This window comes from Lathyrus oleraceus, chromosome 5 (genome assembly GCF_024323335.1).
Source record: "Lathyrus oleraceus cultivar Zhongwan6 chromosome 5, CAAS_Psat_ZW6_1.0, whole genome shotgun sequence".
In the NCBI taxonomy this organism is placed as follows: Eukaryota; Viridiplantae; Streptophyta; class Magnoliopsida; order Fabales; family Fabaceae; genus Lathyrus; species Lathyrus oleraceus.
Genome location: NC_066583.1, coordinates 381,785,947 through 381,930,125, shown reverse-complemented (window position 1 = coordinate 381,930,125; position 144,179 = coordinate 381,785,947). Strand labels below are relative to the sequence as shown.

The following is a 144,179-nucleotide window of genomic DNA, read 5'->3' as shown; positions in this document are numbered from 1 at the left end:
CATTGTCTTTGCACCCCTACACGGTCAGGGAACGCTCTTTCTATGTTAGGTATTCCCCCATAAGCCTTGACAGGATTTAATCCACAATGAAACTCAAGAGGATTCATGTGAAAGAAACACCAGAAATCACCACCCGCAACTTCTTGTTGAGTCACTTGAGGTTGTTGACCACCATACAACTGTTGCATCCTCTGCTGCATGAATTAATTTTGTGATTGCTGCATCGGTTGCACAAACTGAGACCATGGAAAACTCTTACTACCACTCGGCAGTTCCGAATCTGAATTCTGGGTTCTGGGTCTACCACGACCTCTGCGTCTGTCAGCCATGATCCTGAATGTCATACAAATAGGATTAAGTTGATCAGGCTCAATACTATGAATATAACACCAAGGACAATGATGACAACCCACATATGAGGCAGAAATAAATACTTATAATATTTCATGGCTAGGTCGAGGATATGACCTGCTCTAATACCAACTGTAACACCCACATATAATATATGTCTAGAATACATATTATACATAGTGTAAAACTGGTACTGAAATACATAAGCGCCTAGCAACACAATGTACATATACAAATACATGCCCAAAATAAATACAACATGGCACAAAATATACACAAAAGTTCCCAAAATAAAACTACTGATCTAGATCATTAGACAATGATCTCAAAAGTATCTACACAATAGAAAGAAAAACCATCCAGTCATCAGGTAAGCAAGACATCACTCTATCTTGTCCTTACCATTCACCTGCTCAGAACCACCTGAAAAAAATAATCAACAACCTGGGGTGAGATAATAATCTCAGTGGGTTCCCTATCTTATGGGTCCACTCGGCTCTACATGGTTTTCTAATCAATACTCAACTCATATCTAACCCAAGTCAACAAGGGAACGAAGACTTGAGCGATGGGGAAACTACCTCGCAATGTATGGAAACATGCACCTGAGTTCTCACAACTCAACCACAATCATTATTCAGATCACGAAACATCAATTCCCGAATGGACTTACGTCTAAGCCATGCCTGGTTCATGCATGCTCGTATGATTTAACTTTCGCGGTGGATATCGGGTCCTCTATGAGGCTTAATCCCCAGTTCAAGTGACCGTCACCCGTATGAGAATCTAACCCACTTAAGGTCTCTTTCACCGTATGGGAATCCAACCCATTTAGGTGTCCACCTTTCCCCCATGTCCACCGTGGTTGGGGCTCAAACCCAATTGAGGCTCGAATCATCGGTCTCACGTCCCAATGCTTACTCATCAAAGCATACCAAAAAGAGATGTGCACCATCACAGAAAATACACATTCTGAATACATGATCGATTCCACAAAACATTGGTTCCACGAACCATAACAAAATCAGTCAATCACAAGTGACTTCATTCACCACAATACACAAATATTAACATGGCATGTTCCATACAATGCGTCTCATTCTCAATCATGGCAACAATTCGTCCACGACCTCCACATAAGCGTCGTACGAATGAATACCATATTCTCATATTACCTAGGTTGTAAACCTAACTCATGACCTAATTTCAATCCTAGGTTAACTCACTAGATTCATCATTTAATTTTCACCATTAGCATGTATTCAACATAAGCATATCATCACAATTGATTAATGGTTGGAAGAATGCATTTAGAAACACTTAAGAAATGGATTTTGAATTTTTTAACTTAAGTCAATCGATTGGTTGGGGAAGCCCAATCGATTGGTTCCTCTCACATTTCTGTTTTTCAAAATTTGCTGAGGATCAATCGATTGATCCTGAGTGTCAATCGATTGGCTCACTGAAATTTTTTCACTGTTCATATGCAACAAGTTTGTGCAATCGATTGTAATGCAGTGTCAATCGATTGGTCCTGCTAAAATTACATTTTTTTCTGCAAAACAAAGGGCTGTCAATCGATTGATGACAGAGACCAATTGATTGGTCCACTCATATTTTCACATTTTCCACTTCACAGACACCTTTTCCTCTATTATTTCATTTCTAACACACCATCCATTTCTTCTTCCAACAAAACTCATCATATTACATGCTCATATACACATGTATAACAAGGATTCTAAGTTCATAACTATAAGTATTTCAACATCATAAACATAACCAATCATTTAACCACAACCACAACAAATCATGTTATCACAACAATCATAAAGAACCTATCAAGCACATGTTCATAAAAACAACAACATCAAGAGAAATATTCATCACATAGCATGGATTGTTTATGATTTATCTATGATTCCATAACCCTAATCTTCTAGAAACCTAGAGTTTCTAACTAGAACCCGCCTCAAGAAATTGAAGAGGAGAAGTTGTTGAAGATGAGATGAGGATGAAGATGATGGTGTTGGTTCCAAACACTTCTTGATCTTCCCAAGCTTTCCTTCTTCTTCTTCACTAGCTTGTTTCTTTTCTTCTATCTTTCCCTTTATCTCTACTTATCTGTTCTGATACATTGAGAAATGAAGTGGCTTATGGTAGGTAGTATATCATACAAACATAGGGTGGTGAGTGAGTCAAAGATCATAAGCAAGTGGCCATGATTATTTGTGTGGTTAGTAAGTGGTTTCTAGTAGCAACAAATATCTCAAGTGGCGCCAAACTTGTAATATTTGTTCTACCAGAGCTATTGACCCATTATTAGTGTTACCAAAATGTCCAAATTAATAAAAGGTCAGTCCCAATTAATATTAATTAAGTCAACCTAAACTCACTATTTACTCTATTTATCCCAATCGTCAACTTTTAGAGCACATAGGAACTCAATTGGCCTCAATTAATAGAAATTTAGGCATTTAAGGAAATACGGGGTATTGCAAATAGTCAAGAGTACTTAATTTCATTTGTGTTTTTGAAAGACATCATTATCATTATGTCAAGAGTACTACATATAAATGGTGCAAGAGTTGACTTTTTACCGCTAGTTCTCCATTCATGAATCCTTCTGCATCATTATCTTTCAACGATAATTGTTAAGCATTCATTTTGGAAAAAAAGAAATAAGAGGAAACGATTAAAAGTCAAGAGTTGACCTTTTTGGATCTTGTTGCATTTTCATTTATTATTATTATTATTATTATTATTATTATTATTATTATTAAAGCTAAATTCACCTTCAAGTTACTTTTGTTCATTTTTGTTTCACTTTGTTTTTAATTTAATTTTTAATCTTTATTCCATTTTTATTCTAATAATACATCTAAAAGTTTGTATTTTGCTTTATCTATACATAAGGCAAAATATATTTTGGGATTAATGAAACAAAGTTACATTTTATTCAAATAAAAATAAAGGCTTTTACATACACCAAAACTACATTGCATTTGCTTCACAAAATTGAATTTCATATCCAATTACATATTATAACTAAATTAGCATTTTGCATCTGCATTTGTATTTCAATTTGAATTTGCTACACATTTGCATTTGTATTTCAATTTGAATTTGCTACACATTTGCATTTACATGATATTTGAATTTTCATTTACATTTCATAACCACTTATAACTATCATAACTACCTCTAATAACCTCAATCACTCAAACTAACACAATCTCCAAGTAACTTGAAGATTCAATCTCATCCTCTCTTAAACCTATCACATGGATCACAATCTAAAGGCCATGAATCATTGAACCCTAACCACCCTTCCCTACATTTTACTCTTATTTAAACTTCACTCATCATCACCATGAAAGACTAATCATAATTCACATAATGATTCTCACCACAAAAAATCAGAGTTCACATAATCATTCTCACCACAAAAAAAATCACAATTCGCAAACTCATTCGCAAACATATTCATCTTTAATATCCATTCTTCAATCACATCCAACCTTCATCAATCTCCATTCTTAAATCATCTTTAACCTTGAACAAACCTCCATAATCATAATTCACATCTTTACTCTCTAAAGCTTAATCTGCCATAATCACCATCAACCTCCATCATCGCCTCTTGTTCTCCATTATCATCACCACCTTCAAGAATTCAAAACAAAATAGAAACAACATTCAATTCATCACCTTCGACAACAACCTACCACAACCATAATCCAACAACAATCAACCACATAAAAACTCATAATCCAAGTAGCAATAAACCAAAAGCAAAATAGAAGTGAAAAGAATAAAGGATATGGTTAAGGCATTTCATCGAATACCTTGCGAGCAAGGACGAAATCCATATTTTTCTTCATTTTAACCCGGTAATCGTTCATCCAATTTATCTTTTTGATGTTGTATGCTTTCTTTAACTTTAATTCAAACCAAAATATTACCAAAATCGAATCACAATCAAATTGTAGCAGAACCGGTAATTGAGTCAAAACTGAAAAAATGCAAAAGCCGTAAAAACTGAGTCGCAATTAGAACTGAGTATGAACCGTAAAAATCTAAGAACTGAGTTTAATGCACAACCAAAATGAATTCTGAGTCGATAACAAACTTGAACTGAGCAGAATCACAATACGGCTCTGAACTGAAACGAATGTTGAGCCGAAACATGAGAATACCGAACCGTAAGCTTGTATCTTAAGCGGTAATTATTGTTGTTGCGTGAGAAATCAAAGGGAGTAGTCGCGGAACCATGAGTTTTCGGGAGAATCTCTTTGAAAAACCGTGAGTTTTCGTGATGAAAAACCGCTTATGTGAAATGGGGTTATGGGCCCTTGTGTTTTCATGTTGTTGCACATTCATTTTCTCTCTTGTTTTCTATTATTTTTGTTTTTATTTTTATTTTTTAAATATAATTTAACCACATGTCAATTTTTGATTGGTGCTGAATTTTTAAATTATATAATCATGTGTACACTCTCATAAACCTTACCATGGTCATGCACAATCAAATGAACACCCATGCATTTTTGCTCTTTGGGCTTAAGCAACATTTTTTTCTATCACACCTCATTCTTATTTCTTACACCCACTATACTCATTTGTTTTCGATTGATTTTATCTTGTTAATGCATTCATTTTGATTAGTAAAATTATGTGATTAATTTTTATTTTTGGTCAATTAATTTTGCTAATCGAATTTAATTAATTTGATTAGCCTATTGAATTAATTTTCAATTGAATAATCTTAATAATTAATTTTTTAGTGAAAATTAATTGATTTGATCGATTTTAATTAATTAAATTGTGACAATTCACTTGATTATTTGGTTAATGATCCTCAAATCTTGATTATTTGCAAATCTTTTTTATTTTATTTTACCATACTCCTCATTTGGCAAAATATGTCCCCCATCCTCAGGTTGTATTATTTGCTTAGTTTTATCACTTTTCATTTGGTTATTTGGTTATCTTAGTTAATTCCTAACATAGGATTAAAATCAACCATTCTTCGAAAAGACAAAACGATTTCTCCAACGTCATGTTGATATTTAAAAAAAAAATATTTCACAATAAAAAATGGGAAGAAAATGATTGATTGGGTGTAAACCTTCTCTCTCCCTGAGTGTTTGAACACTATTGTAGAGCTCCATGTTCAAACCCTCGTCTTCTGTATTTAAATACGACCATTTGAATTAAGTTGGTTTTTCTATAGAACAAAAATGATTGATTGGGTGTAGACTTTCTATCTCTCCGATTATTTGGGCAGTACTATAGAGCTTTCTGCGTGAATAAACGTCTTCCGTTAACAAACCTTGACTTAATTACCCATACATTTTTCACAATAATCTATAAATAAAGTGTTCTGGAAAAGCTATATTTGCCCCTCTTTGTTATTCTGCCACCACACCAAATTAAGAATAATTTATGTCTAAAATTTATTTTTTCCAACCAAAACCTACAACATGTTTGATTCTAACGACTAATTATATATTTTGCACTCTCAATCACTAATTTATTCCACCACAATAACTATTCACATTTTCAATTGAACCATTATCTTTCAAATCATTTCTATTATAGAGTTTGTATTAAAATAATACTAATAAAAATACTTCTTTTTTCACTTTTCTTGACATTGTCACCATCTCTCTCTCATGTCACTTCAATATTTGCAAATTTCTCTCGATTTTCTCTCTATACACTTATTTTAAATTTTGAATTCTGATTTTCCCCTTTATCCACTTACTACAAAAATAAGAATTTCTTCCGAAGAACACATAATACTAACAAGTTTATTTCTGTTTTATTTTCTGATTTATTCATATTTCAGACTTCTATTTTTAAAAGAGTATAAGATTTTTTTTCACACTTTTACATTCTTCAAAAATGTATTCATTTGTATTCTAAAAAAAAAGTAAATCTATATTTTATTTGCTTATTTATTACAATAAGTTTTATTTTGTTTTTTCAAAGCTTCATTCCTATGACAAATTCTATAAGGTATGAACATTCATAATTTTTTTCTTCTGAAACTTTTGTAAAATCTTAAATATTTTGTTTTAAAATTATGTGGTATAGAAAAAAAAAAGAGCAATATTTTTTATGAAAAAATAAGGATGCACCAAACTCACTTGAGGTGATGCACTTTTTTTTTATATTTAAAATAAAATATGAAACTATTGGAAAAATAAAAAATTATACAAAAATCTATGAGTTATTTATTCAATTTTTTTATCAAAAGAATATTTTGAGAAAAAATTAATTTATTAAAATTATAACAAAAAAACTAACATGAAAAAATACAAAATTAATTCTTGAAATAAAATTTAAATATATAGATTTAAAAAAATATATTAAATAAAGTTATATCTGATTTTTATAAAAAAAATAAAAATATATATAAATTAGATATAAATAACCGATAAATGAAAGAAAAACTAAACAATTTTTAATGAAGAAAATATATTTTTTTATTTAGCAAAAAAATAATTCATTAATTGTTACGTAGAAAAAGATCTCATTCTTTTTAACTACGCCATAAATTATTATCATAAATTTTTTTGTTCTTTCTTAATAACAAACCAAAACACACCCGATCTATAATAAAAATGGATAAGATGAAAAATTGATTGCTTTATCTACCATAAAAAGAAATCAATAAATAAAATTTGAAAATCCAAACTCTATGTCTTTAAAAAAAGAATATACTTTGTCAACAAAATAAATACTACAAATGAAACATATTCACTTCAACTTATCTTCTCATATCTCAAGTTGTTTTGCATGTGAAAGACTCATATTCAAGGTAGCTTATTTCAAAGTTTCTGCTTGTGAAAGACTCATATTCAAGGTAGCTTATTTCAAAGTTTCTGCTTATCGAAAAAAGGTTGAGGAGATTGAGACAAAGAATAATATATAATTTAAAATATATGAATATGGAAGAAGATTGATGAAAATTATGGAATGAAGGTTCAGGTTTTTGACAAGTTAAGATTCAATGAAGATGATGAATATGGATGAAGGTCGTTGAATGTGTTTGAAAATTTTCTTGGATTTTCTGAATATGAGTTGAGAATTAGATGAAGAATGTTGAAGGCTGTTGAAGGTTGCTCTGGTGTTTTCTGGAGATTTGTTGAGTATGTGATGAATGTTGAATATTCATGATGATTTTATAATGTTTTTCTGAAGATTTGATAAAGAATGTTGAAAATATGAAAATTTTCTAAGTTTTTCTGAAATAAAGAGAGAGAAGTCATGGAGAAGAGAGAGAAAAAAATAAGAAAAATGAATTGTTTTACTGAATTGAAAGGAGAAGAAGGGTGGAGGGATAAGGGAAATTCAGGGGTCTAATAAGGTGGTGACATGTGGATATAAAGAAAAAGAAACATTACCTTGAAATAGAGATAAAATCTTAGAGATTTGAAAGCTATATGGGAGATTTGAAAGTCACAAAACCCGTGGAAGGAGAGAGAGAAGACACACAAATGATAAAATTAATATAATTTACTAAAATACTCTTATTTATTATAGTTAGTAGAGTAGTTGAAAAGAGTGAAAGTTAATAAATAGGGGTATAGTAATGAAAAATAATAATATTATATTGGTATTCTAAGAAGACATTTATTTTGGAACATGAAAAAAAGTGCAAATGAGACACTTTTTATGTGACAAATGGAGTATATAAATTAATGGTGTGTTATGGCTAATAAATTAGGCTTATTATTTTTCATTAATGTATTGGCCAAATAAGACATTCTTACTCAGAGAGAGAGAGAGAGAGAGAGAGAGAGAGAGAGAGAGAGAGAGAGAGAGAGAGAGAGAGAGAGAGAGAGAGAGAGAGAGAGAGAGAGGAGAGAGAGAGAGAGAGAGAGAGAGGAGAAGAGAGAGAGAGAGAGAGAGAAGAGAGAGAGGAGAGAGAGAGAAGAGAGAGAGAGAGAGAGAGAGAGAGGAGAAGAGAGAGAGAGAGAGAGAGAGAGAGAGAGAGAGAGAGAGAGAGAGAGAGAGAGAGAGAGAGAGAGAGAGATTCTTACTCCAAGAGTAAGTGATTGATTGTTACTTGACATCTTGACCATTAATTCATTTTAATTTGATGGCTATGGCTATGGATAATTATTAATTAATGGTCATGTTATCCATATGTTTTTCTCTTTCTGTATTTAATTATTAACTAGTAACATACCCGTGTGTACGCACGAGCGAGAATGTTAGAGAGATATAATTTATTGAAGGTTAATTGTTATTCATATTGAATAAAAAGAGATTTTATAGTTGAATACATAAGTGACTAAATGAAACTTGATTAAAAGAAATTTTGAAAATTGAAAATTAGTAATAGAAAAAATCAAAATAGAAGTATAAAATAGTTTTTTGTTGAGAAAATGTAAAAAAGGCATTGAGTTAAGAAAATGTGTTGATTTTAAAAAATAGATTGAGTTATTAAAAATATAAACTCTTGAAAATGTAGTAAATTATGTAACTTTTGATAAAATTAAATTAAAAATTAAATTATGAAATATAAATAAAAGGAAAGGAAAATTGATGTAAAAACTCAAAATGTACATAATTGTAATATGGGTATTAAAATATAAAGAAACTGAATGTACATAAAATGTTAATAAAAAATGTGAAAAACTCAGAATGGAATGAGTATTGAAACCAAGGTTAGCCCAAATCATTTAGTATAAAAGGAAAATATGGTTTTCTTGTGGAAAGACAACCAATGTGTTAAGCCATAAAGTTAAAGGAATACAGAGAGGTCCAAGTGCTGTAATAATGAATCAAGAGCAACCGTGTGGTTTCTCAAACCGATATGGTTGCATGTTCACGTATTATAAGTTGGTGCAATGGATTCAAGATCTGTATTGTTAACAATTTTTTTGCAGGTTACTGTTAGATTCGGAGAAGAAGAATGATTGGATTCAAGAACGACTTGACAACCTTTATGGTGAAGCTTTAGGTGTGAATGACGAAGCAATTGCGGATGCAAGTTTAAGAAAGAAACGAAAAGGAAAATAACATGAAGTTGCAAGAATTGGAGTGGGTGAAGTAAGAAAGGTTGTGAAGGAACCATTTGCTGGGCCAAAGAAAGCCATCGGTGAAACTTCAAAGTGCTGAGATATTCGGGAAAAAAACGAAGGTAATATGTTTAGTGTTTGAATGTCATGTTAGTTGATTTGCAAGTGATTTTTTTTTTAAACTTTGTCATTGATGATGTTGCATGTATGGTTGTTATGTTGTAGTTATTTAAAAATGTTATATATGATTATAATTACAATTATGTATGTGTATGTAATGTGTAAAACACTATATTGAGTATTTTTAAGTGTTGTCAATGAATTTATAAATGTTAATATTATGAAGGGATGACAAGCTATCTGAAACATATGAGGAGGAAGTGAAGAATGTACAAAAGAGGTTATGAGAGGCTTTCCTAGATCCTAAATTGGACCATCACAGTAGCAGTTCTGATTCAGATGCTGAAGACTCTGATGATGAAGAGGAAGATGATAGAGAGGAAACACATTACTGGGAAAAAGAGATCATTATGGTTATAAGGCACGAAAAAATATTCTGGTAAGACAATGTAACTCATGTTATAAACTTTCTGAGTATATTGATACACATGTATATTGATATTAATTGGTAGTAATGTTTACGTGCACATCATTTCCCTAGAGAGGTCACTAAGAAAAGTCTATTTTGGTACCAAAAAGCAATAGAGATTATTGATGAAGAATCTGGAATGAGCTATTACGGAAAGGTGAATTGTGAAAAGTGTAACGACAAGGTAGTGAAAAAGGAGAAATTTATAGGAAGTGACTGGTACGAGTTTGCTTAACCCAAGAAACTTAGAAGAGGTGATAAGCTTGGATTCTTCGTAGATACTTTTTATCCCGAAATAATGTATCTTTCTTTGTTGAACCGCTGATGTTCTTTACAGGAGACCACTTCAGTTATAGATAAATGGAAGGTGGTTGGTTATATTTTGTTGGTGGTGTTGTAATGAATGAAGCTAGCGGAAATATACCCGAACGTATCGCATGCTCGAACATACAACAGAGTCGCCATCGAACTTTATTTATCTCCAAAGGGAAGGGAAAACATCGATAAAACCCCGGGGAAAGAGATATACTGGGTAAGGAAGTCAGTTATGCAAGGGGAAGGTATTAGCACCCCAAACATCCAAGGTATTCCATGGGAACCGGTTTGATTGTTCTCGCTCGAATAGGTGTTATCTAAAGATTACTCGCAAAAGAATGGGGAAAAAGAAAAGGAATAGATAAAGTGCTCGATGAGGATTGGGGCCCTCATGCCTATGTATCCTCATAGTGCAATGAGGAATTTAGAGCTCCGTAGTTCGAAGAACTAGAGGCGGGAGATGAAAAGAATTCTGATCTCAGGTATGGTATGAACCAAAAGATTGTATGATTGAACTCCAACAAGGGTGAAAAGATGAACCCAAGAGTAAACAGGTATGAACCAACAAGTGATGGCCTACATCGTTGTATCACTGTATTCGAACAATTGAAAAAGGAGGGGAATTATGTGTTTGGGTTAAGGGCCAAACAACTCTTGGTTCACAAGGAGGTACAAGATGGAGCGCAAAGGTATACTGTATTTGGCTCAAAGAATAGGTATATCACATGAAGTGAAGGTAGATAGAATATGAGTGCATCATGGGATGAACGGAGTGAAGTGACAGAAGTCACAGAATAAGGGAACTTAGTAACAAGTGACTGAATAAGTATTGTTTGAAATCGAAAGGTGAAAGTGTATTGGAATCCATAAGAGAAATGAGATTTCTACCATAGAGGGAAACATCGTTAACCGATATGTGGACTAGCAGGCCTCCACTATAGGGTGTTTAGCTAAAAAGAAGTAATTAAGTGTTTGGGTTAAGGGCCAAACAACTCTAGGTAACAATACGGACTATTCGTTAGGCGTCCTAAAAGGGTGTACATGGAACTCCAAAGAAAGTGTATTTCGGTTTCAAAGAAACGATGTGTCACTAGGTGAAGGATTTATGATCGAAGGTAGATAATGAATAGTGAAAGATATGGACGGTGCCCTAAGGCGAAGGAGGAATAATTAGAAGTATGCTCGCCAAGGATTCGCATCCTCGTGCCTACGTATTCTCATTGTGCAATGAGAAAATCAGAGCAATCGTAGTTCGGAACTAAGAGAATAAAAAGAGAGAGATATTTGTCTAAGAAACGGGGACTCACAAGACAAACACCTCTTCAAGGAAGGATTGTAGTATTGGATAGTACAAGGAATAGCGTATCACTTGCTAGGGAATCAACAATTTGAGATCAAATGAGGATAGTATCTTGGATCCAAGAGAAGGATAGACTCTTAATCGAATAGCAAATTGGCGTCTTAGCCGAAAAAAATGAATTAAATGTTTGGGTTACGGGCCAAATAACTCTCGATTGAGGAGGTGGACTATCGTTAAATCATCCTAAAAGGATAGACAAGGAGTCCAAGGATAAGTATGATTGATCTCAAAAGGATGTTATGATTGAATGAATGGAGAATTATTGATTGATAAATAGGGAAAATTGATAAAAAGGGTAGCTCGCGAAGAAACTGGGTTCTCCTACCTACGTATCCTTATAGTGCAATACGGAAATCATAACTTTCGTAGTTCAGCCCACTAGGGCTGAAAGCAAGAATGATTGGAGGCAAAAGAAATGAATGATTGAATGAAAATGATTGAGAGAGTTGAATATAATGGAGAGACTTGATAGCTACGGGATGAGAATCATACTAAAGTCTATGGGTAAAGGTGGATACAATCAACAACGAGCCAAACGTCTTGCACCCAAAGATATCCAGAATGAGTGTAGGAAAGCTCCAGTCTCATTCCTTCTTTACCACTTAAGGCTCGTGGCATTTAATTCTCGTCTTAACTTTCAAGTGGAAAGAGAAGAATCTTTGTAGTTGTTTCTTGTGTCGATGATGAAGACCTTATCAATCGTTTGATTCGAATTTCACTAAAATCTATGAGTAAAGGTGAATACGATGAGTGCTGGGTCATACATCCCATACCCAAAGATACTCAGAATGGGGGTAGGAATACTCTAGTCCAACTCTTTCTCCATTGCTTAAGGCTCGTATCGTACGACTTGGTTCATGATTGATAAGTTGTTGACGTAATCCTTACTTTGTTGTTTTTGCTTTGTGAAGGGAGAGACTTGTAAATTGTATGATTAGAATTGTGCTAAAGTCTATGAATAGAGGTGAATACGATGAGCGTTGAGTCATACGTCCCATACCCAAAGATATCCAGAATGGGGGTATGAATACTCCAGCCCCACTCCTTCTCCATTACTTAAGGCTCGTGCCACACTCTTCTAACTTTGATTTAACAAGTTCTTGAAGATGCCACATTTGATGTGCTTGAATAATCCGCGGCTTGGTATGGCTGAGGATGCATTGATTGAAGATCTTGACTTGAGGCCTTGAGCTCCACAACTTGGAATAAAATTCTATTTAAGTGACCAAGGGCCTTTTGGTCACTCAATTTAGACTCTGGGATTATACAAGTTCGAAGGATTTAATTAATCAAAATTTCTTTTGATCAATTTAATCATGGGTTTTATTCTGGTTTTAGGGAATCGGGTTAATCCTATTCTATAAGTTAGTAATTGTTAGAAGCTATCATAAGGGATCATGTATTGATTGAAAATTCTAAGTTGGAAGTCCTAAGGGAGCATGTACATATTGGTCAAAATCTTGATTAAAAACCCCATGTATAAGTACTACAATTGTTAGCAAATTATTCAATCCTAATGTCAACTTCTAGTTCTAAAGGGATCATGTCATTCTATCCCTAAAATAGCAAAATAAGCCCATAAGGGCAAATTCGTTATTTACAAAATATGTCAAAATATCACAAATCAAATTTTAACCTAAAGTTGAGATTGATCTTAACCTAATGTTGAAAATGACTAATTATCCCTAATTAGAATCTAATCAAAAGTCCTAATTAAAATTCTAATTAAATCTCAGGGAAAGCCCTAATTAGAATCCCAATGTCCTAATATCCTAAATATCAAGATTTAATTCCTAATTGTCAATTATCAATCTAATTAATCTAACATTATCCTAGTTAATCTAATTACAAATTGTAAAAAACAATTAAGAAAAAGCAATTAAAGGGGAGGTTTGAATTAGGAAATGGGTGTAAACAGCATTTGCCTAATGGGCTGCAAGTGAGCCCAAACCAAGTTTTTGGTACAGGAAGCATATTCAAAATGAATGTGGGGTGTGAAACAGAAAAAACACATGGGTTGCGTCTGAGCCCATCATCATTTCAATAGTTTCCTAGGGGTATACGCTCAAAACGTAGGGTGAATCAGAAGAAAGGCCAATGGGCTTGGCTAAGCCCAAATCTCATTTCTTTCAATAGCCACTGGGGGGTGTATCGGTAATGGTGGTGTGTGAAACGTAATCCAATGGGCTTGAACAAGCTAAGCCTAATCCCTCACCTCTGTTGACTTGTCCAAGTCAACAGATTCAAATTAGCTTTCAATACGCGCTCATTCTCTCCCTCAGCCTCACCGTCCATCCGCCGTGGACCACCGCGTCGGCACCTGTCGCCGGTGACGGTGGTGACCTAAACCTAATTCGCCACCACCATTGGACGCACAACTGTATGCTAAGCACGAATATACGAATTTTGGAAACAGTCATTGGATCGGTTGAATCAGACAGAACTGTGGAAGAACCCTAGCCTTCTAAACTCAAATTAAATGACGCTTGGCACCAATTGATCCCTACCACTATGGGGATTTCATTCCCTACCCTAGATACTACATTTTGGTGAGCTCAAAGTAAGAAAACATCACGGAGGAGAAAATGACTTACCAGAGAAGACGATGGGAAAATTCCACCGGTGAGTTCTTGAACTTGATTCGCCCTCTTCTTCTTCTTCCTCTTTCTTCTTCTTCTTCTGAGCTAGAAAATGGTGAGATGAGAATGCAGTGGCTTATCTCAAAAAGATTGAAGCTTCAATGGCTTCTAGGAAAGAGAGCTTTGAGTAAGGTGAGGGAAGAGAGATTGCAATAGAGAGAGTGCAGATTCGAGCAAATGCCAAGGGTAGTAAAATGTGAGTGGTAAATTCCTTAAATAGAAGTGAGGTTTAGAAACTTTGGTAGGTTTTGATTTAGGTTTGGAGTTAGTTGGATATGGCTTGGAATCAGTTGGACTTAACTCACTGAGTTAACTGAAAAACTCAGTCAGTTCCTCTTGACTCAGTTAGTTATGTTTGTTTATGTTGGTTAGTGAATGAGTGAATCTGAAATTTGACTGGCTATTGCAGGTTATGGTTAGATTGAAGTTATGTGGGATTGGTTTAGTGACCTTTTGAACTTATTTCAGGTTGCTTTTAAGTGGCTTTGGCTTTTCCCTTTGGATTGACGATTGGCTTGTTGTTCAGCTGGCTTATAGCAAGGTAACAAGTGAACTCATACATAACCTGTCATAGATCAAAGTTTATTGAACTCCCTATGCATAGTTGCTTGTGATGTCAATTGTTGTTAACAGTTAGGTAGAAAATGGTCAAGGCTTTGTGTATTGCTTCACACTGCAAATGATTGCCCATAATCCTGCTTCCAATTGCCCCAATGGTTCTTGCCAGGCTAGGTTATTCATCCATTGGAAAATCATGTTCAAATTTAGTTTGTCTATAACTGACATTGTGAGAACCTTGATGCAGGCTTGGAACAAGTTTTGCTTTGAGGTATGTATTTCACTGTGATAATGCACTACTGTTTCCACAACTGGTTTTGCAATGCACATGGGTGAATCATGTTGAGTCCCCCTTCCAATTCAACATGTGGTAGGTTGTTAAGTTTGATTTGTTGTGTAAGGCTCATGTTGGTTGGTGATTGGTAATATTGCAACCTTGCCTATTACAGGATGCATGACCAATGCACCTCACTTCCAAATTCATGCACCATGGACTTGACTTGGCACAACTGGCCTGTGACGCTGAACCCTGGTTGTGTACAGCAGGTGACCTTGTCATTTCCTTATGTGGTGTCTAGCTGCAAGAGGTTTTGGGGACTTAGGTTCATGGTAACACACTTCATGGCCTGGAATTGGATTAATGGTGTGTGCAACTGGTGTTTTCAACTCAGGATCCAGGTTTGTCCTGCAGCCAGTGGTTTCAAGTTTGTATGGTATGGCTTCAAAACTTCACACCATGTACTATTTGGTGTTAGTTACCTTGATGAATTTTCCTGCTGTGTCTTTCCATGATTTTGCATTTATGATGCAGTTGTATGCTACTGTTACAGGTGTATGCTATGTAAATGTTAGGTTGATAGTATTGTGTGATGACTCATTGCCTTCATGACTGAGTTTCTTGAATGCATTGGTTCTGCAGGATCATGTTGTGTCTTTGCATTTGGTTAATTTCACAACCTGGTATTCTATTTTGGTGTTGTGTGGCATGAACTGTTTTGTCATGGCTTTTGGACTTGCAGTAGGTATGGTGTTGTGGATTGTTTTAAGGCATTACAGCAAGTGTGTTGCACGTATGTTATAGCAGGCCTTGCAAAGTGCATGTTATAGAAGATGGATGCACACACCATGGTAATTTTTTTGAATGCCAGTACCATGCTTTGTTTGTCATTTATGTGTTGCATGGTGTTGGATTTGTGGACCAGTTAATGGTATGCTGCTAAAAGTTCCAACTTGGCCAATGTTCCTGCACTAGTTTCTGCAGCAGGTGTGATATTTGTGAGTTGTTAGCTTCAATTCTGGACTTATGTTGTTCTTACCTTGGTTTTGCTCCAGGTTATGTGTAGCTGAGTTTGTCATCCGTGCTGCATGACAGGAGTTTGTGTTCAGTGGCTCGCATCAATGTTTTTTTGTAGTTGGTAGGTGGGCTTCATGTTGTAGCACATGGCTGTTATAGCAGTAGGCACTTGTGGACTTGCAGTAGGTATTGAGGACCATGGTTGTTATGTCTTTTAGAAGGTTTTGGCTGGTTGCAAGACTTTGACCCAATTGATGAACTTTCTTCCTCCAATAATAAGATAAATGCATTTCCTGTATGCCTAACACAATGAATGGATTTCCTGCAATTCTGCAGCAGGTTAGCTCCATTTGGTTCAACACTTCATGGCTTGATTTGTGCCTTATATTATTATGTGATCAAGCTTTGTTTTGTTGATTGCAACTTCTGATTTGTACGTAGGACTGGCTTAGGTGCACTGCAGCCAAGGGTTCATGTAGGCCATGGTTGGTTGGTTGGACAAACAAAATGGCATCAAAAACATCCTCATGAAGCAACAAGCAAATGGGACACCAAATGATCAATATGGGATATAGGATATAATAATTAGGGTTAGGCCTGAGAGGTTTAGAATTTTAGGATGAAAAAAGGTTGAGTTGACTTTTGTCAAAGTTGACCAAAAAGTCAATTGTTGACCAAAGTCAACAATTGGTCAAACTTCAATTATCTTTGTATTTCTCTTGTAAATGGACATTGAATTGGTGGTTATGGGTAACTTTTAGGGTTTAGGAATTTTGGGTTGACTTTGGTCAAAGTTGACCAAAAATTCAAATGTTGACCAAAGTCAATAATTGGTCAAAATTGTCAAGACTTGTACTTTTTTTTATGTAAAATCAAATGTGATGGTTTAGAATGATGTGAAATGGATTTAAATGGATTGACAAATGGTTTGAAATTGGTTTATTTTATGACTTGAATGCTTGACTTTGAAAAGAAAATGAATTGACTGGTAATATATATATATATATATATATATATATATATATATATATATATATATATATATATATATATATTAACAAGGCCATGAACTGATGGCATAAGATTAAGGTTTGAATGAAGCATCCATGAATCAATGGGCATGACTTGCAATGGGCTTGTGACACAAGAAGCTTGGTTGTTTGGATGACCAAGACCATAAATACATCCACAATTAGCTGGGCAACAATAGAGCCTTGAGACCAAGATGGATTAGACCAAGTACCTTAATGATAGGTGAAGATTGGGTGTCATGGATGCAAAGCCAAACCACCAAGTTCATTTGTTTCACCATCTCCTTGATTAGGGTTTCTCTGAGGCTTACCCCTCAAGCAAGTCTCTTGAATCAAGCCATATGCTTCAACCACCAGTCTTCTAGTGTGTGAGCTTGAATTAGGGTTTTGATGACCAAGATAAGGCCTAGGGAAGCTCCATGAGATCATACCTTGAGGAATTAGGTTTTTGAAGACCCTAGAAGGTTGCCTGGATAATCCCTTGTTGAATCTAAACCTCTACAACGAACAACTAGGGTTTCACATCCTCTAATGCTTGATGATATAGTCAGACCATGCTCTTGAGACTTGATATCCACATAAACCCTAGCTCCACAAGCCCCAGGTTTGTGAATCCATGATGATCCAACAGTGAAGGAATGATGCATGTGGATGAATTATGAACGTATGCAAGTGATCCCCAAACCAAGTAGTTGGGTGAATAATTAGGAAAAAGGGAGGGAAAATTTTGGGGTACAACAGTTGCCCCTATTTATCTTCTTGAACCTGAATACATGAATTGCGGAAGCTTTTCAGGTATCCAAGGTAGAAGAAGATTAAATACTAACGTATCCAAAATTTGCTAGAACAGGTGGTTGAGGTCATCCTAGACTTTTGAGGTTTACATAAGACATCATGGCGGGGAATATGATATATGTAGTGCATGTTATATGCTTATCTTTTATGATGCATGATGTATGTTTGTTTGTCATTGCGGTATTCCAGCTGACTGGATGTCACAGGTGTTCAAGTAAAACCATTTTTGAGTCACCAGTCATCTTTCAAGTTTATCGGGTCTTTACAATAATGCAAAATGTTTCTCTTTAGTGTAGCTTTTATTATTCCTCAAAATTTTAAAGCATTATGTGAGTAAGATAAATCAACTATTTTGCATACAAAACACAGAAGAACAATATTTGATGGAATGAACTGAATTTTATTGATATGAAATTGTACATAATGATGTATACAAAGATGCAGACACCCTTGATGAGGGCGTTGCAAAAATTGAAAAATAAATGAAATGGCAATGGGAAATATTTTGTATATATTTTCTTCCATTGATTATAACATTGGCCTTAGTCTACTTGTAGAATCTGAATTCCGAGACCTTGCTTCTGCTGAAGGTGATTAGATCGATCCTCGACCATCTGATATCTAGCTTGTAGCGTAATGGGCTCAAAGATCATAGTCAATGCCTCTATCCCTAACTTTTGCTTGGACATTTCGTTTTTTTTTCTTCCACCGGGATGCTCCTTTTTTCCTAAGCCATCCTTTCAGGTTTTCGACCTAGCGAGCCTTGTCTTTTGTTCCCTAACTTTTGCATGGACAATTCATTTTTTGGTCCATCGGTATAGCCGTTTTTGCCTAGATCAATCTTGCTGAGGTTAATCTAGCGGGCTTTCATCATTTATTTTTAGGCATAATATTTTTTGACTATGTCTACATTCACCGGCGAGGGAAAGTCTTCCCCATCCATTGTTGTGAGGATTAGAGACCCACATGAGAAGGCCTTCTTAATGACGAAAGGTCCCTCATAGTTGGGAGTCCATTTTCCTCGCGGGTCTGAATGAATAGCAGAATACCTTTTGAGCACGAGTTCTCCTGCGCGGTACTCACGAGGAAGAACCTTCTTGTCAAAAGCTCGTTTGAGACGTCTTTGGTATAGCTTCCTATGACAGATGGCCGTCAAACGCTTTTCTTCGATCAGATTCAGCTGGTCATATCGTGATTGAACCCATTTAACTTCATCAAGGCCATCTTCCATGATGACTCTGAGTGAAGGGATCTCGACTTAAATCTAGGACAACTTCCATCCCATACACCAAGGAGTATGGAGTTGCCCCAATGGATGTGTGGACCGAGGTTCTGTAACCATGCAGAGCGAAGGGTAACATTCATGCCAGTCCTTGTATGTCTTGACCATCTTCTGGACGATTCTCTTGATATTCTTATTAGCTGCTTCTATAGCGCCGTTCATCTTGGGCCGATATGGTGAAGAGTTATGGTGCTCGATATTAAACTCTTCACACAACTCCTTTATCATATTGTTATTGAGATTACTGGCGTTGTCAGTGATGATCTTACTAGGTATCCCATAGCGGCAGATTATTTCTTTCTTGATAAACCGGGTAACCACTTGTCGAGTGACATTAGCATATTGTCATACCCCAATTTTGACCCTGAATCGCTGACTCAATACATTCGTCATAGCTATTGCATGTCTACATAGCATTCCATGCATCCCATACCGCATAGTGCCTAAAATATCAGTCGAAATAATTTTTCGGATCTACAGACAAAGCGGTTGAATTAATCAACGGATGTGCGTCAAATCAGTGGATGAAAAATTTTAAAATCAAGCTTGCAAACACCATTTTTATTAATCTACATTTCGCGTAGTTTAATCTGGTATGCTCCAATTATTTTTCGGCTAAATTTTCGGCCACCTTTCGACCCGCCTGAGCCTTTTAACCGGTCAAAATTTATTTCAAAATTAAAAGAAACGCTGTATTTTTCCAATAAGTTTATTTCGCACTGATCATTTTGGTGCATTCAATTCAATTTTTCGAGCGATTTCGCACCTGATTTTTATTCATTTTAAATCCGTTTATTTTCATTATTGTGTCAGAAAAACCAAAAAAATTAAATAGGTATAATCATGCTCTCATTTTAATTTTATCATGTGAAGCTTATTTAATTTAATTGATTTAAATTGATTAAAACTTCCATAAAGGGTAAGCTAGGCAATTTAAATTAGTTAGCAAATTGTGTTTCTTTAGTTTGATCTTAACCGTCGGTCTCAGTTAATCAAAGGCCTAGAATTTCTATCCATGTTTTACTCTCTTAGCCAATAGAAGTTAAGGAAATAAAATAAAAAATAAAAAAGAATTAAATAGAATGGGTGGGAAAACTCCCCCCATTTTTTTTCTTTGGCCGACAGCCCACGTGAGTTGTTGACAATAAATTTCACTAAGGTCACTCTCTCTCACACACTCACCTACCACCTAATCCTCACTCTCTCTTCACTCATTAACATCTCTCTCTTTTTCCTGATACTCAACGTCTTCCACATAAACCTTAATCTCTTCATGAATCATGCCGTGGACGAGGGTTACCATGACGCGCTGATATCTTGCCCTTGCTTTCTTCAAATCAAATGACATGGCTTTGTAGCAGTAAGTTCCCCAAGGCATGATGAAAGTTGTCTTCTCCATATCTTATGGTGACATCTTTATCTGATTGTACCCGAAGAACCCATCCATGAAAGAAAAGACGAAAAACTGAGTTGTATTATCAACCAAGACATCAATATGAGGCAAAGGGAAGTCATCCTTTGGACTCGCTCTATTGAGGTCTCGATAGTATACACATATTCTGACTTTACCATCTTTCTTCAGAACTGGAATGATATTAGCAACCCACTGCGGATATTCAGAAATGGCTAAGAAGCCAACATCTAGCTGCTTCTTAACCTCTTCCTTGATCTTGAGTGCCATGTTGGGTATGGTCCTTCTGAGCTTCTGCTTGACTGGAGGACATTCAGGCTTGAGTGGCAAGTGATGTTCGACAATGTTGATGTCTAATCCTAGCATATCTTGATACGACCAAGCAAAGACGTCAACATATTCATGTAATAACTCTACCAACTTAGAGTGTACATGCTTGGCCAGAGATGCCCCGACTTTTACTTCTCTTTTGTCAGTTTCAGAACCTAAGTTAATGACATCCACTAGTTCTTTGTACGGCTGAATTTATTTTTATTCGTGCTCAAGGAGTCGTGCTAGTTCAGCTGGTAATTTACAATCTTCCTCACTGTCGTCTTCAGCTTGGTTGATCGGAAGTCCAGATTTACAATTGATTTTAGCCATGTTGTAATCAATAGTTTTGTTTGCTCTGCATATGATGAGCTTATTTTAGTATGCTTTTTTGAGAAAAGTGGGAAAAAAGAATAAGAAATCTTTTGCCATTTCGTTGCTTTTAGTAAAAAAGGAAAATAACTGAGAGAAAAGGGAACACAAGTTTTGCATGCAAAAAGTACTTTTTATTTATTCACATAATACTTTTAAACATGGAGTCCCTTCCAAGCTATCCTCTCGTCTCAGGCGAGGACGAGGAATCGTGAAAACAAAATGCATTACGTTTTTTCCGAGTACACAATGGGAATCATGGTGGACGTCCAATTGGGAAGCTTGAACCCTGGAGGACATTTGCGAATGAGGTTGGGTGCCCCTGGTTTGCTACCGCTGGACTCTCCAATAACTGCTACAGTATGCTCATTTTGACCGGGTTGAATTTCTTTTTCTTCAGGCTTACCTTGCGCGCTGCTGGGTGATAACCGATACCAAACTTGTCAGGCTTCTCTGCCACATTGACGACCTTACCCCAATTGGGAAGCGGGCCTTTCTCCAATGTATGCTTGGCACTTTTCGCTGTGGATAGGATGGTAGCAGAAGATTGGTTGTGATTGGCAGTAGCAGAACTAACTTCTTTAAACTCTAAACAGTGAAGCGGAACCTCAACGATCCCCTCATCTGTTTTAACATATCTGAAAGAGGAGAGTTCATTGGCCAACAGATCTTCTTCACCACACACAATTACCAGTTTGTCATCAATAAAGTACTTCAGCCTCTGGTGCAACATAGAAGTGACTTCCCCAATGGCATGAATCCATGGTTTATTGAACAAACAACTATAAGCTGGGTTGATATCCATGACTTGGAAGGTGATGCTGAACTGGTGGGGTCCAACGCAAATAGGCAAATCGACTTCTCCAATAACCTGCCTTCGGGAACCATCGAAAGCTCGGACGATCAGTGCGCTGGTCCTCATCTCGGGCCCCTTAAACTGAAATTGGTTTAATGATATTTTTGCAATACATTAAGCGAAGAACCAGTGTCAACAAGGACTCGAGATATTTGTAGTGCTTTGTTGTGGGCATTTCCCTCGGTAGGTAGCTCTGCTTTATTAAATCCCAGATACCTACTGGTAGTGATATTAGCGACCACTTCATCAAATTGATCAACCGTGATATCTTGCATCACATGAGCGACATTTAGAACTTTCAGCAATGCCATGCGATGAGCCTCAAAACTCAATAGCAAGGACAAAATTGATATTTTGAATGGAGTCTGATTCAACTGGTCAACAATTTTGAAATCACTTTTCTTGATCAATTTGAGGAATTCTTGGATTTCCTCAAAAGTGATGCTCTTCTTGTGATCTTCAACTTGTTCTTTCTCAACTATCGGCCCTTTACCCTTAAACGTTTCAGATTCTGCAGCTTTATTATCAATAACCTTAGTCGACACTGGAGCAGTCGTCACGCTCGGAGTGACAGGTACAATTGCCCCTGCCTGTGGAGTCGGAGTAGGAATGACCTTCTCCTTAGGCGGGATAACTGTGGGTGTTAGAGACACCCTAGGAGTGTATTTTGGAGCGAAATCACGGCCACTCCGAGTCATGCCTCCCGTTCCAGTAATGTTGACGATTTCTATATCAGGAATGCGGATTTCTTTTCCTCCCAAATACGTTGTAGTCTCACAATTCCAAGGCACTGCCTTGGTATTCTGATACGGGAACGAAGTGGTAACACTAAAATGAATCGGTTGAATCCTCTTGGGAGGAGCTTCAACCTTCTTCTTTCTATACACAATCATTATTGGTTCAATTACAACCACCTCTTCTGCTGCTTTAGACTTGGAGAACTGTATTAAACCTTGATCCATCAGTTCTTGCACACAACCCCTCAGCTTGTCGCAATTGTCCAGATCAAACTCGCATACTGCGCAATCATCATGTACACCTTCTAAAAACCCAAACTGTTCAAGCCTCTGTAACACAACGGACATCATAGTTTTCACCTCTTCAGCCCTTAGTATAGATTCATCATTTTCTTCTTCAATCACAGCATTGACTGCTGCGCCACCGTGGTTTGGAAAGGGATTAGTCTTCACGTTGGGATTTTCCTCAGAGAAAGAAAGGATCTCTTGATCAATTAACTCTTGGATCCTCTTTTTGAGAGCCCAACAATCCTCGATGGAGTGTCCTATATACCCTGCGTGGAAAGCGCATGTGGCATTAGGATTGTGACTGCGATTAAAGGGATGGGAGGTTGTTGGGAGTTCTCTTGGTACGATAGCCCCTACGTGGATCAGATACAACACCAATTTTGCATACGATACCAGAATCTTATCAAATTGGGGACGATTACCAAATTGCTTCTATTGTTCTGACCTCAATTTTGTCCTTTGTTGTCACGGTTATATTGTTGGTTCGGATTTTTCTAAGCGGGTGTTGATTGTTGATTCCCTTTCTGCGTTTGGTACTGGAATGGCGATTGCTGATATTGTGTTGCGACGATGTATGGATATGGGTAATACGACATAGGGGCCATCAGAAATTGATATATAGGGTGAGCACTCTCCATCACATCGTTTTCTTCCCCCTCCTTCTTCTTTACGAAGCCCCCATATGGCATCTTGTTTGTCGTCTGCGGTGTGGTCGTGTATGTGATTTTCCCCGATTTCAACCCATTCTCTACAGGCTCCCCAATGGTTACCGTATCAGCAAAATTTGTTGATGAACTGCCGATCATCTTCTTAAAATACAGCCCTTGCAGTGTACCCATGAAGATATCTACCAATTCGTTGTCAGATAATGCTGGTCGTACCCTAGACTCCATTTCACGCCAACGTTGAGCATACTCTTTGAAGGTTTCATTAGATCTATGTGACTGATTCTGTAATTGAAGTCTTGTCTAAGCCATGTCAAGGTTGTACTTATATTGTTTCAAGAACGCCTCAGATGGATCTCTCCATGACCGGATCTTTGTACGTTCCAAACCCATGTACCAATCCAGGGAAGCCCTAGACAGGCTATCCTAGAAGCAATGGATCAGGAGGTTGTCATTATCGATGTATGAGGACATTTTTCAGCAGTACATGGTGATGTGACTGCGAGGACAATTGAGGCCTTTGTACTTCGGAAGGTCAAGCTCCTTGAATTTCTGCGAGAGTACCATGTTCAGAACCAAGCAGAGGTCTCGAGCGTCTATGCCGAAGGCAGAGGAACCCTCAGTGGCCCTTATTCTGTCGTCCAAGAGCTGATAATTCGCCGGTTTAGCCGGATCAGCAATGAGAGGAGCGACTTGACTGGCCGATCGGGAAGTTTCTTGAGCAATCTATGCGGGCATGTTTGGGGTAAACCATATTTGAGGTGGGTAAGAGAAACTCGGTGGCACGGTTTGGGTAGCATGAACCGTTTGAGGATATTGTCCTCCAGCCTGAGCATTGGGAGCCTGGGGTGCCCCTGTCTGCACATGCTGGAGTGCAGGATTGGTAGGTGCGTAGGTCAGCATGGGCATGGAGGTTGCCCCAGGATAGCCAACTGGAATGGTCGGGAACTGACTTGCGCTCGCTGCTTGAGCAGTCCGAGCGGGGATCTGAAAATGGAGGCGCAGGCCTCGATAGTCATCCTCAACGTCAGGGGTGCCGTCAGGGACCTGACCTTGGTTGGTCTTCGGATTGGCAGCATCGACCGGAGGAGTTTGGACAGTGGGGACACCCCACGGGAAACCAGTGTTTCCAGCAGCAACAGAAGCAGAGAGAGTCGGGTGAGGGAAGAACCCCCCCCCCCCATTGGCGAGATGAGCAACAAAATATGGGGGCATTCCCCACGGGTAGGCAGCAAAAAGCCTAGTGGAGTCAGCAGGGACCATCTGACGGTTCCTAGTGGTTGGCACCACAGTCTCTGCCGAAGTTTCGAAGGTAGTGCCAGCAGCAGTAGTAGGATTGGTCACCCCAGCAACATGGGTGACATTGGCAGCAGTAGAGGCAGGGGCCCTCTGAGTTTGGAGAATTTCCAGGATGGTCTCTATGTTTCCCCTGAAGAGGTTCATTTCGCCTTGAACCTAGGTGAGGGACTCGCGGACAGCATCATTGTCAGCTCCGTATTCGGCCATTATCTTTGATTTGTTGGAGCGCATGTAGTATTGATGACAAGTCATCGTTGTTGCTGTGGAAAAATGGCAAGAGTAAGCATTTTTTTCTGGCGCTTATGACAAATAAATGCATGGATGCATGTATGTATGCGAAAAGATTGTTGTGTACATTTATTTTTTACATTATATTCATTTTTGTTAAAGGAAAAACAATTCCAAGGAATCTATGAGTTTGTTTATCTAACACAAGAAAATACAAAGCATAAAGAGAGATAGTTTATGAAGCGAAAAGCCGATAAACTCTTTTATTCAATATCGAGAAGACGGAATACAAGTACATGTCAAGGAACTGCCCACTGGGCTATAGGAGTATCAACATCGACTCTATCAGACATCAACCTAGTGAACTACAAATCAAAATTAAAGAGAAGTAATTAGAAACATCTCGATAACAACTCTTCGTAGTAAGTCTGAGACTTCGGGGACAAGCATGCGCCCCATTTTCCTAATATCGCACTCCCTTCAGGTGGTAAGTCATGATCTAGTTTGCTTGGAACGCTTCTCACAACTATTTTCTCCCGGTTGGGGAGATCTTCAGGATGCCCATTCACTTGTGGCAGTAGGTTGGTGTCTTTCAGGTTCTTATGTGACCGCTCCTTTAGCTTGCAAATCTCTTCCAGTCTCTGGTTTAGCTCGTACTGATTCTGGTGGAGAGTGACTTCTAGCTGCTTGTTGCGGCTTTCCTCATCCTTCAGCTCTTTCTTGCAAGCTTCTAGCAGACTTTGGAGTTTCTTGGTTTGTTCCATCTGTTCGAGCTCCGCTTTGCTGGCCCGGTATTGAGTTTCGTCTAATTGCTTCTTCTTGGTTGTCAAACTGGCATAAGTCCCTTTGATTGTGTCACCCACTTTGAGTCTTTTGAACACCTCTGTTTGCACCTCATCATTTGATTGACGAACCCTATCTCTTTTCTGATTCAGATTGAACTTCAAAGTTTCTTTCTCCAAAAAGATCTTACCAAGTCTATATTTGAGATCAACATTCTCTTTCTCTAGGGTCTTGATAACCTTTTTCAATTCATCGACTTCAGAATTTTGATGGTTCACTGGTTCAAGAGGCTTGACGTTCATGGACGGTTCAGGCGGAAATAGCAACAAAATCTCACTAACAATGTCTTTGACCCATCTAGTGTAAGATTCCTTGGCAATGCAATCCTTCTTACCCATCTCTGCTCTTCCTTGAGGATAAATCGCTCCTAAACCTTGACAATCTTCTTGATTAGTTATGGCTCTTCGTCCCCTTCATATAAGACGAAACCTTCTACACTCTTGAGATCAGGCTTGTCAACCATAAGGTATCCCATTTGTCGTAGTGCTAACCTCAGATTGTAATTGATTCCCCCTTTTGTACCAAGAAGAGGTACATTAGGAAAATCCCCACAGTTGAGGATGAGCTTGACACCTTCGTAGATTCGAGAATACCAAGAAATGTCTTCGGCGTTCAAGGACATGATCCGCTGGGACCACTTCAAGTTGTCTTTGTTCTCAATGAATGGGCCTTTTCATGGTAGATGTGAAATAAACCATCTATACAACAAAGGGGAACAGCAGATGATAGTCCCTTTCTTCTTTTGAGTCCTTACATGGATGGAGTAGTAAGTATCAGCAAGAAGAGTAGGAATATGATTATGAGTTAGGAAGATATGAATGGTATCCAGATCTACGAAATCCTCCATATTCAGAAACAATACGATTCCATAGATAAGTAGAGCTAGATTGGCGTTGAAGGCCATCCAACTCCTAGCTCCGGTGAAGGAAATAACTTTGCCCACTAGAAACTTGGAGGTGAAGCCATGAATTCCACCCTTAGGTTTCAAGTTTAATTCCACTTCCTTCTTTCCTATATGTAGAGTTTCAGCAAGGTCTTGATATTTGGGAAGTTCCTTAGTGCGAACATAAGACACTTGGTTCTTGATCCTAATACCTAGAATGTGTGAATACTCTTCCAAAGTAGGTGCCAATTGGTAATCTTTGAATGTAAAGAATCTTAGTGGAGGATCGTAGAATTGCACCAGAGTCTGCACAACAGTGAGGTTGACTTTGGTGTTCAGGATACCCAAAAGGTTACCATAAGACTCCTTGAAGTCATCTTTGTGCCCCAGATCTAAACGTGCCCCAAGTCCTCTCAAGACGGACAACTGAGGTTCTACGAACTTGTAATTGTGAATGTTCTTTCTTTCGGGATTCATGCTTCGCTTTGAATGCTTGGTAAACAAACTGGACTCTTGGATTCCTGGAAAAGAAATGCATATGCAATTTTTTTTGTCATGATGAATGATAATGTAATGATGGGATGATATAAGTCACATGGATTCAAAACTCTGGTATGTTCTGAACAATCTGTATATGCCGCTTGTTGTAAGTTCAAAGGTTCGACGTAATATGAGTATCAAGGTAGGTAGAGTTTATGATTTCCTGCAATAAAAACCCATATCCCCCTCACAGGTGTGGACTATGCTCCAAGGTGGTCCCTAAAAGGTCTCCCAGAGTCATCGACTCGAAATGGAAATACCCCGCCGTAGTGAATACTCACAGGACAAAAGTACTTCCAAGTGAATCTAGTCTGGGTGTGGTTCTCGTGACAACTCAACGCGCGAAACGCCGGTGTACACGACTATCCACGAGTCTATCCTATGTGTATACTAAGCTCGGTTATAGAGCTTTCTTCTCATGTAGTCTATCCCAACCCAACATGGAGTATAACATATAATATCCATAATATAAAGCGAGTAAGTAACGCGATAAATAAAATCGAGTAAATCTAAAAAGGTAAGCACCTATAACTAGCGAGGGAATAACCTAAACTAGGCTCGACTCCTTTTAGAGACTAGGAAGCACTCAAAGTAGCAAAGTGTCCCCAGCAGAGCCGCCAGCTAAAGCTAGCGGAAATATACCCGAACGTATCGCACGCTCGAACATACAACAGAGTCGCCATCGAACTTTATTTATCTCCAAAGGGAATGGAAAACATCGATAAAACCCCGGGGAAAGAGATATATTGGGTAAGGAAATCGGTTATGCAAGGGGAAGGTATTAGCACCCCAAACATCCATGGTACTCCATGGGAACCGGTTTGATTGTTCTCGCTCGAATAGGTGTTATCTAAAGATTACTTGCAAAAGAATGGGGAAAAAGAAAAGGAATAGATAAAGTGCTTGATGAGGATTGGGGCCCTCATGCCTATGTATCCTCATAGTGCAATGAGGAATTTAGAGCTCCGTAGTTCGAAGAACTAGAGATGGGAGATGAAAAGAATTGTGATCTCATGTATGGTCTGAACCAAAGGATTGTATGATTGAACTCCAACAAGGGTGAAAAGATGAACCCAAGACTAAATAGGTATGAACCAACAAGTGAGGGCCTACATCGTTGTATCACTGTATTCGAAAAATTGAAAAAGGTGGGGAATTATGTGTTTGGGTTAAGGGCCAAACAACTCTTGGTTCACAAGGAGGTACAAGATGGAGCGCAAAGGTATAATGTATTTGGCTCAAAGAATAGGTATATCACATGGAGTGAAGGAAGATAGAATATGAGTGCATCATGCGATGAACGGAGTGAAGTGACCGATGTCACAGAATAGGGGAACTTGGTAACAAGTGACTGAATAAGTATTGTTTGAAATTGAAAGGTGAAAGTGTATTGGAATCCATAAGAGAAATGAGATTTCTACCATAGAGGGAAACAACATTAACCGATATGTGTACTAGCAGGCCGCCACTATAGGGTGTTTATCTAAAAAGAAGGAATGAAGTGTTTGGGTTAAGGGCCAAACAACTCTAGGTAGCAATGCGGACTATTCGTTAGGAGTCCTAAAAGGGTGTACATGGAATTCCAAAGAAAGTGTATTTCGGTTTCAAAGAAACAATGTGTCACTAGGTGAACGATTTATGATCGAAGGTAGATAATAAATAGTGAAAGATATGAGTGGTGCCCTAAGGCGAAGGAGGAATAATTAAAAGTATGCTCGCCAAGGATTCACATCCTCGTGCCTACGTATTGTTATTGTGCAATGAGAAAATCAGAGCAATCGTAGTTCGGAACTACGAGAATAGAAAGAGAGAGATATTTGTCTAAGCAATGGGGACTCACAAGACAAACACCTCTTCAAGGAAGGATTGTAGTACTGGATAGTACAAGGAATAATGTATCACTTGTTGGGGAATCAATAATTCGAGATCAAATGAGGATAGTATCTTGGATCCAAGAGAAGGATAGACTCTTAATCGAAGAGCAAAGTAGCGTCTTAGCCAAAAAATAATGAATTAAATGTTTGGGTTACAGGCCAAACAACTCTCGATTGAGGAGGTCGACTGTCATTAAATCGTCCTAAAAGGATAGACAAGGAGTCCAAGCATAAGTATGCTTGATCTCAAAAAGATGGTATGATTGAATGAATGGAAAATGATTGATTGATAAATAGGGCAGATTGATAAATAGGGTAACTCACAAAGAAACTGAGGTTTCCTGCCTACGTATCCATATAGTGCAATAAGGAAATCAGAGCTTTCGTAGTTCAGCCCACTAGGGTTGAAAGCAAGAATGGTTGGAGGCAAAAGAAATGAAAGATTGAATTAAAATGATTGAGAGAGTTGAATAGAATGGAGAGACTTGATAGCTATTGGATGAGAATCACACTAAAGTCTATGGGTAAAGGTGGATACGATCAGCAGCGAGCCAAACGTCTCGCAACCAAAGATATCCAGAATGAGTGTAGGAAAGCTCCAATCTCATTCCTTCTTTACCACTTAAGGCTCGTGGCATGTAATTCTCGTCTTAACTTTCAAGTGGAAAGAGAAGAATTATTGTAGTTGTCTCTTGTGTCAATAATGAAGACCGTATCAATCGTTTGATTTGAATTGCACTAAAGTCTATGAATAGAGGTGAATAGGATGAGCGTTGGGTCATTCGTCCCATACCCAAAGATACTCAAAATGTGGGTAGGAATACTCCAGTCCCACTCTTTCTCCTTTGCTTAAGGCTCGTATCGTACAACTTTATTCATGATTGATAAGTTATTGACGTAGTCCTTGCTTTGTTGTTTTTTATTTGTGAAGAGAGAGACTTGTCAATTGTATGATTAGAATTGTGCTAAAGTCTATGAATAGAGGTAAATATGATGAGCGATGGGTCATACGTCCCATACCCAAAGATATTCAGAATGGGGGTAGGAATACTCCAGTCCCACTCCTTCTCCATTACTTAAGGCTCGTGCCACACTCTTCTAACTTTGATTTAACAAGTTCTTGAAGATGCCACCTTTGATGTGCTTGAATAATCCGCTGCTTGGTATGGCTGAGGATACCTTGATTGAAGATCTTTACTTGAGGCCTTAAGCTCCACAGTTTGGAAGAAAAGTCTATTTAAGTGACCAAGGGTCTTTTGGTTACTCAATTTAGATTGTGAGATTATACAAGTTAGAAGGATTTAATTAATCAAAATTTCTTTTGATCAATTTAATCGTGGGTTTTATTCTGGTTTTAGGGAATTAGGTTAATCCTATTCTAGAAGTTAGTAATTGTTAGAAGCTATCCTAAGGGATCATGCATTGATTGAAAATTTTAAGTTAGAAGTCATAAGGGAGCATGTACATATTGGTCAAAATCTTGATTAAAAACCCCATGTATAAGTCCTACAATTGTTAGGATATGATTCAATCCTAATGTCAACTTCTAGTTCTAAAGGGATCATGTCATTCTATCCCTAAAATAGCAAAATAAGCCCATAAGGGCAAATTGGTCATTTACAAAATATGTCCAAATATCACAAATCAAATTTTAACCTAAAGTTGAGATTGATCTTAACCTAATGTTGAAAATGGCTAATTATCCCTAATTAAAATCTAATCAAAAGTCCTAATTAAAATTCTAATTAAATCTCAAGGAAAGCCCTAATTAAAATCCCAATGTCCTAATATCCTAAAAATCAAGATTTAATTCCTAATTGTCAATTATCAATCTAGTTAATCTAACAGTGTCCTAGTTAATCTAATTACAAATTGTAAAAAACAATCAAGAAAAATAAAAGAAAAAGAAATTAAAGGGGAGGTTTGAATTTGGAAATTGGTGTAAACGGCATTTGTCTAATGGGCTGCAAGTGAGCCCAAACCAAGTTTTTTGTACAGGAAGCATATTCAAAATGAATCTGGGGTGTGAAACAGAAAAAACACATGGGCTGCGTCTGAGCCCATCATCATTTCAATCGTTTCCTGGGGGTGTACGCTGAAAACGTAGGGTGAATCAGAAGAAAGGGCAATGGGCTTGGCTAAGCCCAAATATCATTTCTTTCAATAGCCACTAGGGGGTGTATTAGTAATGGTGGTGTGTGAAACGTAATTCAATGGGCTTTAACATGCTAAGCCCAATCCCTCACCTTTGTTGACTTGTCCAAGTCAACAGATTCAAATTGGCTTTCATTACGAGCTCATTCTCTCCCTCAGCCTCACCGTCCATCCGTCGTGGACCACCGTGTTGGCGCCTGTCAGCGGCGACGGTGGTGACCTAAACCTAATTCGCCACCACCATTGGATTCACAACTGTATGCTAAGCATGAATATGGGAACAAAATTGGGAAACAGTCACTGGATCGGTTGAATCAGATAGAACTGTGGAAGAACTCTAGCCTTCTAAACTCAAATTAAATGGCGCTTGGCACCAATTTATCCCTACCACTATGGGGCTTTCATTCCATACCCTAGATACTACATTTTGGTGACCTCAAAGTAAGAAAACATCACGGAGGAGAAAATGAATTACCGAAGAAAACGATCGGAAAATTCCACCGGTGAGTTCTTGAACTTGATTCGCCCTCTTCTTCTTCCTCTTTCTTCTTCTTCTTCTTCTTCTTCTGAACTAGGAAATGGTGAGATGAGAATGCATTGGCTTAGCTCAAGCAGATTGAAGCTTCAATGGGAAGCTTCAATGGCTTCAAGGAAAGAGAGCTTTGAGTAAGGTGAGGGAATAGAGATTGCAATAGAGAGAGTGCAAATTCGAGCAAATGCCAAGGGTAGTAAAATGTGAGTGGTGAATTCCTTAAATAGAAGTGAGATTTGGAAACTTTGGTAGGTTTGGATTTAGGTCTGGTGTTAGTTAGATATGGCTTGGAATCAGTTGGACTTAACTCACTGAGTTAACTGAAAAACTCAGTTAGTTCCTCTTGACTCAATTAGTTATGTTAGTTTATGTTGGTTAGTGAATGAGTGAATCTGAAATTTGACTGGCTATTGCAGGTTGTGGTTAGATTGAAGTTATGTGGGATTGATTTAGTGTCCTGTTGAACTTGTTGCAGGTTTCTTTTAAGTTGCTTTGGCTTTGCCCTTTAGATTGATGATTGGCTTGTTGTTCAGCTGGCTTATAACAAGGTAACAAGTGAACTCATACATAATCTGTCACAGATCAAAGTTTATTGAACTCCCTATGCATAGTTGCTTGTGATGTCAATTGTTGTTAACACTTAGGTAGCAAATGGTCAAGGCTTTGTATATTGCTTCACACTGCAAATGATTGGCCACAGTCCTGCTTCCAATTGCCCCAATGGTTCTTGCCATGCTAGGTTATTCATCCATTGGCAAATCATGTTCAAATTTAGTTGGGCTATAACTGACACTGCGAGCACCTTGATGCAGGCTTGGAACAGGTTTTGCTTTGAGGTATGTATTTCACTGTGATAATGCACTACTATTTCCACAACTAGTTTTGCAATGCACATGGGTGAATCATGTTGAGTCCCCCTTCCAATTCAACATGTGGTAGGTTGTTAAGTTTGATTTGTTGTGTAAGGCTCATGTTGGTTGGTGATTGGTGATATTGCTACCTTGCCTATTACATGATGCATGACCAATGCACCTCACTTCCAAATTCATGCACCATTGACTTGACTTGGCACAATTGGCCTGTGACGCTGGACCCTGGTTGTGTACAGCAGGTGACCTTGTCATTGCCTTATGTGGTGTCTGGCTGCAACAGGTTTTGGGGACTTAGGTTCATGGTAACACACTTCATGCCCCGACATTGGATTAATGGTGTGTGCAAATGGTGTTTTCAACTCAGGATCCAGGTTTGTCCTGCAGCAAGTGGTTTCAAGTGCGTATGGTATGGCTTCAAAACTTCACACCCTTACTGTTTGGTGTAAGTTACCTTGATGAATTGTCCTGTTGTGTCTTTCCATGATTTTTCTTTTATGATGCAGTTGTATGCTACTTTATAGGTGTATGCTGTGTAGATGTTAGGTTGATAGTATTGTGTGATGACTCATTGCCTTCATGACTGAGTTTCTTGAATGCATTGGTTCTGCAGGATCATGTTGCGCCTTTGCATTTGGTTAATTTCAGCACACGCTACCTGAACACAGCAACCTCCATTTCCATTCAACTTCTTAGAGAAGCTCAGCTAGGGCAAAGAAACTTTTCTCAAAAGTCCTACAACATGTCTCAACATCCATCATCATCTGGTTCAAAATCCTCTCACCATGCAAAGACTCCCTCCATGGAGTTTGTAGATGAAGACGTAATGGACGTTACTCCACTTTGCATGATACCAGGCGACACCCCAGGTCCCTCCTCCAAGGCTGAAGATAAGCAAGGTAATACCTCTGGTAACTCCTCTCTTCCAAAAGACATGTATTATACTGATTGTGCCATAAAGTCGAAGGGGTTTCTACCCCTCTGTCCAGAAGGGACCCCTCTCCTGAGGAAGAACCTCATGCTGATAAAGATGATGATTCATCTAGATCAGAAAAGGAAGTTGCTGCTGAAGGGCTATGCTCTCTAGGTAAAACCCTACCTAGCAAGAAACCAAATGTGTCTCAAGAAAAGGTTATTGACCTAGAGGAAGAAGAGGATGATCCTTTTGTTCATCTGGTAAAACCTAGTGTAGCTGAGAAACTGAGAACTAGGAAAGGGAAAAGCGTGGCTAAAATGAGAACAACAAGAGTGAAAAAGGCTGCTGGTGTAGGACCCTCAAAATCCTGGAGCAAGGTTGAGGTTAAGAAAAGGAAAGAAAGAGACAGTTCTGATACTGAGGAGGATGTCGAAGACGATGTCCCAGACATCTCCCTTGCAAAAAGGCAGGCTGTTCAGAAGTCTCCTGGCAAAGCTGCTTTTGTGCACCTAGACAATATCTCCTTCCATTTAGAAGATGGTGCAGCAAAATGGAAATTTGTCATTCAGAGGAGAGTAGCTATTGAAAGAGAGCTTGGAAAAGAGGCTGTAGAGGTAAAAGAAGTAATTGATTTGATCAAAAATGCTGGACTAATGAAGACTTTGGCAGCTCTACCCCAATGTTATGAGGGGTTGGTAAAAGAGTTTATTGTTAATATCCCTGAGGATATTTATGAAAAAAAGCAGCAGGGAGTTCTGCAAGGTATTTGTAAGGGGAAAATGTGTGAAATTCTCACCAAGTATTATCAACAAGTTCCTAGGAAGAGGAACTGATGGAGGATTGGACCTAGAGACTACAGACAATAAGGTCTGTAGGGTTATCACAGCTGGCCAAGTTAAGGAATGGCCTAGTAGGAATCACTTATCAGCTGGGAAGCTCACTGTTAAATATGCCATCTTACACAAGATTGGTTCAGCTAATTGGGTGCCTACTAATCATGTCTCTACCATCTCCATTAGTCTTGGAAGAATCATTCATGCAATTGGAACAAGGGTTAACTATGATTTTGGCAAGTTCATATTTGATCAAACCATCAGACATGCTTCTACAAATGCTGTGAAGTTACCCATTGCCTTCCCCTCCCTTATTGGTGGCATTATCCTGAGCAACCAACCAGGCATCCTGAGTACAAGTGACATTCCAAGCAGGAGAAAGTCCCCTCTATCCATTCATTATAAGCTGTTTGAGGGAAGTCATGTCAATGATGTCATGACATCTTCCAGAAGGGAGTCTGCATCTCAAGGAAGCTTAATTGATCAACTGAAAGATACCTGTAAGGAACTGGAAAATGGAATAAGAGTAGCCAAGGCAAGAAAAGAAGCTTTGGAAGTTCTTATCTGTAGCCTGGAAAATGAAGAAATAAAGAAGGCTGGTAAGGACTCAAATGCAAGATCAAAATCCCAAACCAGTGGCAGCTCTGGAAGCTCTGAAGACTCTGAAGGTGAAGGTGAAGGTGAAGGTGAAGGTGATACTTCTTCTTCTGATTAATGGTTCCTGCTTGTGTTGAAGACTGGTAAGGTGAAGTCTGTGAGGTGTGCTGGAAAGATTGTTGTGAAGCTGGTTTGCTCTTGCTGTATGGATGCTGAAGTTTTTCTGTTGTTTTGGCAATTGTGTAATGTGTGGCAGACCTCATTGATGCCTGTTTTGTAATATTTAGGGCTCTTAAAGAGTTCCTTGGATTTGTTCATTATCTTAGCTATCACATTGTGTATAATTATGGTTTGTACTTCCTGAATACTATGTTTTAACATGCTTAATGTTATAACATCTGATCTAACTTTCTTTGCTAGGCTAATGGACATTTATTTTGTCTGATTGGTCACCTTTGGTCAATTTTGACTAAAAAGGGGGAGAAGTGTTGATATGGAAGTTGTTGTGGAAGTTGTGAGGACATGTATGTGGCTGGACAGAAGGACAACTATTATTAGTGCACATGTGTTAAAACAGAATGCTATTCTGTTTACAGAAGAGGATGTCTGATATGGTGCACAGGTGTTGATGTTGAAGCAGATGTCAGAATGACATTCTGGCTGGTACAGGTGCTGGAGTTACAGTAGCTGTTATGTTCATGGAGACTGTTTGTTGTGTGCACAGATTTAGGGGGAGAAGGAGTACCCTTGTGCATCTGTGTGTCTTACTAGTTGCATCCATAACTAGTAATTCTGTTTAGGTAAAACAAAGAGTGTTCACAAGATGTTATGTGTGATGTCTTAACATGAGATATCCTATGTATCTGCTGGAGTTCAAGAACATGTTCATGCAGGATTGTTTCAGAATGCCACATACAATGCCATGGCTTCTGATATTGGATGTACCTGCTGGAGCTTAAATGAAAGACATGTTCATGCAGGATTGTTTCAGATGACATACACAAGGTCATGGCATCTGATATGGTTGTACCTGCTGGAAGTTATAAAAGGAATTTTTGGACTATGCAGGATTTTTCCAGGATGTCAGACCCGATGTCATGACATCCTGTACACAGAACATTCAGTATGAATGTCTGGTGTTTTGTGATTGCACAATTAAAGGAAATCTTTGTATGATTGAAGATATGATTAGCTGGCACATTCAATCATGGATTACAACCAGGTTTACTTATTTTCCAAGGGGATCTAAACAGCTGTGATAAAAAGATTTGATTGGAAAATAGATATAGGGTTTTCAAGATGTCCAAGCCCAGCTGGATGTTTCTATAAAAAGGGACTTAGAAAACCTATTTGAATACACAACCAATACTGAGCGAAATATAGAGAGAGAGCTAGGGTTTGTGTCTGTTTAGTCGTGAGACTTGTAAACCATTCAAGTCATCCATTGATGATTGAATTGGACTGATTTGTGGTTGTAATTTGTCACTCTAAAGCTGTTAAGCAAGAGTGTGTGTCTTCTTGATCAAAGTTGTTAAGCAAGATCAAGAGTGTGTCTTCTTGATTGAAACTGTGAAGTAAAATCAAGAGTGTGTAATTGAAAAGTATTTTCTTTTCACAAGGGATTGTTGTTTAAAATCACTGGTGTGTGATTGTAGGGAAGTGAGTGGGTTCTCATATCTAAGAGTGCTTAGGTAGAAATTGCACGGGTAGAGATTAGGTGAGAAAGACTGTAACTTGTTGAAGTGTACGGAGAGTCTTTGAACTAATTCTATTTTAGTGAATTTCCTTCCTGGCTTGGTAGCCCCCAGACATAGGTGAGTTGCACCGAACTGGGTTAACAATTGCTTGTGTTATTTGCTTTACCATTCTGTATATTTATCCATTGTGTGTGAATAGATATTAGTGTCGTGACATTACCTTCGACATCTTATATCTGATACCAGAATTTCAATTGGTATCAGAGCAGGCATCCTGCTCTGGTTCTGGGTGAGATCTAGGGACAATACTTTCTGGTACAATGGAGAGAGATGGAGGATATGTTCATAGGCCACCAATTTTGGATGGTTCTAACTATGACTATTGGAAACCTCGAATGGTAGCTTTTCTGAAATCCCTTGATAACAAGGCTTGGAAAGCTGTGTTAACAGGTTGGGTGCATCCTGTCATTACTAAAGAAGGAGAAGCCACCACTGAGAAGAAGCCTGAAGAACAATGGTACAAGGAGGAGGATGATCTTGCTCTTGGAAACTCTAAAGAATTGAATGCAATATTCAATGGGGTAGACAAGAATATTTTTAGGCTGGTAAACAATTGTGAAGTGGCCAAAGATGCTCGAGACATTCTCAAGACCACTCATGAAGGCACCTCTAGGTTAAAGATGTCTAGACTTCAGCTGCTCACCTCCAAGTTTGAAAACTTAAGGATGAAAGAAGACGAAAACATTCATGAATTTCACATGAGTATCCTTGAAATTGCTAATGCTTCAGAAGCTCTGGGAGAGAAGATGACAGATGAAAAACTGGTAAGGAAGATACTCAGGTCACTCCCTAAGAGATTTGCGAATGAAGGTGACTGCCATAGAAGAGTCTCAAGACATTTCCAACATAAGGGTAGATGAGCTAATTGGTTCCCTCCATACCTTTGAGATGGGATTGAATGATGGAACTGAAAAGAAAACCAAAAGCATTGCCTTCATATCAAACACATAAAAGGAAAACAGTCAAGATGTGGATAAAGAGTGGGCCAATGAAGTTGCAATGTTCGGGAGACAGTTCAACAGATTGTTAAAGAAAATGGATGTAGGATCCAAGGCAAATGTCAAGAACATCTCACCTGACATCAGCAATGGAAGAAGAGTAAGGTCAGAGGAGAAGCCCAAAGAAGGAAAAGAAGTAAAGTGCTATGAATGTGATGGGTATGGACACATTAGAACTGAATGTGGAACCTACCTCAAGAAGCAGAAGATTAGTCTTGCTGCCACCTGGTCAGATGAGAATGATACAGAGGAGGCTGCAAATCTTGTGACTGCTTTGACAGGAAGATGGGGATCTGATGAAGACTCAAGTGATGGTGAAGTAAACTTTGAAGAATTGGCCTCTACCTACAGAGAGCTATGTCATAAAAGTGTAGAGCTGAGCAAGCAGGTTTTAAACCAGAAGAAAGAAATAACTCAACTTGAGAATGAGAAGGTAGAATACTTGGAAACCATCTCCAAGTTACAAACAGAAGCAATGGTTCTGAATGCCAAGCTAGTTGAAAATCCACAAGCTGAAAGTCAGAAGATAGCACAGCTGGAAAGAGAGAAGCCAGACCATGTGAAAACCATCTATAAGTTTAAAACTGAAGTCATGTTTCTAAATTCTAAACTAGAAGAGATGACTAAGTATGTAAGGATGTTAAGCAATGGATCTGACTCCTTAGACAAGATTCTCCAAACTGGACAAGTAATAGGAGACAAATCTGGCATTGGGTATAATGACTCAAAGCTTGAGAGCAGTCACATTGGAGCCAAACCTAAGTGCATCCATAATAAAAGTAAACCTGTGATGTCACATCAAATGTTCCAACATCAGAGGAGAAAACAGCAGAAAGGGAAACACTAAAGATGGAGATGCCATCACTATGGGAAGTTTGGTCATCTGAAGCCCTTCTGCTACAAACTGTATGGTTATCCTAGGCATACTCATCATCAGAATCACTATCAATCCAGACCCAAATGACACAGGCCTATAATTAAGAAACAATGGATTCCTAAGACTACTGTTACTAGTCTGATAGCTCACATTCCCCTCAGAATCTCAGCCAAAGAAGAATGGTACCACTACGCCAAATAAGGGAAAAGAGGGCGCTTATTTTGGCCTATAACTGCGCTTTTAAGCGCCCTCTAAAGTGGCGCTGGCATAGGTAAAGACAGCGCTTTGTTTTCCTGGAGAAAGCGCTCTCTAAAGTGGCCCTTTAAGGGCCACATTATAGTGCGCTTTCAGAAAAAAGCGCCCTCTGGAGTGGTCCATAAAGGGCCACCTTAGAGGGCGCTTTCTGGACAAAGCGCCCTCTAAAGTTGTCAATGTAAAGTGTTTAGAGGGCGCTTCCTACAGAAAGCGCCCTCTAAAGTGTTAGTTATTTTAAAAAAAATTGTTCGAAAAACAGTGGGTATTTAATTGGGAACCTGTTCGCATGCTGCAAAAGTGTAAAATTCATATTGATTTCATCCTTTAATCCAATGTTATACACCATTAATCCATTGATATATACAACATGAATCCATTTATATACAACATTAATCCTCCATATATACAACATTAATATATTGATATTCATGCATGTACAACAACATTCCATACATATATGTACAACAACTACAACCTATATGATTCTATGATCAATAATGAATTGACACAATTCATCCTTCATTTCATCCAAATGAGCTCTTGAGTAAGATTTGTATTCGTCAAAGTACTACAATTAAGAGAATAAAACATATTCATGATTTAGTAACAAATTAGATGAAATATCCGATAATATTAAAATAAACCCTAAGTTATTATTCCATACCATTTTTGGGATGTCTATACGATTCAACGCAATGATATCTCTCATAAATCTCAATACAAAAAATCCGCAATCGATCGAATTGTTTTGCTGAGGACACTACACAGAAAAACAAACAATATATATATATATATATATATATATATATATATATATATATATATATATATATATATATATATATATATATATATATATATATATATATATATATATATATATATATATATATATATATATATATATATATATATAGTTAATTTCTTACAAACACTATTATAAGCAAAAAACAAACACTATTATAAGCAAAAATAAGAAACTTAATATATACCTGAACTCTGACCCAGGTAATGTCCTTCCTATTACGATAATTCTTTTTCGATCTAAATTTTAGTATTGCCCTAACAAAATAAAAACATATATTGAGATCAATCTGACAGACATAATTAAATATACAAATACACACGAATATTTAGGGGAATTTCACTTACGCGTCAACCGTCTTCTTCATACTCGGATATTTACTCCAATTACCCGGTAACGAATCGAGATAATACACCATTAGTCTCGAAAGATCCATAGCAACCAACACCCAGTGACCACTGTAAAATAAAACAAAAATTTAGATGCATGAAAATTTTCTACGTAAAAGATATACATAGATTAGAATGAAATTATTAGAAAGAAAATCTAACCCGTTGCCAGAATTAAACGGTAAAAAATACAAACTGGGTGTAGTATTATCGTCGGCCACCATGAATCTATCGACTAGTTCATTCATTACGGATGTTGGATTTTTCGTTATAAACGTTGTGTTGATACGGGAAGCAGCAATAAAATTGAATCGGTTACACAATTCAGTTCCCCGCATCAATGTGTCATACATATACCTTAAATAGAAACATAATAAACATTAGACTACTCATTGAAATGTGTAAATAAATTTTTCAACTAAGTAAATAATAGATTGATCGGAGTACCATATGTATGTATGAATGACAGCGATGCCCAATTCTTCGTGTTCAAAAAGTTGTTGCATGTCCTCCTTTCCCATTAATTCGGAATGAGCAATTCCGAAAACACCTTCATCCATATCTACACTACGGATGGCGCCGTGCATAATATCTGACTCTTCCACCATTTTCTCAAGACGCATCATAATTTGAGATTTTGTCCCGGACGTCGTTGGAATTTCCTTACTAGCTTTGTCCAACATTTGACCGGGAACCTAAAAATATAAATTAAATCATGACTTTTTGTGATGCAACAGAATCGTTGTGTATATAATTCAATGGGTATATATATTTGTACCTCTTTTTGAGATTTAGGATTTGTTTTTGTCCCGGACTTCGTTGGAATATCCTTACCAGCTTTTTTCAACATTCGACCGGGAACCTAAAAATTCATATAAATTAAATCACGACTTTTTGTGATGCAACAGAATCGTTGTGTATATAATTCAATGGGTATATATATTTGTACCTCTTTTTGAGATTTAGGATTTGTTTTTGTCCCGGACATCGTTGGAATATCCTTACCAGCTTTTTTCAACATTCGACCGGGAACCTAAAAATTCATATAAATTAAATCATGACTTTTTGTGATGCAACATAATCGTTGTGTATATAATTCAATGGGTATATATATTTGTACCTCTTTTTGAGATTTAGGATTTGTTTTTGTCCCGGACTTCGTTGGAATATCCTTACCAGCTTTTTTCAACATTCGACCGGGAACCTAAAAATTCATATAAATTAAATCATGACTTTTTGTGATTCAACATAATCGTTGTGTATATAATTCAATGGGTATATATATTTGTACCTCTTTTTGAGATTTAGGATTTGTTTTTGTCCCGGACTTCGTTGGAATATCCTTACCAGCTTTTTTCAACATTCGACCGGGAACCTAAAAATTCATATAAATTAAATCATGACTTTTTATGATGCAATAGAATCGTTGCGTATATAATTCAATGGGTATATATATTTGTACCTCTTTTTGAGATGCAACCGACTCGATGCGTCTTGAAATCCCTTTACCAGCTTTATGTGTGGGTCTTGTAGGAGTCTAACATTACCATGTAATAAGGATTGATTAAATATCATAATTGTAGCTGAATTGAAATGTGAATACTAAATATTCATAATCATTTAGAACATATATACCTCGGCATCTGGGAAAATTAGATCTGACGGCCATCCAACAAAGGATCCGACTGCATCTCGCATCAACGTTGTCTCTGAAACAACGTCAGGTAATGGTAGAAGCGCGTCCGTATCTAATACAAGGTCAACCGAAACTTTCATATATCCCACCGGGAGGGGATTATGGTGAAGTAATTCACCCGAAGTGTTGTGCACTTTTCCCTTGCCAACTATGCGATAAGTTGGTGACGATAGATACAGTTGACAAGGTGTAATGCCCTAAACCAATAATAAATATGTTATTGTTAACGTGTATATGTGTCAAGTAAAAAAGTGCTATTTTAATTTCATAATAACATATATAATTACCTCGGGAAATTTCGGTTGACAATTGATACTAGCTCGGTCACTAGTATCTTTTGCCTCGGAACCGCGCCTTTCCTCTCTATACCTTGCATTCTCCTTTTGCAGTTCGAGTACTTGTTCCCTTAACTCCGCCAAGGTCTCCATCACCTCTTTGTTGGTAGGATTTTTTGTTTTTGGTTTTTTATAAAATGACGACGGAGTCACACCAAAACCCTTACCCCTCACACGACCGGAATACTCAGGAACATTTAGTACTTGACTAAGTAGGCTCCTGCAATCCTGGACCTCGGTTGAAGGTAAGGTTTGGGATAAAGTCTCCTGAAATATTATTAGAGGAGATTAAAAATGAATTATATGTCTAACAAAATTTTCGATATAATTAAAAAAATAATGTTATATATACTTACACATTCGTCATAAACATTTTGAACCGCTTCAACGACAGCCCCATCCTTCCCAACCCGAGCAGCCTTCCACAATGCGTGCTCCGGAAGAGATGTTGCGTCACTTTTCTCCTCGGCTAGCTACACATTGAATCAGATTATAAGATCATCAATTATAACATATTGTGACAATGTATAAGCTCATAGCATTTGAATATACTCACAATTCTTTGTTGTAACCGTGCATATCCCGTACGCCCTTTTTTGTACGGATATGCGGGTTTTGATGCCCTTTTCCGATTTTTGTCGCTTACTTCCTGGATAAAAAAGTTTAAGGCATATCAGAACCAAGTAACTTAACAATTGTATAATACCATAATTAATAGACATTACATGGAATTTTTTGTTTCTTCGTTTGGCGACAAAGTTATCCAATTCTTCGGCTGAAATAATCTCCGCATACTTCATTGGCCGTTCTGCTTCAACAAATTTTCCTTCCTCGTCCTTGAGAAATTTGTTGGACAAAAAGGATCGAAATCCTCAGAGTCTTTTTCCGGCCAATTGAATACAATATTTTTGCCGGCTTTCATCGATGTGAAAGGATCTCTAAAAAACATACACATGGAGTGTGTTATTATAAGTAATATTATAACAATATATGGTCAATAAATAGTCAACAAAAAAAACATATAACAATATATGGTAAGTACCTGTATCTCGGACCATATTTTTTCTTTGCCAACCTTCAATTCCGAACTTCTCCAATTATCACATGTAATCGGAATATGTTGTCGAACAAGGAAACCAATGTAACTTGCCAACATTGAACCGTTAGGCTCAATTAGTTGGTCTTTAGCACTCCAATGTACTTCGAATTTTTCACCCTTGTCTCTTGCACGAATGATTGACTTCATAACAGTCAATCCTCGTTTAATTTCATTTTCAACATTGTTACGTGATCCACTCGCGTCATGGGTATCGTCTTGGTTACTAGCCATTTAATCTGTAATATAGAAATGATTCAATAAGACCCAAGTAAGACAATGACCATATTCGTGAAGCTACACAAAAAACACATTCATATACCTTCCATTTCTCTCATGTTACAACAATCTAAACTCTCTCTTTTTTTCATCATTATTGAATACAAACTCACACACACCTACTGCATACAAAAGACCAATGCAAACTTATGGTGTTTGGAACATGAACAAACTTGCATCCATAATCATCAAACTTCCAAGCGCAAGCTCAAACACACTCCAAATGACATCAGTTTTCCATCAGAAATAACAAAACCTTACATAACCATACAACATACAACATTCAGTGATCAAAACCATACACAAAAAAATAACAAAAAATGATTTTCAACAAGATGCTCATGAACACCATATAGTGCTCGTTTGCCCTAAACAACATTAATCAACATAATGCACAAAATGTAAAAATCAGTTTAGAAAATGCCCTAATCAAACACCTGAAAATACAAACTATTGAGAGAAATACCTTCAAGGTGACGGTAACGATGGAGAAGAAAGTGAACAGCGACGGTGGACGCAGATAACTCAGTGAACGTGAACGCAGCAGCAGAAAAAGGCGACGGCGACGACGACGGTGAGAGAGGGAGAACGAACGGAGGACGAGAGTAATCGCAGTAGAGAGAAAACCCAGTTACGTAAACGAAATAGCATATAGCGAGGGAAAATAAAGAGACATGCAGTATATGTTATAATTTTAATGTTTACTAAAGGGGACCTTAGAGGGCGCTTGTGTAAAAAAAGCGCCCTCTAAAGGGGGCCTAAGAGGGCGCTTCTAAAAGCGCTCTCTAAGGCTTTCCAAAAGCGCCTTATAAACTGGAAATGTACATGGACTTAGAGAGCGTTTTTTAAAAGCGCCCTCTAAGGGTACCCTTAGAGGGCGCTTTCATAAACACGCCCTCTATTGGTGTCCCTCCATTTCCTCATTATTTTTTCGCTTCACTTTAGAGGGCGCTTTGTTACAAAAGCGCCCTCTAAAGTGCGCTGTCTATTCCAGTTGTTCGCTCCTTATTTTTTCTCTTCACTTTATAGTGCACTTTTGTAATAAAGCGCCCTCTAAGGTGCGCTGTCTATTCCAGTTTTTGGCGTAGTGTACTTTGATAATGGAGGTTCCAGACACATGACTGGAAACCAAGACCTGCTAACTGATCTGCATCATCATACCATAAGCCATGTAACCTTTGGAGATGGAGCAAAAGGTGAAATCAAGGGAACAGGTAAGCTTGGTTGTCTTAGAGTTCCTAAACTTGACAAGGTTCTACTAGTTAAGGGCTTGACTGCAAATCTAATAAGCATTAGTCAACTATGTGATCAAGGTCTGAATGTTACCTTCACCAAAAATGAATGTCTAATCTTTGACAAAAATAGTGAAGTGATTATGAAAGGAATCAGGACCAAAGACAACTGCTACATGTGGAGCTCTCAAATGGATTATCCTTTAAAGTATTGGATGAGTATAGATGCTATCAAGAGTGATGAAAAACAAGTCTGTGGGAAATGTCAGACAAAGATGTCACACCAGAAGCTCAGAGGAGAAAAGGTTTTGATGGCTCAAACAATTGAGAGGTTAGATCAAATAGGTGGACAGATGACCAGTCATAGGCAGAATGGAACTGTTAGGACTAGGCCATATGGGACTTTATGTTCATCTCAAAGCAAAAAGGCCAAGAACAATATGGAGAAGATTAGAGTGACACCTGCTTCTACACATGTGAAAGGTATAGAAGATGGAAGCAGTTGGGCTCAACTGAGTTGGATGAAACTATTGATTACATACAATATCACACACGATGTCATGACATTGTATTATGACAACCTGAATGCTGAAACTAGGTCCAAAAATCAGACTCATCACAGATGGACAAAGTACTATTTTTGCTATTATTACTTCATTAGAAAATTCGTGAAAGACAAATTCAAAGGTCTAAAGCATGGACTGGAACTAGCAGACAGGGTTGCAAGGAATTTGGGTGAAATTCAAATTGAATATGAGGGAGGAAAATTAGGGATTTGGACTTATGTGAAATTATGGCAATTAAAGAGGGAAAATAAAAGAAATAAAAATAGTGTCTGCCCTTTTAAAAGAAAGAGCCACATTAAAGATAAATCATTCCCTAGCATTGAAAAAAGTATCTATTCCTTTAGCACACGCTACCTGAACACAACAACCTCCATTTCCATTCAACTTCTCAGAGAAGCTCAGCTAGGGCAAAGAAACTTTTCTCAAAAGTCCTACAACATGTCTCGACATCCATCATCATCTGGTTCAAAATCCTCTCACCATGCAAAGACTCCCTCCATGGAGTTTGTAGATGAAGACGTAATGGACGTTACTCCATTTTGCATGATACCAGGCGACACCCTAGGTCCCTCCTCCAAGGCTGAAGATAAGCAAGGTAATACCTCTGGTAACTCCTCTCTTCCAAAAGACATGTATTATGTTGATCGTGCCATAAGGAACCTAGTCACTAGGATTCTAAGTGAAGGGAATAAAGTCGAATGGGTTTCTACCCCTCTGTCCAGAAGGGACCCCTCTCCTGAGGAAGAACCTCATGCTGATAAAGATGATGATTCATCTAGATCAGAAAAGGAAGTTGCTGCTGAAGGGCTATGCTCTCTAGGTAAAACCCTACCTAGCAAGAAACCAAATGTGTCTCAAGAAAAGGTTATTGACCTAGAGGAAGAAGAGGATGATCCTTTGGTTCATCTGGTAAAACCTAGTGTAGCTGAGAAACTGAGAACTAGGAAAGGGAAAAGCGTGGCTAAAATGAGAACAACAAGAGTGAAAAAGGCTGTTGGTGTAGGACCCTCAAAATCCTGGAGCAAGGTTGAGGTTAAGAAAAGGAAAGAAAGAGACAATTCTGATTCTGAGGAGGATGTCGAAGACGATGTCCCAGACATCTCCCCTGCAAAAAGGCAGGTTGTTCAGAAGTCTCCTGGCAAAGCTGTTGTTGTGCACCTAGACAATATCTCCTTCCATTTAGAAGATGGTGCAGCAAAATGGAAATTTGTCATTCAGAGGAGAGTAGCTATTGAAAGAGAGCTTGGAAAAGAGGTTGTAGAGGTAAAAGAAGTAATTGATTTGATCAAAAATGCTGGACTAATGAAGACTTTGGCAGCTCTACCCCAATGTTATGAGGGGTTGGTAAAAGAGTTTATTGTTAATATCCCTGAGGATATTTATGAAAAAAGCAGCAGGGAGTTCTGCAAGGTATTTGTAAGGGGAAAATGTGTGAAATTCTCACTAAGTATTATCAACAAGTTCCTAGGAAGAGGAACTGATGGAGGATTGGACCTAGAGACTACAGACAATGAGGTCTGTAGGGTTATCACAGCTGACCAAGTTAAGGAATGGCCTAGTAGGAATCACTTATCAGCTAGGAAGCTCACTGTTAAATATGCCACCTTACACAAGATTGGTTCAGCTAATTGGGTGCCTACTAATCATGTCTCTACCATCTCCATTAGTCTTGGAAGAATCATTCATGCAATTGGAACAAGGGTTAACTATGATTTTGGCAAGTTCATATTTGATCAAACCATCAGACATGCTTCTACAAATGCTGTGAAGTTACCCATTGCCTTCCCCTCCCTTATTGGTGGCATTATCCTGAGCCAACAACCAGGCATCCTGAGTACAAGTGACATTCCAAGCAGGAGAAAGTCCCCTCTATCCATTCATTATAAGCTGTTTGAGGGAAGTCATGTCAATAATGTCATGACATCTTCCAGAAGGGAGTCTGCATCTCAAGGAAGCTTAATTGATCAACAGAAAGATACCTGCAAGGAACTGGAAAATGGAATAAGAGTAGCCAAGGCAAGAAAAGAAGCTTTGGAAGTTCTTATCTGTAGCCTGGAAAAGGAAGAAATAGAGAAGGCTGGTAAGGACTCAAATGCAAGATCAAAATCCCAAACCAGTGGCAGCTCTGGAAGCTCTGAAGACTCTGAAGGTGAAGGTGATACTTCTTCTTCTGATTAATGGTTCCTGCCTGTGTTGAAGACTGGTAAGGTGAAGTCTGTGAGGTGTGCTGGAAAGATTGTTGTGAAGTTGGTCTGCTGTTGCTGTATGGGTGCTGAAGTTTTTCTGTTGTTTTGGCAATTCTGTAATGTGTGGCAGTCCTCATTGATGCCTGTTTTGTAATATTTAGGGCTCTTAAAGAGTTCCTTGGATTTGTTCATTATCTCAGCTATCACAGCTGTGTATAATGATGGTTTGTACTTCCTGAATACTATGTTTCAACATGCTTAATGTTATAACATCTGATCTAACTTTCTCTGCTAGGCTAATGGACATTTATTTTGTCTAATTGGTCACCTTTGGTCAATTTTGACTAAAAAGGGGGAGAAGTGCTGATATGGAAGTTGTTGTGGAAGTTGTGAGGACATGTATGTGGTTGGACAGAAGGACAACTATTATTAGTGCACATGTGTTAAAACAGAATGTTATTCTGTTTACAGAAGAGGATGTCTGATATGGTGCACAGGTGTTGATGTTGAAGCAGATGTCAGAATGACATTCTGGCTGGTACAGGTGCTGGAGTTACAGTAGCTGTTATGTTCATGGAGACTGTTTGTTGTGTGCACAGGTTTAGGGTGAGAAGGAGTACCCTTGTGCATTTGCGTGTCTTACTAGTTGCATCCATAACTAGTAATTCTGTTTATGTTGCACAGATTTAGGGGGGGGGGGGGGGAGAAGTACCTTTGTGCATGTGTGTATTACTAGTAGCCTTAACTAGTAATTGTTTTGCTTCTGCTGCTGTTTAAACTATTGTTAAGTTGTTTAACTGCTGATAATTTACCTTGTGAACAAAAAGGACAGATATATGTTTTAGCCAAAATTTGCCAAAGGGGGAGTTTGTTGATTCTAAGTGTTGGCAGCAATTTTGGTAAAACAAAGAGTGTTCACAAGATGTTATGTGTGATGTCTTAACATGAGATATCCTATGTACCTGCTGGAGTTCAAGAACATGTTCATGCAGGATTGTTTCAGAATGCCACATACAATGCCATGGCTTTTGATATTGGATGTACCTGCTGGAGCTTAAATGAAAGACATGTTCATGCAGGATTGTTTCAGATGACATACACAAGGTCATGGCATCTGATATGGTTGTACCTGCTAGAAGTTATAAAAGGAATTTTTGGACTATGCAGGATTTTTCCAGGATGTCAGACCCGATGTCATGACATCCTGTACACAGAACATTCAGTATGAATGTCTGGTGTTTTGTGATTGCATAATTAAAGGCAATCTTTGTATGATTGAAGATATGATTAGCTGGCGCATTCAATCATGGATTACAACCAGGTTTACTTATTTTCCAAGGAGATCTAAACAGCTGTGACAAAAAGATTTGATTGGAAAATAGATTTAGGGTTTTCAAGATGTCCAAGCCCAGCTGGATGCTTCTATAAAAAGGGACTTAGAAAACCTGTTTGAATACACAACCAATACTGAGCGAAATATAGAGAGAGAGCTAGGGTTTGTGTCTGTTTAGTCGTGAGACTTGTAAGCCATTCAAGTCATCCATTGATGATTGAATTGGACTGATTTGTGGTTGTAATTTGTCACTCTAAAGCTGTTAAGCAAGAGTGTGTGTCTTCTTGATCAAAGCTGTTAAGCAAGATCAAGAGTGTGTCTTCTTGATTGAAACTGTGAAGTAAAATCAAGAGTGTGTAATTGAAAAGTATTTTCTTTTCACAAGGGATTGTTGTTTAAAATCACTGGTGTGTGATTGTAGGGAAGTGAGTGGGTTCTCATATCTAAGAGTGCTTAGGTAGAAATTTCACGGGTAGAGATTAGGTGAGAAAGACTATAACTTGTTGAAGTGTACGGAGAGTCTTTGAACTAATTCTATTTTAGTGAATTTCCTTCCTGGCTTGGTAGCCCCCAGACGTAGGTGAGTTGCACCGAATTGGGTTAACAATTTCTTGTGTTATTTGCTTTACCATTCTGTATATTTATCCATTGTGTGTGAACAGATATTAGTGTCGTGACATTACCTTCGACATCTTATATCTGATACCAGAATTTCAGATTGAAAAATGGTTTGAAATTGGTTTTACAATTGGTTTATTTTATGACTTGAATGCTTGACTTTGAAAAGAAAATGAATTGACTGGTAATATATATATTAACAAGGCCATGAACTGAGGGCATAAGATTAGGGTTTGAATGAAACATCCATGAATAAATGGGCATGACTTGCAATTGGCTTGTGACACAAGAAGCTTGGTTGTTTGGATGACCAAGACCATAGATACATCCACAATCAACTAGGCAACAATAGGGCCTTGAGACCAAGATGGATTAGACCAAGTACCTTTATGATAGCTAAAGATTGGGTGTCATGGATGCAAAGCCAAACCACCAAGTTCATCTGTTTCACCATCTCATTGATTAGGGTTTCACTGAGGCTTACCCCTTAAGCAAGTCTCTTGAATCAAGCCATATGCTCACACCACCAGTCTTCCAGTGTGTGAGCTTGCATTAGGGTTTTGAGGGCCAAGACAAGGCCTAGGGAAGCTCCACGAGATCACACCTTGAGGAATTAGGGTTTTAAAGACCCTAGAAGATTTCCTGGACAATCCCTTGTTGAATCCATACCTCTACCACCAACAACTAGGGTTTCACATCCTCTAATGCTCGATGATATAATCAGACCATGCTCTTGAGACTTGATATCCACACAAACCCTAGCTCCACAAGCCCCAGGTTGGTGAATCCATGATGATCTAACAGTGAAGGAATTATGCATGTGGATGAATTATGAATGTATGCAAGTGATCCCCAGACCAAGTGGTGGGTGAATAATTAGGAAAAAGGGAGGGCAAAATTTGGGGTACAACAATGAAGCCATATTAATGTTGTAGTAGTATGTTGTGATGAAGGTTGTGTGTTACAGTAGTGTTTTATTAGTATGGAAGTAATGTATTATTAAATTCTGGTCAGTTAAAAAGTCTGGGATGTTTGTAATGTTTTGGCTATTGTAGGGATAATATAATATTTGTGATATAATGGTATGAATGCTTGTGGTATGTTTGTCCATAGAAAACAAAGTTAAGAATAATTGGAATGAGAGTTTACAAATTAAGACATATAACGTATAATATGATAATGGTAGTTGAGTACATATAATATTATGTTTAAAATTCACAAAATGTTTGTTGAAATCAATTGTTTTATTAAATTGGGAGATATGTCCATTGCAATCCATATAAGAAAACCTGGAAAGGTTCCTTGTTTAAATGTGGTTGATAACAATACTGGTTTGAGTAAAGAAACAAATTGTTGTAGTGATTTTTTGGTGAATAAAATAAAAAGTAGAAAAAGTTTGCATAAGTGGTTGTAATGTTTAACTGATTCGACAAGTCTGACAGAGTTAAAGAATAATTGTTGATGTTATAAGCATGTGAATGTGGTGTATAGTCAATCTGATGTGAAAAATTAAAATATTGGAATAGTGTATATTCAAAGGTATAATGATGACATAGAATGCATTCTACAAACAAATAGGTATTAATATATTCTCATAGATAGGAAAGTAGGAGTAGGGTAATAAATGATTTGTTCTATAGTAGATAAGAGCATAATTGCTTTAACTAGTTTATCATTAACAATATGTGTTTTTATGTGTAAGGAAAGTATCATTTGAGTTGTTGGTAAATTGATGAAATTGGAGACAGCGACACCAACCAATAATGCAATACTATTTCATCAACTTATGAGGCAAAACTAAATGTAGCAATGAAACTATAACATATTTGTGGAAAGAAGGAAAACCATATAATGTAACAAAATTAGAGATAACGACACCAACCAACTAATAATGTAACAAAATTCATAGCATTACAAAAATAAAATAAGGAAAATCATATAACTAATATTAACCATGGAAAGAAAGAAGTAGCAGCTAGGTAAAAATGTTCACAGTTAAAATTCTGCAATGGCCACATGTAGAACTGTGTGGTGAATGTGGCATCTGTAAGAAGGAGCAATATGCAAGTTATAATTAGTTCAAAAGGCCTATATGACAATTTATGAATAAAATTAATTAAAAATTAAACGGTAGAGTTAAATAAATGTTGTGATGTACCTGTTAAAGATTGTGGAAGACTTCTTTATAAAAAACATTTGTTGTTGCATCTTTTACTTGAATGTGTTCGTTGTGTATCAAAATCTTGATTCATTTTTTTTGAAGTCACTCTTGAAATTGCAACATAAATTTGACCATGACTAAAAACATCTCGTGGCAAATATAATCCAACCCAATCAAGAGATTGACCTTGAGATTTGTTGATTGTTATTGCATATAACACAATAATTGGGAATTGTCTTCGATTTAATTTAAAGGGTCGTGGAAATTGTGAAGGAGACACATCCATACGTGGTATATAAATGAGGTTTCCATGACCTTTACCACCCATTATCCTTGCTTCAAGTACATGGTTAGCCGTATTAGTAAGAATTAAACGTGTACCGCTAAACGAACCCTTTGATTGATCAAGGTTCCTCATTATCATTATAGGTGCCCAATCTTCAATTTAATGTGATGTCCTAGTAATCTTGAAGTTCTTAGAGAGCTGAGAAATTCTGGACTAAGCAATTCAATGATGTCCATGTCATGTATTTTGGATCTATCAATTGAGTTGGAACTATAGTAGTCTCTTGAATCACCTTAAAGAAAAAAACTATCAATGCGATATGAAATGAGATAATTGTCATGAACTTATAATAGTAACATGATACATATGAATAATTACATGGAATTCTTTCAAGAACATGTTCATCGATCTTATCAACAGTTTCAATGGTTGCAGCCAAAATAGCTCGACTTTTGAGGTAGTCGTATGATTGATAATTATCCAAAAAACTCGGATAGGTACTGTCAATAATAACCTCGATTGGGTCATCAAAGCTTGATATTAAAATTTCAGAAGGAATATCAATTTATGCATATCCATCATTTGGTTCAAATATTTTTCCTATCTCAATTTTGAGTATCCATTTTGAAAATTGTTCTATTTCAAGACATTCAATTGGGTCTTAACCACTTCGTAGTCGCATGCTTTTTGTCAATGTAAGTACTTCACAATCATTCCAAATGTATGAAGCATTTAATGAACTGTGTATAATATTAGAACGAGTTCCTCTAGGTACAACATGACGAATTTACCTAAAATCGCCACCCAAAACAATAACCTTACCACCGAAAATGGAATCGAATTTTAGATGGTTACTCATAATATGTCTAAGAGATCTATCAACAGCCTCATAACAATGTTTGTGAGCCATGGATGCTTCATCCCAAATTATCAATTGTCTTTGTCTTAATATTTATGCAAGGTCATCCTTAGGTTCAATGTTGCAAAGAGAGTTGTCTAAAGTAGGAACTGGTATTTTCAACTTTGAATGTGCAGTTCTCCCACCCGGGAGCAAAAGTGCAGCAATTCCACTTGATGCAACGGTCATGCAAATTTGATTCTTTGATCTCAAATAACTTGCAAGAGTTCACCACATAAAAGTTTTTTCGGTTCTGCCATGGCCATGCAGGAAAAAAATGCCCCCTTTTGATTGGTGACAGTAGTGATGACTTTACCAAAGATGATGTTTTGTTCATCTACAATGACATCATTACGAAATGTTAGCAACATCATAAAAAAAAGTACAACTAAATTCACGTACACTTTTGTAAGTATAATATCAAATGACGAAATGTGTATGAAGTCAAACAACATGGCCAGTTAACAAAATTGAGTTAAGAAACAATTATGTAGTTATAATTTAATGTTATCAAGCAGTGCAAATAAAGCAATACCAATGTAAAACTATTCAGACGTTGTAGTTATCTGTAATATAAAGTAACAACCTATGAGTGATGCATACAATGTAGCAAATTCTGATTTAAGTGCAGGAACATCATAATTTTGTTCTTCGTAAATCAAGCAATTACCAAGTTGTTCCAAAACATAACCATTTTGATATGGAATAGGACGAAAATCCTTCAAAGTACGCCGATTAACTTGCAAAATCTTTTCAATTTCAACTAAAGTCAAATTTTGTAGTTCTTCATCATTCAAACTAAGTTCTACGCCAAGAGAACATAATGTTATGCTTGACCATAAATACATCTAATATGATACATAAAAGTAAGACAATAATCAATACTAAAGAGTTATTTGAATATGTACCTGGATTGCAAGACAAATCCATTGTTCATGCAATATACCATCCGACAACCATGTCCATATATTATTCGATACATTACTTGGTCTATTTATTGTACCGAACAATAACATAATGACAAATAGCTTCCTCAAAAATTATCCTGAACCCCATGCACTTGCTTCCTTTATGGCCAAAATAAATTATTTGTCATTCTCAAGAAACCTTATTGCAAAACATGCATCTCTAAAGCTAAAGTATCGTGTTCCTCCAACCTTACGTATGTCCTCGTAAGTTGTTGGGCCTTTAACTACAGTGAGCATCATTCTCAAATAGAATAATTCACTGGTTGTTGGTGGAACCCATATTAACCGTCTGATGGTATAACCTTTCTTCCTTGGTTTCCAACATCTACTTTTCTTGTCATGAACAAAATCTGAAACAAATTGACCATATGTAAGGGTTCTTGCCTCTTCATACTTTTCATTGGCAATCAACCACACCATAAACATGGATTCAGTTACACTTACTTTTTTCAAGTACATTTTCCATTATGGCATGCTCTGTAAAAAATAAAGGCTTATCTCCAATCAAATGGTAAAATATACGTTCGACTGCAGGTTTTCTAGCATGAATCTTGAAAGATAAGATTCTCGAACATGCCTCACTTATTTAAACATAACGGTAATCAAGATATTGTTGAATTTCATCACATGCGGCACCCGAAGTTCAACTTCCTCCTTTGGCTTGGACAATGGAAGCAGTTATTCTATCATAACCCTTATGAATATATTTGAACAAGTACTTTATGGATGAACATTGGTTGCACCATTCCATGTTTATATGAACCTGAAACTTTAACAACAACCTTATGTTGTATGGCACAACATGTATGTTGTCAAGAGAAACTCCATTTTTGACAATTTTGTGGGTGTTTGCCCTTCTTCTATATTGAGGGAAACCGTCTTGGTCAACAATGGTTGTTTCATTGAATTTTTTGGGGAAGAATTTTGAACATTTTCTATTTTTCATGCATGGTGACAGCCCACATGGGCCATGCATCATATGTTTCTTCACCAAATTATAAAGTCTTGGATGTAAGTCGGTGTTAGAAATTTCACAGGGGATAATTTTGTCGATATCAGAAGGATTGGCATACTTACTTTAAGGGTGCATGAAAATGAGAATATGTGCATGTGGAAAACCTCTCTTTTGAAACTCAATTGTGTATATAACTGTCATGAAATATAACAAAACATTAGTGAAGCTGTAGAAGTGAAACATTCTACAAAACGATTTTAGTTATAATATGAATAGAAAATAGGTGAAATTTATGCAACATGTTCAGCACAAGTATTAGTGATAACATGCATAATCTATTCATATTAAAAAGAAAATAAATGAGGCTCGAAAATTGAATATGACCAACAAAAAACTCACATTCTAACATATTTCCAAGTATATGCCTGCGGGTGATATCAACCATCAATTCATCAAATTTAATTTTGAACACCCTTGAGATGATATTCGGACGATCAAATGTTGACGGCATATAGCTTATCCATATATCTTTTTCTCCTAACAAATGTTGACGGCATAACAACTCTTTTTCCATTCTTTGCAGTTGTATGTTGTGTTGTATTGTTCTCATTTTATTTTAATTTCTGATGTTTATCAACCCTCAATTTTGATTGCTTTTTTCGTAGCCAATTAAGCCTATCTGTTTCCATCATTGTGTAACCATCAACCAAAAATTGATGAAATAGTCTTCGTGAAGAAATAATAGTTTTTGCCTCACGTTTTATTTTTTTGAAATCTATATGAAAGCCACTCCATTATTGTTTGATAGTTTCTTTTAGTTACCACAACCTCACCTTTGTATGCATGGAGAATATTTGCTCTATATTCATCCTAACCATATGGGAATAGTAATGGATATTGAAAAGCAAGGTAGCTTGGATGAAACTTATCAGTTCTTTGCAAATTTACACCACGTTCTTGAATGATGATATCTCTTTTTGTATCTGTATCAATGTCACCAACAATAAGGGCAACAACTTCATAAATTATTGGCTTGTTGTAAACCCTACCGTCTGTTGATGATCAGATACTAGTCTCAGTTTTAAGTCCTTCACATTATGATTTTTAAGCATATCACGTGTCATCCTAAAAGCTTTTGCATGAACATTATCTTGATCCAACATTAACCTCAGGTTAGTTACAATTGTTTTGTTAATATGTTTGTTGACCCTATATATTAACCAAAAAGAATAAAATGTCAACTACATAGTAATAATATAATTCATGTTGCATAATGTTAGTATTAATAGTAAATACCTGAAACATTCCATCTGGTTTTCAATTTCATTGTCTGTGTCGAATATATAGAACTGGGCATACTTAGGTGGTTGACTAATCTCTGGCAGCATTGTCCCTATTCTATGGCAGGTCTGTCCTTGAATTCTTAGAGTTAGGGGACCACCTCCCTTTGTAAACTCGGTGTCAAATTTCATACCAGGAGAAGTTAAAGAGAACATTGCATTATAAGTCCTCGTGTTTGCTTGGTAATTCTTTCCATCAACTGTTTTAGGGTCGAAAAAGAGTTTTTGAAGTATGAGGGGATTGGGTTTATTCCTTGATTTTTCCTTTCTTTCACCACACCACATGCAAGCAAGACAATGTTGGCATTCCCAAACGGGTTACCAACGTCAAAGAATTATGTTGGCACATTAAATGTTAAAGATGCTAATGCAAGATATAACAGACCAATGTGTAAGATATGATGGGAACAACAACTAATTAAATGTTAATATCTCATATAAAGAATTAAATGGCTACCTTGAAGGTGGTGCTCGACCATATAATCGTCTACATTATCTATGTCACTGTCTAAATTTCCATCTAAAGCATTATCTGAGCCGAAATCCAAGTCATGTTCCTGATTTGTGAAAAACATGGAATGGTTAGTAGTTTGTTGTAGAATGATATTATTGATTAAGTTAGTAGTAGCATCACTTTGTTCATCAGAATTTGTTGGAGGTGGTATATTATGGTCATTAGGTAACTCAGAAGTTGTTGGTTGGAACTGCATTAATAGATTAACTCCAATAGGTCTAACAAAGGATGTGGTATTAGACCTATAATGACGTTTTGAATGTTGAGTATGAATAAAATGATTAGTTGACTCTTGAAGTGGTGTTTCATATGATCTTTTCCCTGATTGAGTTGTAGTTAGGTTTGATTGTTCAGTAGGAGGAATATTTTCTTTAAGAGAAGAACTTGAAATATGTCTCCTATTCATTAAGGTTAATTTTCTTCTTTTTTTTCCTTGCAGCAGCAGCAAGAGTGTGGTTGGTATCCATGGGTGTGTTCTAGAAATAAATCAAAATAAAATAGAGAAAGTAACCAATATGAGGATTTTGTAAAAATAAGTTGTACATGTAGTGTAAAACATCATTAAATTTGTAATTAAAGACAGGGAAAACGTAAATCAATAATAAATGTTCAAAAAGTTAATTAAAATGTTGAACGCTCAATCCCAAAGGTTATTGTTGGAAAAGGAATTGTTTACCTTGTAGATTTTAAAAGTCTTGAACAATTGTTGTGTTGCTTGAAATAATTAAAATGTACACATTAAGGAGAAATATGCTAACATTTCTGAAAAAGAAATTTTTTGTTTGTATCTGAATAAGTTTAACTTTACACATTAGATAAGTCAATCATTGGATAAATGATAATATTATAAAATGTATAATGTAATGTTAGGGACAGAAAAACGTGGGAACTGTAATTGGTTGGGATAATGTATTTGATTTAGTTGAGGTGACAACACTTATATAGAAAAACATTTTAAAACACATTCATCATTGAGCCGTATAAATGCCAACATAGTTGACTTTATGAGTGAGTTATATGATGATTTAGTAGGTTTTCGTAACATGCTGGGAAAAGTAGACGGTAGGTGTCGAACACGGTTCCATATGAAGGATGGTTCGGCTGACTAAGTATGAAAGTAGTTTTTGAAAAAGTTATCCGCATTTTGACACGTGGGTAATAAAATTGGGATGGGTTTGTTTGCAAAAGTTTCCAATGTATGCACGTGTACGTTTGCAAACCCATTCACATCAATGCTGCATTAAAATATGGTTGGAGTAATAACTGATACAATAATGACATGAAGAGGTGAATTACAAAAATACCACAAGTTAACGTTGGAGTATTTTGGTGGATTATAAAAGGCACAAGACAATGGGTATATGATATATCGATGAAGTTTCAAGGTTATAACATGGAGTCTAAGAGATTTGAGGTGCTCTCCCAATGCAGGTAATAACCATCATTTTCATTGTATTTTGTTGTTATGATATGTTAGTACAATGTGTGTTGAGAAACTTGAGTAACACAAAATATATGATGTAGTCCTTATGATGATCAGGATTCTCATATTGAGGATATAAAGATTAGCATGGCTGTAATGAGGCCTGCAAATGATCTTGACAACATGCATAACGACATTACTGATTCAGAGATGCATGTTGCTGTAGAAGAATTTGAGGCGCAGAGTGTTGATGTTGATTGTGGGAATGATGACATTGAGTATGTTTGGGAAAGAGAAATAACTTCACCAGTTAAGGACACACGTAACGTGCTTGTAAGCAAAAATATATAACATTGTCAAGTTAATGTTGTTGTTGTTTAACTATCATAAGTTTAACTGTAACATGAAATTTTATTTGCAGAATATTCCAAGAAAGGATGCCGAGGGGTGTGTTGCAAGGTCTACAGGTATGGAAGCGAATATCATTGATATTGATACTGGAAATTGGTATGGAAATGAAGTACACATTGCAAAATGAAACAAAGATGAAAAGCTTGTAGGAAAAGGGTGGTATGAATTTGAGAAAGAAAAACAAATCAAGAAAGATGATGTGTTGGGCTTTAGGTTTGATCCATCAGAAGGTTTCTTGTACGTGGAGAAGAAAAACAACTGATGGTTTTCAAGGAATTCACATTACTGTCCAATGTTATTATTAAAGTATTAATGATGTACTTAGGGTTTAGAACCAGGTGTGATGTTGTAATTTTGGAATGACTAATGTTATATGGTTCACAAAAGAAATGAAAAAGTTGCTTTGAAAATGTTGAAATATGTTTATATTAATACTTTTAAGGTGGTATTTTAAAGTGATAAGAAAGTGGTAGGGAATTGGTGCACTTGAATGCAAAGATATGCGTAGAACCACAACTCAAGTTGGGGAATACATATAACTATTGGTATAATAAATGTCACCAAACCAAACTATTATATTATATGTCATTTAAAAATTCTCTTATTTCATGTGCATATTTGAGAAGACAGTATTATATTATATAGAATGTCTTAATATTTCATGTGCATAGGGGAGTAAAACTTGTGTTCAAATGAAGGTATCAACAGATAGGAACATAAACATTTGGTAATACTACTATAATCAATTATAAGTCGGTGATAGTAATAGTAAAACTGAACCTGCTCATTTGTCCAAAATGTTATAACATAGTGCAACCATGATAGTTAAAACAAAACACATAGTTCATACGAAATGGGTAGTGGGGTAAGTAGTTCTTAGGAATACTGATACATGAAGTTATACCTTATTTCTTCTCCAACTTGACATGTTTTCTACATATCCTTGTTGAAGATTGTTCTCCTTCAACAATTTCTTTCAAAGTCAATGACTCGCTTGAACCATGATGTGCACCCCTTTTCCCAGAATTTAATGGAGTGATAGGCGGTGCTTTGTGTTTTTCAGTAGTTAAAAAAACCTGAATAAAAAATGACATAAAATCAAATGAGTCACATAACACAGGTTTTAAGAGACAAGAAATAGTATCCATCTCATAACATGAAATAAGTTATAATCAACCATTTTTGGAGATGGAACTGGAGGAAAGGCTTTAGGATTCAATGTTGACGTGATTTCCAATTCATGCACCATAAAGTAGAAAATTATAAAACCATGATGATTTCAAACACATAAATATGAATCCGAAATGCCAAAAGTAATATTATCCTCACATTTATGACATTCCATTCTTCAGCTAATGCAACCTCAAATACACCCTCATTTATCTAAATAAATCAAATGACAATAATTTAGTGATTATGTGCTAACACGGGATGAAGCAAACAAAACCAAAATTGCATGACATTCTTATAATACATGTAGTATTTGTTCACCATTAACATCAGATAAATTTGGTTGCTGTTAATTACAAATGTATTTATGTTATGTCTGGAATCATACATACATGTACACAATACAAAATCCATACGCAAGTGTTTGCAAAATATGTTACAAACCTCTCTACAGAAAGTAATTTATTAATTATTTCTTTTTCCTTTTTAAGAGACATGACATTACCATTTTTCCACTTTGGTTGCGATTTTACTTTAAATGCAAATTCATGTCCAAGCAACTGATCAAGTACAAATGGAAACTCTAGTGGATCATGAATATCATCCTAAAAGAAATGAAAAAGTGTGGCATTCAAAGACATTTGTATTAACATGATATTTCAAATGAGTTTAAAAATATGATCACACCTCAACCATGGTTTGACGAAGTTGAGCAACTGAAATTTCCAACAGTTCAGTACATTCACGGTCCCAAAACACGAAAATCACATTACTACTATTATCAACTACTTCAATCTCGATTTTGCACCTATAAGGTTTTAATCATAATGGTTAGAAATGTATCACACTACTTTTTTATTTATTTCGTATTGATTAAAGAATACCTCAATATTTCAGTTTCTGTTGAATGATTATCAACACATATATAAGGTGGAGAACTGCCTTTAGCTACTTTTGGACACTTGTGGCATGCTTGGTAATACCAGACGTTTCCAGATGCTTTCGGTTTATAAGTAGTGGCTACCGTGACACACCAAATCAACTGGTTCATGTGATTTAAATATTGTAATGGCGTATGAATATACATAATAGTATAAAGTAAAACACAGACAAAATATACTAACATAACGACACCATAAATATACTTACATCATGAAGTTTTACAATATCCCCCAGACTAAGATTCGTAGCTTGTGACATGAACTTATCATAAGATGTGAGTTGAGAACCAAAAGAGTTTTGTGACCACATATTAGATTGTGTACTAATAAGTTGACTTGAACTACCAACATGGTAGTCCTTAGGTATCCTGTATAACAAAAAAATACTACCTTCATATTTTCATTACTTTATAAATTTAATCAATCACTCTAAGTAAGTATACAATGGTTAGTTTCATTAAACAATACGTTCTTCAAAAATTAACAAGTTTGGGAACCTCCTCTTAATGACCAGATTTGTGATGTTGTAGGTATTCGACCTCGAAAGTGGATATTTCCATAAGTGAATAAAAAATTAGATCAGTAAATTACTTACACCCAATATGACATAAAAACAACACATATAACTCAACATATGCATACTTATATGACGCAAAAATATGACTTAAACACAACACATATAACGCAACATATGCATACTTATATGACGTAAAAATTCTATGACTAATTGAAGTAAACATTTATAAATGAACACTAAAAGACAGACATACATTCCTCTTTCACTTTAGCATACTGTAATAACATTATAGTTGGACCACCATCTTTTTTAGTTTGAATGTAGTTCATGAATTTCACAACATAGGACTCCCATAGGGTACAATTCAAGGTGTTGTTCCTAAATTTGGAAAATCATATTCAATAAGGTTAGTATGGGAGCAAAATGCAACATATTAGATTATTTGCATATCACAATAATCTTTACCCAAGATCTTTCAAAATAATGTTGACTTGTTGTTTCTTGCTTCCTGAAGTCAGTTGGGTATACCCTATCTCTTCAACTAGTCCAATAACATCTAACAATTCAATTATGATTAGTCCGCAACACATAAGGTAGAGCCAGACAAATAATAACAGCGATATGTATAAGTATATCATAATAGTGAATTCATGAAAATGTATAACCTATTAACAAATCCTTCTTCCATTTTCCAGTAATAATATCAACAAATGGTTTGATGTTGAGCTTTTTTCTAGCAATTTTATATTTGCTTACATCCGACACAGAAGTTCCAGTTGTAAATCTAATGATAAACTGATGTTCTGAAGTTTTGAACATTAAATCATTGGGTAATGACAGAAAGTTAGTCACAATGTAAGTATTGCTTATATGTAACATTGAATCAAATGTTGCTTTTAGTGCGGATGGCACAGTGACATGAATATCAGAGCCTTACATTAAACATTATACACACAAACTAATGGAACTATAATACTGCTGGAAAGTCAATACTGCATGTTAATAATGTTTGAGACGCATTACACACCATATTACAAAAGACTTACATCTGCATCCATAAAAATGAGTTCGACATGCTCTTTGTTGTTAGAAACCACACTCCATTTGTGATGCACCTTGACAACAATTTTTCATAACTCTTTCTTGTCAATAATATCACAAATCTTTTCAAAAGGCCTTGCCAATCCCGTAAATCCTGCAACACATTTACGAACATCAAAACATGAGATTTTTTACGGTTTCAAATTTAACAGACATAAAAAACATATTATTCGAACATTAAAATCAAAGTCTTTTCATCGTCACAACAACATACAACAACAATGATTCCAAAAAAAAACAACATAAACACAACTAATTACAAAGAATCGTCATAAGATAAATAAATAAGCCTCACAAGTTTGGATTACAATATATATTATCTTAACTTGTGAGAAAAAGTTGATTAAATTCAATACATAACATGAAAAATAAAACATTTTTGATTAAAATATGGGAAAACATTTTGAAATTGATACATAAAATTATGATTTCAATGTTTATCATATATTGTTGAAAAATAGTTTAACTTATTTCTTCATAAAATTTTATAAAAAATAGTTTAACTTATATCTTGATAATATTTTAACAAAATTTTTTTTTTTTAATTCACAAGTAAATTAGTTTGAAAAAAAAATGTAAATAGTCTAATTATGTGTCAAATGTTTATCATATGTCAAGTCAGATTTGTAATTATGAGACAATTACATTTTTCTATTTTCCTCTTGCATTTAAATAAAATCTAATAATTATGTGTGTATTGATAAATAAATAAAAAACCTAAATAACTTTGTATATAATGAGATTGAGTTTCATATGTTACAAATTTGATGTATCTGAAATAATCAATCCTAATTTTATTCCATAAAGATTGGCGGTAATGAAATGAGTTGTATAATATATGTGAAATTATATTTATAAATATCAATTATTGATTTGATTGTATAAATTATAATAACATTACAATCACATTTTATGTACAAACTATTTTATCAATACTTTCTCAAAACAAGTCATATCACACGTTTATAGCAGACCATTGTCTTTTACTATTGATTCAAATATTATTCTGTGTTTGCATTAATAAGAGATTTTGCATTGATTCATATTATTCTGTGTTTTATTATTGATTCAAATATTTTTATAAATATTGTCAAAACTAAAATAATATTTATATATGAGAAAAAACACATTATTGATTCAAATATTTTTATATACGAGTACAAATTTATTATTGATCCAAATATATTTATAGATAATATCAACACAAAAATAATATTTATATGCGAAAAAATATATTGTTGATTAAAATATTTTTATATACGGGAAAAAATACTTTTGTTAGAAACGGGAACAACTTTACCCCTTATCAGCGAATATAATTTGTCGATATTATTCTGAATTGAATTCTCCATTATAAACTCAAGCTCCGACCAATCCTAAACAACTTACCACACCCTAACAACGATCGGACAAGCAAATAGAATATGGAATAAATCTTCCTCCAACTTAAAACAAGCAGCACACATAAGTCCAGCTACTGAGAATAAAATCGTCTCTTAGCTAACGGAACTTTGGTCCTCCACAATCTTTTAAACTGCAGTAAAATCTCATAACAGTACCTAGTCTCTAATTGCTCCTTCAACAGTCCCTTATAACAAGAATTCATTGAAAAACTTACCTGAACCAACACTAATCCAACTGAAAGTATCCTCCATGTCCTTAAGAATACCATGATGCAATACTTCTTGCTGTATACATTGGATATGCGACGCCAACGGCTAAACTGAATCATCTCGAGTGCCAAATAACACACGCATATGAATCATCCACCGATTCCAATTCTTTCCATCAAAGACTGGAAGCTTTATATTCAAGCTACCGTTTCCACCATTCATCTTCGTTCTTGTGCAAAATCACTCAAATCTCACTAAGCCTCGTGTTTCCTAATCCCTCATAATAAAGAAATATTATTCTGTTTCAATTTCGAACTTTAACTCACTGTGAATTTCAGAGACACGAAATCAATCACACGCGCCTCATGTACAACAATAAGGCTAGTTATTGGTATTGCAAATAACAACAATTGGTCCATCCATCAAATGGACGTCAAATCTGCGTTTTTGAACGAACCCTTGAAGAAAAGGTGTATGTAGAACAACCCTCTGGTTTTGTTGTGAGAAACCATGAGTTAAAGTTCTACAAGTTAAAGAAAGCTTTTTAGAGTTTGAAGAAAGCTCTAAGAGCTTGGAACAAGTAACTAGATGGTTTCCTAAAGGAGGTTGGCTTCAAGAAAAGTGTATCTGAGCATGGCGTGCATGTGAAGATAAATATAAGTGAAAGAGTGATTATCCTTTGTCTATATGTAGACGACTTGTTGATAACATGCATCAATGAAAAGTGCATTTCAAAGTTCAAGAGTGAACTTATGAAATAATTTGAGATGACTGACCTTAGCCTCATGACCCTTAGCCCATAATGGACTACTCACTCATGGTGAGGGAAAATACAATCAAAATAGTGTTCGTAATCGAATTCATGAAAAATAATTGAAAATAGATAAACAATTTAATTGAAAACAATAAAGAAAACCTGATTGAATAAACCTTGATCCAGTGATCCAATGGAGACTTGAGTACAGAGAGAATACAAAATACGTAGAAATTGAGAAAATAAAACTTGGATCCCTAAACTTAAGACTAACTGTGAGTTTTATAGACAAATCTAAACTTGGACCAATATCTCAGTGATCAATTGTCATTACATCAGAAAATATCATATCTAAACATTCAAAATTTCAAAAACACATGAAATTGATCCAAAAAAGGAAACAAATCAAGAGACAACACACCACCCTACCATGACCCGTAGCAACTTCTATGGGTGGCTGTAGCAGGCATCTGATCTTTGTATTTGCACATCAAAATGAAAGGATCTCTAGGGCATGACTGGTACGACCCGTAGTAGCCCTCTGGTTCTTGTACTAGGATTTTCCGACTTTTGACTCTTTCTCACGCTTTGCTCATTTTTGTTCCTTTTTCGCTTCAGATACTTATTAAAACCTGAAAAGAACAAAAACATACTACCAAAGCATAAAATACGATAAAAGAAAGCAAATCAGACAGAAAACAATAAAATGATAAAGAAAAACAACGGGTAAAAACGGTGTGAAAATCACTTATCATTGACCTAAAAAGGAAATATAAATACTAGACTTCCATAGGAAGAGCCTTGCCTCCAAAAAAGGCAATATAAATGTTGTAATTCTACACGAAGATTGTTGTTGCTCTAAAAGGGAACGTTAAAAGTGCTCAATCCATAACAATGTGAATAAGGAGCCAGGAGGAAATCAATCACATACTCTTGAATAATATGGGATTAATTGTCCCCTTTCCGCGCTCTTAGAAGTGGTTTTTACTTCCTGGGATCCTGAGGTCAAGGCCAAGGATTTGTATAAATACCTCAAATATGATTACGCAGATACCACATACAGAGCTTCTCACCTCGCTGCGTGATTTAGCTCTACACCTCACAACAAAACTTAAAAGTCTCTGGCAGACTTAATCATCAAAGGTTGTCACGTATTATACATTTAGCAAGTACAAATAATAATAATAATTTTAGTTTTCACAAAATAATATTTAAGTAATTTTAATACTTATTAATGAATATGAATACCCACGGACAAATGTACCATCCAATGTGTATTTGTAGCCGTGAACCGATGGATAGTTAAATATTCATTAATTTTATCTGTAGATACCCAATAAGAAGATTAAAGAATTGAAACGATCATACCAATTAAGATGATCTAGAACATGATTTATTGTACAAATAAAGTTAGTAAACAACAAAACTTATATAACAAAAGAACAACACGATCAAATATGATTTACATCTTCGTTCACTTATCTTGAGGATCCACTAATAAGAAACACTTGTCCTGTTTAAGATTCTCAAACATTCCTACATTATAATATAAATAAGATTTAAAGATTTTAATACATGAAAAAAAAAAGACAATTGTTGAATGGTGCTACAAATATTATTTTTTTAAAAGGTTTTTTATAACATCAATTAGGTAAAGAATATGGAATAAATCTTCCTCCAACTTAAAACAAGCAGCACACATAAGTTTAGATACTGAGAACGAAACCGCCCCTTAGCTAACTCCTTTTTAGAGGGAAGCTGATTAATCAACATACGCCAACTAAAGATTTGAATCTTAGACAGAACTTTGGTGCTCCACAATCTTTTAAACTACAGTAAAATCTCATAACAGTACCTAGTCTCTAATTGCTCCTTCAATAGTCCCTTATAACAAGAATTCACTGAAAACTTACCTGAACCATCACCAATCCAACCGAAACTATCCTTCATGTCCTTAAGAATACCCTGATGCAATACTTCTTGCTGTATACATTGGATATGCGACGCCAACTGCTGAACTGAATCATCTTGAGCGTCAAACAACACACGTATATGAATCATCCACCAATTCTAATTCTTTCCATCAAAGACTGGAAGCTTTGTGTTCAAGCTTCCGTTTCCTCAGTTCATCTTCGTTCTTATGCAAAATCACTCAAATTTCACTAACCCTCGTGTTTCCTAATAAATATGATTCTGTTTCAATTTCGAACTTCAATTCACTGTGAATTTCAAAGACGAAATCAATCACACACTTCTCACTTATAATTCAATGTGAATTTCACTAACTTTTAAAACATAATTGATTACAAAATTCTATATCAAACTGAACTAAACTTTAGCTTATATACAAAAGCCCAAGCCAAATGTAATATAAATGCAAAACCAAATTAACTCTAAATGAAAGAGAATATGAATTTGAATTACATTCTAACAAAAACAAGGCACCGCCGATCAATTAGATAAAGAATTTCTTAACTTTTATGTTAATCTGAAAATATATTCTATATTATCATTTGTTTGATATATATTAAAATTATTTACAATGTTGAAATTTGTCGAACATGTCATGCACACTAAATGCTAAAGAAAATAATATATCAGATAGATATATTTTCTGATTACCTCCTTATTTTTTTCATCTATTTTTTCTTATCCAAGATTGTTTTTAAGGTGTGAGAAGCATATTGAAACCTAATAAATGATAAATTAAGTTGTAAACATTTTAGAGTTATGAAACTCATATAGTAGAAATTTAGTTGAATTTTGTATTATCATGTTTACAAATTTGACTATACACTCTTTTTTATGAGAATTTATGTGGTGAAAATTATAAAAAATTTAGAATAAATTTATTTAAGTTGAGAAATTATAGAACATTGATTTTTAATTAGTATTCTTACAAAACTCGTTCTTTAAACTTATAGTTTTAAGATTCTGAATGATATTGATGTATAAAAAAGTTCAAATTTCTGATCCATCCACCTAGAGGTGTTTAGATACAAAATATAAAGCACAAGACAGCTGAACCAAAAGAAACATTCATTTGCCAGCATATGAAAACCAATTATTCCAATCCCTTAAAACTAGAAGAATATATAGTTGAAAATCAAAAGTAAAAAGAAATGAGTATCATTCCATAAATAAATAAATAAAGAGAGAAAAAAAAACCATAACCATAATCCGATGTTGTTGTGTGTCTAGTGCAAATGTAAAACTATAATTTGAGAAGGTGTTTGAATAGAACAAGTCTGCAGCAACAGCAGCAGCGATCATTAATTCATCCAAGTAGTAAGTAGCATTGTTTGGTTTGTGTCCAACAGAAATGTAGTTTCTGGATCGGTGGTAATTAATGATAAAAACAACGGGTAAAAACGGTGTGAAAATCAGACAGAAAACAATAAAATGATAAAGAAAAACAACGGGTAAAAACGGTGTGAAAATCACTTATCATTGACCTAAAAAGGAAATATAAATACTAGACTTCCATAGGAAGAGCCTTGCCTCCAAAAAAAGGCAATATAAATGTTGTAATTCTACACGAAGATTGTTGTTGCTCTAAAAGGGAACGTTAAAAGTGCTCAATCCATAACAATGTGAATAAGGAGCCAGGAGGAAATCAATCACATACTCTTGAATAATATGGGATTAATTGTCCCCTTTCCGTGCTCTTAGAAGTGGTTTTTACTTCCTGGGATCCTGAGGTCAAGGCCAAGGATTTGTATAAATACCTCAAATATGATTACGCAGATACCACATACAGAGCTTCTCACCTCGCTGCGTGATTTAGCTCTACACCTCACAACAAAACTTAAAAGTCTCTGGCAGACTTAATCATCAAAGGTTGTCACGTATTATACATTTAGCAAGTACAAATAATAATAATAATTTTAGTTTTCACAAAATAATATTTAAGTAATTTTAATACTTATTAATGAATATGAATACCCACGGACAAATGTACCATCCAATGTGTATTTGTAGCCGTGAACCGATGGATAGTTAAATATTCATTAATTTTATCTGTAGATACCCAATAAGAAGATTAAAGAATTGAAACGATCATACCAATTAAGATGATCTAGAACATGATTTATTGTACAAATAAAGTTAGTAAACAACAAAACTTATATAACAAAAGAACAACACGATCAAATATGATTTACATCTTCGTTCGCTTATCTTGAGGATCCACTAATAAGAAACACTTGTCCTGTTTAAGATTCTCAAACATTCCTACATTATAATATAAATAAGATTTAAAGATTTTAATACATGAAAAAAAAAGACAATTGTTGAATGGTGCTACAAATATTATTTTTTTAAAAGGTTTTTTATAACATCAATTAGGTAAAGAATATGGAATAAATCTTCCTCCAACTTAAAACAAGCAGCACACATAAGTTTAGATACTGAGAACGAAACCGCCCCTTAGCTAACTCCTTTTTAGAGGGAAGCTGATTAATCAACATACGCCAACTAAAGATTTGAATCTTAGACAGAACTTTGGTGCTCCACAATCTTTTAAACTACAGTAAAATCTCATAACAGTACCTAGTCTCTAATTGCTCCTTCAATAGTCCCTTATAACAAGAATTCACTGAAAACTTACCTGAACCATCACCAATCCAACCGAAACTATCCTTCATGTCCTTAAGAATACCCTGATGCAATACTTCTTGCTGTATACATTGGATATGCGACGCCAACTGCTGAACTGAATCATCTTGAGCGTCAAACAACACACGTATATGAATCATCCACCAATTCTAATTCTTTCCATCAAAGACTGGAAGCTTTGTGTTCAAGCTTCCGTTTCCTCAGTTCATCTTCGTTCTTATGCAAAATCACTCAAATTTCACTAACCCTCGTGTTTCCTAATAAATATGATTCTGTTTCAATTTCGAACTTCAATTCACTGTGAATTTCAAAGACGAAATCAATCACACACTTCTCACTTATAATTCAATGTGAATTTCACTAACTTTTAAAACATAATTGATTACAAAATTCTATATCAAACTGAACTAAACTTTAGCTTATATACAAAAGCCCAAGCCAAATGTAATATAAATGCAAAACCAAATTAACTCTAAATGAAAGAGAATATGAATTTGAATTACATTCTAACAAAAACAAGGCACCGCCGATCAATTAGATAAAGAATTTCTTAACTTTTATGTTAATCTGAAAATATATTCTATATTATCATTTGTTTGATATATATTAAAATTATTTACAATGTTGAAATTTGTCGAACATGTCATGCACACTAAATGCTAAAGAAAATAATATATCAGATAGATATATTTTCTGATTACCTCCTTATTTTTTTCATCTATTTTTTCTTATCCAAGATTGTTTTTAAGGTGTGAGAAGCATATTGAAACCTAATAAATGATAAATTAAGTTGTAAACATTTTAGAGTTATGAAACTCATATAGTAGAAATTTAGTTGAATTTTGTATTATCATGTTTACAAATTTGACTATACACTCTTTTTTATGAGAATTTATGTGGTGAAAATTATAAAAAATTTAGAATAAATTTATTTAAGTTGAGAAATTATAGAACATTGATTTTTAATTAGTATTCTTACAAAACTCGTTCTTTAAACTTATAGTTTTAAGATTCTGAATGATATTGATGTATAAAAAAGTTCAAATTTCTGATCCATCCACCTAGAGGTGTTTAGATACAAAATATAAAGCACAAGACAGCTGAACCAAAAGAAACATTCATTTGCCAGCATATGAAAACCAATTATTCCAATCCCTTAAAACTAGAAGAATATATAGTTGAAAATCAAAAGTAAAAAGAAATGAGTATCATTCCATAAATAAATAAATAAAGAGAGAAAAAAAAACCATAACCATAATCCGATGTTGTTGTGTGTCTAGTGCAAATGTAAAACTATAATTTGAGAAGGTGTTTGAATAGAACAAGTCTGCAGCAACAGCAGCAGCGATCATTAATTCATCCAAGTAGTAAGTAGCATTGTTTGGTTTGTGTCCAACAGAAATGTAGTTTCTGGATCGGTGGTAATTAATGATAAAAACAACGGGTAAAAACGGTGTGAAAATCAGACAGAAAACAATAAAATGATAAAGAAAAACAACGGGTAAAAACGGTGTGAAAATCACTTATCATTGACCTAAAAAGGAAATATAAATACTAGACTTCCATAGGAAGAGCCTTGCCTCCAAAAAAGGCAATATAAATGTTGTAATTCTACACGAAGATTGTTGTTGCTCTAAAAGGGAACGTTAAAAGTGCTCAATCCATAACAATGTGAATAAGGAGCCAGGAGGAAATCAATCACATACTCTTGAATAATATGGGATTAATTGTCCCCTTTCCGTGCTCTTAGAAGTGGTTTTTACTTCCTGGGATCCTGAGGTCAAGGCCAAGGATTTGTATAAATACCTCAAATATGATTACGCAGATACCACATACAGAGCTTCTCACCTCGCTGCGTGATTTAGCTCTACACCTCACAACAAAACTTAAAAGTCTCTGGCAGACTTAATCATCAAAGGTTGTCACGTATTATACATTTAGCAAGTACAAATAATAATAATAATTTTAGTTTTCACAAAATAATATTTAAGTAATTTTAATACTTATTAATGAATATGAATACCCACGGACAAATGTACCATCCAATGTGTATTTGTAGCCGTGAACCGATGGATAGTTAAATATTCATTAATTTTATCTGTAGATACCCAATAAGAAGATTAAAGAATTGAAACGATCATACCAATTAAGATGATCTAGAACATGATTTATTGTACAAATAAAGTTAGTAAACAACAAAACTTATATAACAAAAGAACAACACGATCAAATATGATTTACATCTTCGTTCGCTTATCTTGAGGATCCACTAATAAGAAACACTTGTCCTGTTTAAGATTCTCAAACATTCCTACATTATAATATAAATAAGATTTAAAGATTTTAATACATGAAAAAAAAAAAGACAATTGTTGAATGGTGCTACAAATATTATTTTTTTAAAAGGTTTTTTATAACATCAATTAGGTAAAGAATATGGAATAAATCTTCCTCCAACTTAAAACAAGCAGCACACATAAGTTTAGATACTGAGAACGAAACCGCCCCTTAGCTAACTCCTTTTTAGAGGGAAGCTGATTAATCAACATACGCCAACTAAAGATTTGAATCTTAGACAGAACTTTGGTGCTCCACAATCTTTTAAACTACAGTAAAATCTCATAACAGTACCTAGTCTCTAATTGCTCCTTCAATAGTCCCTTATAACAAGAATTCACTGAAAACTTACCCGAACCATCACCAATCCAACCGAAACTATCCTTCATGTCCTTAAGAATACCCTGATGCAATACTTCTTGCTGTATACATTGGATATGCGACGCCAACTGCTGAACTGAATCATCTTGAGCGTCAAACAACACACGTATATGAATCATCCACCAATTCTAATTCTTTCCATCAAAGACTGGAAGCTTTGTGTTCAAGCTTCCGTTTCCTCAGTTCATCTTCGTTCTTATGCAAAATCACTCAAATTTCACTAACCCTCGTGTTTCCTAATAAATATGATTCTGTTTCAATTTCGAACTTCAATTCACTGTGAATTTCAAAGACGAAATCAATCACACACTTCTCACTTATAATTCAATGTGAATTTCACTAACTTTTAAAACATAATTGATTACAAAATTCTATATCAAACTGAACTAAACTTTAGCTTATATACAAAAGCCCAAGCCAAATGTAATATAAATGCAAAACCAAATTAACTCTAAATGAAAGAGAATATGAATTTGAATTACATTCTAACAAAAACAAGGCACCGCCGATCAATTAGATAAAGAATTTCTTAACTTTTATGTTAATCTGAAAATATATTCTATATTATCATTTGTTTGATATATATTAAAATTATTTACAATGTTGAAATTTGTCGAACATGTCATGCACACTAAATGCTAAAGAAAATAATATATCAGATAGATATATTTTCTGATTACCTCCTTATTTTTTTCATCTATTTTTTCTTATCCAAGATTGTTTTTAAGGTGTGAGAAGCATATTGAAACCTAATAAATGATAAATTAAGTTGTAAACATTTTAGAGTTATGAAACTCATATAGTAGAAATTTAGTTGAATTTTGTATTATCATGTTTACAAATTTGACTATACACTCTTTTTTATGAGAATTTATGTGGTGAAAATTATAAAAAAAAATTTTATGAGAATTTATGTGGTGAAAATTATAAAAAATTTAGAATAAATTTATTTAAGTTGAGAAATTATAGAACATTGATTTTTAATTAGTATTCTTACAAAACTCGTTCTTTAAACTTATAGTTTTAAGATTCTGAATGATATTGATGTATAAAAAAGTTCAAATTTCTGATCCATCCACCTAGAGGTGTTTAGATACAAAATATAAAGCACAAGACAGCTGAACCAAAAGAAACATTCATTTGCCAGCATATGAAAACCAATTATTCCAATCCCTTAAAACTAGAAGAATATATAGTTGAAAATCAAAAGTAAAAAAAAATGAGTATCATTCCATAAATAAATAAATAAAGAGAGAAAAAAAAAACCATAACCATAATCCGATGTTGTTGTGTGTCTAGTGCAAATGTAAAACTATAATTTGAGAAGGTGTTTGAATAGAACAAGTCTGCAGCAACAGCAGCAACGATCATTAATTCATCCAAGTAGTAAGTAGCATTGTTTGGTTTGTGTCCAACAGAAATGTAGTTTCTGGATCGGTGGTAATTAATGATAAAAAAATCAGAGCTCAGAGGCATATTTTCATCCAGAATTTCAGGAGAGGTAATGTTACCAAACATCAGAATATTTATCATCACAGCTCTTTCAAATTTGCACCAGCCGGGAATCGAACCCGGGTCTGTACCGTGGCAGGGTACTATTCTACCACTAGACCACTGGTGCTTGTTGCTATGATACCAAAATCACAGTTAAACTCTTCCATGACTTCCATATATTTTGTAACCATGCTTTATAACAAAACTTAAAGGTTTTAAATGTGTTTTACTTATCATATTTTCTCTTCAAAAAACTAAAACAATTCAATATTTCCTCCCAACTATTTGATATTTTTACACTTATTTTTTTTATTTTAATATATTAACAAAATAAAGAGCATTTTTAATCTGTTAATTCAACTTAATTTCTAGCACCAATAACATCTCATTGTAGGGACGCAAAATTTTTATCGATATTTTCCTATCTCATAAGGAGAAGGTGGTTCAAATATTTTATCATGGAAAGAAGAATACCAAAGAGAATAAAGTGGTCATGACAAATCATCAAAGACAATACATTGACGTGGTTTGAAAATTTTATGTTCATATAATGGAGGGGATGAAATAGGCTTAGTCGAATTTGTTTTGGACTTCATCATACCCAGTTTCGTATTTTTTTGTCCCTTTGCATGATTGGGATTTAGTTTGAACAAGGTTGTATAATAAAGATGGTTTAGGTTATGAACCAAAGAATAACATTGAAAACTTCTGTAACATATGACATGATCATCAAACTTCTAAATGAAAAACTCTCAAATGTAATTATTATAATGAGAGTGGTCATGTTGCTCTATTTCTCTTTATTAAGAAACTCATGGAAGTAAATATGGTTATCCTCCACATTTTTATAAATAACACCATGATCACAAGATGAGAAACATATATGATATGATTCATCATATTTATGTAACTATGACCCTCATGAGAAATATAGTAAAAATATTTATCAAATGCTAGGTGGTACCTTGATACATGTTATTCAAAGCATATGGCATAGAAGAGTAGCTCAATTCCATGTGGATCATCTGAACAAGTTGGCCTGCAAGGATTTAGTAATCAGTTTGTCAAAGAATGGATCATGTGATGAGTGATAAAATGCTAAGCAAGTAAATACCCCATTTAAATATAAAAACATCGTTGCTACAAATAAGCCTTTACAACTATTGCATATGGATCTTTTTGGCCCATCCAGAACCATGGGTTTTTGCGGGAATTAATATGCCCTTGTAGTTGTGGATGACTACTCTCGCTATACATGTACATTTTTCCAATCTAACAAAAGAGACGCCTTTGCTCCCTTTCATAAATTAGCCAAGGTTATCTAGAACGAAAAAATGACTAAACATTGCATAAATCTGAAGCAATCATGGTGATGAATTCCAAAATATGAATTCTGAGAACTATTCTAATGAGAATGAAATTGAGCACACCTTTCATGTTCCAAGGAGGCCCACTACAAAATGGGGGTAGTGGAACGGTTTAAATCACATTCCACATTTCCTTTTTGAAAATTGTTTTCAAGAAGAAACTTGCTTTAAACCGTAGATATCCTTTTTTAGCTTGAAGATGTTATCAGGTTTAAACTCTTCTTTTCCTGATCATGTCTTCAAGCTGAAAAATACTATCTACAGTATAAAGAAATTTTCTTCTTGAAAACAATTTTCAAAGAGGGAATGTTGATATAACTCTTTTCATTAAGAACATCGAGAATGAGATTTGACTTCTACAAATATTTGTCAATGATATCATTTTTGGTGCTACTAACGATTCCTTAGGCAATAAATTTTCTAATATGATGCAAAATAAATTTGAAATGTCTATTATAGGGTAGTTGTGGTACTTTCTTGGATTTTAGATTTATCAATCGAAGGAAGGAACCTTCATGAATAAAGGAAAACACTACAAAGAGTTGCTAAAGAGATTTGGCATGATAAAGCAAACATAATTTCAACCCTGGTGAGTACGTCATGCAATTTAGACAAGGACGAAGAAGGAAAAGCAATAAATGAGATGAAATATATGGGGTATGATAGGCTCTCTCATTTATCTTACTTCTTCTTGTCATGATATCATGTTTGTTGTCAGTTTGTGTGCATGCTTTCAAGCAAACCCCAAAGAATCATACCTCAATATGGCCAAATGCATTATGAGGTATCTCCTTATCACACCACTTATGGGTTCATGGTACTCCAAAGGATGGATTGTAATTTGGTTGGGTATTCTGAATGCAATTTTGTTTGGTATTCTTAGCACACCACTTGCTAAAACATAGATTTAAGGTTTATCTTTTGATTCTTTACTTGTGTTATTTTTGTGCACCACTCTAGCACCTCCATTCATATCTTAAGGCATACAATTTAGTTTGTTAGTTGAGTTGTAAAACTTTGTTCCAAGATACTAATGTTATAAGCTGGAGAACAAAGTATTTGTATTTGTGTACACCACTCTATGTTTCATTAACTTGACATAGTTGTTGGTTTATCTTAGTTGAGTTGTAAATTCAACATTCAATATTATTGCTATTGAAGTTGATCACTTGGGATTAGTGATTGAGAGAAAGTGAGAGGAGTTCTCATATTTAGGGGGAGTCCTAAATAAAAAGTCACTAGGATTAGGAAGATGCATTGAACATCATGGGGTTGGTGTTCACATAAGACTAATTATACTAATTCAAAGTAGTAAATTTCCTTTCTTGGGTCAAGTGTACCCTAGACATAGGTGTGATTTTACCGAACTGAGTTAATAATTCCTTGTGTTCTTTATTGCTTTTTTGCTTCATCATCTTGTATAAGTTAGTTTGTCATAACTTGGTTGTATAAATGGTTTTTAGTTTCTGGTATACAATGTCCTAGACATTGTGTCTAACATCTGTCCCCAAAATCTGTTATCTGTCATAAACTCGTTGTACTCTTTGTCCTAGGCATCTGGTCTACCATCTGTCCTCCTGAAAACATAATTTCAATTGACATTAGAGTAGCCACCCTATTTTGTTTGGATGAGCTCCAAGGTTCTTATTATGTGTAAGATGAACAATTTCAATGAAGGAGGAGCAGTTCATAGATCAAATATTGTTTATCCTCCAAATAATAGAGCCAAAGTAAGTTATGAAGATTGTGAAGACCAAGTAGAATGTAATTCTGAAAAAAAAATCTCAAGCTTGATAAGATATTTTGTAAAGTCATGAGAAAACTTGACAAGAGATATGGGAATAATGTCCCTACTAATGTCAAGAACATTCTGCGTAAAGAAAAGAATGGTGAAAGACAAAGTCTTAACTACTCATTCAGGTGCAAAGGGATCTAATGTCTTAAATGCAAAGATTTGTTAAATATTCAAGTTGTATGCTCTAGTTTTTCAAGAAAGCAAAGGAAAATCTACCATATCACTAAGGATAAGATATACGAAGAAGGTGGATTTAATCAAGGAAATAATGTTGTTACTTTCAAACACATGAAAAAGGTTATACATATTGGTGAGCAATTAAATTCAAAGAATTGTTCATAGAGATCAATTGTATAAGCTTATGTATCATTAGATTGGTTTTTCCAAAGAATCTTATTGCTGAAAATACTGTCAAATTATTATTAGAGATTATTTAAGATTGGTTAATTAATAAATATATCAAATTTCTTATTTGGTCTATTGAAAGTTAATTAGAATATTGTGTTTCATTTGATTCTATATCATTAGTATGCATGTATCGTTACGACCAAACCTTCAAACTTTTAAAAACCTTTTTCAAATAAAATTTAACATAAAAGCTTATGCAATTTACTTAGAGTTTTTGAATATATTCGACGAGGATTTTACTGTCTATTCAATCCCTTTTATAGACAATTAACTCCATATTCAAACCAACAATTGGCATAAATAGCTGATTCTTTTGATAAGGTTTAACAACCCCAATATTTGTTAAATTTGGTGGAAATTTATCCTAAGGGAGCATATAATAGAGCCCCCATTTACACTAGTGAAAATTACGCACATTGGAAGGATTACATGTGCATGCATCTTAAGTCAGTGGATTTATCATTATGGGTAGCCATAGAAGAAGGGCCTTTTGTTCCTCAAAATGTATTTGATGTGTACCCAGTAACAAACCACCAAAGGAATGGAATAAAAGTGAAATTAAGTAGGCGTCTTATATTTGAAAGCGAGAAATATACTCATATCTCCATTGAGTGTAAATGTGTATTTTTCAAAATCACATTGTAAGATGGCTAAGGCATTGTGGGATGCTTTTCAGGCTCTCCATGAGGGAACATAAGACGTCTAGAAATCTAAAATCAACACTTTGTTAGAAGAATATGAAATGTTTTGTCTGTAGCACGGGAAGTCTATGGGCTCCATGCAAATGAAATTATCGCATACTGTCATACCCTAAATTTTACCCTGGGTTTTTTTCATCTGCACCAGCATAGCATGATCATTCCATTTGATCATACATTCCATCACTCATTTCATTCCATTATTCAGAGGTCCATATGGATGAATAGTGTAACACCCACATATAATATATGTATAGAATACATATTATACATATTGTAAAACTGGTACTGAAATACATAAGCGCCGAGCCGCACAGTGTACATATACAAATACATGCCCAAAATAAATACAACATGGCATTAAATGTACACAAAAGTGCCCAAAATAAAACTACTGATCTAGATCATTAGACAATAATCTCAAAAATATCTACACATCAGAAAGAAAATCCATCCAGTCATCAGGTAAGCAAGACATCACTATATTATGTCCTTACCATTCACCTTCTCAGAACCACCTGAAAAAAATAATCAACAACATGGGGTGAGATAATAATCTCAGTGGGTTCCTTATCTTATGGGTCCACTCGGCTCTACAGGGTTTTCTAATCATATGTAACATATGACATGATCATCAAACTTCTAAATGAAAAACTCTCAAATGTAATTATTATAATGAGAGTGGTCATGTTGCTCTATTTCTCTTTATTAAGAAACTCATGGAAGTAAATATGGTTATCCTCCACATTTTTATAAATAACACCATGATCACAAGATGAGAAACATATATGATATGATTCATCATATTTATGTAACTATGACCCTCATGAGAAATATAGTAAAAATATTTATCAAATGCTAGGTGGTACCTTGATACATGTTATTCAAAGCATATGGCATAGAAGAGTAGCTCAATTCCATGTGGATCATCTGAACAAGTTGGCCTGCAAGGATTTAGTAATCAGTTTGTCAAAGAATGGATCATGTGATGAGTGATAAAATGCTAAGCAAGTAAATACCCCATTTAAATATAAAAACATCGTTGCTACAAATAAGCCTTTACAACTATTGCATATTGATCTTTTTGGCCCATCCAGAACCATGGGTTTTTGCGGGAATTAATATGCCCTCGTAGTTGTGGATGACTACTCTCGCTATACATGTACATTTTTCCTATCTAACAAAAGAGACGCCTTTGCTCCCTTTCATAAATTAGCCAAGGTTATCTAGAACGAAAAAATGACTAAACATTGCATAAATCTTAAGAAATCATGGTGATGAATTCCCAAATATGAATTCTGAGAACTATTCTAATGAGAATGAAATTGAGCACGCCTTTCATGTTCCAAGGACGCCCACTACAAAATGGGGGTAGTGGAACGGTTTAAATCACATTCCACATTTCCTTTTTGAAAATTGTTTTCAAGAAGAAACTTGCTTTAAACCGTAGATTTAAGGTTTATCTTTTGATTCTTTGCTTGTGTTATTTTTGTGCACCACTCTAGCGCCTCCATTCATATCTTAAGGCATACAATTTAGTTTGTTAGTTGAGTTGTAAAAATTTGTTCCAAGATACTAATGTTATAAGCTAGAGAACAAAGTATTTGTATTTGTGTATACCGCTCTATGTTTCATTAACTTGACACAGTTGTTGGTTTGTCTTAGTTGAGTTATAAATTCAACATTCAATATTATTGTTATTGAAGTTGATCACTTGGGATTAGTGATTGAGAGAAAGTGAGAAGAGTTCTCATATTTAGGGGGAGTTCTAAATAAAAAGTCACTAGGATTAGGAAGAGGCATTGAACATCAAGGGGTTCGTGTTTACATAAGACTAATTGTACTAATTCAAAGTAGTAAATTTTCTTTTTTGGGTAAAGTGTACCCTCGACATAGGTGTGGTTTTACCTAACTGGATTAATAATTCCTTGTGTTCTTTATTGCTTTTCTGCTTCATCATCTTGTATAAGTTAGTTTGTCATAACTTGGTTGTATAAATGGTTTTTAAGTTCTGGTATACAATGTCCTAGACGTTGTGTCTAACATTTGTCCCTAAAATCTTTTATCTGTCATAAACTCGTTGTACTCTTTGTCTTAGGCATATGTTCTACCATTTGTCCTCCTGAGAACATAATTTTAATTGGCATCAGAGTAGGCACCCTATTTTGTTTGGATGAGCTCCAAGGTTCTTATCAGGTGTAAGATGGACAATTTCAATGAAGGATGAGCAGTTCATAGATCAAATATTGTTTATCCTCCAAAGAATAGAGCCAAAGTAAGTTATGAAGACCAAGTAGAATGTAATTATGAAAAAAAATCTCAAGCTTGATAAGATATTTAGTAAAGTCATGAGAAAACTTGACAAGAGATATGGGAATAATGTCCCTACCAATGTCAAGAACATTCTGCATAAAGAAAAGGATGGTGAAAGACAAAATCTTAACTACTCATTCAGGTGCAAAGGGATCTAATGTCTTAAATGCAAAGATTTTTTACATATTCAAGCTGAATGCTCTAGTTTTTCAAGAAAGAAAAGCAAAATCTACCATGTCACTAAGGATAAGATATACGAAGAAGGTGGATTTAATAAAAGGAAACAATGTTGTAACTTTCAAACACATGAAAAAGGTTATACATACCGGTGAGCAATTAAATTCAAAGAATTGTTCAGAGATTAACGTATAAGCTTTGGTATGATAAGATTGGTTTTTCCAAAGAATCTCATTGCTGATAATACTGTCAAATTATTATTATAGATTATTTAAGATTGATTAATTAATAAATATATAATATTTCTTATTTGGTCTATTGAAAGTTAATTAGAATATTGTGTTTCATTTGATTCCATATCATTGGTATGTATGTATCATTACGATCAAACCTTCACATTTTTAAAAACTATTTTCAAATAAAATTTAACATAAAAGCTTATGCAATTTACTTAGATTTTTTGAATATATTCGACGAGGATTTTACTGTCTATTCGATCCCTCTTATAAACAATTAACACCATATTCAAACCAACAATTGACATCAATAAATGATTCTTTTGATAAGGTTTAACAACCCCAAAATTTATTAAATTTGGTGGAAATTGATCCGAAAGGAGCGTATAATAGAGCCCCCATTTACACTAGTGAAAATTACGCACATTGGAAGGATTACATGTGTGCATCTTAAGTCAGTGGATTTATCATTATGGGTAGCCATAGAAGAAGGGCCTTTTGTTTCTCAAAAGGTATTTGATGTGTACCCATTAACAAACCACCAAAGGAATGGAATGAAAATGAAATTAAGTAGGCGTCTTATATTTGAAAGCGAGAAATATACTCATATCTCCATTGAGTGTAAATGTGAATTTTTCAAAATCACATTGTAAGATGGCTAAGGCAATGTGAGATGCTTTTCAGGCTCTCCATGAGGGAACATAAGACGTCTAGAAATCTAAAATCAACACTTTGTTAGAAAAATATGAACTGCTTTGTCTGGAGCACGAGAAATCTCTGGCCTCCATGCAAATGAAATTATCACATATTATCATACCCTAAATTTTACCCTGAGTTTTTTTCATCTGCACCAGCGTAGCATGATCATTCCATTTGATCATACATTCCATTACTCATTTTATTCCATTAATCAGAGGTTCATATGAATGAATAGTCAAGAGTACTTAATTTCGTTTGTGTTTTTGAAAGGCATCATTTTCAATATGTTTGAGTACTACATATAAATGGTCAAAGAGTTGACTTTTTACCGTTAGTTCTCCATTCATGAATCCCTCTACATCATTATCTTTCAACGGCATGCTTTGAGTAAAAGTCAAGAGTATGACTTTTTGCTCCTTCTACTTTTATTTTTATTTTTGTACTTTTAGTTTAAATTACATTTGTTAAGCATTCATTTTGGAAAAAAGGAAAAAAGAGGAAAAGATTAAAAGTCAAGAGTTGACCTTTTTGGATCTTGTTGCACTTTTATTTATTTATTATTATTATTATTATTATTATTATTATTATTATTATTATTATTATTATTATTATTATTATTAAAGATAAATTCACCTTCAAGTTACTTTTGTTCATTTTTGTTCCACTTTGTTTTTAATTTGATTTTTAATCTTTGTTCCATTTTTATTCTAATAATACATCTAAAAGTTTGTATTTTGTTTTATCTATACATAAAGCAAAATATATTTTGGGATGAATGAAACAAATTTACATTTTATTCAAATAAAAATAAAGTCTTTTATTTACACCAAAATTACATTACATTTGCTTCACAAAATTGAATTTCATATCCAATTACATATTACAACTAAATTAGAATTTTGCATTTGCATTTGTATTTCAATTTGAATTTGCTACACATTTGCATTTATATGATATTTGAATTTTTATTTACATTTCATAACCACTTCTAACTATCATAACTACCTCTAATAACCTCAATGTCTCAAACTAACACAATCTCCAACTAACTTGGAGATTCAATCTCATCCTCTCTTAAACCTATCACATGGATCACAATCCAAAGGCCATGAATCATTGAACCCTAACCATCTTTCCCTCCATTTCACTCTTATTTAAACTTCACTCATCATCACCATGAAAGACTAATCATAATTCACATAATGATTCTCACCATAAAAAATCACAGTTCACATAATCATTCTCACCACAAAAAATCACAATTCACAAATTCACTCGCAAACATATTCATCTTTAATCTCCATTGTTCAATCACATTCAACCTTCATCAATCTCCACTCTTCAATCATCTTCAACCTTGAACAAATCTCCATAATCACAATTCACATATTTACTCTCCAAAGCTTAATCTGCCATAATCACCATCAACCTCCATCATCAGCTCTTGTTCTCCATTATCATCACCACCTTCAAGGATTCAAAACAAAATAGCAACAACATTCACTTCATCACCTTTAACAACAACCTACCACAACCATAATCCAACAAAAAAACTCATAATCCAAGTAGCAATAAACCAAAAGCAAAATAGAAGTGAAAAGAATAAAGGATCTGGTTAAGGCATTTCATTGAATACCTTGCGAGCAAGGACGAAATCCATATTTTTCTTCATTTTAACCCGATAATCATTCATCCAATTTAGCTTTTTGATGTTGTATGCTTTCTTTAAATTTAATTCAAACCAAAATATGTACCAAAATCAAATCACAACCAAATTGTAGCAGAACCCGTAATTGAGTCAAAACCGCAAAAATGCAAAAATCGTGAAAATTGAGTCACAATTAGAACTGAGTATGAACCGCAAAAATATAAGAACTGAGTTGAATGCACAACCAAAACGAATTTTGAGTCGATAACAAACTTGAACCGAGCATAATCACAATGCGGCTATGATTTGAAACAAATGTTGAACCGAAACATGAGAATACCGAACCGTAAGCTTGTATCTTGAGCGACAATTATTTTTGTTGCGTGAGAAATCGAAGGGAGTAGTCGCGAAACCGTGAGTTTTCGAGAGAATCTCTTTGAAAAACCGTGAGTTTTCGTGGTTTTCGCGTTGAAAAATGGCTTATGTGAAATGCGGTTCTGGGCCCTTGTGTTTTCACATTGTTGCACATTAATTTTCTCTCTTGTTTTCTACCATTTTTTTTTTATTTTTTTAATATAATTTTACCACATGTCAATTTTTGATTGGTGCTGAATTTTTAAATTATATAATCCTGTGTACACTCTCATAAACCTTACCATGGTCATGCACAATCAAATGAACACCCATGCATTTTTGCTCTTTGGGCTTAAGCAACATTTTTTTCTATCACACCTCATTCTAATTTCTCACACCCAATATATTCATTTGTTTTTGATTGATTTTATCTTGTTAATACATTCATTTTGATTAGTAAAGTTATGTGATTAATTTTTATTTTTGGTCAATTAAGTTTGTTAATCGAATTTAATTAATTTGATTAGCCTATTGAATTAATTTTCAATGGAATAATCTTCATAATTAATTTATTTAGTGAAAATTAATTGATTTGATCGATTTTAATTAATTAAATTATGGCAATTCACTTGATTATTTGGTTAATGGTCCTCAAATTTTGATTATTTGGAAATATTTTTTATTTTACCATACTCCCCATTTGGAAAAATGTATACCCCATCCTCGGGTTGTATTATTTGCTTATTGTTATACATTTCCATTTGGTTATTTTGTTATCTTAGTTAATTTCTAACATAGGATTAAAATCAACCATTCTTCGAAAAGACAAAATGCTTTCTCCAATGTCATGTTGATATTTTTTTAAAACATATTTCACAATAAAAAATGGGAGGAAAACTTATTGATTGGGTGTAGACCTTCTCTCTCCCTGAGTGTTTGAACACTGTTGTAGAGCTCTATGTTCAAACCCTCGTCTTCCATATTAAAATACAATAGTCAATTGAATTAAGTTGGTTTTTCTATAGAACAAAAATGATTGATTGAGTGTAGACTTTCTCTCTCTCCGATTATTTGGGCACTGCTATAGAGTTTTCTGCACGAATAACCATCTTCTGTTAACGAACCTTGACTTAATTATCCACACATTTTTCACAATAATCTATAATATAAGAAAATTAAGTGTTCTGGAAAAGCCATATTTGCCCATCTTTGTTATTCTGCCACCACACAAAATTAAGGACAATTTATGTCTAAAATTTATTTTTTCCAACCAAAACCTGCAACATGTTTGATTCTAAAAAAAAGTGAATTTATATTTTATTTGCTTATTTATAACAATAAGTATTGTTTTATTTTTCACAGCTTCATTCCTATGACAAATTCTATAAGGTATGAACATTCATAATTTTTTTCTTCTGAAACTTTTGTAAAATCTTAAATATTTTGTTTAAAAATTATGTGGTATAGAAAAAAAAAAGAGCAATATTTTTTATGAAAAAATAAGGATGCACCAAACTCACTTGAGGTGATGCGCTTTTTTTATATTTAAAATAAAATATGCAATTATTGGAAAAATAAAATATTATAAAAAAATCTATGAGTTATCTATTCAATTTTTTTATCAAAAGAACATTTTGAGAAAAAAATAATTTATTAAAATTATAACCAAAAAATTAACGTGAAAAAATACAAAATTAATGCTTGAAATAAAATTTAAATATATAGAAATAACAAAATATATTAAATAAATTTATATCTGATATTTATTAAAAAAAATAAAAAATATAATGTAGATATAAATCAACCGATAAATGAAAGAAAAATTAAACAATTTTTAATGAAGAGAATATATTTTTTATTTAGCAAAAAAATAATTCATTAATTGTTACATTGAAAAATATCTCATTCTTTTTAACTTCGCCATAAATTATTATCATAAAAAAATGTGTTCTTTCTTAATACCAAACCAAAACACACCATATCTACAATAAATATGGAAAAGATGAAAAATTGATTGCTTTATGTACCATAAAAAGAAATCAATAAATAAAATTTGAAACTCCAAACTCTACGTATTTAAAAAAAGAATATACTTTGTCAACACAAAAAAATACTACAAATGAAACATATTCACTTCAACTTATCTTCTCAAATCTCAGGTTGTTTTGCATGTGAAAGACTCATATTTAAGGTAGCTTATTTCAAAGTTTCTGCTTATCGAAAAAAGGTTGAGGAGATTGAGACAAAGGATAATATATAATTAAAAATATTTGAATATGGAAGAAGATTGATGAAAATCATGGAATGAAGGTTCAGGTTTTTGACATGGTAAGATTCGATGAAGATGATGAATATGGATGAAGATCGTTGAATGTGTTTGAAGATTTTCTTGGATTTTTTGAATATGAGTTGAGAATTAGATGAAGAATGTTGAAGGCTGTTGAAGGTTGCTCTGGTGTTTTCTGGAGATTTGTTGAGTATGTGATGAATGTTGAAGGTTCGTGATGATTTTATGATGTTTTTCTGAAGATTTGATAAAGAATGTTGAAGATATGAAAATTTTCTAAGTTTTTCTGAAACAAAGAGAGAGAGAGAAGTCATGGAGAAGAGAGAGAAAGAAAATAATAAAAATGAATTGTTTTGCTGAATTGAAAGGAGAAGAAGGGTGGAGGGATAAGGGAAATTTGGGGGTCTAATAAGTGTTAGAAATCCCCCAAAATCTATGGAGAATTTCAATCAATCTTGATGAACAATATTGTTATCACTCACACAATGAGAATAAAAGAAAAGAACAATGGAGAAAGAAAGAAAGTAAAGAACGATGAAGGAGAAGAGTAATAGAATTCTATAGAGTTTCTCTTTGTCCACGAACTGTGGAAAACTTCTTATTCACTTTGCAACTGCAAAATATTGTGAATACAATGTTATGAATGCTCTATTCACTTCATTACAAAAATAAGGGTTACTCCCTCTATTTATAGATTAAGGTTAACTTGGACCTCAAGCCAAAACCCAAAACTACAAAAGCCCAAAATAGCTAACACTACTAAAATAGGCCTAAGTCGAAATCCTGTGTGAAGCAACATGCTTTGACACTTCGAAACACTAACACAACTTAATACACTAGGTGATTCGACACTTCCTTGTTCCTGTCAAGCAACATGCTTCGACATAAGGAATTACAATTCAACACACCACCTAATTCATTGCGTCTAAGCTATCTAAATTCACCATAGCTCTTAGTCTTCTAAACACTTCGACCAACACTCCCTTCGTCATGATGTCTGCAATCTGATTCTCAGTTCTGCAGTGTTCCATATTCATCTTCCTATCTTCTACCTGCTCTCGAAAATAATGGAACCTCATTTCGATGTGCTTGCTTCGACCATGTGCTATCGTATTTTTCTCCAAATTGATAGTTGACATGCTATCGATCTTCATGGTAATTGCTCCGTGACTCTTCGTTGTTATCTCTTCGACCAAATTCACCATCTACGTTGCTTGAGATGCACAAAGAGAAGCAGTTATGTGTTTTGCTTCGCACGATGATAATGCCACTACTGGCTCTTTTCTCGAACTCCAAGCAACTGGCGCACCACCTAGCATAAACACATTGCCAATTATGGATTTTCGATCCTCAGCATCACGACACCAACTTAAGTCAGTGTATCCCACTAATTTGCATTTTTTTCTTCATCAGCTGCAGGAAACAAAATGCCATAGTCGAGAGTTCCTTTCAGATACCTTAGTATCCTCTTCGTCGCTGCTAGATGTGATACCTTTGGCTTTTGCATGAACCTACTCACCATACCTACACTGTATGCTAAGTCAGGCCTTGTGTGACAAAGGTATCTAAGTGACCCAATAAGTCTTATATATTAGGTTTGGTCAACATCATCTTCATTTGAATCTTTCGATAGTTGTAATCTATGCTCAGCTGGAGTCAAAGTTGGGTTGAAATCTTGCATCTTAAATCTCTTGAGAATTTCGCCTGCATACCTTCTTTAACGCATCATCAAACCTCTACCACTCTTGTAGAATTCGATGCCAAGGAAATATGAAATGTCACCCAGATCTTACATTTCAAATTCCTTGTTGAGATCACCTTTGAAGTCTTCGATCTCCTTCTTGCAACTACCTGTTATCAACAGGTCATCGACATAGAGGCATAGTATAAGTAATTCACTCTTGCTTCTTATTACATATACTCCATGTTCATATTTGCACTTCACAAATTCCTACTCCCTTAGAAAGCCATCTATCTTCTTGTTCCAAGCTCTTGGAGCTTGTTTAAGTCAGTACAAAGCTTAATGCAGCCTGTACACTTTTCTCTCTTTGCCATGTTTCACAAACCCAACTGGTTGCGCAACATAAACTTCTTCTTCTAAGGGGACATTAAGGAATGCACATTTCACATACATCTGACACATATTCTTGTTGTTTATGTTTGCTAGACCAACAACCGACCTGATTGTTTCGATCCTAGCAACAGGTGCAAAAACTTCATCGAAGTTGATTCCTTCTTTATGAAGAAATCCTTTCGCCACAAGTCTCGCCTTGTTTCGAGTCACTTCTCCTATGTGTCGCAGCCTGAAAAATACAGTATGCGAAAAAACAATCGGCGAGAAAGAAATGACAGAAGAGTCGCCACCGTGCGTTATTTATCCCAAAGGAGGGAAAGGAAACGCTCGAAGTAAACCTGAAGAGAGGAAAGGAAAAGACAAGGTCTCGCAACCAAATCTTGGGTTCGGGAGTCGATTATGAGAAGGGAAGGTATTAGCACCCCTACGCATCCGTAGTACTCTACGGGATCCACTCTTGTTGTTTCTTGTCTAAAGGGTGTGTGTTTATCTAATGTACTATTTACTAAAAGAAAGGGTCAAAGAAAATGACTCGCACGGATGTCGCATCCATTGCATACGTATCTCATCTGAATATGAGAATCAGAGTCTTCGTAGCTCGGGTACCTATGGGTTAAAGAGATGTGTGCTCGCTAAGACATCGCGTCTTATGCCTACGTATCTCATCGGGAATGAGAATCAGAGCAAAACGTAGTTCAAACTAACTACGGGAATGAGGGTCTCGATTGCAACTAGGGCAAGAGAAAAGGAAAGTCTCGATCGCAACGAGGGCGAGAGAAAGGATCGCAACGAGGGCGAAAGAAAACAAGGATTAGTTGTTAGTCGTTAGTCAAACTCGGCAAGACATCGCATCTTGTGCCTACGTATCTCATCTGAACATGAGAATCAGAGTTGCCGTAGTTCGGCTACATAGGGATTGCCATCTGAATATGGACTTACAAAGGAGGACACCAGTTGTGTCAAAGGAGAGTGGGCGATGTGTTCACGTCCTAGCAGTAGGTGTCACAGCTCGCTGAATCGAGTCTTAGGCAGTTACCTCTTTGCAATAGAACGGACTACATGCCACAAGATCGGAGACGCACGGAAGGTCTAAAAGAAATGGGGAAGCTCTGCCCTAGAGTTGTCATGCAATATGTACTTAAGTGTTAGGATTTACAAATGGGAATATCTACCTATGTTATCATACAAAAGAGTAAGGGAATCCTACCTATGTTATCATACAAAAGGATATGGGAATCTTACCTATGTTATCATACAAAGGGTTCTATCTAATGGGTGCTACCTAATCGGAACAAGAGTTGACGAGTGGAGCAAGGAGAAGTGTTAGGGATAAGGGTAGATGGCGATGCATGAAGCAATCGACTTACAAGGTTGATGGCGATGCATAAGGCAATCGACTTACAAAAGGGTGGATGAATACGTGCTGGTTCTGTTAGGTTTTGAAAAATGATTACTCGACGTTGGATCGAGGTTTTGATCTTGTTTTGAAATGGTTATCGAATGTTCATTTTAATTCTTGTATTAACAGATGAATAAAGAATGAAAGAATAAATATTATACATTTCATGGGAGAGGGATACATTTGTAATGAATGGGGGTTGACAAAAATCATGAAATAATTAAATCGGGCCCAAACAATAAATAATGCAATGTATGAGTGTAAGTGCAAAGGAACTGGCTCATTGTAAGAAAGCCCAAGAGTAAGCTATGTGAGATTGATGGCGATGCTTAAAAAGCAATCGACTTACAAGGGTGTGAAAATGGGCTCGATATTAAATCGAGAAAAATATGATTTTTATAAGTTTAAAATGGTTTTGAATGGGTTTTTTTTATCAATGAGATTGTGATGATTTATCATGATTGTAACATAACTCACACATAAAGGCAAATAATTTGTACAAATGAATGAACAAACACAAATATAATAATTCACATAAATCCAAAAAAAATGAATAATCACATAAGTCATATTAAAAATAAAAATAATAAAAAAATGAATAAATGATAGAAACATGTTAGTTAAATGATAAGGCTTGATAATTAAATGTGAGAATTAAAGAAAATATGAAAAAAAAATCAAAGTGTTAGAAAACCAAGGCAACATACCCGGGTATTGAACCCACCCCACTCAAGACTATGATACTACCCTTCTCCACCAAACCACTTATAATTAGTTATCATTTAAATAACAACCTAAATATATAAACCCTACTAGATTGGAACAAAAAATGAAAAAAAGAAACTAAAATAACAAATAGCAAGGGTCTGTTGGATTACCAAAGAAACCCAGCCGCCTGGCTGTTGGGTTTTTCAATGGGAATATGAATTGAAAAGGAGGAAATATTTATTACCTATTTAGAAAGTTTAAACAAAATTTTAATGGTTTCAAAAAAAACTCTGTTTAAAACAAATTAAAGAAAAATAAATGGGAATAGTAACAGAGGCCTTCCTCCTCGTTCTCTCCATCTCACGAATCTCTCTTTCCCAAACTCACTCCTTCGCTCTCTCTTCTCTCGGTATCGCCCTCACGCTCTTTCTTCTCTCCCAACCTTACACTTCTCTCTCAAGCGCGCTCCTAACTCTCAATCTCACTCAAACGCTCTCTCAGCTCACAATCTCAAAGAAACACTCTCTCTCAACTCTCACGATATCTCCATCAACAAGCATATGAAAAGGATAAAAGGAAAAAAGGAGAAGTTCTTACAAAGTGTCACGGCGGTGGTGAAAGGCGTGAAGAAGCTGGCCTCCCAATCCAGGTAATCGATTTTGGGATTTTAGGGTTTTGTTTGAGATTTTCCGCCTCTCATTTTCTGTTGTTGATTCCCCCTCCTATTTATGTTCTGTGAATTAGGGTTTTCGGATTGCTATGGTGGATCCAAGAAGTATCCCAGCCAAGTCCTTTCCGTGCTCAGAAATTGGAACTGTCCCTTTTTGATGCTAAATTTCGGAACGGTAATCTGAGCATCTGAGCATTCCTCTTTGTTTTGTCCTGATGCTAATTTGGGATTCTTCTGAAATTTGAATTTTACTGTTGGCTAATTAACTTGTGTTTTTGTTTTACCGCAGTGAAAAAAAAATGGAGCATTCTTGGACATAGGAAATTGGCTGTTCAGCAATGCTGACTGCTTCAACACATGCATCTTGGACATTCTAGGCCAGTTGCAGTAGACTTGTGGTATGCTGTCATCTAAAACTTGGTATGCATTTGTCTGTTTGTGTGCCATAGCTGAACCAAGGTAGAGTTTCTATTGCTCAAGGTTGATGTTGGCTTGAAATCTTTGATTGTGTTGTCCTTGAGATATCAATCTCTGTCAGTTCACTCCCTCTCGTTGTAACAAACTCAACAACAGCTTGAATGGCTCCTTCAGCAGACTGCTTGATCTTATCACATATAGCTACTGAGCAACCTTGAAGCATAGCAACCAGCTCATCCTTTGTCAACAGAATGCAGAGGGAGGAAATGATCCTGTTTAAACTTCTGATGGATCAATAGAGGTATCATTTCTCAGCATAGCTATCACATCTTCAAGAGAAGACAAAGCACGGTATGACAATTCTATGTCTTCACCAGATATAGACAAACCAGGAGGCTTTGGAAGAGAAAGAGAAATATTGAAGAGTTGATCAAGAATTTGTGCTGGTATTTTTCGGACTTCATAATTTGTGTCTGCACAACGTGGAAGATAAATTGCTACCCTATCTCCCAGACACAAAGCTTCGCGACTTGGCAATACAAATGCAGATGGTAGATTAGAAAAATTCCCATAAAGAGTACGGTCAACTTGCTTGGTATGTGCACAATTCCCATGGCATCCCAATGCAAACCATCCGAAATTTGAGAAACATCTCATGGACTGCAAGACATCCTCTTCTCCTCTGATATTCAACAGGTGAAGAGACAAATTGATCAATTTGCCTCAGGATAAGCATTAGCAGCAAAACAATCCTTTATCCTAACCTTATCAAAATCACTGAATTCTGGATCAGGACAGAGTATAATATTGGGATTGGATGTCTCCTTCCTTTTTGGATTCAATCGCTCAACTTTCACCTTTTTCCTTAGATCTGTTTTTTAGGTTGGCCATTTGTTTTTTTTTTTGTAGGCTGTTGTTGCGGTTTGGTGGTAGGCTCATGTTGATGCAGGATTCTAGTGACAGGATATGGAATGGATTCATGCATTTCCATGGCTTGGTGTATTGTTTTGGTTCTGTCACATGGCTAATGATTGGTCATTGCAGGATTTGCTGCAGGTTGCATTATGGTTCTTGGTTGGCTGAAAACAGGGCAATGGTATCTAGTAGGTTTTGGGTAAAACTATTGTGGCTTCCATTCATGTTTTTTTTGTCTACTGCAGGGCCAATTGTAGGTTTGTTATGGCCTTTTGTTGGTTAAATCATGGAGATTTGGCTTTGTAATGTGGTGTATTGTGAGCAAGGAATGAGCACACTCATGTGGTGCTGCTGCAGTTGGTTTTATGCTCATGTGGTAATGTTGGTTTGTTGCAAGTTGTGTGCCTTGATGTACTGCCTGCTGCAGAGTTTATTTGGTTTATGGCATGAGGTTCAGTAGGTATGGCCTATGGCTTGAGACAGTTGCAGACATTCATGGTCTTGCTGCAGTTTTGGCACATGACTTGGCTTTGGTTTTGTAGGTTCACTCATGGACATGAATGGAAACTTGCATTTGAAGTAAGCAAGGGAGCACACATGGACTTTGGTGGTAAATCAAGACAAGATAGCGTGAGATTAGGTCCAAGTTTGGGAAATAGGGTTTTAGAATTTTAGGGTTGACTTTGGTCAAAGTTGACCAAAAAGTCAACGGTTGACCAAAGTTAAAAATTGGTCCAAAACCCATTTTCTTGGCATTTTCTTTGTAAATGGACAACGGATTGATGATTAGGATGAAATTTAGTGTTTTTGGAGTTTGGGTTGACTTTGGTCAAAGTTGACAAAAAAGTCAATTGTTGACCAAAGTTAACAATTGGTCAAAAAATGTCAAATTTTGTATTTTCTTGTGTTGAATCACATGTAATGGTTTACAATGACATGAAATAGATTGAAATGGATTAACAAATGGTTTGAAGTTGGTTTCCAAATTGTTTTGTCTTATGACTTGAATGACTTGACTGATAATGTACATGAACAAGGCCATGAAATGAGACCATAAGGTTAGGGTTTTGACATAGTATCCATGAACTAATAACATGACTAGCAAGTGGCTTGAAACACAAGAAGCTTGGTTGTTCAGATGACCCAGACCATAGATGTATCCACAATCACATGAACAACACCATGACTTTGGACCAAGACCAATCCTCATATAAAACTAAAGTAAGGTTAGGCCAAGCATGCTAAACAAACATAAAAACATAAAAAATTCAGGACCAAAATCGGGGTATGACAGTTGCCCCTATTTAAGCGTCTTCAACTAGAGAATATGAAGCAAGACGTTTTTCATATGATCATAGTGGGAGATGGTTAAATATTAAGAAGACCCGGATTTTGATCCTGAATCCCTATGAAATAATTAACAATGCCTGTCAGAATCGGCAAAGAAGCAATCTCAAAAGAAGAATCCGTCTGGTACAGTGAAATTCGGCCTGAGTACCGAAACAGAAAGTTGACCTGGATACCAAAATAAATGATAACACAGGAATACCCATGGCCTGAACGCTGCACATTAGTCTGAACACTAAGCATCGGAATATGAGAGTATCAATGTTGGTCTGATCACCGGAAATCTGGTCTGAACACCACTTCGATCTAGAAATCGGAAAACCGGCCTGAATGCCACAAGTACTTCGACTTGATTGTCGGAAACTTCTTCGATCTGAAAATCGGAAACTGGCCTGAATGCCACTTCGGTCTGGATACCGGAAACTGGCCTGAATGCCACAAGTTGCATCGACCTGAATGTCGGAAACTTCTTCGATCTGAAAATCGGAAAAACTGGCCTGAATGCCATAAGTGCTTCGACCTGATTGTCGGAAGCTTCTTCGATCTGAACATCGGAAACTGGCCTGAATGCCACTTCGGTCTGGATACCGGAAAAACTGGCCTGAATGCCACAAGTTGCATCGACCTGAATGTCAGAAACTTCTTCGATCTGAAAATCGGAAACTGGCCTGAATGCCACAAGTACTTCGATCTGATTGTGGGAAACTTCTTCGATCTGAATATCGGAAAAAACTGGCTTGAATGCCACAAGTACTTCGACCTGATTGTCGGAAACTTCTTCGATCTGAATATCGGAAAAAACTGGCCTGAATGCCACTTCGGTCTGAATACCGGAAAATTGGCCTGAGTGCCACTTCGGTCTGAATACCGGAAAAACTGGCCTGAATGCCACTTCGGTCTGAATACCGGAAAATTGGCCTGAATGCCATAAGTTGCATCGACCTGAATGTCGGAAACTTCTTCGATCTGAATATCGGAAACTGGCCTGAACACCACTTCGGTCTGGATACCGGAAACTGGCCTGAATGCCACTTCGGTCTGAATACCGGAAACTTTCATGCCTGTCAGCATCGGCAGAAATAGGGAACAAAAATAATTGAGGCGGCACGTGGGCCAACGACCTACGCCGGGGATAATAAGTCAAGAACAACCTTCAGTCTGAATACTGGAAGCAACTTCTGGCTTATCATTGGGGATACCGAGAATGTTTTTATGCTTACATGCGTATGTTTGAATTTTGCGATGGCGTAATGCTCCATGAAAATGGAAATGCTACGCGATTTGGGAGGATGCAATGCAATATGATTCTACATGCAAGGATGCGAAATGCTGGGGAAAATGCCAAGCCGAAGCAAGGAATCCTGTTGGGGAAATGACCGGCCGCGCGGTGTTCTGGCAATGGCGAGATACCGAGATTCTGACTGGGGAGAGAACGGCGCTGCAAACCTGTTGTTGGGGAAAGCGATAGTGGTTCTGGCAACCAAAATCTACAAGAGATGACTCAGCAGGGGGAGGCAAACACCGATACGGTACCGAGGTTATGCTTCCAAGAAAGAGATCATCGATCTGGGATTGAAAACATCGATCTGGCATCGAACTCTGAGGAGCAGCTGCTTCTGCTAGGAAGATACAGTCTGGTACTATCAACTCCGCTGGGGAGTGTAGTCTGACACTGTCAACTCTACTGGGGAGTGTATATTCTGAAACAACCGCTTGGGGAAGTACGGTGGTGAGAACCTGCTGGGGATTGAAGAATCCAACACTCTGATCAGCTCTGCAGGGATAAGACACCGGATTCGTCTGTTGGCGACTTCACTGGGGAAGATATTCACGATCATCTGCAGGGGATTTTAAGGAAATGCCCTGAGGGTATCTGTTCTGAATAGACGATCCAAAGCACTTAAAATTTACAGCAATTTTAAATGTTTATTAAGCATGTACCTGTAAAGCCCTTATGTGTCATGATGCAATGTTTATCAAAAATTCGGACGTCATTTTTGCAAACAAAACAGTAAAATGAAAATGAAAACAGAGATATACTGAATAACATGATTTTATTGATTGAATGGCCTCTGAATAGGCATTTACATCAGGAAGCAATCCCTGGAAAGAGGTAATTGCACAAAAGATATAAGCAGAAATTAATCTAATGGCAATGTGAAATGGATTTCTATCGGGTTCCAATTCTGCTATGACTTGCTCGTCTTCAAGATCCTCCAGATGATCAGCCTTCTGAAAAGGTGATTAGATTGTTTTCTTCCTTTTGAAAGTTTCCAGTCATCGACATGAGATGAGATTCAGAACTAACTCAGAACGCAGTCATTCGCTTAATCCCTAACTTTTGCCTGGATTTCCCTTTTCGGGTTTTCAATCCACCGGGATACCCATTTTTGCCTAAGTTGCCTTTTCAGGTTTTCAACTTACCGGGTGTACGATCTTTTCATTTTTAAATCCCTAATTTTTGCCCGAACCTTTTCATCTTCTTGGTTCGTCGAGATGCCCATTTTTGCCTGGACTGTTCTTTTTACCGTCCAGCGGGTCTATTTTATGCGAAGTATTTTTTAACTGTGTCTGAGTTTACCGGGGAAGTGAAGTCTTCACCATCCATCGTTGCAAGCATTAAGGCCCCACCATCGAAAACCTTGGTGACGATATACGGTCCCTCATAGTTAGGAGTCTACTTGCCCCTGTGATCCGTCTGAGGAGGAAGGATTCTTTTCAACACCAAATCTCCGACTTGGAAACATCGAGGGCGCACTTTCTGGTCAAAGGCTCTCTTCATCCGACACTGATACAACTGCCCATGACAAATGGCTGCCATTCGCTTCTCTTCAATAAGACTCAACTCGTTGAACCTTGTTCGAATCCATTCAGCTTCGTCTAGCTTGACATCCAACAGGACTCTTAGAGATGGAATCTCCACTTCGACAGGCAGGACCGCTTCCATACCATACACAAGGGAGTAAGGGGTTGCCTCGGTCGATGTACGTACTGAAGTACGGTACCCATGCAAGGCGAAGGGTAGCATCTCATGCCAATCTCTATACGTGACGACCATCTTCTGCACAATCTTCTTTATGTTCTTATTTGCCGCCTCAACAACGCCGTTCATCTTAGGGCGGTAAGGGGAAGAATTGTGATGCTGAATGTTGAAGTTTTGACACAACTCCTTCATCATTTTGTTGTTGAGATTAGAACCATTATCAATAATGATTCTTTCGGGAATCCCATAGCGACAAATGATTTCTTTCTTGATGAAACGGGCAACCACATGTCTGGTGACATTCGCGAACGACGCTGCTTCGACCCACTTGGTGAAATAGTCGATGGCAACAAGGATGAAGCGATGCCTATTGGAAGTAGTCGGCTCAATCTTTCCAATCATGTCAATGCCCCACATAGCAAACGACCACGGTGAATTCATCACATTCAGAGGATTTGGCGGCACATGCACCTTATCAGCATAAATCTGGCATTTATGACACTTCCGAGCATATTTGAAGCAATCTGATTCCATGGTCATCCAATAATAGCCATTGCCTGTCCGCCGGTATGAGTACCGAAGGAACCTTCGTGAACTTCCTGCATTAACATGTCCGCTTCGTGTCTGTCCACGCATCTGAGCAAGACCATGTCGAAGTTCCTCTTATACAACACATCGTCTTTGTTCAAGAAGAAACTGCCTGCCAATCTTCTCAAAGTCTTTCTGTCATTGTTGGATTCCCCTGCAGGGTACTCTTGATTCTTCAGGAAGCACTTGATATCGTGATACCAGGGCTTGTCATCAACCATTAGTTCAGCGGCCAACACATACGCGGCCCTGTCAAGGCGCATAACATCGGTCCTAGGAGCATGGTTCCACCGAACCACCTTGATCATGGAGGATAGAGTAGCAAGAGCATCTGCCATCTGATTCTCATCACAAGGTATATGATACAGCTTTACTGTTGTGAAGAAAGTCAACAGTCTTCTTGTGTAATCTCTGTAGGGGACCAGAGTGGGCTGGAGAGTATTCCAATCACCATTTACTTGATTGATCACTAGAGCTGAATCTCCGAAGATGTCCAGAGTCTTGATTCTCAAATCAATGGCTTGCTCAATACCCAAGATACATGCCTCGTACTCAGCTTCATTATTGGTGCACTCGAAGGTCAGACGAGCGGTGAAAGGCATGTGGGCACCTTTCGGAGTAGTAATGACAGCGCCAATTCCACTTCCTTTGGCGTTGACGGCCCCATCAAACGTTAAAATCCACTTTTCATCTGGATCAGGTCCCTCCCCAACAACTGGCTCTTCACAGTCTTTCATCTTGAGGAACATGATGTCTTCATCTGGAAAATCAAACTTCATCGGCTCATAGTCTTCAATCGGTTGTTGAGCAAGATAGTCTGACAAAATACTCCCCTTGATGGCTTTCTGGGATGTATACTGGATATCGTACTCTATCAGTACCATTTGCCAACGAGCAACCCTTCCGGTAAGAACTGGCTTCTCGAATATGTATTTGACTGGATCCATCTTGGAGATCAGTAAGGTTGTGTGAGTCAGCATGTATTGTCTCAATCGCTTAGCAGCCCATGCAAGTGCACAACATGTCTTTTCAAGCATTGAGTATCTCGACTCGCAGTCTGTGAATTTTTTACTCAGGTAGTAGATGGCATGCTCTTTTCTACCTGTCTCGTCGTGTTGACCGAGAACACAACCCATAGAATTGTCAAGTACTGTCAAGTACATAATCAACGGTCTCCCTGAGACTGGAGGCATAAGGATAGGAGGATTCTGCAAATACTCTTTTATCTTTTCAAAAGCTTTTTGTCAATCGTCGTTCCACCTGATAGCCTGATCTTTCCTCAACAATTTGAAAATTGGCTCACACGTGGCTGTTAGGTGAGAGATGAACCTCGCAATGTAGTTCAACCTCCCTAAGAAACCACGGACTTGCTTCTCTGTTCTTGGCTCAGGCATTTCCTGTATTGCTTTCACTTTGTCAGGATCCACCTCAATCCCTTTTCCGCTAACAATAAAACCCAACAATTTTCCAGATCTCACCCCGAAAGTGCACTTGTTCGGATTAAGCCTCAGCTTGAATTTCCTTAAACGCTCAAACAGTTTCTGCAGATTCACCAGATGTTCTTCTTCTGTCTGAGATTTGGCAATCATATCGTCCACATAAACCTCGATTTCATGATGAATCATATCATGGAACAGAGTCACCATAGCTCGTTGATATGTTGCCCCAGCGTTTTTCAGACCAAACGACATCACCTTGTAGCAGAAGGTGCCCCATGGGGTTATGAAAGTTGTCTTCTCCATGTCTTCTGGTGCCATCTTGATTTGGTTATAGCCAGAAAAACCATCCATGAAGGAGAATACCGAGAACTGAGCTGTGTTATCCACCAAAACGTCGATGTGAGGTAATGGGAAATCATCTTTAGGGCTAGCTCTGTTCAGATCCCGGTAGTCGACACACATCTGTACCTTTCCATCCTTCTTAGGCACTGGAACGATGTTTGCGACCCATGGCGGATAATTGGTAACCGCTAGGAACCCTGCATCCAACTGTTTCTGCACTTCTTCCTTTATCTTTACAGCCATCTCTGGTCTTGTTCTTCTGAGCTTCTGCTTGACCGGAGGACAACCCTCTTTGAGAGGTAAACGGTGTACCACAATGTCTGTGTCAAGCCCTGGCATATCCTGATAAGACCAAGCGAAGACGTCAACATATTCTTGCAACAGTTCAATCAACCCCTTCTTCACATCATCTTCCAAAGCAACCCCTATCTTGATTTCTTTCTTGACGTCCTCGGTGCCAAGATTAATCACTTCAGTAGCCTCTTAATGTGGTTGAATGACCCTTTCCTCTTGCTTTAACAGCCTGGCAAGTTCTTCAGGGAGTTCACAGTCTTCATCACCCTCTTCTTCAGCTTGGAAGATTGGGTTTTCGAAGTCGAAGCGAGCCATAGCAGAATCGTTATCAATAGTATCCGGTGATGTGCATCTGCATGAGTGATGGTATGTGCTTATGAGTGTGAACAGTGAGTGAAAACTAAACAAAACATTGCCAAACATTTTTATTCTTTTGAAATTTTGAAAACTGCAAAAAATAGAAAGACAGTGAACAAAACATTTGAATGCAAAAGACGTCCTTCATTTATGATAAACAATGCAGGTATTCACATAGATGAGCCCTACAATGAGTCATTACGCCCTGGGCGGAACGTAAGACTTGGACATGCATGAATAAACAAAGAAAAATTACTCCTCTAGAAGAGTGACTTGAACAATTTCCTCAGAAGACCAATTGTTGATGACTTCACCCGGGATCCTCGGACGCACCCAGTTGTCGATGTCGCAATCACTATCTCCATTTTCATCGTTGATCGCAGAGATCTGGCCATATTGGATGACGCCAGCACTGGAGAAAGTAATCGGCCCCTGACGAGTCTGAAATGCTGAAGTTGTAGAAGTCAGCGCTGGTTGATACCCAATCCCGAACTTGTCGTCTTTCATTGGTAGCTCCAACAGACGTCCCCAACCAGGAGCAACACCTGAATCCACCAAGGCTTGCGCCTGCTTGAAAGATGAGATAGGGGCTCCTGCTTTAGCCCCTTCCACCGGAGCTGCATCCTTGATCTGAACTGACTCAAAGGCCTGACAGAGAGTCTCTTGAATTTCACCTTCTACCTCTACGTACTTGAAGGTAGACAGGTTACTTACCAGAATGTCCTCCTCACCACAGACGGTGATAATTCTTCCATTGACTGGGAACTTGATCTTCTGATGCAGTGTTGAGGAGACTGCCCCAGCATTGTGGATCCAAGGACGACCCAGAAGGCAACTGTACGAGGGACTGATATCCATCACATAGAATACGGTGTTGAAGGTTTGTGATCCAATTTGAATTGGCAATTCTACCTCTCCAAACACCGACCTCTTAGAACCATCGAAGGCTTTCACCACGAGATCGGAAGGTTTCAAGATCAAACCTTCTACTTCTAACCTTGACAGGGCTCTCTTGGGTAGCACATTGAGAGAGGAACCTGTATCCACCAGAACATGAGATAACACGGTGTCTTTGCATTCCATTGAGATATGCAAAGCTTTGTTATGGTTGCGTCCGGCTGGTGTTAAGTCAGAATCAGTAAAACCCAACCCGTTGCTTGCATGAACATTTGCAATGATCCCTTCTAGTTGGTTTACTGAGATCTCCTGAGGCACATATGCAACATTAAGGACCTTCAGAAGTGCCTCCCTGTGTGCCTCTGAACACAACAGGAGTGAGAGAATGGATATCTTAGACGGCGTCTGAATCAACTGATCGACTACCTTGTAATCGCTTTTCTTTATGATTCTCAGAAGCTCGTCCACATCTTTCGCAAAAGTGGGCTTAGAGCCAGCTTGGGGTGCAGAGGTACCCTCATTTACAACTTGTTTGCCTTTGGCCTTAACCGCGGCATCAGTGCTCTCAGTTTGGGTAACCGGTGGTGAGAACAATCTATCACTCCTGGTGAATCGCCCGATTCCACCAACATTATCCACTGCGGGACCTTCAACTTCGAGTTCAGACTTTTGACCCTCTTCTACCTTCAAAGCTCGTTCCACCCCATGATCGTGTGTGTATACACTCCCCCCATAATGCCAAGGAATGGCCCTATCGCTTGTGAAAGGTAAAGGACCAGGGGTTGTGATTGTCATAGCGGCTGGTCGCACTGGTGGCACTGGTTGCGCTTCTGGCACACTGATCTGATTAGTCGGGTAAAAGATGGTGATAGTAGTGACATCATAGCCATACTCAGGAATCTCTTTCATTGAAACAAAAACATTCGGAACACCGGAATCAAGTTCAGTTACATCAAAATCAGACACATTGTTTGGTATATCAGCAACAACATTTGAAAAATTAAATACATCAATGGGAAATCCACAATCAGCAGGAACAACATCTGTGAATTCTTTAACAACATCTTCAAACACCTCTTCAACTATCCCTTCAGCAAACTCTTTGACAGACAAGTCTTCAACTTGGAGGATACCATTGTCAAGCAAGACCTGGATACCCTGCTGCAGCTTCAAGCAATCCTTACCCTGTGTAGCGCAATCCAAACAACCTTTCCCACAACCGGGGAAAACATCGGCCTTCAGCAAGCATTCCTTAATTTCCAACAACAGAGTCTTCAACTTCAACACATCCTTAACGGGCTTGGCTTCTTCTTCCAGCATATTCACGTTTGCACCACCGTGCTGTGGCATGGGATTGTTGACGACATTAGGAGCCGGTGCAAGGTTGATAGCCTTTGAATCTATGAGGTCCTGAACTACGTGCTTAAAAGCTTTACAGTTCTCAATATTGTGGCCAGGTGCCCCAGAGTGGAAACTACACCTAGCATTGGCATCGTAACCCACCGGAAGTCTACCAACCGGAGGAGCCAGAGTGCGTAACTGCACAAGTTGTAGCTGATGAAGACTAGCAAGCAGTTGAGCGCACGACATTGGAAGAGTGTCGAAACGCCGGTCCATCATCCTCTGCCTCTGTTGATAGGCGGGTCTGTTACCCGGTTGTTGTTGTTGATACTGAGTTTGCTGACGTTGTGGTTGTTGTTGTTGTAGTGGTGCTGCAGCTGGAATGGTCACAGCCGCAACATACGGTCGCTGATGATAGTTTTGAAAATTATTCCTCCTGTTTTGATATGAAGACACGGAATTCACACCCCCCTCCCTCTGCTTCTGTCCTCCCATAAATGGCTTCTTTACTCCTGATGAAGATCCACGTCCATTGTGGCTCTTGTAGGTCTTCAGGTAATTCTCTACCCTCTCTCCGGTAGAGACCACATCAGCAAAATTGGAGGCATTGCACCCCACCAGACGCTCCAGGTAAGGTCCAGGCAACGTATTCATGAACATGTTGGCCATTTCCTTTTCCAACATGGGAGGTTGAACACGGGAAGCTGTCTCCCTCCAGCGTTGAGCGTATTCCCTGAAGCACTCATTGCTTTTCAGAGACAGGTTCTGGAGTTGAGTTCTGTCTGGGGCCATGTCTGCATTATACTGGTATTGCTTCACAAAAGCTTCCGCCAAATCCCTCCAGCAACGGATATGGGCTCTATCCAACCTCATGTACCATTCCAGGGATGCCTCAGCTAGGCTGTCCTGGAAGAAGTACATAAGTAGCTTCTCGTCATCAGAGTATGCAACCATCTTTCGGAAGTAGGCTTGCACATGGGTCTTCGGGCAAGAGCTACCATTGTACTTGTCAAAGATTGGGACTTTGAACTTTGGTGGGACCCTCACGCCTGAGACCAATCCCAAGTCAGAAACATCTACCCCCAGAGGGTTTTGTCCTTCTACCGCCTTCAGCCTCTCCTCTAATCTCCTGAACATGGGATCCATGCCATGGCCCAAACCAAAGTCTTCTGGCAGCAAGAACTGATCATCTTGATCATCGTGAATGGGTTGTTGATCGTGGTTGTTATGTGGGATCGGGACAGGCCCCGGTCCATTAACCTCTGCAATTGGAGGATCAGTCACGACCTCTGGTTGAGTAGTTGCGGGATTCCTTTGTATCATTTGTCTAATCTCCTGCTGTCCCTGAGCTACTCCCTGAACCACATCCATGAATTGGTTCATGCGGACCCTCATCTCAGCAAGTTCTGCTTGTAGACTTTCCATTGCTTTCTGCTGGTTTCTGCGGGTACCGTACCGGTGAATTCCTGAATCAGCTATCCTGCTAGTGGAACACCAAATAATATGAGAACACCGCGGCGACACCTGTTATGCAAGAATATGCAAATGAATATGTTAATGCAATGACATGTTTATCACTTCCAAAAAGGTATTCTACCCCCTTGATTCCGGTCTCACGAGAAGATCGAGCCGTAGATAAACTTCGGAGATCAAGATGCAATAGAGAGCAGGTCTTCATATATATAAATTCAAAGAGAATGGCCTTAGCCAATAGTACATCAAAAGAGGATTTCCACAACAAGCCTGTGGATCATCACTACACAGCAATAAAGCAATAAGTAAAAGGAGGAACAAAAAATCAGGACTCAGCCTCCTGTGTACAAACCATAAGGACTGCTCCTCACTTCAGCCAGCAATGCTATCGTGTCAGGATGATCTGGGAATTCTATCAAACGCCGGATAAGCAGATTCCTTTGGTGAATAACTCCATTCAACTCGTTATTGTGCTCTCTGTAGTAATTCCCATCATCTTCTCCAAATACCTCTTCAAGTCTGGATTTCTTCAAACCTGCCAACACCTTAAGTTCTTCAATCTGTCCTCGAGCCTCATTGAGTTGATCGGTGATGTAACCATTAGTAGAACGGGCGCACAGAAGCTCATTGTTCTTCTCCTTCAGCAAAGTCTTCAATTTCTCCATCTGACCAGTCAGTTCGGTCACCATCTCCTCCTCCTTTTCCTTCCGAGAAGTTGAAAATGCATCCCATCGCTCTTGCCACCCTGCCAATTTACCATGAGCATCCATTAATTGTTGCTTGACTCGCTTCAACTCAGAACTGAATGATCCTAAGGCCTTGTCTGTCTTCCTGAAGAAGTCCATCTCCACAGCTAATTTCTTTTCTGCTTCCCCTTGCAATCCGACGGCCTCCCTCTTCTGATATTCTGCCTCATGAAATTGATGCATATAGTCTTGCAACTTCACACTTAACTCCGAGTTTTCCATTTGAAGCTCCTCCATGGCTTTCTTCAATTTGTCATACTCCTCTCGGCTCACCATTGTTGACTGCGCAGGAGTAGGTGGATACAAAGGTTCTTCTATAGGAAACGGCAGACCCAACTCTTCGACTCTCCCTTGAAGCCACTCTCCATACTGAGGGTAAGTTCTACAATCTCCTTTTCCAAGCACAGTTCTTCCTCTCTTGATCACCTTGAGCCAGGCCTCAGCTGCCTTACGGGATACAGTCAAATCAGGCGAAGAATGGAAAAACAGAGATTCTTCCACATCCTTTTCCAAAGGCGGAGTTCTTAAAGCATATCCAAACTGTCTGACTGCTAGAGAAGGATTATAGTTGATTCCTCCTCTTCTTCCTACCAACGGTACATTTGGGAAGTTCCCACAACTGTGAATAATATCCGCTCGAAGCAAGCTCCGGTCAGACCACCAAGAAATATCTTCAGCTCTCAACCCCATCAATCTCTTCGACCAACTCAACGAGTCCTCGACATCAACGAACGCTCCTGATTTGGGTAGGTGAGAACTGAACCACTTATAAAACAAAGGCGCACAACAATTCAACAATCCTCCTTTTCTATTCTCATTCCTGTGGTGCACCGAATGAAAGAAATCTCCTAGCAAGGTCGGCACTGGATTTCCCAACACGAAGAGGCGTATTGCGTCCGTATCCACAAATTTGGCAACATTAGGGAACAGGACAATCCCATACACACAAAGAGCCAACACAGCATTGAAACCCCTCTGGTCACCATCTTCAAGTTTCTTCTTTGCTTCTCCCAGTAAGAAACTCAAATGAAAACCACTGACTCCTCCCTTCTGACACATACTAGCCTTCAAGACTGATTTCCCCAAATATGTGGCCGAAGCAACCATGCTGAGATCGGGCAGAAACTCAGAACTGTAGAACAACAACTGTGACTTGATAGGAACTCTGAGAAAACTGGAAATCTCCTCCAAAGTAGGGACCAAAATATAATCAGGGAATGTGAAACACCTCAATGGAGGGTCATAGAACTGCAGCAGTGTGAATAGAGCATCATGTTGATCCTTGGAAAGAACCATGACGAAACTTAGAATCAAACCGTACTCCTTTCGGAATCCTTCTAGAGAATCAGGATCCATTAACTTCATCAACTGTTGAATAGGCTCCAGACAAACCACAGGAAACTTGTAGGCGACGTGTCTCTTTCTGCCAATGTCCATCGTAGAAAAACAAGAGAACCCCGACCGGAATCAAGAAGAAGATGTAAACCCCTGGGAATAGATAAACATGTATGAAGTGATATGAATGCAAAATGATGTGATGCAATGCAGTGACATGGAAATCAGGACTGCTGTATCTGCTTGAACATCTGCCGAGTTGCACTGTCTGAAGAGAAAACCCACTGAAGAATATAATATAAGATCAAAACTCTGCTCTAGAAAACCGGGTTGGTTGGAGGTTAAGGTTCCCTGAATTTAGCCCGCCCCTCACTGGTAGGTTCTAAGAACAGAAGTTTGTCAGCTTCAGCCCTTCAGTCGAGAATAATATGTTTACCAACTGAAGGTTTGGCATTCTTACGGGATAAAAGACCTCTGCTGACTCCCCTCAACAGGATATCCTAAAGCAAGTTCCCAGTCTCGGGGTCCTCGGATTGAGCAGCGAGAATGCGCCCACCAGAGCTAACATAAACGCGTCTCGGAGGAGAGGCCTCGACTGAGTTCTCGGGAAATGGTCACCAGAGTCGATGATTTCTAAAGGAATATCTGTCGTTATGGAACACCCATAGGACAGAATATATCCAACAAAAACCTCGTCTGGAATGTGGGTCTCATGAACGACTTAACGTAGCAACATACCACGCAAGCCTCATGACTATCCACTCTAACACCTATGTGTACACTCAAGCCTGGGTAGTGGGCTTATCTCTCATAGAACAATCCCAACCTAACAAACAAACAACCCATAGAACCCACAGATACAACAAACATATGTACACGAATGCAATAAGATAGAGCAGGTAAATGCGGAAAGTAAACGACTGTACAAAAGCATAAACACCCAATAAACAAGAAATCTACAAAAGCTAGGAGGGACTCGCTTAGGGAAACCAGAGATTCTGGGTTCGGTCCCCAGTGGAGTCGCCAGGTGTCGCAGCCTGAAAAATATAGTATGCGAAAAAACAATCGGCGAGAAAGAAATGACAGAAGAGTCGCCACCGTGCGTTATTTATCCCAAAGGAGGGAAAGGAAACGCTCGAAGTAAACCTGAAGAGAGGAAAGGAAAAGACAAAGTCTCGCAACCAAATTTTGGGTTCGGGAGTCGATTATGCGAAGAGAAGGTATTAGCACCCCTACGCATCCGTAGTACTCTACGGGATCCACTCTTGTTGTTTCTTGTCTAAAGGGTGTGTGTTTATCTAATGTACTATTTACTAAAAGAAAGGGTCAAAGAAAATGACTCGCACGGATGTCGCATCCATTGCATACGTATCTCATCTGAATATGAGAATCAGAGTCTTCGTAGCTCGGGTACCTATGGGTTAAAGAGATGTGTGCTCGCTAAGACATCGCGTCTTATGCCTACGTATCTCATCGGGAATGAGAATCAGAGTAAAACGTAGTTCAAACTAACTACGGGAATGAGGGTCTCGATTGCAACTAGGGCAAGAGAAAAGGAAAATCTTGATCGCAACGAGGGCGAGAGAAAGGATCGCAACGAGGGCGAAAGAAAACAAGGATTAGTTGTTAGTCGTTAGTCAAACTCGGCAAGACATCGCATCTTGTGCCTACGTATCTCATCTGAACATGAGAATCAGAGTTGCCGTAGTTCGGCTACATAGGGATTGCCATCTGAATATGGACTTACAAAGGAGGACACCAGTTGTGTCAAAGGAGAGTGGGCGATGTGTTCACGTCGTAGCAGTAGGTGTCGCAGCTCGCTGAATCGAGTCTTAGGCAGTTACCTCTTTGCAATAGAACGGACTACATGCCACAAGATCGGAGACGCACGGAAGGTCTAAAAGAAATGGGGAAGCTCTGCCCTAGAGTTATCATGCAATATGTACTTAAGTGTTAGGATTTACAAATGGGAATATCTACCTATGTTATCATACAAAAGAATAAGGGAATCCTACCTATGTTATCATACAAAAGGATATGGGAATCTTACCTATGTTATCATACAAAGGATTCTATCTAATGGGTGCTACCTAATCGGAACAAGAGTTGACGAGTGGAGCAAGGAGAAGTGTTAGGGATAAGGGTAGATGGCGATGCATGAAGCAATCGACTTACAAGGTTGATGGCGATGCATAAAGCAATCGACTTACAAAAGGGTGGATGAATACGTGCTGGTTCTGTTAGGTTTTGAAAAATGATTACTCGACGTTGGATCGAGGTTTTGATCTTGTTTTGAAATGGTTATCGAATGTTCATTTTAATTCTTGTATTAACAGATGAATAAAGAATGAAAGAATAAATATTATACATTTCATGGGAGAGGGATACATTTGTAATGAATGGGGGTTGACAAAAATCATGAAATAATTAAATCGGGCCCAAACAATAAATAATGCAATGTATGAGTGTAAGTGCAAAGGAACCGACTCATTGTAAGAAAGCCCAAGAGTAAGCTATGTGAGGTTAATGACGATGCTTAAAAAGCAATCGACTTACAAGGGTGTGAAAATGGGCTCGATATTAAATCGAGAAAAATATGATTTTTATAAGTTTAAAATGGTTTTGAATGGGTTTTTTTTATCAATGAGATTGTGATGATTTATCATGATTGTAACATAACTCACACATAAAGGCAAATAATTTGTACAAATGAATGAACAAACACAAATATAATAATTCACATAAATCCAAAAAAAATGAATAATCACATAAGTCATATTAAAAATAAAAATAATAAAAAAATGAATAAATGATAGGAACATGTTAGTTAAATGATAAGGCTAGATAATTAAATGTGAGAATTAAAGAAAATATGGAAAAAAAATCAAAGTGTTAGAAAACCAAGGCAACATACCCTGGTATTGAACCCACCCCACTCAAGACTATGATACTACCCTTCTCCACCAAACCACTTATAATTAGTTATCATTTAAATAACAACCTAAATATATAAACCCTACTAGATTGGAACAAAAAATGAAAAAAAGAAACTAAAATAACAAATAGCAAGGGTCTGTTGGATTACCAAAGAAACCCAACCGCCTGGCTGTTGGGTTTTTCAATGGGAATATGAATTGAAAAGGAGGAAATATTTATTACCTATTTAGAAAGTTTAAACAAAATTTTAATGGTTTCAAAAAAAACTCTGTTTAAAACAAATTAAAGAAAAATAAATGGGAATAGTAACAGAGGCCTTCCTCCTCGTTCTCTCCATCTCACGAATCTCTCTTTCCCAAACTCACTCCTTCGCTCTCTCTTCTCTCGGTATCGCCCTCACGCTCTTTCTTCTCTCCCAACCTTACACTTCTCTCTCAAGCGCGCTCCTAACTCTCAATCTCACTCAAACGCTCTCTCAGCTCACAATCTCAAAGAAACACTCTCTCTCAACTCTCACGATATCTCCATCAACAAGCATATGAAAAGGATAAAAGGAAAAAAGGAGAAGTTCTTACAAAGTGTCACGACAGTGGTGAAAGGCGTGAAGAAGCTGGCCTCCCAATCCAGGTAATCGATTTTGGGATTTTGTTTGAGATTTTCCGCCTCTCATTTTCTGTTGTTGATTCCCCCTCCTATTTATGTTCTGTGAATTAGGGTTTTCGGATTGCTATGGTGGATCCAAGAAGTATCCCAGCCAAGTCCTTTCCGTGCTCAGAAATTGGAACTGTCCCTTTTTGATGCTAAATTTCGGAACGGTAATCTGAGCATCTGAGCATTCCTCTTTGTTTTGTCCTGATGCTAATTTGGGATTCTTCTGAAATTTGAATTTTACTGTTGGCTAATTAACTTGTGTTTTTGTTTTACCGCAGTGAAAAAAAATGGAGCATTCTTGGACATAGGAAATTGGCTGTTCAGCAATGCTGACTGCTTCAACACATGCATCTTGGACATTCTAGGCCAGTTGCAGTAGACTTGTGGTATGCTGTCATCTAAAACTTGGTATGCATTTGTCTGTTTGTGTGCCATAGCTGAACCAAGGTAGAGTTTCTATTGCTCAAGGTTGATGTTGGCTTGAAATCTTTGATTGTGTTGTCCTTGAGATATCAATCTCTGTCAGTTCACTCCCTCTCGTTGTAACAAACTCAACAACAGCTTGAATGGCTCCTTCAGCAGACTGCTTGATCTTATCACATATAGCTACTGAGCAACCTTGAAGCATAGCAACCAGCTCATCCTTTGTCAACAGAATGCAGAGGGAGGAAATGATCCTGTTTAAACTTCTGATGGATCAATAGAGGTATCATTTCTCAGCATAGCTATCACATCTTCAAGAGAAGACAAAGCACGGTATGACAATTCTATGTCTTCAGCAGATATAGACAAACCAGGAGGCTTTGGAAGAGAAAGAGAAATACTGAAGAGTTGATCAAGAATTTGTGCTGGTATTTTTCGGACTTCATAATTTGTGTCTGCACAACGTGGAAGATAAATTGCTACCCTATCTCCCAGACACAAAGCTTCGCGACTTGGCAATACAAATGCAGATGGTAGATTAGAAAAATTCCCATAAAGAGTACGGTCAACTTGCTTGGTATGTGCATAATTCCCATGGCATCCCAATGCAAACCATCCGAAATTTGAGAAACATCTCATGGACTGCAAGACATCCTCTTCTCCTCTGATATTCAACAGGTGAAGAGACAAATTGATCAATTTGCCTCAGGATAAGCATTAGCAGCAAAACAATCCTTTATCCTAACCTTATCAAAATCACTGAATTCTGGATCAGGACAGAGTATAATATTGGGATTGGATGTCTCCTTCCTTTTTGGATTCAATCGCTCAACTTTCACCTTTTTCCTTAGATCTGTTTTTTAGGTTGGCCATTTGTTTTTTTTTGTAGGCTGTTGTTGCTGTTTGGTGGTAGGCTCATGTTGATGCAGGATTCTAGTGACAGGATATGGAATGGATTCATGCATTTCCATGGCTTGGTGTATTGTTTTGGTTCTGTCACATGGCTAATGATTGGTCATTGCAGGATTTGGTGCAGGTTGCATTATGGTTCTTGGTTGGCTCAAAACAGGGCAATGGTATCTAGTAGGTTTTGGGTAAAACTATTGTGGCTTCCATTCATGTTTTTTTGTCTACTGCAGGGCCAATTGTAGGTTTGTTATGGCCTTTTGTTGGTTAAATCATGGAGATTTGGCTTTGTAATGTGGTGTATTGTGAGCAAGGAATGAGCACACTCATGTGGTGCTGCTGCAGTTGGTTTTATGCTCATGTGGTAATGTTGGTTTGTTGCAAGTTGTGTGCCTTGATGTACTGCCTGCTGCAGAGTTTATTTGGTTTATGGCATGAGGTTCAGTAGGTATGGCCTATGGCTTGAGACAGTTGCAGACATTCATGGTCTTGCTGCAGTTTTGGCACATGACTTGGCTTTGGTTTTGTAGGTTCACTCATGGACATGAATGGAAACTTGCATTTGAAGTAAGCAAGGGAGCACACATGGACTTTGGTGGTAAATCAAGACAAGATAGCGTGAGATTAGGTCCAAGTTTGGGAAATAGGGTTTTAGAATTTTAGGGTTGACTTTGGTCAAAGTTGACCAAAAAGTCAACGGTTGACCAAAGTTAAAAATTGGTCCAAAACCCATTTTCTTGGCATTTTCTTTGTAAATGGACAACGGATTGATGATTAGGATGAAATTTAGTGTTTTTGGAGTTTGGGTTGACTTTGGTCAAAGTTGACAAAAAAGTCAATTGTTGACCAAAGTTAACAATTGGTCAAAAAATGTCAAATTTTGTATTTTCTTGTGTTGAATCACATGTAATGGTTTACAATGACATGAAATAGATTGAAATGGATTAACAAATGGTTTGAAGTTGGTTTCCAAATTGTTTTGTCTTATGACTTGAATGACTTGACTGATAATGTACATGAACAAGGCCATGAAATGAGACCATAAGGTTAGGGTTTTGACATAGTATCCATGAACCAATAACATGACTAGCAAGTGGCTTGAAACACAAGAAGCTTGGTTGTTCAGATGACCCAGACCATAGATGTATCCACAATCACATGAACAACACATGACTTTGGACCAAGACCAATCCTCATATAAAACTAAAGTAAGGTTAGGCCAAGCATGCCAAACAAACATAAAAACATAAAAAATTCAGGACCAAGATCGGGGTATGACACTATGGGATTCAACTTCACCTTGTATACCCAATTCACATTGATTTCCTTCTTGTCTTGGGTCAATTCGACAAGTGACCAAGTGTTGTTGACTTCGATTGACTTTAGTTCTTCGTCCATTGCTTTCATCCACTTCGAATCTTTCAATGCCTCAACTGCATTGACAGGTTCGACATCTGCGTAGAAAGCATAGTGTACCAACTCACCTTCTTCATTGACCATATCATTTGATGTAATCACATATTCTTGCAACCTTACAGGTATGTGTCTTGTTCTTTGAGGTTTGCTTGGGCCAGCTTCACCTCTGACTTCTTCCCGTCGAACTTCGCTTTCGACTTCACTAGCTGGTTCATCAAAAAAGATTCTTACTGAATCTTTCTTAACATTCTCAGTCCAATCCCACTCCTTAATCTCATCTATGATCACGTCCCTGCTGATCACCACTTGCTTATTGACTGGGTCGAACAACTTGTATCCTCTAGACGAATGATATCCTATCAGGATCATATGATTTGACTTGTCATCAAGTTTTCTTCTCAATTGATCTGGCACATGTCTATGTGCTATAGATCCAAACACCTTCAGATGAATCAAGCTAGGCTTGATACTAGACCAACATTCTTCTGGCATGACGGCTTCTAGCTTCTTCGTCAGACATCTGTTCAGGATATATGTCGCAGTCAACACAGCTTCTCCCTATAATTCTTTGGATAGATGCTTTCCTTTCAACATACTTCTAACCATATTCATAATGGTTCTATTCTTCCTTTCTACGACTCCATTCTGTTGTGGAGTGTAAGGTGGCACCACCTTATGCATAATCTATTCTTTCACACATAATGCATCGAAATCTTTCGACACATATTCTCCACCACCATCAGTCCTCAAAATCTTGACCTTTCGATCGCTCTGTCTTTCAACCATAGATTTAAACTTGGCAAATACCTCGATCACTTCACTTTTCTTCTTGATCATGTAACAAAGTATTTGTTACCTCCAATAGAATCCACCTGGAGAGTACCACATACATCAGAGTATATGACTTCAAGAATTGCCTTCGACCTGCTCCCTGCATCCTTACTGAAGTTGTTCTTATGTTGCTTCGCCTGCACGCATTCTTCACACACTTCATTTGGAATGTCGATTTCTGGTAATCCTGAAACCATACTTTTTCTCTTCAAATCTCTGATGTCTTTGAGATTGAGATGGCCAAGTCTATAATACCATATCCATTCATCTCTACTGGCTGCTGTTGCAAGGCACTTATGCTCCATCACATTTAGTTCAATCTTGAAGGTTCTATTCTAAGACATTAAAGCCTTCAAGATCAACCTTCCATTTGAGTCGAGAACTCTCATCATCTTGTCTTCGATCGACACTCTGTAGTTCTTTTTGACTAACTACCATATGCTGAGCAAATTGCTCTTCGTGCCTGATATATACAACACATTTGAAATTATTGACCTCTTGCTATCTTTCCTCATAATCAGAACATCACCAACACCTTCAGCTGCTAAAGTGTTGTCATTTCCAAATTTCACCATGTTCTTCATTGAGGGCTTCATATTGACAAGCCAATCTTTTCTTCCAGACATGTATGATGAGCATCCTGAGTCCAAGTACCACTGGTCCTTGAATCTCTCTTCATCTCTTGTTGTAACCATCAGCAACATCTCTTCTTCTTCATGTTTCGCCAGCTTTGCATAAGTTTCTTGATTCTTCTTCTTTTCTGGACAATCACTAGAATAATGACCATACCTTTGACAATTGTAACACTGAATGTGACTCTTGTCTGGCTTTTGACCACCACCTCTTCCTCTACCTGCAACACCACCTCTTTGGTTGCCTTGGTTCCAGGGTTTTCTCTGATTCGACCAATTTCCTTCTTGCTGATTTCAACTAGTCGAATTGTTGTAACCTCCTTTTACTTTATTGCCATTCTAGCTTCCTTTGCCTTTTCTTTCTTTTGCTGATTGAGCCTGCAAAGCCATATCACTCTTTGACTTTCCCGCAGCTCTTTCAACCATTCTTTGTTCATGAGACTCAAGCGTCCCTTGAAGCTCTTCCTTTGTCAATTTTGACAAATCTTTTGACTCTTCTATGGCTACTACCACGTGGTCGAACTTTGGAGCCAATGACCTCGAGATCTTCCCAATAACAGATCTTGATGTCAACACTTCTCCACATACCTTCATTTGATTCACCAGTTTCATAACCTTGGTGAAAAAATCAATTGTGCTTTCATTGTCTTCCATCTGAAGTAATTCATACGTTATTTTGTGAGTTTGTAACCTCACCTCTTTCACCTTCTTTGCGCCTCCAAACGATTCTCCAGAATTTCCCATGCTTCTTTCGATGACTCTGCATCACTAACTTTTTCAAAGTTATCTGCATCAACACATTGATGGATTATAAAGAGAGCTTTATAATCTTTCTTCTTCAATTCTTTATGTGCATCCTTTTCTTGATCCGTCGCGGCTTCTGCAAGCGTTGCTACTCCTTCCTTCATAAGATCCCAAAGATCTTGATAATAGAACACAACATTTATCTACTTGCACCAATTATCATAATTCTTGTTCTTGAGAATCGGAAGATTCGCTGGAAAATGCTAGTTTGGATGATTTGTTGCCATGGTGATTTTCATCCCACGAATCGATTAAACCGAAGCTCTTGATACCAGATGTTGGAAATCCCCCAAAACCTATGGAGAATTTCAATAAATATTGATGAATAAGATTGTTATCACCCATACTATGACAATAAAAGAAAAGAACAATTGAGAAAGAAAGAAAGTAAAGAACGATGAAGGAGAAGAGTAATAGAATTCTGCAGAGTTTCTCTCTGCCCACAAACTGTGGAAAACTTTTTATTGACTTTGCAATTGCGAAATACTGTAAATACTATGTTATGAATGCTCTATTCACTTCATTATAGAAATAAGGGTTACTCCCTCTATTTATAGATTTAGGTTAACTTGGACCCCAAGCCAAAACCCAAAACTATAAAAGCCCAAAATAGCTAATACTACTAAAATATGCCTAAGTCGAAATCCCGTGTGAAGCAACATTGTTCGACACATTGACACAACTCAATATACTAGGTGGTTCGACACTTCCTTGTTCCTGTCGAGCAACATGCTTCGACACAAGGAATTACAATTCAACAATAAGGTGGTGACACATGGATATAAAGAAAAAGAAACATTACCTTGAAATAGAGATAAAATCTTAGAGATTTGAAAGCCACAAAACATGTGGAAATGGAGAGAGAGAGAGAGAGAGAGAAAGAGAGAGAGAGAGAGAGAGAGAGAGAGAGAGTGAAGCATATGAGGAGGAAGTGAAGAATGTACAAAAGAGGTTATGAGAGGCTTTCCTAAATCCTAAATTGGACCATCACACTAGCAGTTCTGATTCGAATGCTGAAGACTCTGATGATGAAGATTCAGAAGATGAAGAGGAAGATGATAGATAGAAACACATTAATTGGAAAAAGAGATCATTATGGTTATAAGGCACGAAAAAATGTTAAGGTAAGACAATGTAACTCATGTTATAGACTTTCTGAGTATGTTGATACACATTGATATTGATATTAACTGGTAGTAATCTTTACATGCATAACATTTCCCGATAGAGGTCACTAAGAAATGTCTATTTTGGAACCAAAAATCAATAGAGATTGTTGATGAATAAACTGGAATGAGCCATTATGGAAAGGTGCATTGTGCAAAGAGTAACAACAAGGTAGTGAAAAAGGAGAAATTTATAGGAAGTGACTAGTACGAGTTTTCTTAAACCAAGAAGCTTAGAAAAGGTGATAAGCTTGGATTCTCCATAGATACTTTTTCTCCCGAAATAATGTATGTTTCGTTGTTGAACCGTTGATGTTCTTTACAAGAGACCATTTCAGTTATAGATAAATGGAAGGTGGTTGGTTATATTTTTTTTGGTGGTGTTGTGATGAAGACGTATTAATGTTGTAGTAATATGTTGTGATGAAGGTTGTCTGTTACAATAGTGTTTTGTTAGTATGGAAGTAATGTTAAAAAGTCTGGGATGTTTGTAATATTTTGGCTATTGTAGGGATAATATAATATTTATGATATAATGATATGAATGTTTATGGTATTTTGTCCATAGAAAACAAAGTTAAGAATACTTGGAATGAGAGTTTACAAATTAAGACATATAACGTATAATATGATAATGGTATTTGAGTCCATATAATATTATGTTTAAAATTCACAGAATGTTTATAGAAATCAATTGTTTTATGAAATTGGGAGATATGTCCATTGCAATCCATATAAGAAAACCTGGAAGGGTTCCTTGTTTAAATGAGGTTGATAGCAATATTGGTTTGAGTAAAGAAGCAAATTGTTTTAGTGATTTTTGTGTGAATAAAATAAAAAGTAGAAAAGGTTTGTAGAAGTGGTTGTAATGTTTAACTGATTCGATAGGTCTGACAAAGTTAAAGGATAATTGTTGATGTTATAAGCATGTAAATATGGTGTATAATCAATCTATTGTGAAAAATTAAAATATTGGAATAATGTATATTCAAAGGTATAATGATGACATAAACTGTATTCTAAAATAAAATCGATATTAATATATTCTCATAGATAGGAAAGTAGGAGTAGGGTAATAAATGAGTTATTCTATAGTAGATAGGAGCATAATTGCTTTAATAGAGTTTATGTTAACAATATATGGTTTTGTGCGTAAGGAAAGTATCATTTGAGTTGTTGGTAAATCGATGAAATTGGAGATAACGACACCAACAAATAATGCAATACTATTTCATCAACTTATAAGGAAAAACAAAATCTAACAATGAAACTATAACATATTTGTGGAAAGAAGGAAAACCATATAATGTAACAAAATTGGAGATAACGACACCAACCAACCAATAATATAACAAAACTCATAGTATTACAAAAATAAAATAAGGAAAACCATATAACTAATATTAACCATGGAAAGAAAGAAGTAGCAGCTAGGTCAAAATGTTCACAGTCAAAATTCTGCAATGGCCACATGTATAACTGTGTGGTGAATGTGGAGTCTGTAAGAAGGAGCAATATGCAAATTATAATTAGTTCAGAAGGCCTATATGACAATTTATGAAGAAACTTGATTAAAACTCAAACGGTAGAGTTAAATAAGTCTTGTGATGTACCTGTTAAAGATTGTGGAAGACTTCTTTATAAACAACATTTGTTGTTGCATCTTTTACTTGAATGTGTTCGTCGTGTATCAAAATCTTGATTCATTTTTTTGAAGTCACTCTTGAAATTGCAACATAAATTTGACCATGACTGAAAACATCTCAAGGAAAATATAATCCAGCCCAATCAAGAGATTGACCTTGAGATTTGTTGATTGTCATTGCATATGACACAATAATTGGGAATTGTCTTCGATTTAATTTAAAGGACCGTGGAGATTGTGAAGGAGACATATCCATACGTGGTATATAAATGAGGTTTCCATGACCTTTACCACCCATTATCCTTGCTTTAACTACATGGTTATCCATATTAGTAACAATTAAACGTGTACCGCTAAACAAACCTTCTGGTTGATCAAGGTTCCTTATTATCAGTATAGGTGTCCCAATCTTCAAATTAATGTGATGTCCTGGTAATCCTGAAGTTCTTAGAGAGCTGATAAATTTTAGACTAAGCAATTCAATGATGTCCATGTCATGTATTTCGGATCTATCAATTGAGTTGGATCTATAGTAGTCTCTTGAATCACCTTAAAGAAAAAAATTAGCAATGCGATATGAAATGAGATAACTGACATGAACTCATAATAGTAACGTGATACATATGAATAATTACCTGGCGTTCTTTCAAGAACATGTTCATTGATCTTATCAACAGTTTCAATAGTTGCAGCCAAAATAGCTCGAATTTTGAGACAGTCGTATGATTGATAATTATCCAAAAAACTCAGATAGGTACTGTCAACAATAGCCTCGATTGGGTCATCAAAGGTTGATATTAAAATTTCAGAAGGAATATCAATTTATGCATATCCATCATTTGGTTTAAATATTTTTCCTTCCTCAATTTTGAGTATCCATTTTGAAAATTGTTCTATTTCAAGACATTCAATTGGGTTTGAACCACTTCGTAGTCGCATGCTTTTTGTCAAAGTACTTCACAATCATTCCAAATGTATGAAGCATTTAATGAACTGTGTATAATATTAGAACGAGTTCCTCTAGGTACAACAAGATGAATTTACCTAAAATCACCACCAAAAACAATAACCTTACTATTGAAAATGGAATAAGAATTTGGATGGTTACTCATAAGATCTCTAAGTGATCTATCAATAGCCTCAAAACAATGTTTGTGAGCCATGTGTGCTTCATCCCAAATTATCAATTGTGTCTGTCTTAACATTTCTGCAAGGTCATCCTTAGGTTTGATGTTGCATAGAGAGTTGTCTAAAGTAGGAACTGGTATTTTCAACTTTGAATGTGCAGTTCTCCCACCTTGGAACAAAATTACAGCAATTCCACTTGATGCAACAGTCATGCCACATAAAAGTTTTTTCGGTTCCTCCATGGCCATGCAGGAAAAAAACACCCCCTTTTGATTGGTGACAATAGTGATGATTTTACCAAAGATGATGTTTTGTTCATCTACAATGACATCATTACGAAATGTTAGCAACATCATAAAAAAGTACAACTAAATTCACGTACACTTTTGTAAGTATAATATCAAATGACAAAATGTGTATGAAGTCAAACAACATGGTCAGTTAAAAAAATTGAGTTAAGAAACAGTTATGTACTTCTAATTTAATGTTATCCAGCAATGCAAATAAAGAAATACCAATGGAAAACTATTCATACTTTGTAGTTATCTATAGTATAAAGTAACAACCTATGAGTGATGCATAAAACATGGCAAATTCTGATTTAATTGCAGGAACATCATAATTTCGTTAGTCGTAAATCAAGCGATTACCAAGTTGTTCCAAAACATAACAACTTGGATATGGAATAGGACGATAATCCTTTAAAGTACGTTGATTAGCTTGCAAAATCTTTTCAATTTCAACTAAAGTCAAATTTTGTAGTTCTTCGTCATTCAAACTAAGTTCTACAGTAAGAGAACATAATGTTATGCTTGATCATAAATACATCTAATATGATACATAAAAGTAAGACAATAATCAATACTAAAGAGTTATTTAAATATGTACCTGGATTGCAAGACAAATCCATTGTTCATGCAATATACCATCCGACAACCATGTCCATATATTATTCGATACATTACTTGGTCTATTTATTGTACTGAACAATAACATAATGACAAATAGCTTCCTCAAAAATTATCCTGAACCCCATGCACTTGCTTCCTTTATGGCCAAAATAAATTATTTGTCATCCTCAAGAAACCCTATTGCAAAGCATGCATCTCTAAATCTAATGTATCGTGTTCCTCCAACCTTACGTATGTCCTCGTAAGTTGTTGTGCCTTTAACTACAGTGAGCATCATTCTCAAATACAATAATTCACCGGTTGTTGGTGGAACCCATATTAACCATCTGATGGTATTACCTTTCTTCCTTGGTTTCCAACATCTAGTTTTCTTGTCATAAATAAACTTTGTAACAAAATGACCAGATGTAAGGGTTCTTGCCTCTTCATACTTTTCATTGGCAATCAACCACACCGTAAACATGGATTCAGTTACACTTGCTTTTCCAAGTACATTTTCCATTATGGCATCCTCTGTAAAAAATACAGGCTTCTCTCCAATCAAATGGTAAACCATACGTTCGACTACAGGTTTTCTGGCATGAATCTTGAAAGATAAGATTCTCCAACATGCCTAACTTGGTGAAACGTAACGACAATCAAGATATTGTTGAATTTCATCACACGCGGAACCCGAAGTTCAACTTCCTCCTTTGGCTTGGATAATGGAAGCAGTTATTCTATCATAACCCTTATGAATGTATTTGAATAAGTACTTTATGGATGAATATTGGTTGCACCATTCCATGTTGATATGAGCCTGAAACTTTAACAACAACCTTATGTTGTAAGGCACAACATGTATGTTGTCAAGAGAAACTCTATTTTTGACAATTTTGTGGGTGTTTGCCCTTCTTCTATATTGAGGGAAACCGTCTTGGTCAAAAATGGTTGTTTCATTGAATTTTTTGGGGAAGAATTTTGAATATTTTCTATTTTTCATGCATGGTGACAACCCACATGGGCCATGCATCATATGTTGCTTCTGTTGGTTGCATCATATGTTTGTTTAATAAAGTCCTTAGAATAGCTAGTCCGTTTAATGTATCAAGTGTGACTTAATCATGAGATCACATTAAACATAAGGACATTATTCTTAAAGTATCTATAGTCGAGCTTTATTGTGAAGTGGGATAACATTAAAGCATTAAGACTATTATGTATATAGACTGATGATCACATCTCATGGATCATGGATAAGGAGTTATCAAGTCTTAAACGTAGGTATGAATATTAAGAGTAATATTTATACTGGATTGACCCGCTATGAGAATACTATATAGAATGTTATGCAAAGTGTCATTAGTTATTCTCATGGTGATAATGGTGTATACCACCCTTCGACTTGAAACCACTATGGACCCTAGATGTAGAGTCGAGTGCCTTATTGCTGATCAAACGTTGTTCGTAACTGGATGACCATAAAGACAGTTGATGGGTACTCCACGAAGCATGCTAAGGGACATGAGTGACCTAGATGGAATTTGCCCATCCTGCATAACAGGATAAATGTCTATGGGCACAATATTGAACTGGACAAGGATGACACGGTCTATGCCTTGTGTTCAATATAGACATAAGGGCAAAAGGGTAATTGTACACATAAGTATTATCACAAAAGGATTTGTCAGATCACATGACATTTTCGTGTCTTGGGTAGCAGTGATGTGTTACTAGATACCGCTCACTATTTATTATGTTAAATACGTGATTTAATATAATTGCCAATGCCGCGAAAACATATAGAGTCACATACAAAAGGACGGATTGATGAGAGATAGAGTAACTAAGGAATACCGTAATGTACGGTGCACTTAAGTGAATTGTAGAACATCGTAAGGTATAGTGTACTTAAGTAGAATACGAAATATGGTAAGGTACCACGCGCTTAAGTGATTTTGGCATATTATAAGATATGGGCCACATACACTTGAGTGGGCTTTTTAGCTTGCAGCCCACACAAGTGGTTCTATAAATAGAACCCTTGTGTAGAAGCATTGGTGTAGTTGCAATTTCGTTTCTCTCTCTCTCTCTCTCTCTCCCTCTCTCTCTCTCTCTCTCTCTCTCTCTCTCTCTCTCTCTCTCACTCAAAGCCTTTATTTGTAGCAGCTAGCACTGAGGTTGGAGGAATCCGTTCGTGTGGACTGAGTAGAGGCGTTGTCATCATTCAACGTTCGTGATCGCTCCATAGATCTGCATCAAAGGCTACAATCGCCACAAGAGGTAACGATTCTATCACTGATCATGCCCATTCGTAAGGATCACTAAAGGAGAAATTTTAAATTCCGCTGCGTTTTGGATCGCTCTTCTCCTTCAGCTTCACCAAATTATAAAGTCTTGGATGTAAGTCGGGGTTAGGAATTTCACAGGAGATGATTTTGTCGATATCAGTAGGATTAGGATACTTAGTTTGAGGGTGCATGAAAATAATAATATGTTCATATGGAAAACCTCTCTTTTAAAACTCAATTGTGTATATAACTGTCATGAAATATAACAAAATATTAGTGAAGCTGTAGAAGTGAAACATTCTACAAAATGGTTTTAGTTATAATATGAATAGAAAATAGGTGAAATTTATGCAACATGTTCAACACAAGTATTAATGATAACATGCATAATCTATTTATATTAGAAAGAAAATAAATGAGCCTGGAAAATTGAATATGACCAACAAAAAACTCACATGCTAACGCCTTTCCAAGTATATGCCTGCGGGTGATATCAACCATCAATTCATCAAATTTAATTTTGAACACCCTTGAGATAATATATGGACGATCATGAGGTTTCGAATTTTATTTTGCCAACTCTTTTGTGATTTCCGGCCAATTCGGATTACATCTAAATGTCAAAATAAAAATCAGGGAACCTTACTGAACTTGAAATAGACATACCATCGAAATATAGTTTATCCATATATCTTCTGCTCCCAACAAATGTTGACGGCATAACAACTCTTTTCCATTCTTTGCATTTGTATGTTGAGTTATGTTGTTCTCATTTTCTTTTAATTTGTGATGTTTACCAACCCTCAATTTTGATTGCTTTTTTCTGTAGCCAATTAAGCCTCTCTGTTTCCATCACTGTGTAACCATCAACCAAAAATTGATGAAATAGTCTCCGTGAAGAAATAATAGTTTTTGCCTCACGTTTTCTTTTTTGAAATATATATGAAAGCCACTCCATTATTGTTTGATGGTTTCTTTTAGTTACCACAACCTCACCTTCATATGCATGGAGAATATTTGCTTTATATCCATCCTCACCATATGGGAATAGTAATGGATATTTAAAAGCAAGGTAGCTTGGATGAAACTCATCAATTCTTTGCAAATTGTCACCACGTTCTTGAATGATGATATCTCTTTTTGTATCAGTATCAATGTCACCAATAATAAGGGCAACAACTTTAGAAATTGTTGGCTTGTTGTAAACCCTACCGTCTGTTTGACGATCAAATATTAGTCTCAGTTTTAAATCCTTCACATTATAATTTTTAAGCATATCACGTGTCATCCTAAAAGCTTTTGCATGAACATTATTTTGATCCAACATTAACCTCAGGTTAGTTGCAATTGTTCTGTCAATATGTTTGTTGTCCCTATGTATTAACAAAAAAGAATAAAATGTCAACTACATAGTAATAATATAATTCATGTTGCATAATGTTAGTATTCATAGTAAATGCCTGAAACTTTCCATATGGTTTTCAATTTCATTGTCTGCGTCAAATATATACAACTGAGCATACTTAGGTGGTTGGCCTATCTCTGGCAGCATCGTCCTTATTCTATGGCAGGTCTGTCCTTGAAGTCTTGGAGTTGGAGGACCACCTCCCTTTCTATACTTGGTGTCAAATTTCATACCAGGAAAAGTTAAAGACAACATCGCATTATAAGTCCTCGTGTTTGCTTGGTAATTATTTCCATAAATTGTTTTAGGGTCGAAAAGGAGTTCTTGAAGTATGAGGGGAGGGGGTCATCAATCATGGGTAGTTTAACCTTTCCTCCATGACAATATCGTTTAAATTCTGGGGACGTTGTATTCCTTGATTTTTACTTTATTTCACCATACCACATGCAAGCAAGACAATGTTGGCATTCCCAAGCCGGGTCACCAATGTCAAAGAATTATGTTGGCGTATTAAGTGTTAAAGATACTAATGCAAGATATAACAAACCAACGTGTAAGATATGATGGGAAAAATAACTAATTAAATGTTAATATCTCATATAAAGAATTAAATTACTACCTTGAAGGTGGTCCTCGACCATATAATCATCTACATTATCTATGTCATTATTTAAATTTCCATCTAAAGCATTATCTGAGCTGGAATCCAAGTCATATTCCTGATTTATGAAAAACATGGAATGGTTAGTAGTTTGTTGTAGGATGGTATTATTGATTAAGCTAGTCGTAGAATCAATTTGTTCATCATAATTTGTTAAAGGTGGTATATTATGGTCATTGGGCAACTCAGAAGTTGTTGCTTGGAACTGCATTAATAGATTAACTCCAACAGGTCTAACAAAGGGTGTGGTATTAGACCTATAATGATGTTTTGAATGTTGAGTATGAATAAAATGATTAGTTGATTCTTGAAGTGGTGTTTTGATCAGTCACCATTTACATTGAGTTTTCATTATTGATCCGACACAAAACAGAGGCATTTGACACGCTGTGCAAGCATTTATGGTACATTTTGAGTTAGTTTTACTTCCGTCATTTTATTTACGCATTTTTAATCTTTGTTATGTTTTACCTTTTATTATCTTGATTTTATGTGTGGGATAGCTGTGTTTTTGTCCGACAGATCCAGGTAGAAGAACCAGAGAACTCAGAACAAGATAGTGCGAGATTCTGGCACGCAAAGGAGCAGAAAACCCCGGTACAGGAGGCCTGACACGGCCACCCATGTCACCTGACACGGGCCGTGTCAGGGCAAGGGAAGACAAGTAAAGAAAACAGTAGCCTAACACGGCCACCCGTGTCAACTGACACGGGCCGTGTCAGGCAAAGCCCTCAACCGTGTCACCCTTACCATGGGCGTGTCAGCTTAAACAGTAGGCTGACACGGCCACCTATGTCAGCTGACACGGGCCGTGTCAGCATAAGCCCAAAAATTCCAGTTTTCTCGGGATTTTTAGAGACATCTTTGGACTTGTCCAACTGCTGCTGGGAATTTTCACTATAAAAGGAGGTCTTCTGCCAAAGGAAAAATCATCTTGGAATATGGCAAACCACAGTATTGTGAAGCAATCAAGTATTATAGAGATCAATGGATTTGGAGAGCTGAAGAGATTCATGAGCGGGAGCGGTTGAAGATCAAAGTCATCCAATTACTTGTAATGTGTAATTTTTATCTTGAATTTGTTTTAAACAATATGAGTAGCTAAACCCCCCAATGCTAGGGGGTGTCCCTGATTTAGAATTGTAATGAATTTGAGTTTATATTTGCATTTATAATATTTTGCTTACGGTAACCTTTTGATGTGTTTATTGCTTTCTCTTTCGGACCAATTGAGATTGATTTGTGGTTATCAATTAGGCTGGACCCCCATTGATAAGGTTTTCATCAGGTTACTCTACAGTAGATATCACCTAGGACTAGGGATACCCTGTATAAACCAGAGCACTCTTGATATTATACAGCTTAACTTCACCCTAATTGGCTATGGACATAGGAATTAGGGTAGATTGATTAAAGGTTTTCTCACCAAGGACTTGGGAGAAAATACCCTTGAGAACTGGTAGTAATTGATATTTGTTGATGCAATAGTAACTCAGAGTTGTTACAAGGATAAATCATACACCTTCCCTGGCATTGTTCCTTTTTCTCTATAAACCCTTATTTTCATATTTCTTTACCTTTACTTTTATTATTATATTTTTACACTCAAAAACCAAATTAATACTTTTTGTTTAATTGAATGATAATTTAAACTCAATATTAATATGCAGTCCTTGAGATCGACATTCGGGGAATTTCCCCATCATTACTATAAAAGGCAAAATAGTACACTTGCTATTTTCCCGATCATGTTTCATATGATCTTTTTCCTGATTGAGCTATAGTTAGGTTTGATTGTTCAGTAGGAGGAATATTTTCTTTAGAGGAAGAACTTGAAATATGTCTCCTATTCATTAAGGTTAATTTTCTTTTTTTTCCTTGCAGCAGCAGCAACAAGAGTGTGGTTGGTATCCATGGTTGTGTTCTAGAAATAATTCAAAATAAAATAGAGAAAGTAACCAATTTGAGGATCTTGTAAAAATAAGTTTTACATGTAGTGTAAAACATCATTAAATTTATAATTAAAGACAGGGAAATCTTAAGTCAATAATAAATGTTCAAAAAAGTTAATTAAAATGTTGGATGCTCAATCCTAGAAGTTTTTATTGGAAAAGGAATTGTTTACCTTGCAGATTTTAAAAATCTTGAACAATTGTTGTGTTGCTTGAAATGATTAAAATGTACACATTGAGGAGAAATATGCTAACATTTGTGTAAAAGAAGTTTTTTGTTTGTATCTGAATAAGTTTAACTTTACACATTGGATAAATATGAATATTATAAAATGTATAACGTAATGTTAGGGACAGAAAAACGCGGGAACTGTAATTGGTTGGGATAATGTATTTGATTTAGTTGAGGTGACAACACTTATATAGAAAAACATTTTAAAAAACATTCATCATTGAGCCGTATAAATGCCATCATAGTTGACTCTATAAGTGAGTTATATGATGATTTAGTAGGTTTTCGTAACAGGCTGGGAAAACTACACGGTGGGTGTCTAACGTGGTTCCATATGAAGGATGGTTCGACTGACTAAGTAAGAAAGTAGTCTTTGAAAAAATTATCAGCGTTTTGACACGTGGGTAATAAAAGTGGGGATGGGTTTGTTTGTAAAAGTTTCTAATGTATGCACATGTACGTTTACAAACCCATTCATATTAATGTTGCATTAAAATATGGTTGGAGTAATAACTGATATAATAATGACATGAAGAGGTGAATTACAAAAATACCACAAGTAAACGTTGGAGTATTTTGGTGGATTATAAAAGGCACAAGACAATAGGTATATGAAATATTGGTGAATTTTCAAGGTTATAACATGGAGTCTAAGAGATTTGAGGTGTTCTCCCAATGCAGGTAATAACCATCATTTTCATTGTATTTTTTTGTTATGATATGTTAGTACAAAGTGTGTTGAGAAACTTGAGTAACACAAAATATGTGATGCAATCCTTATGATGATCGGGATTCTCAAATTGAGGATATAAAGATTAGCATGGCTGTAATGAAGTCTGCAAATGATCTTGACAACATGAAGAACGACATTTCTGATTCAGAGATGCATGTTATTGTAGAAGAATTTGAGGCGCAAAGTGTTGATGTTGATTGTGGGAACGATGACATTGAGTTTGTTTGGGAAAGAGAAATAACTTCACCATTTAAGGCCACGCGCAACGTGCTTGTAAGCAAACATATATAACGTTGTCAAGTTAATGTTGTTGTTGTTTAACTATCATAAGTTTAATTGTAACATGAAAATTTATTTGCAAAATATTCCAAGAAAGGTTGTCGAGGGGTGTGTTACAAGGTCTACAGGTACGGAAGTGAATATCATTGATGTTGATAATGGAAATTGGTATGGAAATGAATTACACAGTGCAAAGCGAAACAAAGATGAAATGTTTGTAGGCAAAGGGTGGTATGAATTTGCGAAAGAAAAAAAACTCAAGAAAGGTGATGTGTTGGGCTTTACGTTTGATCCATCAAAAGGTTTCTTGTATGAGGAGAATAAAAATAACTGATGGATTTCAAGGAATTTTCATTACTGTATAATGTTATTATTAAAGTATTAATGATGTACTTAGGGTTTAGAACCATATGTGATGTTGTAATTTCGGAATGACTAATGTTATACGGTTCACAAAAGAAACAAAAAAGTTTCTCTGAAAGTGTTGAAATATGTTTATATTAATACTTGTAAGGTGGTATTTTAAAGTGATAAGAAAGTGGTTTTGAAAAAAAAAATAGAAAAGCTAATTGTTGGAAGTACACGAGGCCCCGTGTAGAACTTACCATTGAGTGAAATTTACACCAACTATTTGCTTTATTGGATAAAGTGGATATATTAAATTGGACAAGCTATAATATTCTTTATAGTGCCTATGGTGACTATACATAAAGAAATTCGAAAATGTAAAAATAAAGCAAATTGGAAATGTAAGTGGATTCCCTATTTCTGTCAATATTATATTACAATATGGGGTTGATAATTAAAATGGTAGGGAATTGGTGCACTTGAATGCAGAGATATGCGTAGAACCACAACTCAAGTTGGGAAATACATATAACTATTGGTATAATAAATGTCACCAAACCAAACTATTATATTATATGTCATTCAAACATTCTCTTATTTCATGTGCATAGTTGAGAAGACAATATTATATTATATAGAATATCTTAATATTTCATGCGCATACGGGAGTAAAACTTGTGTTTAAATGAAGGTATCAACGGATAGGAACGTAAAAATTTGGTAATACGGCTATAATCAGTAATAAGTCGGTGATAATAATAGTAAAACTGAACCTGCTCATTTGTCCAAAATGTTATAATATAGTGCAACCATGATAGTTAAAAAAAACACATAGTTCATACAAAACGGGTAGTGGGGTAAGTAGTTCTTAGAAATACTGATACATGAAGTTATAACTTATTTCTTCTCCAACTTGACATGTTTTCGACGTAGCCTTGTTGAAGATTAATCTCCTTCAACAATTTCTTTCAAAGTCAATGACTCGCTTAAACCATTATGTGCACCCCTTTTCCCAGAATTTAGTGGAGTGATAGGCAGTGCTTTGTGTTTTTCAAGAGTTAAAAAAATATGGATAAAAAATGACATAAAATTAAATGAGCCACATAATACAGGTTTTGAGACAAGAAACAGTATACAACTCATAACATGAAATAAGTTATAACCAACCTTTTTGGAGATGGAACTGGAGGAAAGGCTTCAGGATTCAATGTTAACGTGATTTCCAATTCCTGAACCATAAAGCAGAAAATTATAAAATCAGGATGATTTTCAAACACATAAATAGGAATCCAAAAGTAATAGTATCCTCACATTTATGATAGTCCATTCTTCAACTAATGTAGCCTCATATACACCCTCATTTATCTAAATAAATCAAATGACAATAATTTAGTGATTATGTGCTAACACGGGATGAAGCAAACAAAACCAAAATTGCATGACATTGTTATAATACCTGTAGTATTTGTTCACCATTAACATCAGATGAATTTGGTTGCTGTTAATTACAAATCTATTTATGTTATGTTTGGAATCAACATACATGTACACAATACAAAATCCATACGCAAGTGTTTGCAAAATATCTTACAAACCTCCCTAGAGAAAGTAATTTATCAATTGTTTCTTTGTCCTTTTTAAGAGACATGACATTACCATTTTTGCACTTTGGTTGCCGTTTTACTTTGAATGCAAATTCATGTCCAAGTAACTGATCAAGTACAAATGGAAACTCTAGTGGATCATGAATACCATCCTAAAAGAAATGAAAAAGTGTGACACTCAAAGACATTTGTATTAACATGATATTTCGAATGAGTTTAAAAATATGATCACACCTAAACCATGGTTTGACGAAGTTGAGAAGCTGAAATTTCCAACAATTAAGTACATTCACGGTCCCAAAACACGAAAATTACATTACTACCATTATCAGCTACTTCAATCTCGATTTCGTACCTATAAGGTTTTACTCATAATGATTAGAAATGTGTCACACTACTTTTTATTTATTCCATACTGATTAAAGAATACCTCAATATTTCAGTTTTTGTTGAATGATTATCAATGCATATATAAGGTGGGGAACTTCCTTTAGCTACTTTTGGACACTTGTGGCATGCCTGGTAATACCATACATTTCCAGATGCTTTCAGTTTATAAGTAGTGACTATCGTGACACACCAAGTCAAATGGTTCATGTGATTTAAATATTGTAATGGTGCATGAATATACATAATAGTATAAAGTAAAACAAAGACAAAATATACTAATATAACGACACCATAAATATACTTACATCAGGAAGTTTTACAATATCCCCCAGACTAAGAGCCGTAGCTTGTGACATGAACTTATCATAAGATGTGAGTTGAGAACCAGAAGAGTTTCTTGACCACATATTAGATTGCATACTAATAAGTTGACTTAAACTACCAACATGGTAGTCCTTAGGTATCCTGTATAACAAATAAATACCATCTTCATATTTCCATTACTTTATAAATTGAATCAGTCACTTTAAGTAAGTATACCATGGTTAGTTTTATTAAACAATACCTTCTTCAAAAATCAACAATTTTGGGAATCTTCTCGTTAATGAAAAGATTTGTGATGTTGTAGGTATTCGACATCGAAAGCGGATATTTACCTAAGTGAATAAAACATTAGATCAGTAAATTACTGACACCCAATATGACTTAAAAACAACACATATAATGTAATATATGCATACTTATATGACGTAAAAATAACACATATAACGCAACATATGCATACTTATATGACGTAAAAATAACACATATAACGCAACATATGCATACTTATATGACGTAAAAATTCTATGACTAATCGAAGTAAACATTTATAAATGAACACTAAAAGACATACATACCTTCCTCTTTCACTTTAGCATACTGTAATAACATTATAGTTGGACCACCATCTTTTTTAGTTTGAATGTAGTTCATGAATTTCATAGCATAGGACTCCCATAGGGTACAATTCTAGGTGTTGTTCCTAAATTTGGAAAATCATATTCAATAAGGTTAGTATGGGAGAAAAATGCAACATATCAGATTATTTGCATATCACCATAATCTTTACCCAAGATCTTTCAAAATAATGTTGACTTGTTGTTTCTTGCTTCCTGAAGTCATTTGGGTATACCCTATCTCTTCAATTAGTCCAATAACACCTAACAATTCAATTATGATTTGCCTGCAACACATTAAGGTAGATCCAGACAAATAATAACAACAATATGTATAAGTATATCGTAATAGTGAATTCATAAAAATGTATAACATATTAACAAATCCATCTTTCATTTTCCAGTAATAATATCAACAAATGGTTTGATGTTGAGCTTTTTTCCAACAATTTCATGTTTGCTTATATCCGACACAGAAGTTCCAGTTGTAAATCTAATGATAAACTGATGTTTTGAAGTTTTGAACATTAAATCATTGGGTAATGGCATAAATTTAGTCACAATGTAAGTATTGTTTATATGTAACATTGAATCAAATGTTGCTTTCAGTGCGGATAGCACAATGACATGAATATTAGAGCCCTACATTAAACATTATAAACACCAATTAATGGAACTATAATACTGCTGGAAAGTCAACATTGCATGTCAATAATGTTTTAGACGCATTACACACCATGTTACAAAAGACTTACATCTGCATCCATAAAAATGAGTTTGACATACTCTTTGTTGTTAGAAACCACATTCCATTTGTGATGCACCTTGACAACAATCTTCCATAACTCTTTCTTGTCAATAATATCACAAATTATTTCAAAAGGCCTTACCATTCCCGTAAATCCTGCAACACATTTACGAACATCAAAACATGAAATTTTTTATGGTTTCAAATTTAACATACATAAAAAAACATATTATTCGAACATTAAAATCAAAGCCTTTTCATCGTCACAACAACATACAACAACAATGATTCCAAACAAAATAACAACATAAACAAAACTAATTACGAAGAATGGTAATAAGATAAAGAAATAAGCCTCACAAGTTTGGATTATAATATTTCAGATGATGTAGAAGTTATTGCATATAGAGATGGAAGAAGAAAACTTTATTGAAATTGGAAAAGATGAAAAAAGAGGAAAGGGTCAGAGAGAGAAAGCAAAAAGTTGATATATTGAGTATTGGGAAAGAGACATAATGTTTATGCATAACCAGGTTCAATGCTTTGCAGATACATTATTTGCACGACTTTCAAAAGATAACTTTGGGAAAAGCATATGAAACAAAATCTCAACATATTCAATTTGGTAGTAAGTATAAGTTGCAAAAACAATAGTACAATTCATATATAATAAAGTAAACCATATCATTAGAATTGATAGTTTGGTTGCAAAAAGTAAATTTTAGACACAAATAACCCCTATTTCATTGAGATGGCATTTTTCTAATGAAGGGCAATTTTGAGTTTTCCACAACATCTAATTTTCTTATATTATAGATTATTTTAAGCCATCACATCAAAATAAATTAATGGTCAAGATGTGGAATAACAATCAGTAACTTACTATTGGAGTAAAAATATCCCTTCTCATATACATACATATATATATATATATATATATATATATATATATATATATATATATATATATATATATATATATATATATATATATATATATATGATTTTTTTTATAATATTGAAAAAATATTAATCATTTATAAATATAAAACAAATATATAATATAGTTGTCATTAATAAATAAATAAAATATTGAATAAATATTTATTATTCAATGTATAACATTAATTTAAAGAGAAACATGCAACATATGTTTGTAATTGAGGCATAATATATGAAATTTTTATTGATATTTAAAATAGACTTAGGCTATGTTTGGATACGGTAAAATGAACGGAGCGGAAAGGAGCGGAACGAAATAGATGGAGTGGAGCGGAGCAGAATGAAATAAAGATATCATTCCATTATTTGGGTATTTCACGATGGAAGAGAGCAATTTTATCATTCCGCCCAAATTGGAGGGTACAAAAAGTGATGGAATATTATCGATAGTCTTTTGCATGTTATGAATTAAACGTAAATTATATATATATATATATATATATATATATATATATATATATATATATATATATATATATATATATATATATATATATATATATATATATATATATATATATATATATATATATATATATATATAATTAAAACTATTTTACTTTTCATGCTATGTATTGAATTTAATCAAAACATTTTCCCATATTTTAATCAAAACTATTTTACTTTTCATGTTATGTATTGAATTTAATCAATTTTTTCTCACAAATTAAGATTTTATATACGGGTACAAATTTATTATTGATTCAAATATTTTTATAGATAATATCAAAACAAAAATAATATTTATATACGGAAAAATTATATTATTGATTAAATTATTTTTATATACGGGAAAAAATATTTTTGTTATAAATGGGAACAACTTTACCCCTCTTCAGCGAATATAATTTGTTGATATGATTATGAATTGAATTCTCCATTATAAACTCCAGCTCCAACCAATCCTAAACAACTTCCCAATATTCATCCAACTTAAAACAAGCAGCACACATAAGTTCAGCTGCTGAGAACAAAACTGCCTTTTAGTTAACGAGACTTTGGTGCTCCACAATCTTTTAAACTGCAGTAAAATCTCATAACAATACATAGTCTCTAGTTGCTCCTTCAATAGTCCCTTATAATAAGATTTCACTGAAAACTTACCTGAACCGACACTAATCCAACCGAAACCCTTTATGTCCTTAAGAATACCCTGATGCAATACTTCTTGTTGTATACATTGGATCTGTGATGCCAACTGCTGAACTGAATCATCTTGAGCACCAAACAACACACGCATATGAATCATCCACCGATTCCAATTCTTTCCATCAAAGACTGGAAGCTTTATGTTCAAGCTACCGTTTCCACCGCTCATCTTCCTTCTTGTGCAGAATCACTCAAATCTCACTAACCCTCGTGTTTCCCAATCCCTCATAATCAAGAAATATGATTATGTTTCAATTTCGAACTTCAATTCACTATGAATTTCAGAGACGAGATCAATCACACACGCCTCACGTACAATAATAATGCTAGTTATTGGTATTGCAAATAATAACAATTGGTCCATCTATCAAATGGACGTCAAATATGTATTTTTAAATGACCCGCTTGAAGAAAAGGTGTATGTAGTACAACCCTCTGGTTTTGTTGTGAGAAACCATGAGTTAAAGTTCTACAAGTTAAAGAAAGCATTTTACGGTTTGAAGAAAGCTCTAAGAGCTTGGATCAAGTAACTAGATAGTTTCCTAAAGGAGGTTGGCTGAAAGAAAAGTGTATCTGAGCATGGCGTGCATGTGAAGATAAATACTAGTGAAGGAATGATTATTCTTTGTCTATATGTAGACGACTTGTTGATAACATGCAACAACGGAAAGTGAATTTCCAAGTTCAAGAGTGAACTTATGAAATAATTTGAGATGACTGACCTTGGCCTCATGACCCATAGTCCATAATGGACTACTCACTCATGTTGAGGGAAAATACAATCAAAACAGTGTTCATTTTCGAATTCATGAAAATTAATTGAAAATAGATAAACAATTTAATTGAAAATAATAAAGGAAACCTGGTTGAATAAACCTTGATCCAGTGATCCAATGGAGACTTGAGTATAGAGAGAATACAAAATACGTAGAAATTGAGAAAATAAAACCTGGATCCTTAAACTCAAGGCTAACTGTGATTTTCACAGAAAAATATAAACTTGGACCAATATCTCAGGATCAATTGTCATTACATCAGAAAATATCATATCTAAACATTCAAAAGGAAACAAATCAAGAGACAACACACCACCCTACCACGACTCGTAGCAACTTCTACGGGTGGCTGTAGAAGGCATCTGATCTATTTATTGGCACATCAAAATGAAGGGGTCCCTAGGGCATGGCTGGTATAACCCGTAGTAGCCCTTTGGTTCTGATACGTCTCGTGACTGTATATAAAATATAGTCTATCGGATACTTGACTGCAAGTGCACAGTCTAGTCGTTTAGTTTTAAAAGATATCGAACCCACAGGGACCGATGGTCAAACTAATGCTATCGATGTTACTATGCTTAGCTAAGGCGATGATTTTTAGAGGTTTAGTTGAGCAAAAATTAAATCTAAAGAAAATTAAGTTTTTAAGATAATATTAATGAAGGGATATCAGTATGCAACGCATTAATTGTCAGGGATTCGATAAGTCACCGGTGTATATTTTAATTACCAAATACCTTTCAGTAGAAAATACTCATTTAAAAGGCTTTATCTCACACTCTCGTGATTGTTGACTCGGAGTATACTTTTGTTGGTTCTAGGTGTTGGCAGCAATTTTGGTAAAACCAAGAGTGTTCACAAGATGTTACATGTGATGTCTTAACATAAGATACCTTGTACCTGCTGGATGTTTAAAATATAATTATGCAGGATTGTTCCAGGATGTCAGACCCGATGTCATGACATATGTATACAGAACATTCAGTTTGAATGTTATGTATATGTGATTGCATTTTTAATGCAAATCTATGTATGATTGAAGATCTGATTTACACACGCATTCAATCATTAATTACAACCAGATTTACTTATTTTCCACAGAGATCTAATCAGCTGTCATGAGAAGATTTGAATGGAAAATAGGTTTAGGGTTTTATGATGTCCAAGCCCAGCCAAATTGCTTCTATAAAAAGGACATGGAAAACCTGATTTGATACACAAGAAATACAGAGCGAAATATTGAGAGAGAATAAGGATTTTAGTCTTGTGTGGTCGTGTGACTTGTAAGCCATTCAATTCATCCATAGATGATTGAATTGGTCTGATTTTTGAGTTGTAATTTGTCACTCAAAGATTTTAAGCATGAGTGTGTATCTACTTGATTGAAGCTGCTAAGTAAGATCAAGTGTGTGTCTTTGAAGAGTGTCTTCTTTTCATTGTAATTCTTATTTAATATCACTGGTGTGATTGAGGGGGGGAGGGGTGAGTGGGATCTCATATCTAAGAGTTCTTAGGTAGAAGTCACACGGGTAGAGATTAGGTGAAAAAGACTGTAACTTGTGTTGTTTACTGAGAGTCTTTGAACTGATTCTATTTAGTGGATTTCCTTCCTGGCTTGGTAGCCCCCAGACGTAGGTGAGTTGCACCGAACTGGGTTAACAAATACTTGTGTCTCTTGCATTATTGTTCTTTATCTTTTATCCTATTTGTATTATTCATATATTAGTGTCGTGACATTACCTTCAACATCTTATATCTGATACGAGAATTTCAATTGGTATCAGAGCTGGCATCCTGCTCTGGTTCTGGGTGAGATCTAGGGACGATACTTTCTGGTATTATGGAGAGAGATGGAGGATCTGTTCACAGGCCACCTATTTTGGATGGATCCAACTATGACTACTGGAAACCTAGAATGGTAGCCTTCCTAAAATCTGTGGATAATAAGGCTTGGAAGGCCGTGTTAACAGGATGGGAACATCTAGTAGTCACTAAGGAAGGAGAAGTTACAACTGATAAGAAGTCTGAAGAACAATGGTCCAAGGAGGAGGATGATCTAGCCCTTGGAAATTCTAAAGCATTGAATGATATATTCAATGGAGTAGACAAGAATATCTTCAGATTGATAAACAATTGTGAGGTGGCTAAAGATGCTTGGGACATTCTCAAGACCACTCATGAAGGCACCTCTAGAGTGAAGATGTCTAGATTGCAGCTGCTCACTACCAAGTTTGAAAATTTAAGGATGAAAGAAGATGAAAATATTCATGAATTTCATATGAATATCCTTGAAATTGCTAATGCCTCAGGAGCCCTGGGAGAGAAGATGTCAGATGAAAAATTAGTAAGGAAAATACTCAGGTCACTCCCTAAGAGATTTGCTATGAAGGTGACAACCATAGAAGAGTCTCAAGACATCTCCAATATGAGAGTTGATTAGCTAACTGGATCCCTCCAAACATTTGAGATAGGAATGTGTGATGGATCTGAAAAGAAAGCCAAAAGCATAGCCTTCATGTCAAACACTGAGGAGGAAGAGGAGGAAGGTGGTCAAGATATTGATGAAGATCTGGAAAATGATGTAGCAATGCTGGGAAGACAGTTCAACAGACTTATGAAAAAGATGGATGTAAGATCTAAGGCTAATGTCAAGAACATCACATCTGACATCAGTAAATCCAATAATATTGGAAGAAGAACATGGTTAGATGAAAATCCCAAAGAAGGAAAAGGAGTTCAGTGCCATGAATGTGATGGATATGGACACATTAGAACTAAATGCAGGACCTACCTCAAGAAACAGAAAAGGAGTCTTGCTGCCACTTGGTCTGATGAGAGTGAAACAGAAGAGTCTGTAAATCTTGTGACTACCTTGACTGGAAGATGGGGTTCTGATGAAGATTCAAGTGATGATGAAATAACCTTTGAAGAATTGGACACTACCTACAGAGAGTTATGTCACAGAAGTGCAGAAGTATGTAGACAAGTTGAAAGCCAGAAGAAAGTGATAGCACAGCTGGAGAATGAGAAGGCAGAACATGTGGAAACCATCTCCAAGTTAAAGACTGAAGTTGTATTCTTAAATTATAAACTGGATTAGATGACCAAGTATGTAAGAATGCTAAACAATGGATCTGACACCTTAGACAAAACTCTCCAGACTGGACAAATAATAGGAGACAAGTCTGGCATTGGGTTCAATGAATCTAAGCCTAAGTGCAACCACTCTGGTACCAAACCAAAGTCCAAACCTAAGTGCAGTCACACTAGGAGCAAACCAGAGATGTCACATAATATGTCACAACATCATAAAGGAAGACAACAGAAAGGGAAACATCAAAGATGGAGATGCCTTTACTGTGGAAAATTTGGCCATATAAAACCATTCTGCTATAAGTTGTATGGCTATTCTAGTCCTGCTCATCATCAACCTAGACCCAAACTTCACAGACCTGTCAACAAAAAGCAATGGGTGCCTAAGATTGATGTTACAAGTATGATATCTCACACTTCCTTTAGAGTTTCAGCCAAAGAAGATTGGTATTTTGACAATGGGTGCTCCAGACACATGACTGGAAACAAAAACCTACTAACTGGCCTTCATCCTCATGCCACCAGCTATGTAACTTTTGGTGATGGAGCAAAGGGTGAAATCAAAGGGATTAGTAAGCTTGACTACCCTGGAGTTCCTGACCTTGACAATGTCCTACTTGTTAAGGGATTGACTGCAAATTTAATAAGCATCAGTCAACTGTGTGACCAAGGCCTAACTGTAAACTTCACCAAAACTGAATGTCTGATTACTAACAAAGAAAATGAAGTGATCATGAAAGGAGTCAGGTCTAAAGACAATTGCTACATGTGGAGTTCTCAAGAAACTGGTTATCCTTCAATGTGTACTTTAGCCAAAGAAGAAGAAGTGAAGATAACATCAAAGATTGGTCCATCTACATCTCAAAGGTATGAAGAGGATTATATTTGTTGAAGCTGTTAGAGGAACTCCCAACTTGAAGATTGATGAAGGAAAAGTTTGTGGGGAATGTCATATTGGAAAATAGACAAGGATGTCACACCAGAAGCTCAGATATGACACCACTTCCAAAGTTTTGGAACTCCTCCATATGGATTTGATAGGACCCATGCAGGTAGAAAGCCTTGGTGGGAAGAAGTATGCGTATGTAGTGGTGGATGACTTCTCCAAATACATCTGGATCAATTTCATAAGAGAAAAATCTGAGGTGTTTGAAGTATTCAAAGATCTTTGTCTCAAACTTCAAAGAGAAAAGGAAAGTCATGTTATCAAAATTAGAAGTGATCTTGGGAAGAAATTTGAGAACAACAAATTTGTTGAATTCTGTTCTTCAGAAGGAATTCATCATGAGTTCTCATCTCCCATTACTCCTCAGCAAAATGGTGTGGTGGAAAGGAAAAATAGAACCCTTCAAGAATCAGCCAGAGCTATGATTCATGCTAATAAATTGCCCTACCACTTCTGGGTTGAAGCTATGAACACAACTTGCTATGTTCACAATAGAGTGACCTTGAAGAAAGGGACTCCTACAACCCTCTATGAAGTATGGAAAGGAAGAAGACCTACAGTCAAATACTTCCATATGTTTGGTAGTAAATGTTATATCTTAACTGATCGTGAACAAAGAAGGAAGATGGATCCCAAAAGTGATGAAGGAATATTTCTGGGCTACTCAACAAACAGCAGAGATTATAGAGTCTTTAATTCCAGAACAAAAGTAATGATGGAATCTATCAATGTTGTGGTTGATGACCAACAGATTGATGTCACAGACGATGTTGAGACATCTCAAAATGATCCCCCAGCTGATTTCTCAGACAGAAATAATGAGAGTGAACCTCCTCAAGCTGAACCTGAAGATGACAAAATCAACAAAGGACCCTCCATCAGGATTCAGAAGGATCATCCCAAAGATCTCATTATAGGAGACCCAAATAAAGGGGTCACAACTAGATCAAGGGAAGTAATCTCACATGGTTTCTTTGTGTCCAAGATTGAGCCTAGGAATGTCAAGGAAACCATGACGGATGAGTTCTGGATCAATGCTATGCAGGAGGAGTTAGGACAATTCAAGAGGAATGAAGTATGGGAACTGGTCCCTAGACCTGAAGGAGTAAATGTCATAGGTACAAAGTGGGTGTATAAAAATAAATTTGATGAACAAGGGGTGGTTACCTAAAACAAAGCAAGATTGGTAGCACGAGGATATACTCAAGTTGAAGGAGTGGATTTTGATGAAATATTTTCCCCTGTAGCCCGTCTTGAGTCCACTAGATTATTGCTTGGAGTGGCATGTACGCTGAAATTCAAACTGTTCCAAATGGATGTGAAAAGTGCCTTCTTGAATGGCTACTTAAATGAGAAAGTATATGTTGAACAGCCTAAAGGATTCACAGATCCAAATCTTCTAAAGCATGTGTACAAATTAAAGAAAGCACTCTATGGTTTGAAGCAAGCTCCTAGGACTTGGTATGAGAGACTCACAGTGTTCCTCACTAACAATGGATACATGAAAGGAGGTATTGGCAAGACCCTATTTGTGAAGAATGAAGGAGGAAAACTCATGGTGGCACAAATATATGTAGATGATATTGTGTCTGGTGGGATGTCAGATCAGATGGTCAAACATTTTGTTGACAAATGCAATCTGAGTTTGAAATGATACTTGTTGGAGAACTGACCTACTTTCTTGGGCTACAAGTCAAGCAGATGGAAGATTCTATTTTTCTATCTCAAAGCAAATATGCCAAGAACATTGTTAAGAAGTTTGGCATGGAGAATGCAAGTCATAAAAGGACACCTGCTCCTACACATTTGAAAGTGTCCAAAGATGAAAATGGTGTTAGTGTAGATCAAAATCTATACAGAAGCATGATAGGAAGTATGCTATATCTCACAGCAAGTAGACCTGACATTGCATTTGCTGTAGGTGTTTGTGCTAGATATCAAGTTGAACCAAGAGTTAGCCACATAAACCAAGTGAAGAGGATATTGAAATATGTCAATGGCACTAGTGACTATGGGATGTTACATTCTCATGGATCTGGATCTATGCTGACTGGTTACTGTGATGCTGACTGGGATGGAAGTGTTGATGATAGGAAACATCAGGGGGATGTTTCTTCTTAGGGAACAATCTGATATCATGGTTTAGTAAGAAACAAAACTGTGTGTCCCTATCCACTGCTGAAGCTGAATACATAGCAGCTGGGAGTAGCTGTTCACAACTGGTTTGGATGAAACAAATGTTGACTGAATACAATGTCACACAAGATGTCATGACATTGTATTGTGACAACCTGAGTGCTATAAATATTTCTAAAAATCCTATTCAGCACAGCAAGACAAAGCACATTGATATTCGTCATCACTTCATTAGAGAACTAGTGCAAGAGAAAATCATAGCCTTGGAGTATGTTCCTACTGAAATGCAATTAGCTGACATATTTACAAAGGCTTTGGATGCTAATCAGTTTGAATGTTTAAGAGGGAAATTGGGGATTTGCATTCATGAGAATTTATAGCAATTAAAGTGGAGTGGAGAAGGAAATAAAAATATTGTCTGCCCACTTAAAAGAAAATGCTTCATTTATGGTGAATCATTACCCAGTATTAGAACTAGTATCTATACCATTTTCATATGATACCTCAACACAACCACTTCCATCTTCATCCAACTGCTCAGGCCTTCTCTGCTAGGGCAACAAAACTTTTCTCAAAAGTTCAACAAAATGTCACAACATCCCTCATCCTCTGGTTCAAAACCCACTCACAAAGCAAGGACTCCCTCCATGGAGTTTCTGGATGAAGACGTTTTAGAGGTTATTCCTCTTTCTATAATCCCAGGCGACGCCCCTGGTTCTTCTTCCACTGCAGGAAATAATCAAGGTAACATTCCTGATAACCCTCCTCCTAAGGAAGACATGCATTATACAGATCATGTCATTAGGAATCTAGTCACATGGATCCTAAATGAAGGACACTCAGTCAAGGGAGTTTCGACTCGTTTGTCTAGAAGGGGCCCCTCACCTGAGGTGGAACCTCAAACTGAGAAAGATGATGATTCATCTAGGTTAGAGAAGGATATTGCTGCTGAGGGACTGTGATATTTAAGAAAAACCATGCCTAGTAAGAAACCTATAGATGCTTCTCAGTCCAAGAAGCATGACACTGCTGAAAAGGTAATTGATGTGGAGAAAGAGAGCTCAGATAGTGAATATGACACCTTGGTTCATCGTTTAAAACCAAGTGTTGCTAAGAAATTGAAGACCAGGAAAGGGAAGGCTGTGGCTGAGATGTTGATAGCCAGAACTAGGAAGAAGACTACTGCTGTAGGACCCTCTAAATCATGGAATAAAGTAGAGGTCAAGAAGAGGAAAGTCAGAGAAAGCTCTGAATCCGAAGATGATGTGGAAGACGATGTCCCAGACATCTCTCCTGCTAAACGGCAGACTGTTAAAAAGTCTCCAGCTAAGGTTGCAGTTGTACATTTGGACAACATTTCCTTTCATTTGGAAGATGGTGTAGCCAAATGGAAATTTGTTATACAGAGGAGAGTTGTTGTGGAGAGGGAGCTTGGGAAAGATGTTGTGGAAGTGAAGGAGGTTATGGAGTTGATCAAGTCTGCAGGTTTAATGAAAACAGTGGTTGCATTACCCCAATGCTTTGAAGGTCTGGTGAAGGAGTTTGTGGTGAATATCCCAGAGGATATTTCTGACAAGAATAGCAAGGAATTTTGCAAGGTGTTTGTGAGAGGAAGATGTGTAAGGTTCTCCCCTGCTGTTATCAATAAGTTCATAGGAAGAGGAACTGAAGGAGGTGTTGAGTTAGAAGCCACATACAATGAAGTCTGTAGGATAATCACTGTTGGCCAAGTCAAGGAATGGCCAAGCAAAAAGCATCTATCAGCTGGCAAATTAACGGTTAAATATGCCATCTTGCATAAGATTGGTTCAGCCAACTGGGTGCCAACAAACCATATCTCAACTATCTCTAATGGTCTTGGAAGGATAATATATGCTATTGGAACCAGGCTCAACTTTGATTTTGGAAGGTTCATGTTTGAACAGATTGTTAGGCATGCCTCCACTAATGCAGTAAAACTGTCAATTGCCTTTCCCTCTATCATTTGTGGAATTATTTTAAGCCAGCAACCTGGTATTCTAAACACAACTGATATTCCCAGCAGAAGGAAGCCTCTATTATCCATTCACTATAAGTTATTTGAAGGAAGCCATGTCAATGATGTTGTCATGACATCTGCAAGGAAGGAGCCAGCATCTAAAGGTGGCTTGGTTGCTCAATTGAAAGAAACTTCTAAGGAGCTGAAAACTGGGATTAGGGTTTCCAAGGCTAGGAAAGAGGCTTTAGAGGTTCTCATTAGTAGCTTGGAGCAAGAAGAGATATATAAGGTTGGTGAAGCCAAGGAGTCAGATGCCCATACCTCAAGTGAGAGGTCCAATTCTCAAGATCAATCTAGTGGCAGTTCTGAATCTGAAGGTGAAGAAGATGCTACTTCCTCAGACTAAGTTGTAATGGCCCCCCCTGTTATGAAGACTGTGTGTTCTGGATGCTTTGGAAGCTTGGATGTTTTGATGTTTTTCTGTTTAATGTTTGTAATTTTTGGCAGTCCTTTATGATGCCATGATGTAATATTTGGGCTCTTTATGAGTTCCCTGGATTTCTGATTATCTCAGCTATTGCAGCTGTGTATAATTATGGTTATGTATCTCTTGACATTGTGTTTTAACATTTCATATGTTATAACATCCGTTGTGACATTCTATGCGGGATTGATTGACATTTATTTTGTCTAATTGGTCACTTTGGTCTATTTTGACTAAAAAGGGGGAGAAGCTATTATGTGGAGAGCTGCAGTTAAATGTGTGGATATGGAGATCTGTAGTGCTGATGTAGCTAGCTAGGCTAAACAGACGAACAACTGATGTGGGATAGAATGATGTTCTGTTCTGTGATGTGGAACAACTGATGTTAAAGGAGATGTCTGATGTTGAACAGAATGATCGATGTTCTGTTCTGTGATGTTGGAGGAGATGTCTGATGTTCTGTGCATGTTATGTGTTGCACAGGTAATGTTGAAGGAGATGTCATAGGGTAACTCTGAATGTTACAGGTGCTGAAGGAGATGCCTATATTGAACAGACTTAGGGGGAGAAGAAGTACCCATGTGTTTTATGTGTGTTTTACTAGTTGCTATTATAGCTAGTAATTCTGTTTGCTTTTGCTGCTTCTTAAACGTTGTTAGCTGTTTAACTGCTGATGTGTTTCTTGTGAACAAAATGAACTGATATATGTTTTAGCCAAAATTTGCCAAAAGGGGAGTTTGTTGGTTCTAGGTGTTGGCAGCAATTTTGGTAAAACCAAGAGTGTTCACAAGATGTTACATGTGATGTCTTAACATAAGATATCTTGTACCTGTTGGATGTTTAAAATATAATTATGCAGGATTGTTTCAGGATGTCATACCCGATGTCATGACATCTGATATAATGTACCTGCTGGATAGTTAAAATGGAATTATGCAGGATTGTTCCAGGATGTCAGACCCGATGTCATGACATATGTATACAGAACATTCAGTCTAAATGTTATGTATTATGTGATTGTGTTTTTAATGCAAATCTATGTATGATTGAAGATCTGATTTATACACACATTCAATCATTAATTACAACCAGATTTACTTATTTTCCAAAGAGATCTAATCAGCTGTCATGAGAAGATTTGAATAGAAAATAGTTTTAGGGTTTTATGATGTCCAAACCCAACCAAATTGCTTCTATAAAAAGGACATGGAAAACCGGATTTGATACACAAGAAATACAAAGCGAAATATTGAGAGAGAATAAGGGTTTTAGTCTTGTGTGGTTGTGTGACTTATAAGCCATTCAATTCATCCATAGATGATTGAATTGGTCTGATTTTTGAGTTGTAATTTGTCACTCAAAGCTTTTAAGCATGAGTGTGTGTCTACTTGATTGAAGCTGCTAAGTAAGATCAAGTGTGTGTCTTTGAAGAGTGTCTTCTTTTCAATGCAATTCTTGTTTAATATCACTGGTGTGATTGAGGGGGAGTGAGTGAGATCTCATATCTAAGAGTTCTTAGGTAGAAGTCACACGGGTAGAGATTAGGTGAAAAAGACTGTAACTTGTGTTGTTTACTAAGAGTCGTTGAACTGATTCTATTTAGTGGATTTCCTTCCTGGCTTGGTGGCCCCTAGACATAGGTGAGGTGCACCGAACTGGGTTAACAATTGCTTGTGTCTCTTGCATTACTGTTCTTTATCTTTTATCCTATTTGTATTTTTCATATATTAGTGTCGTGACATTACCTTCGACATCTTATATCTGATACTAGAATTTCAACTTTTAAGTAAGAATGTACGCTCTCGCTGTCCCATTTGAAGTTAAAAATACTTTTTGAAAATAGATAAGTTCTAATTGCTTTTAAAGTGCTCTCGCTGTTTTTAAAATCAATGCCTAGTTTTTACTATCCAGTTAGACCCTCACGCTCTCGCGATTGTTGGTTCTAACCTTAGTTAATTTCCCACTCTCGTGGAAAAACCGTATTAAATAGCTTATCACTCTCGTGACAAAGTTAATTAAATTCAAATTAAAAACCACAGCCAGAAATATTATTTGAGAAAAGAAGTTTACACCTATTATTATTAAATCCCGTCTAATTAAATTGTTTACATACCGATACTGGTAGTTTAGCCAGACATGTTAAATAATGCAATCACAGACGAACAGAAACAAATTGACAATAAAGAAAACATGATTATTTAATAATAAAGCAATAATAATAATAATTGAATAAAAACCTGGAACTTTGATTAATCGAATATGCCGAATCTTGAAGTACTTAAGCAGTCCTCCACAGGTCGGTAGAATTCCGCTTCTTCGAAATAATTGTTTCAGGATGTCATACCTGATTTCATGACATCTGATATAATGTACCTGCTGGATAGTTAAAATGGAATTATGCAGGATTGTTCCAGGATGTCAGACCCGATGTCATGACATCTGTATACAAAACATTCAGTCTGAATGTTATGTATTATGTGATTGCGTTTTTAATGCAAATCTATGTATGATTGAAGATCTGATTTACACACGCATTC

General features: G+C 36.3%; 3 protein-coding genes, 2 long non-coding RNA genes, 2 other non-coding genes and 2 pseudogenes across 8 annotated transcripts; 3 read left to right on the top strand and 6 right to left on the bottom strand.

Annotated features, from left to right (window-relative positions):
- Positions 1 to 53,770: 53,770 nt before the first annotated feature.
- LOC127080867 (uncharacterized) lies at positions 53,771 to 55,139 on the bottom strand (annotated as a pseudogene).
- A 4,602-nt stretch (positions 55,140 to 59,741) lies between these two features.
- LOC127080866 (uncharacterized) lies at positions 59,742 to 64,220 on the bottom strand. The gene is made up of 11 exons (XM_051021156.1): positions 64,184 to 64,220; positions 62,624 to 62,659; positions 62,130 to 62,396; positions 61,930 to 62,020; positions 61,741 to 61,842; positions 61,156 to 61,315; positions 60,891 to 61,048; positions 60,694 to 60,814; positions 60,540 to 60,611; positions 60,166 to 60,219; positions 59,742 to 59,912 (listed from the first exon to the last, which is right to left on the bottom strand). Exons 1-11 carry the CDS (start codon positions 64,218 to 64,220, stop codon positions 59,742 to 59,744), a joined length of 1,269 nt encoding a protein of 422 aa, XP_050877113.1.
- Positions 64,221 to 73,729: 9,509 nt separating this feature from the next.
- LOC127089997 (small nucleolar RNA snoR114) lies at positions 73,730 to 73,808 on the bottom strand. The gene has a single exon (XR_007791541.1). It is a non-coding gene; the product is annotated as a small nucleolar RNA snoR114 (small nucleolar RNA).
- Positions 73,809 to 73,817: 9 nt separating this feature from the next.
- TRNAG-GCC (transfer RNA glycine (anticodon GCC)) lies at positions 73,818 to 73,888 on the bottom strand. Its single transcript has one exon. It is a non-coding gene; the product is annotated as a tRNA-Gly (tRNA).
- Positions 73,889 to 91,666: 17,778 nt separating this feature from the next.
- Positions 91,667 to 92,912, top strand: LOC127084944 (uncharacterized). Of its 2 annotated transcripts, XR_007788843.1 has the most exons (4): positions 91,678 to 91,707; positions 91,921 to 92,067; positions 92,172 to 92,386; positions 92,469 to 92,912. It is a non-coding gene; the product is annotated as an uncharacterized LOC127084944 (long non-coding RNA). The 2 variants fall into 2 exon arrangements; XR_007788842.1 differs by having other exon boundaries at positions 91,667 to 92,067.
- Positions 92,913 to 109,716: 16,804 nt separating this feature from the next.
- Positions 109,717 to 110,959, top strand: LOC127084945 (uncharacterized). Its single transcript, XR_007788844.1, has 2 exons — positions 109,717 to 110,433; positions 110,516 to 110,959. It is a non-coding gene; the product is annotated as an uncharacterized LOC127084945 (long non-coding RNA).
- Positions 110,960 to 116,597: 5,638 nt separating this feature from the next.
- LOC127080865 (uncharacterized) lies at positions 116,598 to 118,517 on the bottom strand. Its single transcript, XM_051021155.1, has 5 exons — positions 118,496 to 118,517; positions 118,258 to 118,392; positions 117,524 to 117,926; positions 117,115 to 117,236; positions 116,598 to 117,028 (listed from the first exon to the last, which is right to left on the bottom strand). The coding sequence occupies exons 1-5, from the start codon at positions 118,515 to 118,517 to the stop codon at positions 116,598 to 116,600; spliced, it is 1,113 nt and encodes a 370-aa protein (XP_050877112.1).
- A 155-nt stretch (positions 118,518 to 118,672) lies between these two features.
- Positions 118,673 to 119,500, bottom strand: LOC127080864 (uncharacterized; annotated as a pseudogene).
- Positions 119,501 to 125,858: 6,358 nt separating this feature from the next.
- Positions 125,859 to 126,384, top strand: LOC127080863 (uncharacterized). Its single transcript, XM_051021153.1, has 2 exons — positions 125,859 to 126,044; positions 126,103 to 126,384. Exons 1-2 carry the CDS (start codon positions 125,859 to 125,861, stop codon positions 126,382 to 126,384), a joined length of 468 nt encoding a protein of 155 aa, XP_050877110.1.
- The last annotated feature ends 17,795 nt before the right edge of the window (positions 126,385 to 144,179 follow it).

Bases quoted from the DNA above. Each gene is read 5' to 3' on its own strand.
- LOC127080866 (XM_051021156.1), bottom strand. From the start codon at position 64,220: ATGGAGGATACTTTCAGTTGGATTAGTGTTGGTTCAG. The intron at 62,397-62,623 runs GTGATATTATTG...GTTTAATGTAAG, and splicing joins AAGGCCTTTTGAAAAGATTT to GCTCTGATATTCATGTCACT. The intron at 62,021-62,129 runs GTTATACATTTT...TTGAATTGTTAG, and splicing joins GAAGAAGGATTTGTTAATAG to ATGTTATTGGACTAGTTGAA.
- LOC127080865 (XM_051021155.1), bottom strand. From the start codon at position 118,517: ATGGATTTGTCTTGCAATCCAG. The intron at 118,393-118,495 runs GTACATATTTAA...CTCTTACTGTAG, and splicing joins GGATTTGTCTTGCAATCCAG to AACTTAGTTTGAATGACGAA. The intron at 117,927-118,257 runs GTAATCGCTTGA...ATGTCATTGTAG, and splicing joins TTATGTTTTGGAACAACTTG to ATGAACAAAACATCATCTTT.
- LOC127080863 (XM_051021153.1), top strand. From the start codon at position 125,859: ATGGCTGTAATGAAGTCTGCAAATGATCTTGACAACATGAAGAACGAC. The intron at 126,045-126,102 runs GTAAGCAAACAT...AACTATCATAAG, and splicing joins AGGCCACGCGCAACGTGCTT to TTTAATTGTAACATGAAAAT.